The sequence below is a fragment of the Aythya marila genome (genome assembly GCF_965140915.1).
Source record: "Aythya marila genome assembly, chromosome: 1".
In the NCBI taxonomy this organism is placed as follows: domain Eukaryota; kingdom Metazoa; phylum Chordata; class Aves; order Anseriformes; family Anatidae; genus Aythya; species Aythya marila.
In genome coordinates, this window is record NC_139042.1 from 148930069 (window position 1) to 149046356 (window position 116288).

Genomic DNA, 116288 nt, shown 5'->3' on the forward strand with positions numbered 1-116288 from the left:
AAAAAGAAAAGGGGTAAAAAAAAAAGCATACCAAAGTGTGTTTTTTTTTTTTAAAAAAAAAAAAAAAAGGACTTCAAAAGACCTCATGAGTGTGGCACACAAAATTTAGGCACATAAAAAAGACACTATAAAGTAATGACAATTCAAGATTAAAAAAAAATAGAAGGAAAAAAAAAAAAAAAAAAAAAAAAGAAAGAAAGAAAGAAAAAGAAAAAGGGGAAAGTCCAATAAGACCAATGAAAAGGGCAAGAGCTATTTATCATTATGTTAGAATTAAGAATTTCAAGGCGCAGGTGCAGGACTGTGCATACAAGTGAGTGGAGGCTGGGGACCCTGAAACACTATTTATTATCTATAAACCTGGCAGCCCCAGGCCCCTTACTCTGTGAAGTGAGCAGATCAGAAAGATGCCAAGATTGGCTTTACCTTAGACAACACGAAGGATGAGCTTGTTCCGCTGTGGCAGCGGCTGGAGAGGGACATGCTCAGTAAAGGGAGGAAAAGGCTCTTCCCCCATTGCCCCCCATGCCCAGGGAGCCAGGGGAGAATGGAGCTTTGGAGGTGAAATTACATGCAAGTTATACGTGGTGACCTCTGGGACTCACGCCTTTTGCCTTTTTAAGAGCTCTTGTTCAGAGCCCTCTGAGACTCAAAAAAGGGGGGACCCAGAAACTCTGGTCCTCTTTGCCATTTGGGGAAAAGGGCAGGAATTTCCATGCCGCAGTCTTTTTACACTAGTTCTGGCAGTGGACTACTCCGTAAGTATTACTCTACGTACATATATAGTCTACAAGGCTGCAATCAATTTGGTACTTCATTTTCTGATCTCTGTTGCCACTTTCTAATGCCACTGGTGCATTGCTGTTCTCTCGCTCCTGTAACATCACAACGTGAAGCTGATGATGCAACTGCTACTTCCAGTGCAGTGAGGTCAGACAAGGGATGTCCCTGACTGAATCATCCAGAAAACTTGGAACTGAGAAGAGAGAGCTTCCTATGCAGAGAGCAATACTGAATGGTGCATGCTGGTTGTCCTGCCTAAAAGAAAATAAAATCATTTGGTAGATTTGGTGTTTGATGAGACAGCAAGCTAAAAATTAGAAAGATACTCGGTGGCCACTGAGGGCAACCCTGAAATAAACAGCATGACAGAGGTTAGACCAGAAACTGTCTTTTTCATCACGCATCTGCATTAAATGGTGCCATGCTAAAAATTGCTAAGTTGGCAGGTGCATATTAATGTTCAGAGTTGCTGCTTATCGCTGTTAAAGCCACATGCCCAGCAAGGGTCAGGGCTCCACGGGCAGAGGAGGTGATCTGTGCAGCCTCAGCTGCTGTAATTGAGGCCAGCAGCAGAGCAGGGCTTGTTTTTGCACTCATTTCCACTGACACCTGAACAGCTCAGGCTGTGCAGGTCCATTCCTGCCACGTTTTGAGGCTGGTGTGAGCATTGGGCACGACAACCACTTGCCAGGGACTCCCTAGAACCATATTTCCTCCAGCGGCAAGGTGGTAAGGCAATGGTCCTACTTCTTTTGAGGGTTAGATTGTACATATCTCTGAGTTTTCAGAGTGCAGAGGTGCTCAGAAAAAGGTGGAGATCATACAGCTGGAGACAGAAAAAGGAGTAACAAGCTTGAACAAACAGGTGGGTATGTGTAAGGCAGGAGGGCGGGGATAGAAAAACGTGCTGGGCTCCTCGCTGCTGCATGCACCAAGATCAGGGCCACCAGCATGTCCCAGTGCTGAGCCTGGCGGTGTCACCCAGGCCACCCACATTCCCACAGCCCCAAGGGGCGGTGTGACCCCCAAGTCATGCCAGCTCCAAGCTCTCAGCCTCAGTGCTGCTTTTACACAGTTAGACCTAAGCTTCAAGCAAGACTTTGCCTGGCAGCAGGGGGAATTTCCCCCTGCGTAGGGCAGGGCCACCCTGAATCCCCAGTTGCAAACAAATGCCGCTTGCATCCGGCAGCGAGCACAGTATGGCCTGGGGAATGGGCTGTGTGGCCAGGGGAGAGCTGTGTCTGCACATCCACCTGCTCACCGTGCTCAGCACACCCCGAATTTATGGTGCCCCACAAAAGAAACCTCCCGCTGCCGCGCTGACAGCCATAGGACATCCACTCTGGACTCATCCAAGTGCATGCACTTCTTTCTTTCCCTCCAACCACGCTCACCCCACGGCCCCCCACCTTCCAAACACCCACCTCGGCTCATCCCCCGGGACTCCACACACACTCCTTCTCCCACCACCTCCCAGCTCCCCTCCTCCTAACAGCCCACCACCGCGCACCTCCCTCCTCTCTCTTCCCGCACCCCCTCTTCCCCAAATCCCCAAATCAATCCCCAAATCCCCTTCACCCCCCTAGACGGACCCGGTCCCCCCAATCGGGGCTCCCCAGCCCCGCGCATCCCCGTGCGCGCCGCCTCCCGCCCCGTCGGGCCGCGCCCGCCGCCGCCGCCGCCGCCGCCGCCTCCTCCGCGGCCGCCGCCGCCGCCGGCGCCCCGGCGCGGGTGTTTGCTCAGGGCCGGGAGCGCGGCACGCGCCGGGCGCACGCACTTGCAACAACAAAACCCGCCGGGGGTGGGGGCGGCGGGGCGGGGGGGAGGCGGGGGGAGACGGGCACCGAGGGAAAGGGGAGGGGGGGGGGGAGAAAAGGAGGGGGAAAAAGGGGGGGAGAGGCGGGGCCGAGCCGGCGGCCAGCGCGTGTGCGGCGGGGCCCGAGGGCTGCGGGAGGGGGGGGGGGGGGGGGGATGTAGAAAAAGGGGGGTGTTAGTGTGTGTGTGTGTGTGTGTGTGTGTGTGTGTATGTGTAGGTCCCCCCCCTCCCTTCCCCGCGCTGCAAAGGCGGCGGCGCTCGGCAAAGCCCGGGGAGCGTGGAAGGCGCAAGGTGCAGAGCGGGCGTGTGTGCGAGGGGGAGGGCGGGGGGGCAGCGAGTGTGTGTGTGTGTGTGTGTGTGTGTGTGTAGGAGAAGGGGGGGGTGGGGGGGGGGCGAGCCCCGTCCGCCCCTTATAAGAGACACAATCCCCAGCCACTTTTTTGCAAAAGGGGCTTTGCAAAGCAGCCTGCGCACACGCGAGCGCCACGAGCCTCCCCGCGGCCGCCGCACGGAGGGCGAGAGGGAGGGGGGCGGGCAGAGCCGCCCGCGCTCCCCGGCCGCCCGCCCGGCACCGCCGCCCGCTCCCCTTTGTCGCCGCGGCCCCTCTCCCCCTGCCCGCCTTCTCCCGTCTCCTTCGCTAAGCGACCGCCGCCGGCTTTTTCCCCCCTTTTACACACGTCTCTTCTCCTTTTTCTTTTCTTTTATTTTTTTTTTTTTCCATCTTTTTTGCCGCCGGGGGGCACGGGGAGCGGCCGCCCCCCCGCCTCGCACGACGCCCCCCGCCCCTCGCCCATGGCCAGCGGTAGCCCCGCCGGGATGGCGAGCGGCGCCGGGCAGCCTCCCTTCCTGCAGCCTGCCTGCTTCTTCGCCGCCGCCGTGGCCGCCGCAGCCGCCGCCGCCCCGCCGGGGGCGCCGCCGCCGCAGCTGAGCCCCGCGGGCGGGCAGCCGTCCCCGGGCGGCAAGCCGTCGGCGCCGCGGGCCGCCAAGCGGCAGCGCTCGGCCTCGCCGGAGCTGATGCGCTGCAAGCGGCGGCTGAACTTCAGCGGCTTCGGGTACAGCCTGCCGCAGCAGCAGCCGGCCGCCGTGGCGCGGCGCAACGAGCGGGAGCGCAACCGCGTGAAGCTGGTGAACCTGGGCTTCGCCACGCTGCGGGAGCACGTCCCCAACGGCGCGGCCAACAAGAAGATGAGCAAAGTGGAGACGCTGCGCTCCGCCGTCGAGTACATCCGCGCCCTGCAGCAGCTGCTCGACGAGCACGACGCCGTCAGCGCCGCCTTCCAGGCCGGCGTCCTGTCGCCCACCATCTCGCCCGGCTACTCGCACGACATGAACTCCATGGCGGGCTCCCCCGTCTCCTCCTACTCCTCCGACGAGGGCTCCTACGACCCGCTCAGCCCCGAGGAGCAGGAGCTGCTCGACTTCACCAGCTGGTTCTGAGCGCCCCCCGACGCCCCCCGCGCCCCCCGCGGCAGGTGGGTGCGCGCCCGCGGCCGGCCAGGGGGGCTCGGGGGGCGCGCAGCCGTCGGGGACGGGGAGGGGGGCGCGCAGCCGTCGGGGTCCCGCCTGGTCCCCGCGCGGCTCTGACCTCCTCTCTCTTTTCTCCTTACAGGCCGGTTGCAAAAAAAAAAAAAAAAAAAAAATGGGAAAAATATCACGCACGCGGGCGCGGAAAGCCGCCGCCAAGCCAGGACCTGTTGCGTTTCGCTCTCCCCCGCCGTCGGAGGGCGGTGCGGGCACGTCTCCCGGAGGGACGCTGCGCCCCCCGCGCACAGCGCTGAGCGCCGCGGGGGCCCCTCGGGGCGGCCGGAGCCCGGCCGGCCCCTGCGCACCGCTCCCGGCCCCGCCAGCACCGAGAGAGCCCGGCGGAGCCGCTGCACCCTCCCAATCCCCCCCTGGGAACGGCGACCCCGGTCCCCCGCGGCCGGGCGCTGCGCTCCTCGGGGCTCTTCCTCCTGCTGCTTCCCCCCCGCCAGACGGGAGTCCCCCTCCGCACCCCATCCCGGCCACCTGCAGCCCCGCACAGCCCGGCCTTCCCTGCTCTGTGGACGAAGTTAGTTTGCTGGTGTTCGTGGAGATTTTGAAATTAAGCTATGCTGTACTCAAAGACACCCCCCCAACCCTCAAATCCCGGCTCTCCCCCTCCCCCCACCTCCGAGCTTTTCCTCTCGTTTTCATCATAGGATGCTTCCAATCTTTTTTTTTTTTTCCTTTGTGAATTTTTTTATTATAAGAAAATCTATTTGTATCCACCCTAACCAGTTTGGGGATATATTAAGCTATTTTTGTACATAAGAGAGAGATTTATAGAGGTTTTGTACAAATGGTTTAAAATGTGTATATCTTGATACTTTTTTTAATATGTAATGCTTATTACCTCTTCATGTTTAGACGTGTAGTCGACATTACCTTACAACTGCCATTTTTGTATGTGGTTTTGTAAAGGACTTGGATTTCCTCCAGATGTACTTTAGCACCAACGTGTCTTACTTTATAGAAACTTTGTTAATGTATTAATAATGTTATTAAACAATGTTCAAAGTGAACAAAGTTTATGCAGCTATTGTCCAAACGCAAAATGGTAGCCATTTGTTTTTATATGCTGCCTTTTGAAGAAAAAAAAAAGAAAAAAAGAAAGAAAGAAGCAAAAAGCAAACAACAAAAAAAAATCCCTTTTGCCACTGCCTTTTCTTACTGTTTTATTACAAACTTACAAAGGTCCTGTATAACCCTGTTTTATACAAACTAGTTTCGTAATAAAACTTTTTTTAATTAAAATGATCAGCTGCCTGCTGCATGTAATTTTTTTTTCTTTCTGCCATTGACAACAATGAATGTAAGGACAAAATGTTAAATGATGTTATGCCAGAGCTGAGTTGCATATGAAGTGTTTGTATCTGATGGATGTAACATATATATCTTTATCTATCTCTATATAAATATGCAAAGATCTCGCGCTATCACCATTGTTTTCTTGCCCTTCTGGGTTACAAACGTGTATCCAAATCAAAAGGCGAGGGGGTGATTAATGATTGCATTGTCCTTCCCGAAATCACTGCACATTAAAGAATTCCCCCAAAAGACCGGGTCCTAAAGAGAGGGCGCCCTGACCCCGTCCTCCGCAGCTCTCCCCCAGCGGGGCACGAAAACACGGGGGAAGGCGCAGCCGCCGCCGCCAATAACACGGGCGACTTTGTTGCCTCCGCGAAGATAGCGGCTGGATAAATAAAACCGTCGGGGGAAGACGGGAAGCGAGCGGCGAGGGGGGAGATAAAATGAAATAAATAAATAAAGTAGTAGAAATGGGTGGCAGCTCGGAGACACTGGTCTTTCTAAGCTTGTTATTCTACCCAAATAGCGTGATCTGCGTGTAAAAGTACCCAATTACCAAGACTCAAAAAGAAATTGGACCCCCCCCCCCCCTTTTTTTTTTTTTTTTTGGCTAGCCTGCTTGTTGTCAGTTAGCAAGGACGTGACCAGAATTCGCCTCCTCCTTTGCGCCTGGCTCCTGCATCACTTGCAAATTCAGTTTGCGTGCACCAAGCCAAGCGGAAAGCGAAGCGCAAAATGCATCTTACAAAAAAAAAAAAAAAAAAAGGGTGGTGGGGGGGAGAGCCAGTGTGCCGTACGGAGTTACGTGCCTCCGAGCTGCAAGGGATGCGCTGGTTTGGAAAAGAGGAGGGAAAAACTTCGGTGCAGCACCCGGGTTTTGGGGCTGTACGCCTGTAAATCAGTGTGCACACACTCACGTCGTGCGGGCACACAGTTGCACAAACATCCACGCGCGGATCAGCGTACAGGCCTCTCCGCATCGCCCCAAAAGTGTACTCCCCTTTGCCTCCTCGTCTCCTCCCCCACGGCCCGAAATGATCCATATGGGATTTAACCCGGGGAACCGGGGACGGGGCCCGGGGTCACGGATTCCCTCCTTGGTGCGGCACAAACACTCGTTGTTTTAACCGCTCGTGGAAGTAATGTTTAGTTATGAAAATAATAACCGTTATACGCCGCCGTCCGCTCTCCCTTTACAGCATCTCCTTTTTATTTACCCACTTTTGCAAGTGTGCAGATAAGGTATGCAAAGAAAGTGCAGCGAGTAATTTATAGCTATGAATATAACATTAGGATAATGTTTCATTCTGTTACAAAGGCGAAATTTCTCTTCCTTGTGTAGACAGGTGTTCTTTTTTGCTCACTTCTGAATAGTAAATATCCAGACTCATTAAACTAAAGGCAAAGTTACGCTGTTGTTCGCTACAATGTATAAGGCAGGCTCAGAAATTCACCACCTCCTCCCTCCCTTTTCCCCTCAGCCCCCTCCCCAAAAGAAAGAAAGAAAGAAAACACACACACACAATTTTACTGAAGATAGGGAAAGGGCAAAGCAGGATTGGGGTAAATCTCATTACATCTGCTCTAATCGCTTAGCAACACAAAGCCTTTTCTTGTATTAGTGCGGAGAGCCTTTCAGCGCTGCCTGACAGACAGTATTCAGTTAGCATTAGGAAACTCCATAAATCAGGGACTTCTTTGGGCGCACTATAAGTTTTAGAGCTACGCGGGGCGGGGAAGGGGGGGGGGAGCAGGGGAAAGCGAGGAGGGGGGGCTGCAGATGGAGGTTGCGGGGCCGCCTATTTATTGATGCACCTATCTATTGATTTATCCCAATGCCGGAGCGGCGCCCCGTTAACAACCACCTCCCTCCCCCGAGGGGTTTTCCGCCCCCTCCCCAAACCAGCCCTCCCTCGGCTGCCCTCCCCCAGCCCCACTCCCAATTTTGAGGGTCCCCCCGCATCCCCGCGAAGCATCCGTGCCCTAAGGCGCTCCCGGAGCTCAGGTAGGACCTGGGGGGGAGCCACGCCCGGCCCTACAACCCCCTCCTCGACCTCTGGGGAGCCTTTTATAAAACTTTATTTTCCCTTTTTTGTTGTTTTTCCCCCCGGTAAGCGGGCACCTGCCCAAGGGCAGGCGGGCGCTGCAGCGCCGAGGGGACTGGGGCTGGCTCCATAATGCAGCGCCTGTTACTCAGTGCATTCAGGGATTAGCTCGCCTTGAAGGGCAGGGGGCATTCTCTGCCTCCTCCACCCCCCCACCCCCCCCAACACCTCCGCCCTTTGCAAAGGGGAGCGGGGAGAGCCCCCCGCCCCCGGCCGCCACCCCGCTCCGTCCCAGCGCGCAGCAACTTCTTGCTCCCAAGCGGGCTCGCTTTTAGCGTGTCAGCCCGCACAATGCACAGCTAATTCCTGCTGCAAAAGGCAAGTGGTGAGGAATCAATCGCAGGCTTTATGCAATCAAAAGGGATGATGGGTTTGGGTTTGGGATTTTTTTTTTTTTCTTCTTCTTCTTCCCCCAAGTTCCCTGCCCCAGACTGAATTTTTGCTGCTCCTTACCCGCGTCCTATTAATAATCCCATGCAGGCGATTGCAGACCGAGGTAAACCTATCATTTGTATGCGCCTGAAGATTAATTTCCCCCATGTACCAACTCAACGGCATAGTTATCTCTTTAACAGGGAAAACAGTTTGGCTCCATTGTCGGGTTGCCAAGACCGCCTTTTGAGAAAGGGAGCCCGGCTAGCCTCTGATCAAACTCAAAGGTTAGTTAAAAGACAAAAACAGCTGAAAATCTTCATGAATAATGCTGTTTCCCCGAGCCCAGTGTAGTGCAAGCGCACATTTCAATGCCAGAGCATTTTGTTATGCTGCTCGCCTAAGTCAGAATTTCACAGAAAAGGCAGAGAAGAAAAGCTCCAACAATTAGAGGGGGCCTGTCAGAAAACATTAACGCCTTCCTCGCCCAGCCTGTCAAGCATGCTGGAAATAAAAAACTGGCATAGCGAATCGCACCTCCACCCTCCCGAGCTGCGGGAGGGGAGAGAGAGGGGGGTTAGGGACAGAGAAGTAGGGGGAGAGACAAATGGACGGGCCCAGGCTCTTAGCAGACCCCCTTGGCTTTGCAGTTCAGCTGAAAGCTGGAAAAAGAAGGGAAAAGAACGTGCAGCTGGATACTGCCTTCAGGTATTTCTCCCTGTTTCGTGCACCCAAACAGCATTTCAGGACCATAACGCACACTCGCATCATCTCTCAGCATCTTCAGCTCTTCCCTGCATTGCTCCTGCAAAGCACAAGTGAGATGCCCGATGAGACAGCACCACAGCAGAGCTCTCAGCCCCCTTTGCGTTCTGCTGCCCCCACAGTCCCACATCCAGGCTTCCACACTTGTGGCCATGAAGATGCCAGGTGTGGCTGATCCTCAGCTGGACAGCACCAGAGGTATCTTCCCCTTTTTTAGGAAAACGGATTAAAAATGCACACCAGACCCACTACCCACATGCTCGAATCTTTTTTCCCTAGTGCAATACTTACAGAGTTATTTAAACCCCACCCCCCTACACTGCCTGTAAGTGGACATCTAGGCTTGGACTTTCCTGGCCAAAGCATGGATTTTCCCCAGAATATAAACTACAAGAGAGCTCTGTGCCTTTTCTTTCTGTAAGCAAATTTCCAGGCCATCGCTTCAATCTGTTTTTTGCCCTTGTTGCCTTTGTTGTCCCCATTGCACATATGTGTGTATGGTTATACCCGATAACGACCAGGTCAGTACCGTGCAGCTTCTATAGGCAGCCCTTTTGCTGGGGGATGGAGGGCAGGGAAGAGTACTGTTGTGTAGTGTAGGCATCGTGTCACCTGTGGGTTGAAAAAAAGTACAGCAAAATATTAAGTGACTGAAGAACAGAGTATCTCCACACCCCTTCTGAGATGTTCTTGGAGGTTATAACTGTAAAGGGACACTGCACAGCTTGGACAACATGTGAAAATAGACAGGTCAGACTTTGCCCACAGTCAGAGTGCTTTGTGGTTGCTACTTATCCCATGGGGAAGGAGCTCTGACTTTGGGGATGGAAGCTCTCCATCCCACACACGCCCTGGAGCAGTACAACTTATCTGAGTAGTATGGAGCTTGCTGTCCCTTTCAGCATTTCCTGCTGCTTGGAGTATCCATAGAAGGATGTAAGAAAAGGCAGAGCACCCCCCAAGCACCAGTACTTTCACTGGCTCTCACGCTTTTGTCCTGGGCAAACACAAGCAGCTAGTAGGAGAGGAGGAGAAGTTTCATGGGGTCCCTTTTCTCCCTCTACCCTGATACCTGTCCCTTATTATACTAATTAGAGAGAGAGGGGCTGACTTAAAATGCAGGGAAGGAAGGAACTAAATAAAGGAAAGCTGCTTTTTGTGACAAGATATTGGTCCTGGGTTGAAAATAGCTAAATTCATTGACAGACATGATTTGGTCCTGTCTCAATCTATTTTAGCCCGAGAACCACAAATGCAAGACAGAGGCCATGAGCAGTTCCTCACAAGTGCCTTCTGATACGTTGCAATGGGAGAACATGACAAAGCTGGCAAGAAAGGGGATCACTGAAATCTCTACTCTGCTCTTGTGCAGGGCTATGGGAAGAGCCAGTGCACATTAATACCCTGGTAAACTTTCTGTGGGGCAGATAATCCATTTTTCCTTTTGTACCATTCTGAGCAGGATTCAATCCTGTTTGTGCTCCTCACCTACCCACCAAGAGAGGAACAAACACAGATTTTTTTCCAGAAGAGTTTCACTTCCTCTAAAACTTTGCAGCAACAGGTTTCTTTCTGCTTTCATAAATTCTTAATGTGGGATTACCAATGGCACGGGGAAAGGACAGATAAGAATTGCAAAAATTCTTATAGCCAGCCCCACTAAGGCATAGGCCTTAGTGGTAGGGATGGTGACAGTCTTCTGAAGCAGACCCCAAGCTCACTTGGTCCAGTTTCACCAAAGCCGTTCACAGAAGGAGCCCACATTTGCCTTTTGGGATGGGGCCATCCTCCCTTCCCCACAGCCACACCACTCACTCTCTCTCCCCTCCTGCTGTTGGTTGGAGCTGGGAGCTATTTTAATTTACACTTGCTGAACAGGCAGGGCTGTATTACTCCTGAACAGGAAAGGAAAGGCCCTATATTAGTAAAGTGTGAAATGCAGTTTTGACTGAAAAGGGAAGCCATTTCGACAGGATTATACCGTGACAGTGCAGATTAAACCCCTGCCATATGGCCTAAGATAGGCTTGCTTTTACTTTCAGGTAACAATGCATTGCTAATTAAGTGGTGATGACATTTCTAAATGGAAAAAAAAAAAAAAAAAAAAAAGCCACCTGTACATGAAATAAAGACAGTCAAGTGAAGGGAAGACATTCATCAGCGCTAATAATACTGGAAATCAGCCCTCTTTTATCATTGCGGTTTGCTTTGAAAAGGAGATGGAATTTGTTTGATTTGTTATTGAGTAAACAATAATTCACGTGTGCACTCCGAGAAGCGACTGCGGCACTCCTGAAAGGCACCCGAGGGACAGGGCGGGAGAGCAAAGTCCCGTGTCGCATCCTGGACAAACACAGCCCAGGCAGCAGCACCGTGGGGCTCCCCTCCCTGCCCTGCCAAGAGGATGATGGAGGGTTTCTCCCTGAGCGAGGCAATGTCAATAACATCTAAGCACGTTCTTCAAAGTCTCACTGTGCTGGAGAGCTTCTTATCTGTACCTCCAGGGGTGTCCCAGCAAAGGGCTGACACAAAGCCCACAGTCCTTGCCATGTGCACTGCTGTTGGGCCATTGGATGGCAATAGCTTTCAGGTAGTACAGGATATAATGTCAGACTGATGGTCTACAAGCAAAAGGACAATTGTTATTGATAACCTTTTTGGCCTTTCAAACAGTGTTCTTCAAAGACCCAAGACTTACTTGAAGGACTTACTTGAAGTTTCTAAGCAATATCTATGCATATTCCTCCACAAGGCAGAAACTGCATCTGGAATTGCTGACCCAAGTGGTTCAGGAACAGGCAGTGGTAGACATTTTGCTTCATCCTGCTTTAACTTTCAGAGCAAACCATGGTTTTAGGTTACTGTAATGTGTATCAAGCTGTTTTGCCCATCTGAGGGCCCTGGTACAGCATGGAGACTTGGAGCATCTCCTATCTTGTCAAACTTGCAGCACTGCCAAAACCAGAAGCCTAGCTTTCTCTTTCACATCTTTCACTGGCAGAACTGCCACTCAGATGAACCCAAAAGTTTCATGTGATCCTCACAGATTTTTCATGCTTAATGATTTGAAGTAACATTCCAGACGGATGTACACCCATGGATGAGCCTGACAGCATTTTAAGCTTTCTGCTGAAAAATTTTTAGCTTCATTTTCCTCCACCTCTTTGCCATCCTTGGGGAATGGTGGCCAACTTCTCCCACCTCTGAGGTCAGCAGACCTGTAGGAGATGGTTAAAAACGCTGCAATCATTCCCAACATCAGAGAAAGGGGGAAGGAGTGGACCTGCACAATCACAGGATGCAGCACAAGATGCAGTGGCAGAAAGTCAGAGTAATGAGGAAAAGGAGGCAGGCTCCCAGCCAAACAGCCACGCTGTGCACTGCTGGGCACAGCACAGAATGAAGTTGCTGATGAGCACAGCACAAGCACAGAGAAACAGCATCAGTAGGCAGACACCTCCAACACCCAGGCAGGACCAGCCCCAGGAGATCACCTCCTAGCAGCAAGCAGGACCCTGAGGCCCCTGCAGCTCCTTCCCATGGTGTCCACACATACATCAGAAGAGAAATGTGGAGGAGGTTGGAGGGAGCACGAGACACAAGCACACAGGGCTAGAGGCTGCACTTGCCATCTTTAATACCTACTGATGGCTCTATCCTCCATTAACCTACCTGGTCCCTTTCCTAACCCAGATACATTTTCACCACCTACAACACTCCGTGATAATTGCCATGAAAGGATTATGATGTAGGGACAATGAGAAATAAAATAGCTGCTGGCAGAAGCAGGGAGTGAACCTCCTCCCTCCTCCCCCACTCCCAAGTTTCTTGTCAGAAGACCACCGTGGCAGCAGGGGCAGGTGATGAGGACAATGACAGGTCCGCAAGGGGCACTCTGCTTAGTCTGACTTGTCCCTTGGCTTCTCTGCATGGCCAAATCCCGTCTTCTTGGCACATCACTTTTAGTTACCACTGCTCCTTCTCACTCTCTGTGTGTGGAACTGCTACTGACCAATAGGGCATTTATAAATAGAACAATGTTTAATTAACACAACAGTAGGACAGACTTGTTGAAATACTTCCCAGACAGCAGGCAAGAGTCCTGACAAGGAGACTATTATGGTAATTTTAATGAATCCTTCCAGAGTGGGACAGCTTCCATACACCTACATTGCAATGACTAATTTTGTTTGTGAAAATTGTATTGGTAAATGATGCAGGGTGACAATAACACTGGGGACCAGTGAACTGAATAAAGTCACTGGGTGACTATGTGAAATACTGCCTACAGGACAGAGCAGAGTGCTTACTAAATGCACTGCAGTCATGGGTCCGAGTGCCCAAAAGCCCACGTCAGACCCAGCTACAAATGTAGTTTGCATAAGGCAGGCAAAGAAGCAATTAAATAACCCAAACAAGGATCTAACTGTGCCAGATGCCACCACAGCATGAAAAGAAGCAAGGGCTGCACGACTGCACAGCTACTTCTGTGAGACACGACCAAGAGCATGTGCCTTATTAACACCACTGTTAAATGCATGCCTGCTAGCTGCTGCTGCTGTAATTGAGACAATGCACATGTATCCTTGCGATCTCACCATCTAAGAAAACAGGAAATTAAAATTGGCTCCCTCAGTGGTGGGCCTGTGGAAGGTTCCCACCTAGTGCACTATAGCCTACTTCTTCTCACAGTGACGTGTGAGCTGTGAGTCAAGGGGTGCTGAAAGGACAAGGTTTACAGTGCAGTGCATTCCTTTAAGTCCACCTCCACCTGGCTCTGTAAACTCTTCTTCATTCTCTGGCAGAGACACTGCACACCATCAGTAACCTGGTGGCCATATCCAATAAATATAGATCATCTCAGAAGTTCAGAAACAGCCTCTTATCCTTCAGGATTTTAAGTAACAAAGCACCCAGGAAGACCAACTACTATGACAAATGGGTTATTCTTGACTTAGCTGATTCAGCTGTCTAATGCTGATACGGACAGCAGGCAGACTCACTGCTCTAATTCTTCTGTTTTCATCATTATGCATTTGAGGTGGTTTTACCAAAAGACCTTGCTATTAATGGACAGATTCATGATATACCTTGTTTAGCCAGGAAGCCTGGGCACAGCAAGTTTCCTTCTCTAGTTTTGCCATTTCATCCATTTCATCTCCTTTACAGGCAAATGATTTTTTTTTATTATTTTTTTTCCCCTCGAGTATTGTACATTGACTATTGAAATATGCTGCACTGCACTCCAAACAAAATGGTGTTGCAAAGTCAGTTTGCATGGTAGCATTTGCAGGAATACTAATAAGCATAGTAAAATACAGGTTTTGGTGTATTACTTCATGCATTAAGGAATAGAATCAGCTCTGTTTTATTGGACTAGACAATGGCACACGCTGAGCTGACTTAGAAAGCCAACAAAATTGTTAATGAGTATTTTAGTAACACATAAGGATTTCACTGAAGAGGAGTGAAACTTTGCAAAATGCTTGCTATAAGCCTGGGTTCACTGAAGAAAAGAGATGAGGAAGAAGAAGATGTGTCTTTTCAGCTGCTCCAGATGCTGCTGCCCTCAGAGGTGCAGGTTGTGAAAGCATTGATTTTTATCCACGTGCATCTGTTTCCTGTTGAATTCTTCCTTTTGCATAATGTGGAGTCTTGTCTGACAGATTAACGCAGCGCTTCACCCCCAGACAAAAGTGCTGGCCACTGGTAAATCCATCTCCAGCACACCTAGCTCCATCAGTGGGCATATTATCAAAGGTAATGAGCTTGACACTCCCCTTAGCTCCAGCTGCTGTAGCAGCGTGTAATGAGCCCTGCTTTATGGACTCTGGCTCTCATGCTAAAATGCCATTGAGAAGTGAGACAGCATGTCCCTGAATGTAATTTACAGCTTAGCATCAGCTGGCCCCAGATGATGGAAAGTCATCTGGATGGAGGGTCAAGTAGTATAAACTGTTCCAAATCTTCCTTCTGCCCAAGGGCTTGGACCTGGTAAGACCTGGGGCAAGCAGGAGCAGACCCAATGGGGGCACATCAGATGAGCAGGCTCTACAGGCAGATTCTTTTGAGACATCTGCTCTTCCAGATGAGGAACCCTTGTATTGACTATATCCGATCAATATTTTCAAAGTAATTTAAAGCAGATACCATGCAATAGGTCAGGTTTCCTGAAGGAGTTAATCTGCCATTGTAGTTGTTTCTTTTCTGGTGGAGTAACTCTCCCAGCTCCTTAATAACATCACACACTATTTTTCTTGTAAGGTGTCAAGGGTGTTTACATCACATGGTAGCATCATTGTGTTTCAAGAAAGAGAAGCTGAGGGAAGGGGTTTGAGTAGTCCAGAAAGCGCTAATACCTAAGGCCGAGGAGAAAAATAGAAGAGAAAGGAGAGCATATGATGCTCTCTTGAAGGTAGTTCTTTAAGAACATGCCAACCAAAGGCAGTGCCATTGTATTTAATAGCTCTGAGATTTTCCTCTTCCATGGACCTCTGTAAACATGCTGTATGCAGCATTAATCTTTGGATGCTCTTAAAAATATGCCTGGCCAATGCAAAATCTTACAAGATTTGTTTGTTATGTTCAGCCTAAGGGTCTGATCAGGGTCAGCCACCACTGATAAAGTCTAATTGTCATCCTGTGCTCCAGAGGGTTATGATCCTGGGAGAGAGGATGGAGACACACCAGCCTGGCTGGGAGTGTGTGTGCTCCTTCCCATTGGTAAGGTTGGTAATGTCATTTAGGCATGTCCCAGACTTAAACTGAGGGATGTGATAGGTCAGTGAGAACCAGCATGGTCATAACCATGCCTCTGAAAAATTTAAGGCTGCTAGCAGGGATGAGGGCCTGTGGGCATGATGTGCTCTGGGCTATTTCTGCAGCTGCTCTTTAAGAGCAATAAAGGCACAGCCATTCAATCCCATGAGACCACCTGAAGATCAGGAAACCTTCCCAGGCAAGTAACATAGACAGAATGAGACTCCCAGGACATAAAATATGGGTCTTTAAAATTAACCTGACGGTGTGGTGGCAGGTTTCTAGCTGGTTTTGTACCTGATGCTTGCTTGCATGCCTCTACAGCACAGTGCGTGTGCTTGGCTCTGTGAAGCCCATGCGTGTGTGTGTTCCTTCCCCACTTACTACACACAAGGAGCCTGGTACAGGCTGTAGACACATGGGTGGGATTACAGGGGCCCAAAGACGGAGATGCACAGCCACATCCACTTGGGCAGTCTGTGCAACAAGAAGTCAGGTGCCATTGATCTTCCTCACACTAGGATTTACTGTATGATCCAAGCAGGCATTTATGCCACTGATGTTTTTCAACATTTCTCTTTCTTTAGATATTGCCACCTCTTCCAACATGGACAAAGGTCTGTTTGTGAGGCTGTACTCCTTTTCTGCAGGGATGACAGGTGGGAATAGAGGTCTGATACAAATAAACCGTGATTTGAAGCAGGTTGTGAGTGGAATCTGGTCTAATTTTCCACCCCGAACAAACAATTTTACTTAGCCCGAAACTTTCTTTAAAGAGAATGAGCTCAATTAAGAAAACCACAACAACACAACTTTTAAAAAATACCGTTGTTATTGTCCGTGTGGGTTTTGGGTGGGCTGTGGAAATTGATTTACGAGTCAACCACTTTTCTCTTTTCTTGCCATCTCTCGCTTGAGTGGTTTGTAGGCCTTGGCCCTTTCTTTCACTCAAGGAGAATAAGGTTGTCTATGGAAGAGGTCAGCATTTCAAATTGGTGGAGTTCAACTGCACAAATGACATAGAACTGACAAGAAAAGACAGGGGGTTTGGAGGTCATAGACTGCATAGGTCCTGGTTAGGGTTTTCGCTTTGTGATGAGACCTGGCACCAAAATGAATTAAATAACAGGCTTAAGGACTATTGAGGGAGGGCTGAATGCAAATCAAAGATAAGTAGAAGTTTTCTTTCCTAAAAGGGGAATGATTTTTTTTCCTTACCTCCCCCTTTCCATATCTGCACAGGCAAGGTCTGCATGTTAAACATGATTTAGCAGGCATTATTCTGGAGCCTTTTCATCAGGTTTCTGCAGTGATTGCCTATCTTGGCCTATGATTAATGATCTGCTGTGCAATTTGGAGGCTATAATGACTCAACAATCCACACACAAACTATATAGTCGCATTCCTTTTGCAGATTTGCCAAGCTGTTACCAAGGGGCCCACAACCAAGCAGGATTGTTAGAGAGATAGCTAAGCATTTCTGCAAATGCCATTCTGCCCTTATCTTGCTGAGAAGTGCATTGGGCAGCAGGCTCATTTACAAAATTCAAAGCCTAGATTTCAGCGGTTCCTTTAAAAAAAAAAAAAATCTGGACTGAAATAATCATTAAAAAGGCCAGTGAGAAAAGATCTCACTATATGGCCTCTCAGTGATTATACAGACAAAATACTTTCTTTGTTTCCAAATTTTGAATCTGATTAATTGAGGCCTATTGCTATTAATGCAGTCTGAAAGAGAAAAGTTAATCTTTGGAAACCCAGGGCATAAATGAAATCTGAAAATCTAAGCAGATTTTGAAGTGAAAGCTTTGTCTTCGTTCCAGTTTCCATGTAGGAATAGGTTATGAGTATTTCTTTATAGATTTCAATTGGCTCTGCATCCAGTTAAAAACTGTAGAACAGCTCCTTTATAATTATTTTTTTTTCATTCAAAATATGGGTCCTGATGAGAATCCTTTTGGAAAATTCACGTTTGCTGTTTATGAAGTTGTTTTTAATAAAAATAAATGTGTAAAGGAAAAGTGAGGACAGAGATACAGATAGAGTCCAGCTTTCAGAAGGTCTTCAGTTATCTTAAAGAAAAATATTACAAGATAATCTATATATGTTCCTGCTTCTATTATTAATTATTAAATGCAGCCCAAATAAATCAGTCAACCGAAGTGTTCTGGTATTAGTCCATTGCAGTCACATTCATTTTAATGATCCATTCAGTTTTAGTTTCCTTTTTGTCTGGCTTGAGGAGAGGGGAACTGGAAGGGCATATAGCATATCCATCCTGTATATTGTATCATCATCATCATCACTGTTATTGTGGAAGTTCCTGGAAGTTTTAATCAAGGCTGGAGCTCCACTGTGCTAGATATCGAACCCTCAAAATAACACTGTATCCTCAAAATGAAAGGTACCTCTTAGACCTACAGGTAACACTTTGAGGCACTGATTTTGGAACACCTTCATGGTTTCAGATCCCATTGCAGGCTACAGTGACCTCTTTCTGCTCTGACTTCTTCCAACATGTTAGAGAGTGTTTGTTTAGCATTTTCAATGCTAAATACAAAAATGAAGTGCACAATATGTAAATTGAAGGCTCAGACCTGTCACAGTTTCCTGCTGATGGGGAGGAAGGAGTCAGAAACCTCCATGTATGAGCATGAAGAATTTACCCTCCCCTCTCTGTGCAGGAGCTTTCACCCTTATGCCAAGAGTTAACCTAGAGCAACACACCATGGTCTTACTTCTGCAGGTTTTTACTAATCTTTTCCCCCAAAGCATATGTAAATAGATAAAATCAGCTGCAAGCACACTGCTGTACTGCAATGATAGTGCTGCAGTGCACTTAAGTCTATTAATCTATGAATGGCTGCATAGCTGACACTGCCTTCAGGGCAAGGGATGGAGTAGATCAGGGTCAACAGCCTTTAAACAGTGCTATGCTAGCTTGTGGTTATCATCCCCACAGCAGAGGTTACACAGGACAGCAAGAACTCATCAGTAGCTGAAAGACACTGCCTCTCAAAGAGGCAAAACCCACTGCTGAGATCAGCCGGATCACTGGCCTCTGTGAAACAACCTCTCCTGCTGACTCAGGGCAACAGCAGGGAACCCTTAAACCTCTCAGGTTTCAATCTCAGGATACCATGGCCTTTGTTTCCCAGCCTTGCCGTGTGCCTCTGAAGACCAGTACCTGTCCTCTCAACCGGATGGCATCTCCAAACCTGCTTAGAACACTTCTTTGACTTCATCAAAGTCAGGACACAACAAAAGTTTGGACTTTCCTCACAACAAAAAAGGAACAGAGCAGGTCTGTTCAGATGAAATATTTTGTCTGGAAGCCCACAAATGATCCTGAAAAGGATGAGGAAGCTGACAGACAATGAATGCTAATTTAAAGCATCCTTATTTGCTTTCTATGTGAGTGAAGCTCCCTCTGTTCCTCCCAAACCACACTGATAGTAACTTGGATGGCATCAAGACAAGGTTCCCCACTGACATCAGCACTCAACCACCATCTGTGAAAGGCTCAGTGCTGAAAGGGACACAGACTCTACAACAGTTATGTCCTTGGTTTTTCTACTGGAACCAGCTGTTTCAAATGTGGGATGTGTTTTCTGAGAGACAGCCGACTGCCAGCTAGGCAGTGTGAGGAGGTCAGCCTCATTTCACACTGGTCATCAGCTCATGCTTCCGTGTGTTTACTGACCTCAGTCTGAACTGTTTCTTAAGGGTGACTTGGACTGAGCTTTTCAGAGGTCATAAGTGAGTGTGAAGACCTCCGTGTCTAAATATGCAAGAGGGAACATTGCAGACATTTCATTTTCTTTAAGGAAGTTTTTGACACTTTCTGCAAATGAATTTCTTTCAAGGTATCTTGCCCTGAACACTCATAATTACTAGTCAGTTTTTGAAAAGCTTTTTTTGCAAATTCAGTCATATTCCCAGTTATCTGAGTGAGTCAGCTTCACACTTGACAAGAACCACGTATGTCTACAAATTCAACAGGAGTATGGGTGAGAAAATTAGCCATTCTTCAGATTTCTTAGCACACCATCTTAGATCTAGTCAGAATAGAAGCCTGTTCAAACCAGGCCTTTTGAAGTGTTTTGGCATTTCCCTTTCTGACTCAGAAAAAAAAAAAAAAAGGAGCACAAACAGGAACATGTGGTAGAAAAGAGGAAGTTTAAAACATTTCAACCTTCAGAAAAGTTCAGCTGAAGTGTGGCTCAAATATTACCATTGATTATTGTCAGGAATAGGTCAGGCTTTCTTTCCTCCAAATTCTCATCCCAAGGCATTTCATAAACTGCAAGTTCCCAGGTGGTGCTTGTGTAGGTATGTGTGTGCATGCTGCTTGGTGTGAAACATCCATAAGGATGGAAAACAGAGAAAATATATAGAGAAGTAGCCATTCTCTTTGAAACCGGGTGACTTGGTAGTATGAAAGAGACAAAGCCTAAGTCTATAGGGACATGTCATACCGAGGTCACCGTCAGTTCGCATACATATTAAATGTAACTGGAAGACAGAGTTTACCTTCCAAAATGACCTGCATTTGAACACAGGAGGAATAAGAACTACTCCAACTTCACTCTCAGCAAATTTTTATAGTCCAGCTGTCCTGGGAGGAAAGATGCTGGTCTTCAGTGATGGCTCAGCACTCTTATAGAGCCAAAGCTCAAGAGCTGGGATTCATATTTTAAGTAAGTCAGAGACTTTTAAACATGGCTGCAAGGCATGTGCTAATAATGTCTTTTGGAATCTGAGAGCGACTTATACCAGCTCTCTCCTTTGATGAAAGAGAAAGCAAGCTCAGGTATAAGTAAAGTAGCTTCAAGAATTTGGACAAATATGTAATTTTCCACAATGCATTGAGAAAAGAATAATTTTCATCAGAAGCCAAAAAATCTGTCCCAGAATTACCTTACTTCAAGCATTGTTACATATATTGATGTTGACACGCCAAGATGAAAATTTGCCATGCTACCACACATGAACTGGTAGATCATTTCTTTGAAATAAGGGTAACAATTATGCTGGTTCTTGGCAAACTGTGGCTGATAGGTGTAAACAGCATTTTCATGGGTTATTTTGGAAGTCATGAATACACAATTTGAGTCAGACAGACAGGGCTGATCAGAGCTATTTCTAAGGAAACCTGTACATAGAACAGCTTGTGCAAAGTGGTATCTCTTTTCGCTTGGAAACCACCATTTCTGCACAGTTTACAGAAATTCCTTCACAATGCATATCAGCCAGTTGCAAAAACAAGAGTTGGAAGTTAACCCTTAGAAATAAAAAGTTTTGAGTGATCAGTTGGTTTCTCTAGAGGGAAACCATTTTTCAATGCCTCTTTTTAAGTTACTGGGGGCAGTTTTATGTGCCACAGATAGGTAAAATATGGTAATGGGGCTAAAATAGCTATAAAGCTGTGAGAGACTTTGAAAGGAATAGGAATATGAAGTACATTTGCGTATGTTCCAGAAATTAAAAACTTGCCTTTCCAATGTTTTTCTGCTTTCTAACTAAATGTAGGACAAGACAGGCATCTCTATCAGATCTTGTGTAATCTATTGGTTTTAATAGGAGCTACAGGGCTGGCTTTCCATATGTCAAGCTGCTTTTTTGTTGTTGTTGTTGTTGTTGCATTTGTCTTAAGTCAAATACAAAAATCTTGAGATTAATAGAAAAAATAGCAAGGAGTAAATCAAAATATTTTTCAAAGCTAAGAACAGTTGGTTTAAGGCTAGACTGAAAATCTGAACTTCAGATTTCTGACTGATGCATAGTTAAAAGATTAGAATAAAATAAAGGGTTAATATTTGCTTCTCCAGATGTGAACTTCATTAATTTAATCTAAAACATCTTGAGACATAATAATACACATATTTTCAATTACAACAATTATTTAAACAGCCCTAATCTTGCACTTCATGAAACCATTTACATTCACTCTAATGTCAAGCTCTGCAGGGGAACATGTTAACACAGGAAATGTAGCATCTTCTAATTACAGTACTTCTATAAAAGAGAAACAAAACTGAGTTTATGAAGGCTGAGCTGCGAGCAGGGAGTATTCCATGTCAGACAGTAATGCAGTAGCACTAGGGCTGGTTGCAGACGGATGGATATACATTTTCCTTGTCTGTGGAGACACCAACACACATGTCTAGGAAAAGATGCACTACCATCACAAAATACGCCTGTCATTTTGAGTAAGATCACACCCTCCTTGACTAAATAGCTTCTACAGTTATAGGTCACAGAAGGGAATTAATATGTTTTAATATGCACTGATCTTTCCACAAGCCTGATACAACTCACCACAGAGAGTCAAAACCTGAAAATCCCACACGGAAGGAATAGCATCTATTGAATATTTTCAGTTTCTTATTCAGAACAATAGAGGCAGTTCCGGCCTCTGCCATCTACTCTGGAAAGAAAGAAGCAAAAGGCAGCACAGTATTTCCCTGCCTGCCAGGCTGTCAGAAAGCACCACTCCTGTTTCACTCCTGCGGTTTGCTTTGGCTCCAAAGGCCTCGGTGATGCTCATGCCGAGGACGGCTGCCTGCATTTGGCCTCCTGCACAGCTCTGTGCAGCTCAGCTCTTGGGACCATGCAGCAGTTCAGAGGTTACAGCTGAGAAGCAAGTCTCACAGTTCTCCTCTAAAATCACATTTTGCTTGTGTTTTTATGCCAGTCTTACAAAAAAAAAAAGTGAATTCCGCAGGTTACAGTGGGGCAAAATAGTAAATATGACAGAAAAGCAGATGCAGACAGGCTTTGGACAAGGTTTTAGCCCCTGGCTCAGAAAAGCAGCTTTGGATGTATGAAGTTCCCAAGATAAAAGAACAGAGAAGAGACAGATAGGATACAGAAAAGACTCGTAATAACAAAATCGCAAATTTGATGGACTGGGGATATGGTACAACTGCCAATGACAGTCAAAAAAGGAAGGGATCTAAGGGTTTAAAAGGAGAAACAAGGAATGCTTTTTTTCCTTCTCAAAGGTGAAAAAATGACAGATTATTTAGGGATGAAATGATGTCAGAAATAGTAAAGTGAAAGTGTGGGGAAAAAACAAAAACAACAGAACAGGTGGGAAGAAAGACATTGACAGGATGAAATACAAACAGAACTCAGTGAATGAGGGGTTGATGTTGAAGAGATATGTAGGGAATGAGCCAAAAAAAAATTAACAGGTGGAAATAAAGCATGGGGACTCGTCATAGGGGACAGCAGAAGTCCATAAAAAATGAAGTAAGAGCAATATAGAACAATATGCAGTGAAAGCCAGGATGTCATGCTGATGTACTGAAGTTTTAAAGGATGTCAGGAAATCTGGTATAAATTTTATGGGAAAACTTCATATTATTACTCTAGACATGGTGTTGATGCTGCATCAGTGTGATGTCTTCCAGGGCAGTGGGACTGCACCGACTGCCAGCATGAGTATATGGGTGGGCAGCTCAGAGACATTCACAGTCCCTTGAAATTCACTGTCAGTTGGGAACCACACTGCTTCAACTGTCTTGGCAAATCCTGCCCTTATGTTTTCCTGTTACCTGATAAGATTTTCCCTAATGGTGACACTGACTTTAGTGCTTTGTAGCAGTCACAGTCTGAAAGTAATGTAACATTAGTAGACAAAGGTACCAGATTATGCTAGAGACTTTTACATGACACAAACAGCAGAGTATTTCTATCAAAGGGAGTTGCTCAGAAAGGCTTTTCTGTCATTACGCTCAGTCAAACATATGCATCTGTTTGGAGATGCTGCAGCTTAATTTCTCCTCTGAATTTGACTGGCTGGCTCTAGCTGACAATCTGACTGCAGAAATGCAAACACGGAAATATGTCCCTGCTGGAATAAATACCTGCATCTGTATTCAAACTCAGCACCCACAACAAGTGATTACCCAAAGCATTTGGTGGTCTAACTTAGTGGTGCTATGCCTACGCTGTCCCCCTCCCTGACCCTGCACCCCTCTTGGTAAAAGGCCATTTGCCAGCAGCCAATACAAGCAGGGCAGTTCTTGTAAGGGCTCCGGCACACACAAAGAAATCAAAATCTGTCTTGAAATAATGAAGCAATCTTTTGTGCAAAAAGTTCCCAAATGTAGCAAAGGCTCATCCACCCAAAAATACTGCCCCCCCAGCCCACCTGCCAGTAGTGTTAGGCTGGGTAGTGTTAGGGGCTGGGGCTGCAAAGGGGTGATGGGGAGGGATTTTTATTTTTTTTTTTTCAAATTGCAATTGTTTGGGTTGCTGATCCAAGGTAAATGACAAGAAATCGAAAAACACCCCCAACACACATATTTCAACCAAAGCAAGCGCTTGGGATTATTTTTTCCCCTCTGTGTCTGTTTGAAGGTATTCTCCCGAGTTGACAAGCACGTGTTTTGGAGACCATTGAAAAGTTTCTGCCATAAATAGAGGAGGCAGCTTGGCTTAAGTGTTGCTAAGGAATACCTGGCAACAGGCAACAATAGTCCTTTTAGAGAGCCCAGGGCAAACAGTGACCGTGGTAATGGGGTGGGCTTAAGGGAGGCTTCTTGCCCAAAGCCCCTCCACTCACACCGCGCCTCCAGCCATGGGCTGTGTTCCGGAAATTCCCGGCACAAAGCCCCCCATTCAATGGGAGGCGGGCCCGTGCGTGTGCTTTCTGGTGGGGAGGGGGGCTGCGGAGGGAGGGGGCCTTCTTGCCAAAAAAATAAAAATAAAATCCAAACTTTTTTTTTTTTTTTCAAAGGCTACGAGAAGCACAGAAAGTGCTAAGTTTGTAAAAGGCGCTGAAAAGGTTCAGAAAGGAGCATAATGGGCCAGGGGGATGCCCCGTGAATTTTGAACAGAGAGCAGAAAAGGGACTCTAAAAAGCAATTAGTGATGCCGCTTGTAGCTGAAGAGGGAGCCTGAAGGAGGTGGGAAGGCGCAAAAGGAAGAGGGCAACTCCAACCACTTCTTGAAGCCCAAGGCAAGCGGGGCAGGGCTGGGGGCTGGCGCCTCCTGCAATGCCGGCAGCAGCTGGAGGCACACGGCGAGGGCCACAGTCAGGCATGCCGGCGGCCAAAGGCACATGCCACATGCCAAGCTGAGTCTTGGCTTTGCCTCCCCTCCCCTGCTCACTTCTTCAAGTGTGGGGAAGCAGCAGGGCCGGGCTGCTCTCTCCCAGCTAGCACAATACGCCTCACTGTCCCTGCATGGAGGGCTTCCCAGCCACACGTCTGCCTGAAGGGTGAACGCAGGGGGACATGGCCAAAAGACCTCCTCCATCCTCTCCTTCCCACACCTCACTCCATCTCCAGAGCCATGTAGAGGTCCCTGTTTAGCTGTACAGTCCCTGTGCAAAATAAAAATAACACTGCCTGCTCATTAGCTGGGAGTTGTAAGAAAAAAATAAAAGGGCTGTCTGAACAAGCCTGAATAGCTATAACCTTAATGGGTTGTCAGAAGTCTGCTGGCAGCAGGGTGAGGGCAGCCAATCCCCCTCTAGTCTTTTGTCCTAGACATTGTTTAGGATCAGTGGTAGCTCATTAGGTCGGGACAGTAATATTCCTAACGATCCTGCAGGGCCGAGGCTTCAGACCGTGTCTTCAGCTGTTTTCCTGCTGTCAGTCTGGTTCACGGAGCACTGTTTACCTCAACAGAGATACTTTTGTAGAAAGTGCTATTTACCTTCCCTGTCCCAACCACTAGCCTTTGATGAAAGCTGCATCTAGAAGGGGGAAAGGGGAAGCTGAGCCCTGCCTGCATGTACAGAGATGTGGTGCAGCGGTAGGCAGGCTGGAAAAGCCAAGTAGCTGGGGCCTTGACCTACAATTCTGCCCTACGGTTTGCCTTCTTGTATTCCAGATTCCACCTGCAAAGTAGGGATAATCACCCATTTTTGCATTCTGGGAGGTGGTGGAGAAGAAAATATTAGAGTGTGAGGATTCCAGGCAGTGAGCCAGATTAGTAGCTAAAATTAATACCTTTTCTGCATTCTGGAGTGCTAGCAGGGCTGGGTTTTATTTTTCTGGGTTTTAAATTAAAAAAAAAAAAAAAAAAAAAAAAGTAAAACCTGCAAATAAAAATGGATTTTTTAGTGGTGTATAGTACGCATTACATCCTATATTTATTTCCAGCCTAGCAGCATGCATCTGCTGAGGAAGTGAGTAGAGTTAAAATCTCACTTCCCCTCAGGGCCCTCCAGTTCTGAGAGCCTGTATGCAGGCATGGGTTCCCTGAGCAATCGAATCCCCAGCCCTGGACACACATGCTGTCTGGTGGTGTCACAAATCCAAGATGACATATTAGCAAAGTGATGAAGCTAAAGGATAATTGATCATTCGGTAGATTTCTTTGTCATTAGGCAACACGTTATATATCCACTTGTCAATCTCACCGATCACAGAGAGCAAAGAGCATCCTCACTCTCTGCCCCCTCCAAGAGAAAACTTCGGCATTTAAGGCTTGAGGTTTTCTAAGGAATCTGAGAGTTGCATGCAGCTGCCCTGGGTCCCTATTAAAAACCAGCCAAACTAACAAATAATGACAAAACAATTTCCTTATTTATTTTGTGTTAGAAGCAGGGTGGACAATGAACTGTTCTCTGAAACAAAGGGGCAAGAACTACTCATCCCTTTCACTCCCGTAAGAGGATGGTAAGTACGCAAAGGTCAGCAAACAGACACTGAAAGGTTCAAACCAAGAGCACAACAAGGCAATGAGAACAGCATCCCCAGATCCTTGGTGAGTGCAAAGCCCACCAGCAGCTGCCTCTGTGGTGCCCCAGAGCTGGAGCAGCTGCTGTGGGCATCCTGCAGACTTAAATAGTTTTGTCGCATTCCCCACACTAGGATCCTGTGAGGGGGTTTGCTGTCCCACAGCACACCACCAAAATACTTGGGGAGGCACAGTAAAAGGCTTATGTTTCCACCACTATTAGTTAGCTAAGATTGTGTTTGAGTAACTCTGCGATCTGGGGTGATTTGTTAATTACTATCATTAACTACAAGTTCTCCATGATGAGGCCTCCCATTACCCCAAGCAGTGATGGAATTCAGACCCAAAATAATATTTTTGTGTGGGGGAGGGGGGATATTCCACAGTCAGTGAAATCAGGTTACTTCTTTATAAGGGAGCAGCATCCTGGGCATCAAGAGGTGCCTGCCACCAGCAGCACACAGCAGTGTGAGCAGGCTGAGTGTGAGTCTGTCTGAGAGATCTAAGGATGGATTTCTAAATGATGGACAACAGAAGAAATGCTGCCCAGGCCTGGAGCACAGCAACAGGATATACCTCATCATCTGTGAGATGGGTTTTGCTGAACAACTTTGCCAGTTTCCCCTTACTGTTTTTTTTTTTTTTGTTTGTTTGTTTTGTTTTTGTTTTTGTTTTGTTTTTGTTTTTTTCTGAAACCCCAGAAACAGTTTAAATATTCAGTCCCACACCTAGGCTGCAGATAACATAGATGTCTGTACCTGTACTCACAGGAATTAATCAAACTTGGCAGCATATAGCAAAAGGTGGTAGAGAGCTTGTTGTTACTCTTTTTCCAGCAAGTTGTTAAATAACTATCATCATTTCTATTACATGACTGAAACAAACAAACAAACAAAAACATCTAATGGGACAGCCTCTGCTTTCTACTAACATCAAGCAGAGAAAAAATGATCACCAGATTCACTGGAAGGTTTCTGAAACACTTCAATCTATTTTAAAACAGTCTTTCTCGTTTATTTTGTGTGTAGCATTTCCAGGGGAATACAACAGGGGAAAGATAGATACATGAAGGCAATTGTAACTTGTACTGCCTCTTCCAGCTCCTGCTGGCTTCTCTGTCTTGTTCTGGGTTCAAAAACTGCAGATCTGCAAGGAACTTCTGAAGTTGTAATGAGAGTCTCACTCTGTGTCTGTGATGATAAGACATAAAAATTATAAAACTTTTAAATATGAATATGAGAAAAGGGTGTTTTAGCTTTTCTTTTTTTTTTTTTCTTCTTTTTTTCAGAGAGCATTATGACAAACAAAGATTATGACTTTTTTTGGTGCCATTTGTCATTTCAGCTACTCACTATCTTGTTATAAAAGTACACGCTTTTGAGTATGACAAAGATCAATCCACTGCCAAGGAATTAGGCATTTTAAGTGCTATCAAAATGCCTACTCATTGGAAAAATCTTCTTTCACTTATCCTGCCTTCTGTGTGAGCACAAACGTGTTAGTGAGCACACGTACACACACAAGTGTGCACACCTGCACATACCTCTGCCCACACACATACACTCACAGCCACCCAAGCACGTATGAGTGCAGATACAATCACGCACACAGATGCACACAGATATGCACACAACCACACACCTGCAAGCTTATACACAGGCTTGTGTATAAGTGTGTATACACACACTTGTACACAGTCCAGCACACACGCATGTGGACGCACACACATGCACACCTACATACACCCACCATGCAACCCACGCCGACAACACCCCCAAATACACATTAACCCCCCATGCCCCCCTCCCCAAAATGTGTCCCCCCCCGGCCGGCGGCGGGGCAGCACCACGGACAGCGCCCGCTCTCCGCAGCGCCCCGCGCCCCCCCGCGGCGCCCGCCCGGCCCCTCGCAGCCCCCCCGGTTCCTGCAGCCGGCCTTGGGAAGCACCCGAACACCCCTGGGAGACAGAGGGCCCCAAAATACCCGAGAACAGACCCCTACTGAGGCCTTTTTATTTCGAATGGTAAGTTCAGAAAATCACCTGGCTTAAATGCTTCGGCAACACGCTCACATGGGAACTATTCTTACAGCTAGGAGCATCAAGAGGGGTTTTATTTCCATCCTGCAAAGACATGGGCATTCACCCTGTAATGGTGATGCCTTCTTACGTACATTTTGTCACATCCAGCAGGGCCATGAAGGGCATAACAATAGTGTGACCCTTGTTCCCTAGCATGAAGCCACAGAGCAGCTTCCTCCTTCGTCAGTGAGGGTTGCAAAAGTGATGGTGTGTTTGGGACGATACTCCAATCCTGCCTTCCAGGTGAACGTGGCCGTGGGTCTCGATGGACATGTTGTGGTGGCAGAGCACTTAGTGCTGTCTGGACACAACAGCTGAAATTCACCAAGTCTCAGCACTCAATTCAAGTCTCAGCACTCAATTCGTGGCCATGAAGAAGGCTGTTTGAGCAGCAAGGCTCAGTGAGCTGAGCCCTCTGTGACGGCTGCAAAGGCAGGGTCACAGGCATGAGAGAGGTGACACCGCGTAGAAATGAGCTCCATAACTGGCAGGCAGGTCCAACAGGCATCAGCAGACAGAGGGACTTGTTGTAAGCTGTGCTAATGCTGCATGGGTCTAAAGGAAGTGCAAGGTTCACAGGTTTCAGGTGCAAAATTTAATCTAATTTCTTCCACATCAAGGACTCGCTTAGTCAGTATGGTTGTTGATTAACTACACTGACACTCTTTTCTATCTCAACAGCACCTTTCCTGGCACCAGAAGCAACAGATTTTGGATGCTATGCAGCAGTACTCACCTGGCCAACACCTGAGCCATGCAAGACAGTGGCTGTGGGCCTGAAGGCAGGGTTAAGCCATGATTCTCAGATATTATCCCTGCTCAGTCCTCTGGGATTTTTACAACATGGGTAAGAGAAATGGTAATTGGGGTCCCTGTGAGTGTACTGCACAGGGTTTCGATTTTTGTCCAATGGCCATGTGACACTTTTTAGTGCCTTGTGTTGTTTTTTCCACCCATAAAACCTCCAGAAACTCTTAAATTAGCAACACTTATGGGAAATAAACATATCATTGTGCCAGATACAGCCTCTTTCCAGCTGCAACAGATAGATCTGACAGTCTAAACACACACAAGGTGGGAGAGGAGAAGCTTTGTAGTCACATTTGTGTAAGAAACCAACTGCCCATTCCCCAGGCAACCCAAAGCAGGGGCCCAGCACAGGGCAGGCCCAGAGCGCCCAGGGGCTGCAGGCCCATGTGGAAGAGCATGCTGCCATGCAGACGCACTTGTAGCAGGATCAGCTGTTTTATCAGCCTGACACACACACGGGCTTTTCCTCTCAGCCAGGCGTATTCACTTGGGCTCAGCACTGTCAGCACATGCATGGGCTCGGGCTAGCAAGTTCAGAGCCAACAGGGTGTCTTTTCACTGAACTCCCTCACAATACAGCCATGATCTCTCTCGCCCTGTCTGAGGCTCAGCCAAGCATGCAGATTATAAGATCCTCCACTGTCCCTCCCCCTCCTTGCTTTCCATGTGTTGTTTGAGGTAGTTTGAAGCAGAAAAAGTCACTTTATTTGCTCCTATCATTTAGCATCAATTCAAACTTTTTAGATTTCTTTGCAGTAGTCCTACATGACAAACACAGTACCAGATAGCCACTGACTTTATTACTGCATTTTTATTTTCAGACTTGTGGCTATCATCTAGCATTTGAGTCTAATTCGTGGCATTCCCACAGGGGCTGAACACAGGCAGCACAGGGCTGGGCAGCAAGGGATGCAGTGTGAGCTTGGAAAGCCTAAGCTGGCCTTGTCCCAGAGAGGAAGCAAGTTTGCAGGAGCCCAATCCTTTAAGCAGCTTATTTCCTCCTCTCTGCTGCAACACAGAGAGGTATGGTGCAGTTGGGTCTGCAGCCCCTGCCCACTGATGCAGAGCTGCCTTGGAGTAGCACAAGGTTAGGATGCTCAGCAGACGTGTAAGAAATGTAAACTGGAGAGTCAGATCTCTGTATTATTGGAGGGAAGAATTGAGCACACATCCCCCCAGAGCCAAAGGAGTGGGAACACAAACAAACGCACTCTAGTGAACAGCTGGTTAGGGTACAGAGTGTGACGTGTCCAACAAACACGTACAGACCTTCAGCAGCCCAGCAGGTAGGGCACTCAGTTGCAGCTTGAACCTCCAGGGTCAAACCTGCCATCCTGCCTGGGACCAAGCATCCTGAATGCTACAGCCTGAAGTGTGGAAAATATCATAAGCAATTCCAGCCAATCTGTTCCTACCTAGATAAGTCAGTGGCAATTAAAACATCACAATCATACAGAACAAAATATAGTAATATTCCTGACTGGTGCTAACAGTGGTCTGCAGTGCAGGTGCCATTTACGAAGTAAAACTCAGTATCAGATCAGGATGGGCCAAAGGCTGCACCTGGTCCTCACTTAGTAAATACATTTCTATTTTAATGAATAGCTATGTATACATAGCTATTGAATACAAATGAATACAAATCCTGCAGTGAACTCCAGAAGAGGCTTTAATCTTTTCCCCTTAAAGGTGGATGGGTGGTTGTGATTTTCAGAGCTCAGTAGATGGAAAATATTGAAACTGAGAGGTGTGAAGCCTTAACTGATCATCTTCCAGCCCAAATCATTGGCTGAGAAGGTGGCCATAAAAACAAAAAATCATAGAAAAAAATTCAAAATAATTGAGAAAGAAGGTGAATCCTTTTAGGATCGATTTCCAATAAAGAACTAGAAATGTTTTTCCCCAGGTGAAGATAGGAAGTGACTATATGAAAAAGAGAAAATGCAGTTTCCAGTAGAACCATGTGAAATTAATCTGAAAAAAGAACCCAGTCAAACCACTGTCTTTAAGCTTACAGAAAACCTGTTTGCCACTCTAGCTGTGATGGTGGTGCATGCTGCCCATTCACCCTAACCCCCCATGAATGCACTGAAGCAGCACAGAGCCTGTCACAGGCAGGAGGACTGGGACCAGCTCTTCATAGCTCACATCTGACCCAGACCCATCTCTCATCTCTCCATGCAGATCCAGCAGGCCTCAAGAACAACCTCGTGGAGACCCTCAGCAGGAAGTATAGACATAGCCTTGCATTCAACACAACACCTTCAACAGCTTCCCGCTGCACCCTGCCCATTGCAAGGCTGTGCCCTGAAACAAGTCAGCAACAAACACACTGTTGCCTCCTCACTAGCTCCTTTGTGTCATGGGACACAACTGGTGAAGTAAATGACAGCCTCCTCTTTTAAAGTAGCCACAAGGATCTAGATCACAGCAGCAGCATCCAACTAATAGGCTGTCTCAATTGCGAAAAAAAATAAATGCTTTTGTGGTTCAGGTAGAAATTTCTACGTTGTTTATTTCTTCCAACTGTTTGACAAATAAATGCTTTCAGATTAGGACAATTAGTGTCTGAAATAACTCCTTCTTGCAGGGAAATGCAGAGGGACAGATTTACTCTTCCTCTTTACTGAGGTAAATCAGCCAAGATGGGTCTTTTATAGGAGGATCACCACTTATTAAGAAGCCATCTTCATTCTCTTTGATGCTGGGGACTGAAGCTGAGCCCATCGATGTTTTTTTTTTTTTTTCCCTTAATTTGTCAATGCCAGTTTAGAAAGACTTATTTGTCCAAACAAAGTTTGGCTGGCACTGCAATTCGCCTGCAGTAGTATCTGTTCAATGGTGACCCATCAGTATGGGTCATAAATTCTGTCTCTAATTCTTGCCAAATTTGCTTTCAGTAGCACTGAAGAGGAAATTGAGGAGCTTAGTATTTTGAGGAACAACAAACCATTTAAGAAATAAGCCAGAAATCATTGTTAGGCTTAGATATAAAGGATGCAGCATACTCTGTATTGAATGAAATGAGCAGTGCTTGTTGAAAATAGATCTTAATTTTTTTTTCACAGCATCTTCAACACTGTTGCCATGTTTTTGGAAGTTTCTATTTCCAGAAATGTTGTGTCTTTTGTTTTTTATATATATATATAAGTATATATGTATATAGTTATTATTTTCATAGCTCTTTACTAAAGACCAATATTGAATTTGGTCTACAAAACTACACATGACAGCCAAGGATGCTGTATTCTTTTGATAAACTTTATCCATTTCCCCTGAGCAGAAACTGTCTTCACTCGAATCCCTGCAGGCTCATTTTACCACATGGTACTTACAATTTGTTGGAGTTTCTCTTGACTTACTCCAGTCTTTAATAAGGAGAAGACCCTGACTTTCCTTCCCTTGTAGTGCTGTCTATTTCCTATGTGAGGTCACTTTGAGTAATTCATTTCTAAAAAGCCTGTCCCTGTATTTGTACTGCAAACACACACACCGTGTCAGAGATCTCCTTCAGTACATTCTGCTAAGCTTTAACAAAACCCTTGATTTTGGAAACACTGCACAGGGCATTGTTAATCACCACCTTTGAAGGCATAAGGCTGTCTTCCTTTTACTAAGCACACTTATAAAGCTGCATGCAGATAGTTTCCAGAATTTGAACAATTCAACCTCCCAGTAAGAAGAAAAATGGTTTGCTTAAACACCTGTATGGAAAGTGATATCTAATCTTTTATGCTTGCTATTGGAGAGTGCTCAGGTCAATCAACAGTCAATAGAAGGTAGTGGTAACTCTTATTTTCTATTTTATTTTACAGGCAAGGTTGAGTATTTGTTTTTGAAAGATTGGAGGAGTTGGTTGGCAGCGCCAGGGAACCGGATTCTTTTTATCTGCGTGCTTGTTACAAGGAGGAGGCAGGTGCAGAGCAAGCTTTCTAACACCGTCAGCAGCAATAATCCCCACCTGAGCACTGACTGGCCACCTGCTCTTCAGGCACAGAGATAATTCAGGTTTGAAGTTAGCCTGTTCTAAGTCTCTGCTAAGTAAAGGCTCATAAATGACTCAAATTGCAGCAAGATCAGTGAGTATGTCAATATATCAATATTTGATCACTGACAGTGATTCCTTCTGGATTCACCCCAAGGCATGCAGTTCAACCTGAGATGGCCTAACCCAACTTAGTGCACCTGTGGTTTATGGAGGACCTATTCCATGTGCTGCTGAAGTTTGCATGCAATTTCTCAATAAGCTTCCCAACGCCAGCTACCCAGCTTATTGTTAGAGCCCAGGCATCCTAAAACTGATGAACTGTTGTGCTTATATTTCGGCCAGTCATCATGTCCAAAATGTTTTCATTCAGAGCTTGGGCCTCAGTTTACAGTGGAATTTTTACAGGAGATTACTTCCCCTTGCTTAGCAATACATCCATCCTAAAGCACACAATGTTAGGCATCTGCTCAGAGGCACAACAAACAGGCAAATACAGAGGTGTACAGAAGCAAGTTTGTTAGCAGCCAGTGGGACTACTTTTATGCAGGAGAAAGAGAAACAAATGAGGCTTGGCCTCATTCTTGTGTTATCTAAATTGCTTCATTTATTCCCTGTAAATAACAATCAACTACATGGCAAACACTTCCATGAGCCAGGCCCATAACATTCCTTGCTCCCTACTTCTGATACAAAGCCATTCCTCTCTACTGGCTGAAATATCAGGCTTGATTCTCCTGAGACACTTAAAACCTGTACGTGATGGAGGTGTCACACCACAGAACGTGTCACCTACAGCTTTGTGATATTTCAGGGAATTATGCCATGTGCCATTGCAGGGGCTGCCAGCTGAGCCCCCATTTCCACACCGTACCTGCAGTGTAGCTGTCCCTGAGCTGACGACAGCTGGGGACAGGCAAGCACTGTCTGCTATGAACAGTGCTGGGGCCTGAACTTCCTTCAACAAAGGAAGAAATACTCAGTAAGCATCTCAGTAGCATACAATTAGGAAGCAAGGAAACTTACGTGAGGCAAGCTTTGCAACTAAGCCAGGGAAAAATGAAATAAAGGCATAATCTTCCTTTAGTTTGCAAGGAGCAAATTTATTCACCAGCTACACACTAAAAGAGAGAGAGTTTCTGAACTGGTCATTGCTGAGTCCTCACTCAGACTCACTTGACAAATCTTGCTGGAATCTCAATGACAAATCAACCCCAAATCATCAGGTGGCAAAGAACAATTTATTTGTTTTCCATAGGAAACTTTGTGAAGATTCACAGCCTACCCAGGGATTTACAAGTGGAGAGAGAGTTACCAGTCCCACCTTTCACAAATGTGGTTGGCTTTTTCTCTCACCCAGATAGACCATGAAATGATCCAGGATGAGCTGCAGGTCTAGCTGTCACCACAGCACATGCAGATAGGGAACGGGGAGGTCAGAAGAACTGGGGGGGGGGGGAATTGGAAGAGATAAAATCAAGAGATTTGATGGAAATTAATGAGAGGAAAATGCTGCTAGTGAAAGATGGACTCACATGAAATTTTGAAGTTTTTCAATACCCTTTCACTCCAGATTATGCAAAAAGATACCTACCTTTTAAATGCATTTTTAATTAAAACTTAACAAGATGTTATTTATCCCACACCACCCTATCAAACAAGTTAAAAATCAGTGACTATTCTGGTGACAGGTTTTTAAGAGCTTTTGATGCCTTTATCCCCTCTACCTGTAACCCCACCAAATCTCACCAATAAATAAATAAATAAATAAAAGATCATAACATGTCCATTTCAAATGCTCCAACAGGAAAAAAAAAAATTCACAGTCTCACATTTTCTAGAACCTCTAGAACCTCTGTAATTGCTAAGTCTGTAACTGTTGCTGGTCACCACACTGCATTTCCCTGTGCACCTCCTGGCCTTATTGACACTTCGTGCTCCTTTTGCTAGGACTCACGTTTCATTCTGTGCACACACGACATCTCTCCACAATAGGAGCTGCCAGTGGATAGTTCAGGATACGCAGGCAATAAAAATAGAGAAAATTGCAGCAGCACTAGAACTTGCACTGTTCTTTCATCAAGAACTAGGCCAAGAGTATTTTAGTAAAACAGCATGCAGGGAACAGCTCTGTGCTTAGAGTAAACCAGGTACAGTTACTTCATGCTGGATTCATTTCAGTGCAACATAACAGCTTTTCACAAAGTGCTTTAGATGAAACTCCCAGGTGACTTGTTGTTGTATTTAAATACTGCCTGCCTAGGATTGAAATAAACAGCTTTTATATTAATTAGAAACAAATCCTCTCAATTGGAAGGTATAACTGTTTCTAAATTGCACACATAACAGTTACTCAGACTTTGATTCAGTTACATGCTTTTAAATTTGTCAGCCATTTGTAATCTAATATGCTATAACTACAGTTTACAACAGTGCAATAAAATATTGATTCAACTGTTTTAACCTTTTGATGATGAGCATAACATGTAATTAAGCCAGTGTGCACCTTCCCTTGGAGCAAGCAATTCACTCATTGCTAGCGCACCAGCCTAGGCATGTATTTATAGCCTTGTCCTGGGAGAATTGTGTTTTACGCATGTTTTGCAGTATTACATATGCCAATTATCTGTTTGCTGGTTTCTGATTATAGTTTAATCAAAGACGCTCAATACTGTGCATGTAGGAGCTGAATATAGATTGCCACTCTTTTCACTGGCCGAGTACATTGATTTCACCAGCTGGGAACCTGACTCAGATGCTTCGTATTACACTGAAAGCAAAATCCTTGTAAAAGGACTTGTGCCTGCCCAGGAAAGCAAGAGGTATCATTAGATGCACCTGAGGCTGATAATGCAAAACTTCTTTCCAAGGCAGAGCGAAGCTTGCTTCCTAAGTCCTCAGGGATATTTAGTAGCTCTAAAGTTGTTAGAGCCCCTGTATTGGCCTTCTCCATAAGATAACAGCCTTGTCTGGCTCCTGGGAACAAAGCTCCACTTTTCTTAGCTTTGACCCTATTAGGAAAATCCACATTTCTTTTGTGGCTGACTAGCCGAAACAAGATGTTGTTTATCTCGGTTTACCTCACACCATTCAGGAAAAAAAAAAAAAAATCTAAACAGATTCTCAAAATGTTTGTGATCAGATTGAATAGGGCAAATTAATCCTTTGTGCTTTCAGCCTGTTTTTCATTAATTAGTGGAAACCCAACCTGACAATACTCAATATCACAGTCACCAGACCAAGAGTGCATTGCTGAGATAAATGGAGAAGAAGGAAGATGTCAGTTCCTGGCATTATCATCCTCCTGTGCAATAGCTGTTTGTTTGTTTGTTTGAATATATATGATAATGGCAGATAATGCATCTTTTTTTCCAAAGCCTAGGATATTTCCATGAAGTCATGTAAATAAAATAGAGAGACCAAGAACAATTGTGGTTGTCAAGCATTTTTGGAAATCTCCACTGCCTTGTATAAAACTCCTCTCTTTTTTGGTATCAGTTCAATGCCTTCACAGATGCTGGCACATTTAAAGTCTGGGCGTCTTTTCAAAAGTACCGCTGCACAGACCCTTCCTCTAGGGACATCTTTTCTCTCTCATTATGTATATTCACGTGGAGTCAGCATTATCCCAGATTCCAGCCTCTTGTGGTTGTGATCCCAAAGGCCACTGCAACAAGACCTGCCCATTAGCTTTTGTTCCTCCCAACCTCTGTGCCACTAACACAGTGGGTGTTACACTATGTTACCTCTGAAACATCACCTCCAAAGTCCTTAAGAGGTTCTGGTTTTCCTCCTACTCCCACCAGGGCAGTTCCTCACATTGTCCTAGAGCCACCCAGTGGGTTGGCAGTGGATCCAAACAAAGAGGAGCAGGTTAGGGAATTCAGGGTACCCAGCTGCTGGATGTTTTGTAGCATCCTCCTCATGGCTGTCACATGTCTTCCCTTCTCCTTCCTGCACTCAGTTCTCCACAAAACTACTCCAGTGCAGTGTGACCAGCAGTCAATATCACAAATAAATGATTGCTGGGAAACAATTAAGTTATTATTGTTACTTAGCAGTTTCTGCTCACCTTTGTCCATTTCTAAACTTGCAATTTCCATTAGTTCCAGCAGTGTTTGTTAGGCTGTCTTAGCACTAGTCACAGCTCGCACCCAGCATGGCTGATGGTGGCAGGGCCACTATTGTCCCTTTATTACCGAGGGCAGCCAAGGGTGAGATGTTCCCTCTGCACCAGGCAGAACAGCCACAGGGCTGTTGTAACCCGTTCTTTGGGGATATGTCCTGTACCTGGCTGCAGGAAAATCCCAATGTCCTGCTCCCATTGAAGAGGTACAGAAACACACAACTTTCACCATCCACATTTCAAGAAACATTAAAAAATAACTCTGTGTTTCTCTGGGCACAAGGAGGAGAGTGTGTGGTAGGGGAGGTAGGCAGCACTTTTTCATTCTTTTCAAAAGTGCTAGTATCAAATTGTACAGAACAGAAGGAAAAGTCATAGGAAGATGCTTCTGAGGACTGATGACAAGAGACTATGGACTGTCCTGACATCTACAGGAGGGAAAGGTGACTGGGAAGGCAGCTACAGCACTCCCAGCAAGATACTTTGACAACCAATTTTATACCGGTTCACACAGGAGGATGACATGGGCATACAAGCAAGGCTTAAGAAAGGATAAGCAAGACCTTCACCTACAAACCACTCCTGGAAAGTTATAGAGGGTTCACCATCCTCCTGTCTCTGAGTGAAAGAGAAGTTCCTATGTCTTCTGCTGTCTCTGATGTACAATGTGGTAAAATGTGATGGCTTATTCTTAGCCACATACTCCAAATTACTCTGGGCAATTAAAAGCCCCCGAGATAGTAGATAGCCCTACTTTGCTATAACTCTCAACACAGAGAGAGCTTTAAAGATACCTGCTGAAAATATAGGAGTATTTGAGGTCTGGTAGATGGTAGTAGAAGGTAGCTAAGGAGCAAGGTCTTTGTTTTCTCATGTATTTCCATGGCTAGAGCTAGTTTGAGAATATCTTCTCTGTACTGCAGCATACAGATCTATGCTTATAAAGCACTGGAAATCGTGACTGTCTGGACAACATGTAACAAGCAGAGGGTTAAAATATTGCTAAGGTGCCAGAGTTTAAAAGGGACTTCAGTCCAGCTGCTAAATTCTCACCTGCAAATATGCAGAGTGCACTTATATGTGTGTGTCTTTACCTTTGCAAATGAGCAAACCATTTGTTTAAGCAAATCCACTTACTCTGTATCCCAGCTATGAGCACAGATTTCTGGCTGACAATTTCAGAAGATGTCACCAAAGTACTTTATTAAGGTCCAGTGACTGTCTTAACCTGTACTCAGACTGAAAAAATCATGGAGCATGCTGACAACATCTTTTATAACACTTTTAACATCATCTTCAGGACAGAAGACCAAAGCAAACCAACTCAAAACAAAAACACCATCTATTGTGCTTCTGTTGTCACCACCCTGTCTTTCTGGCAAGCTGAATGATCCGTACAAAACCAAGTAAGGAAGATGAGCCCTGAGAGATGGCTATGCAAGCAGAGCTCATGCATGGGTACACACTGCAACATCCTCTGCTCCCCTACCAGGTCCAGCCTTGTGTGCCAGCAGGGGACTGAAACCGATGAGACCATTAAGTACAAAAAGAGCATGGGATCTCATAGCTAAGTGGGGACAAGCTTAGGCAATACTTGAGCTGACCTCTCCCCCATGCAGAGTTCTGTCCCTCCAAATTAAGGCTGAGGGTCACTGATGAGGCTAGATGAGGAAGCTGACACTGCAGGTGCAGTGTACTATTTGGGATGGATAAAAGAAAAAGAAGAAAAAAAGAGAGAGAAAATTGTTTCACTTCCCATTTTTTGCTGTCCAGCCTGTCCTGCTGCAAATTTGTAAGCATAAATGTACAGGGAGGTGTGTATGTACATGTGTGATAAACAGGGGTAGGCTGGAGTGCTTTTATCCATTTCAGAAAGCTTTTATTTGGAAATCAAATGTACCTTGCCAGTGAGAGTATGAATATCTTGCTAGGCCAGAGGGTGAAGACAAACTCCCAGAGCAGAGTCCCTCAGCACCCCCAGTGCCCTGTGGGCACCCAGACTATCATCTTCATCATCAATCAGGGGCAGGTGGGATAAGCCCTCCTCTGGCTCATCCCACTAAGACGTGAGCAGAGACCTCAGCTTCAGCCAGATGTGAGAGAGAGGTGAAGGAGGACCATGATGAAAATACAGGTTTTGCTAGATTTTGTCCTTTTCAAAATAAACACAGGGAGTGGAAACAAATCTTAAAATTCTTTCAAATGGCTCCAGAAAAAACAAACAAACTACAAAAAAAACCCTTTCAAGACAGGAATAATTATTAACAACAGACAAATAATGATAGTGATAACGATAACGATAACGATAACGATAACAATAATAATAATAATAATAATAATAATAATAATAATAATAATAATAATAATAAACCCAAGCAACAAGCAAACCCAAGCAAAGCTAAAACCAGACTGTCTCCTTTGTAAGCATCATTCTCCCTGGGTATGGAAGAACGAAAACTTTGCTTCACTCAGTGGCCTGAAACCCAAACCCCCAGGGCCTTCCCTGCGCCCAGCGAACAAAGAGCAGGCTGCAGTTCAAAGCGGACCACAGCAAAGATAATGGGAGCCTTCAGTTTGTCGGCAAGGCCGGCAGCGCGTGCTGCGGCGTGCCACAGCTGCACGGCCCCAAATTGCGAATGCACCGCACGCCGCCAGGGCCTCGCCACGTAATGATACCTCCATCTCGCCCGCAGGCAGCTGGGGAGCCTTACTTTTTGTGCCACACCAGGCAAGTTGACAGCCACCACTTTTCTCGTTCTGCTTTCTCCCTTGCACCTCGGAAATAAACTACAGTTTCTATTCACTGAGGATCTGTTTATCCATTAGCTGCGTTTTACTGGGCTCTCAAGTTACTTCTGTGCAGACTTCTGCTTGTGCTCTGCACACCATGCTTAGTTCTGTCATACAGCACACTTTACCTGATTTTTTTTACATGCTTTATAAGGGGCATCTCTCTTGAACAAGTGATCGTTGTTTATTGAGGAGAAATTCTCCATGCTCTAAATTGGGCATTATGTGGTCAACATGTCCAAGTCTCAAATATGAATTGAGAAATTGAGATTTTAATAAACGGGGTGGTTTTGCCTTTGAAATACTTCTCTACAAGGTCTTTAATCTTCTAGCTTTGCTTGAGCAGTCCTATAAACATACTAACCCAAAATGTAGACAAATTCTGCAGGCCAGACCCTTTGCTGATGGAAAACTGGGGTTATCCAAAGACAACTAGTGATTTGTGTCCCTTGGCAATCTGTCTTACAAATAAAAATTATTTGGTTTTGTTTCTGTTTCTTATTTATTTATTTATTTATTTTTCTTTCTGTCTCTCTCTTTTTTTTTTTTTTTTTTTTAAGATACTGTGGAGAAGACCATGAATGATCTTCTCAGCCTCACAACAAATCCCATTTTGCTGTCATCCCTCTCACTGAAATATCCTCAGAAGACAGTACACCGTGAGAGACCAAAGGAAGGAAGCACTGTCCCTGCAGACCAGCAGGAGACCTACATCTGCATTTTCCTCACCCCCCTTGTAGATCCTCTCTTGTTAATACTAAACTGAGCTTAGGCTTTCTTCCAGTAAGAAACATTTATCTGTCTGCTTCCCTTCTACCCAGCAGCCATGTTGAAAAATTAAAGAACTGAAAGGTAGAGAGACTTATGGTTAGCTTAACCATACAATTTAGCTTCCTAGGGAACCAGGCTAAAAAGACGGAATACAGAAGAACCTCATCCTATCCATATCCATATCCATATGCACACATCAAACTTCAGGAAGACCAGGAAGGCAGAAATACCTCACTTGGTGAGCTCTACTGTAAGCCATATTTAATGAAGAACTACCTTTTCCTAGGCACCTCAGTTGATGCCAGGAACTGCAACATCATAAGGGAAATATGAAATCTTGCAAAGGGCTTGGACTCCAGGATCATGAAATGTTCACTCATTGCAAACAGTCCTGAAAACCACGCAGCTGGAATGACCCTGCTTTTTCAAATGAAATACTTCTCCACCAAGCAATACAGACCCTGGCAAACAAAAATGACTTTGCTCCCTAAAAAAAAAAATAAATAAATAAATAATAAAATGTTTTGATAATATTAAACTCTTTTGCTTCAGTAAAGTTGTTCCAAACCCTAAGGAAGTGTTGTCTATTCACATGTATCCACAGAAATATTAAAGTTACTCAAAAGAAAGGAATTTCTGATATCTGAGTTTCTCTAAAACCAAGACCTGATCTTGGATAGCTCTTGTTGGGCATACTATGACACAGAAAAAAAATAAGGTAACAGTGGTCAGTTACTGTCATGAAGTGAACACCACCACTTTAAATTTAGATAGAAAACAAATCTGACTCTCCATAGAGCCTACTGTGTGTAATCTCATGGCATTTTCTGGGACAGGAAAGTGTCAATCCTTCTCAGCTATGGCTGGAGGACTCAGAGCTTGTCAGCTGAAGAAGTAGGATCAAAACGACAATCAGGAGGGTGACGGGTCTTGCTGGGATGACAGGCAGGGCGTGCATGTGGAGCGAGCACATACATGTGTACTCTGTTGCCCCTAAACTCCCCGCTGTCTCCTTTCTTGTGAGCCAGCGGGACTCCAAGCCCGCTGAGAGGACTGACTTGTGTAATTTCAATGCCCTTTAGTGATGCACAAGAACAGAGCCGACAGGAGAGCAGAGGGGATGGGGCATCGCAAGGCTGCTGTTTATTTGCATAGACATGAAGCTCATGGTTAGTTCACACCACATGATTCAGGGACCTGAAATTTAAGATTTTATACTGATAATTCTTTATAGCAAGTATTGCCAGGAGGTCTCTTTTCAATGACCACCATGCTCTAATTAACAAAGCAAAGCTATAGTTGCACTGTAGAGGCCTTCATGGTCTTGTACAAAAACCCCACTATAGGGCACTAATCAGGGGAAACATTGGTGTTTCATGCCAGACCTGCCCTACCTCCCATTACTCACTAGCACAGAGCTCCTGAAACTTTTCCTGGCATCCTAGGGAGCAAGATGGTAGTAACAGTCTGTGCTTACCTGGAAGCTTCCCTCAAACACAGGGCAATCAAGAAGCAGAAATATGGCCCTGTTCTTAGAGAGAGCCAACAGATGGAGGTAAATCAGAAATCTGTGAGATGGGACCCAAAACCCTGATGACCTGCTTCCTCCCACCACAGTGCAGTCCCAAAGGTACCATGCAGTAACGAACTTCCCATGAGAAAGCCCCAGAGTGTTGCCTCCACCAAAAAAAATTCCACTAGATGTCCACACCCAAACTCTTAACCCTTAACAGATCAGTGTTTGGTAGGTTACAGGAAATACTGAAACACATCTCATTATACATAGTGTTTCATATTCAAAAGTGGAACCAACAACCTTTTCCTAATTTAATCTTGCAAAGGAACTGTGCAAACACACATAGTTATTTTCAAGATGCAGTGATTAGGAAATATCCGCACAGCTCTAATGTACACAAATAAATCAGTACACAAAGGTAGATTAAAAAGGCAACTCCAGAAGAGAGTAACAAGGACCATGGTCTTATGCTGACTGTTTTCCTTGAAAAGACATTTTTAACTTCATTTAGAAATACCCCCCTCTCTTTTTTTTGTGAATACACACGTGCGGGACATTCAAAGAGAAGTCTTGGTTAGAAGGAACTAGTTTGCAAAGGGAGCTATTGGCAAGCAGATTTCAGAGACCATATTATTCTTATGTGTCACTTTGTCCTCTGCAAAATTATTCCAATGAAAAGATTTTTTTTTTTAGGTGAAGCACAATTAAGTTTGACCTCCTTTGCTTAAATTAAAATAGGAGTGAAATGAAGAATCTGACTCATTCCTCTAATTTTACAGGCTCAATAGTAATCTAGCCATGCTATTCATTTAGAGAAACCATTAATTTTGCTATGTGGCTGAAACTAGAAGGCCTCAGCTTTCTTTCTCTCACTTTTCCCCCCTCTTTTTGTTCTTTGTCTGTGCACCTGTTTGCACCACTTTACCATCTCATTTGAAAAACTTTGGGTAATCCTCTGGCACTAACCCTGGTGTGATAATACTTGTGTTATTCAGCAGCATAATTACAAAGGACAACACAGATAAAACATGTCTTTCACTTCTGCTGTGAATATGCCAGTTTTGCCAATCTTCAAGGTGAATGATTTCTAAAACCTTCTGTATTTAATGTTAATCTAAATTCTTCACACAATGAAACTTCCAGCACCTTAGGGGAAAATGGTTACTTTTGACACATCAGAGTGAATGCTAATCATCAAAACTTTTACAGCAGCTCCTTCCATATCATCGTTCCTCCTCCAAGACACTTTGTGAACCTTGATGAACAGACCTGCTCAGAGACAGCTTAGTGTTAGATCTTGCTTTGACAAGGGAAAGCTAAATGCTGGGACCAGGAAGCAACGAAATCTTTAACTGCTGCATTATAATCTTTTGGGCCAGGATAATGTTACTAAAATCTACCAGTCAGACAGCTTCTATTTTTCTTCCATATTTTGGGGATAACTTTAACTAATTTTTACTCATCTTCCATCTGCAGGAATGTTTGCTATCCACTAAACATGTGGAAAGATCATCAAGACACCATTATTACTACTTAGTCACTAATTAGGGAAAGGGAAAGTCAGCATCTGCACACCCAAAGGAAGATCCAAGCCAAAGGGAGAGTCCCACTGGCTTGGGTCTCTCTTGATGAACTCTAGCCCAGCAGCTGCTATTGTTAAAACCATGGGATCATTTACCTGAATGTCTTCTGTGGGTGCAATGGTTGAAACATGACACCAAAAGAAACATCATTCAAAGAGGTACCCTTCAAATCACTTGAGTCTTTTCCAGTCAAAAGTAATATTTTAAATTTGCAAAAATGAGGAGTGGCATGGGAGAAAACACTCAGCAGATGCCAGGCTGTCAACTCACTCACTGCAGACTATGGTGGCCAGTGTTGTTTTACTGACTTTCCCCTTACAGCCATAGGAGATATTCCAACCAGTTTCCTTTGGTACCAGTCACAGGCTGGCAGCAGCAATAGGGAGCTCATGGAGGGCTACAAAACAAGAGAAATTACCTTGTGCTCTCTTGTCAATAGCCTAAAAAATCATCCAAGTTCAGAAGCAGTTTTTCACCACCACATTTATACCACCACAGGACAGACAAATGTTATTCCCTTATGTTCCTCTGGCTTGTCATTTTATTTTTCTCAGACTGCTACGCTATTTGGGGCAAGATATCTGTTCTAGCCCCATGCCTAGCTATGGGCCCATGGGTAGACATCATAAATATACAGGATGACAACGGTGGCAAACTAGACATGCAAAAAGAATGGCCTCCATCTCAAACCTGACTGCTGACAAGAAGTGCAATATACAGCAGCACTAGCTAGAAGCAATAAAACTGAGCCTAAGAACTGAGGGTTACCAGCAGAGCTCCTTGGCCCCTGACTATCTTACCTGCCAGCTCCATGGACACACTGAACCATGGACACACTTGTCACCAAAAGGGTGACAAGAAGACTTGCAGAGAGACCTCAGGACAGTGCTTGGAGGGCATGAGACAGCCCAGCACAGCCTCCTGCCATCTATGAGGCAGATGAACAAAGGTACTAGTCAGTGCCTAGAAGCAAGTCAGCCACGTTGTGTGGTCCAAGTCAGCTGGGAAAGCTTTGTGTACATTCAAGATCATCTCCCAAACAACCAGATGTTATCCTGCCCCCCTGAGAGATCAAACAAACCGAAAGGAAAAGATGGACATCTAGTTTCTCAGTCAGTTCTTCACAAACTTCTCAATCTCTTTAGCCCCAAATAGAAAATTGTTATACAGTAATGATAATTAGCCACGTTGTCAGTAAAAAGTAAGGCAAAACAGAAGGAAAAATTCTTATGAGAATGCTTATGAGCTAAAGCATGGTTATGAGCCTTTCAAGTCAATGTTGATGTAACACTTCCACCTCAGGATTGTGATACCCTCTCCTCTGAATCAAACAGTTACTGGTCCTGTGCACACAATGTGAGCTCAGAGCTCAGAAGTTAGGAGAGCAAAAACTTTGTGGAGATGGTAAGAAGTCTTCTCTGACTCACTGTACCAATGCTTAGAAGATGAAGAGAGTGCCTGTGGAATCCTTAAGTGGGAGCTGAAACAAAAAGTCTTTATACAGTACTCCTGAGGAACCTCCAGAGTGCTTCCCTAAAGCTCTCTGTGGTAGCTCAGATGTCATTAGTTAACCAAGACAGACCACCTAGAAGATCAGATTGAGGTCGTAGTCTGAACTGGCAAGCCCTTATTATAATAGGTTAAAAGTTCATTTGTCCTACTCTCATATTCACCATGGAATCAAGAATGAATTTCAGTGTCTGAATCAAGACAGGAGCTATCTAGGTTTGAAGCCTACTGTCCATAAAATCCTGAAATACATTGAAAAAATAGCCTGTGTTCATATCAATGAAGAGAGCAACCTTCCAAGGTCAAGCAACAATAACATCTTCTGAGCAAAGAGGCAAAAGAGAAAGTTTTCTGCCTACACAGGTTCCCCAGGTCAAGGACAGTGGTTATTTTGTGGGTGGGCATATTTTCAAAGTTTCGATTTAATTAGGATAATTTTCTAACAGCTTGGCTGCTTATCAGAATCTCAGCAGGATAGAAATTGGGCAAAAATGCTCCTAGAACAGACCTTATTGTGAGAGATCTTTCATTCCATGGTCCTAGCCAGCTGGAAACACTGTGAATAGCCTCTTCAATGATATTTCAGTCTCCTACTTTTGGACCCAGCTGAAACCAGGAAGTGCAGCAAAACCATAAATACCATTAAAAGACAGAGAGGGAGAAAGATTAACCAGAATTTGGCAAACCTCCAGAACTCTGCATTTCAGTTTGGGGCAAAGGTTCAGACTGGTTTTCCCAGATCAGTTCATCCACCTCAGTTATTTCCTGCTTTAACATGGTATAAAGTGCATTTGCTTATCTTTTACTCCCTTATACATCAAGTGCTACCCATACTCCTTATGCATCAGGCAATGTGTGTGCAAAAAGAGCAAGAAGACTAAAATCATGGCAAGACTCCACAGATAATTTGGAATAAGAAATAGTGGGCGGGAGAAGCTGATTCCAGCTGCAAGGGGTTATATGGAAATATCCCTCTCCCTTTTTCAAAGTCCTGTCCCATGTAGCACTGTTGTTCATTAATTAGAAATTATAATATGTATTATTGATCACAAATGAATAGAAAAATTCATTGTGTAGGCCTGCTGAGATAAAGAAGAAAAAGCTGCAAGCCATTTGCTTTTCAGTCTGGTTCTGGGGAGAGAGACAAGGAAGAGTCCTTTCCTGCTCGCCTGCTCCTGTGTCCCAGGAGTTAGGCACATGGTAGGAGTCAGCAGAAGCTTGGAAGAAGGGGTGCTTACCCCTTAGCCTCCTGGATTTTAAAGCAATTGCTCAAATGCTTTTTAAGCACAAACGTAAGTACTATCCTGAGCAGAGGTGGGTGCCTGCTCCTAAGTTTTGAGACTGATTCTGCTCTGGTGCTGAGCAGCTCCTGCAAGAACCCAGTGTCTTCAGCACCCAGTCTGGAACTGCAAGGTGAGGCACTGTAGCAATATTCAGAATAGTCTTATAAGGCCATCTGAACGGGATAAAGTAACTATGCTAGAGCCAAAGTGCTCTTGTGAAAGTACCATCACGGATGTTGAACACAACACAAACCACTGCTGAAAGGATATAGCCTGGAATATACCAGCAGCATCAACAAAATATAGCAGGTAGAAAGCAGCATACGATTTTGCAGAAATGAATTTCAGACAAATAGATTTACTTTTCCTTTTGAAAAAAAAAAAAAAAAAAAAAAAAAAAGCGAGCTGCACGTCATTTAGAAACAGTGCTGGTATTATTCACGCTGCCAACCAAACCACTTAAGCTGCAGAACCTTTGCAGTACCACAAGTGTAATACAAAAAACAACCAAAAACCACTTACTTCCTTTTTTTCCCCCCTGAGTATTGACATTCTTGTGCAGTATTAGGAGAGCTAATTTAGCTTCCAGTTCTAAGAATTTTTGAATCTATAGCCAGTAATTATTTGCATTCAGGGGTACAAAAGAGGAAAACAAAGCCCACAAATTCTAGCACATTCATGTGGGATTGGGAGTTGAATTAGGATCCTCACACCCCATTGAATTATCGGCCCCCCTATTAGAGCCTTATTAAAATGGTAATGATTATAATGCCAGTCATAGGCAGGCTGTCGCACCTGTCAAAAAAAATACCCCGATTATCCTGTTCATTCAACTGTCTGGCACTCGAATCCGTGTCTCAGGTTTACTATTCTGTGAAGTTTTTCTTTTTCTTTCTTTTTTTTTTCCTCCTTTTTATGACGAAAAAGAAAAGATACAAGAACAAACACTTCCACAAAGGTGATAAAAAATCCCCTCTAATTTAGCACATCTACTCCCAATTTGGTGTTATGGTATCTAGGACAGCAATCTGAGGAAATAGATACTATTTCACTGGATTTCTCTATAGTGAGGAAAAATACAGAGGGCTACACTAAAATCTCTTTATAAAAAAGGAACATTGGTGCTTTAGGAACAAAAAGAACAATTGTCCTTCCCCCTTCCACACACGCACACACCATTTTGACACACAGCCACGATTATGTTACTCAGAGCAGTAAAGTCTTTCTTCATATACAAAATAAACACCTTGGATGGTTTAAAGAGGCGATCCTCAAAAGACCAGCATTAGTCTCAGTCCATATGTTTTACCGCTGAAGAAATGGCATTCATTTTCTCCTTAAAAATTAGTGAAAATATAATTCAAAATAAGCAGCACAAATCTTGGGTCTAATTCTCAGCACATTTAGTAAAAGGGCCCTGAGGCCCTTTCAATTTTTAATCCTACAGGGATTATTCCATTTGTGGTTGTTAATAGCAAGAACAAAAAATAATTTTAATAAGAATAAAAAGACACAAAGATACTTGGTTTCCCCCAAAGTAGAAAACAAGTAGAAATGGCATGCAGTGGTTCTTGAGAATTTTCACTGATTATCAGGTGAACAGAAGATTAAATATTTTCTTCCCTATTCAAAAATGCCTTTCCCTTTTCCTCCACCAAAATTGTATGAGTTTGTCGAATACCACAGTATAAAAGAATGTCAGTGGAAGAGCATTTAGGAGCTGAATGCCTTAAATAGCATCCAAGACGGATGCTGTGTCATTAAGTGCCTGGGACCCTTTGGGAAGTGGAGTGACCAACAAAAGACTGGTTGGGCTCTGTTTGTTTTGGTTTGTTCCAGAAAAACATTTCTGATGAAACATAAAAAAGCTAGGGTTTTCTTAGGGCTGGGGATAAAGAAATGTGTAAGAACAGCACTTAGCGGGCATCAGCTCCCAAGCACTAAGTTTGATCCTGTTTTCAGTGAAGTAACTAGAAAAAAATCCCTTTATTTTAGAAGTTCACCTACTAACTTGCATAATGATTCTCATTCTAAGACAGTAAGGACTGTAGCTAGACTTTGGCAGAAACAGCCCCTAAATGCCATTATTATTTAAATTATTTATTATGTTTTTAAATTTATATATTTTTTGACCTCACAACAGCTCAGAGAATATTTCTTGAGGTGAAAGGATGCTTTAGTTAAAAGCAAGAAGTGAGCAGAGAATTGTGGCTAATAAATGAGCGAGCAAACACTGTGCAGCCAATGCCTACCATCTCCTCCATCTAAAATACCAACAATTTTAGTTTTAGACCTGGTGCCCCTTGGTATTCTGTTTTGCATGGTAAATACTCAACAGTAGGGATAGATGTTGTTTGTTCAGTGCCTGCAAAGGGAGCACTTCAGAACTTTGAGTTCTTCAGTGACACAGTGATTCTGTTTTAAAAACTCCAGTTATCTCTATGGGAGCAGACACAGGCCAAGCCTAGGCAATTTTGAAAATCCTGTCTATAAATAATCACAATCACTTAACCCAGAATCCCTCAATCCCCTCATTGCCCCTGTGGTCAAACAGAGATGTCAGCGATGTGGTTGGACAGTGAGAAATAATCAACCTCCATATTTTCGATTTTCCACTTCTAAATTTGTAGAGTGACCAGAAGGCTGATGCAGCCTTCAGATCAAGGTCAAGCTTCTTGGACACCTGAAGGTTTGCAAAAGGTTAAGGATGCTCTGAGACCATACCACTAACTTCATAGCACGTGCTGTCCTGATGTTGCTGCCTATTCACTTTTATTCTCACCTAAAATTGCCTCTGCCAGTTTAGAGACCACTTTTCCTATCCAAATTGCTGGAATGAAGATCCTTGCTTCTTCTCCTCAGGAGAACCAGAGCAAGCTTCCAAGGGACGAAGAAAGGCTATAGACGCAGATGACAGTAGTATGTGATAGACAAAGATGCTGCTTGTCTGTATTTCTGCAAGTGGCACATTGCTTGGACCTGGCAAGGAACAACTGAGGCAGCAGGACCACAAGCTGTTTCACCAACTCAGGGTGGGCAGAGGGCCCCTGGGTGATAGAAGAAGCCAGAAAATTACAAAGGAGAGGGTACACCTCATCTCATATGCTTCAATCAAACAGATGCGACAAAATTCATCAAACTAACTCCTGTAAACATTACCAAGGGAAAACATGAACAGATAAAGCACCACCACAGGAATGGAGAAAACAACTCCAGAGCCTTGAGTTGTTTTTGAGTTGTTTTGAGTTGTTGAGTTGTTGAAAACAACTTCAGAGCCTTGAGATCACATTGCAGACATCTCACTTGTCCAGAATTTGCCTGCAAGTGATCAAAATGTAAATGTTTGAGGAGATGCTCCAGGTCGCATCCTTCTCTTTCAGTCATTTGCCTGCTTCTGTGACTTTTTATTTTGAGTGAATGAGCATTGCCACCCTTGTCAATGTGGTAGCTAGAGAAACTATCCATTCCTTCAAAAAAATCCTCAGCCAGTAACAGGCCACCTACCCATTATTAGCCGGGGTTACCAGTTAAAAACGTATGAAGAGAATCACATGAATGGAGGGCAGTGTGCATATTTTATTAGTCTGAACAACAACGGAATAGATGGATGAAAGATAAGGTAATGATTTGTGACAGGGGTCCAAAATTTGATTTCAACAATTAAATTATCCTTCTAAGAGATCCCCAAGGAAATCTATTAAAATACCATCTTCCCCTATCCCCAAAGTATACAAAAGCTGCCTAGTAACTGTCCAGTATCACTTCCTTTGTGACATGTTGGATGATTCCCAAGACAAAAAACATATGCTGTTCAATGAATGGTAGAGCAATCAACAGGGAAAGGCTATTCTTTAAGTTACTTGCCTTTGGAAAAAAAAAAAAAAATAAGAAAGAAAGAAAAAAGGGGAAAAAAAAGAAAAAGAAAAAAAAAAGAATTAAGAAAGAAAGAAAAAGAAAGAAAGAAAGAAAGAAAGAAAGAAAGAAAGAAAGAAAGAAAGAAAGAAAGAAAGAAAGAAAGAAAGAAAGAAAGAAAGAAAGAGGAAAGAAACTAACAGCTATGCAATAAAGTTTGCTCCAGAAAAAGCAGATTACATTCCTAGAAAGTGTGAGGGGAAAATACACTTTTGATACTATAAAATCTCTGCACCTGAAGGCAATCCCTTGCATAGAAGCATGCAGCACTGAAAGCTGTTTTGGCTCATGTTCGATCAATAGATTAAACCTTACTTCATTTCTCTGGTATTCTTTCCCTCTTACCACCAGCCTCTAGCCACCTTACACTTACAACTAAGGTTAGCCCAACAACATAAACATTGCTATTTAAACACAGAAGGCCCAGCAGTGAAGCATGGGTATCCATGAAAGAAGATAAAATGAACTTCTGTGACAGGATAGAGGTGAGGGCGGTTTTAATTTGACTCAACCTGGAGTAACTTTTGGACCTAAAAATAACACTTACGGACAAATATGGGATGCAAAGTAAGACATTGAGCAAAATAAGATTTACATACCTATGTGACATCTCAGGTGCTTGATTTACTTAATGATGAACAATGTATCTATTGACGGCAAGAAAAGAAGCCATGTGGAATTTTGAAATATCATTTTGATGCGTGATACCAGAAAACAGTATCAACTACTGATGTGATCAGTATCAGGAACAAGGCTTGCCCCCAGCCAGTTGCTCAACATAGTTCAGAATACTTCCCCACTTGCTTTTTTGTTTTCTCTCTTTTTATTCAAAATAATTAAAAACAAACAAACAAACAAACAAAAACGTACAAAACAACAACAAAAAGTCATCTGCTCATATAATGAAACATTTTATGCTCAGATGTGATTTCTGAAGCTATGAATTATTATTATTATTTATTTATTTTTTAATGAGAAAAACCTTACTTTGGGGCATAAGCACACCTCTCATCTTACTATTTTCTCGACATGAATGTCTTAAATCCACAATGACATAGGTGTTCACATCACTTTCACTGTATTTTTCTTTCAGAAAAAAACAGAACTCATCACAATGGGAAGAATTTTTAACAAATTAGTAGTTTATATGTAGGCAGACACATCGTTAAGTCTTTGCAGGACCTGGACTTGATAGGAGATGTGGTAACTAGTTACAGAGTTCTACATGAAACTCAGTGAGGAGCTTTGTGAAGACCATTAAAATGTTGTCTCTACCCAGCCTGGCACATTTAATTCCAGGTCCTAAAGACCATGCAGCTAATCAATATTCTCACAAAACTGCAGAATTCAACAACAACAAAAGAAAGAAAGATTTTTACATACCATGACTTCCCTTCTTTTAGGGAAAACCTCTAACTTCTTGAAAAAAAAAATAAATAAATAAATAAAGGAAATTCAGAAGATGCTAGGTATACACTTTCTAGACATAGTTTTCTCTATATATGATTATTTATGACCCTGAAGCCAAAAACCCAGATCTGAACAACGGCCCAAACCCTTCTACAGTCTGGCCCCAAGTCTAGTTAGCATTCAGTTCAGAATATCCTGCTTTGACTGTGAAAAGGAGCAGTTACCTCTTTCATAAGCTGCTTTAGAAAGGGGGGAAAAAATGGAAGAAAAGAAAAAAGAAAAATTCTGTCCTTGAAAAGCCTGAATAGATGCATACCATTATGGCTGTAGTAGAAGTGACTGGCGTAAGTACCTGAAAACATATTGAGGCCAAAACCCCATTTGATTTACCAAGTCAAGATTTTGACCATAACTGGGTTTTTGCTCCTTTGCTCCACAAGTCACTTCTGCACATTAAATTCTGCAAAGCTGCTGACTAACCCCAGAGACAGGTAGGATACCTGTGCTAATAAGTCTGAGGATCCCTGAATACATGATTGTGCACAGGCATGCCCATTTAATTTCTGGTGGCTGAAATATACTTAGATCACACCTCAACCTGCTGAGATTGCTTCTGATGTTCTTCTGATTATATTATGTGAAAGACTTGAAGATATGTGCTCCTTGGACACATCAAATAAGCCACATGCAAAATGGAGCAAAGAGGCATTTCTAGACTGTATAGTTCCCTGTTTAGCATCTGTGGTTCCTATTCCTGTCTGCCTTATTCTCCTCTGGTTTACTGAGCTTCAGTACCTAACTTGGGGCTGCAGATGCCCCAGAATGATGAATACTCTGTGCCCTCAGAGGTGCAAGGTTCAGTTAATGGATGTAGCTCTGAGTCCTTCGCTCATCATCCCCCTGCACAGAGGCCTCTGGTAGCTGGGACTTTGACTTCAGGGTATTTGTTTTACTCTGCTTCATAAAGATTTTACCGCTGGTGATGACTCATCCAACAGTTGTACGTGGTAATTACCAGGATAACCACAACTCAAGGTTTTCATGCAAGTGTTTGACTCCTCACAGTTGTATACACCAAGTGTGAATAAAATCAGTGGAATTACTCCAGCCTAGTTTCATATTAAGACCAGCTCATGCTCATAAATTTATACTCGAACTATAAACAGCACTGAGGAATATTGCAGGTAGTTGTTTTGCTCTGAGTAGTCCTGCTTTACACCATAGGAGGCAAGAAGAGACACCTGTCTTGCTGCAGTATCGGTTGGGTGTAGCTATACTGAAATCAAGAGAGATACAGACAATAGATAACCAGGAATTATACTCAGCCCGCTTTTCAGAGTTAGTCCCTTTTGCATTCAGCAGGTCTTAATGTGATAACGGAAAACTCAGTATTTATCGAATTAGTGGTTTGTGACTGTCATTGAATGGCAATGATCACATAAAATAAGGCCTAAAATGCTCACGGTTTTTTCTATTAGCTTTGTTGGTGGAGATAGCTGTAGTTCTTTTTTTTTTTTTTTTTTGCCTGGAAATGTGTTAATGTGTTTGATAGACATGAAATAACACTTGGGGTTTTTATACCAGTCCAGGCTACCGAGTAGGTGCTGTCCTAGTGGGAAATAAATAAATAAATAACTAAATCAGTTAATGCTCATGTGCTTTTTTTTCCTATCAGAGTATTGTGAACAAGTCAACAAGAGAATTTCCATTTCTAAATTTCTAAATTTTTCCATTCTAAATTTCTAAAAAAAATCATTTCTAATTGCTTGTACTGAAAAGCATCTTTTGCTATGATTTCAACCTATGACATACTTAATCTTCTAGTGACAGACAGAAGAATCACACTTGCTTTCTTATGAATGCTTTTTGTCCCCTCATAACCTCCTGGGTTATGAGTAGGAAAAAAATGACTAGGAAGTAAAATGACTAGGAAGAGACTGTGGGATTCCCACAGGAATTTCCAAATGATCCAAAAAACAAATTCTGCTGGCTAGGACACAGCCATTAGTCCTTACTCAGGCAAAACCAACACAACATAAAGTTCATGAAAGAGCACAAATTAAAAAAGAGGTGGCAATGTCCAGCAAGCCCTCTGTCAAATCCTGTGCAAACATCTGATGGCACTGCTCTGCATTGTGATCACAGTGCACTGTTTCTCCATCACCCAAAGTGAAGTATTTGGAGGATGCTTTGGGGATATTGAGTGTGTCCGGACAGTAGTCAGTACACAGTAAATGATGTCCCCCCTTGTTTTGCCAAGCATTCAAGCAGGTGGGTTTCAGCCCAATCACTTCAGATGGAAGGAAGAGCATTCCATTGTAAAAGTATTACTCCAAAATCAACTGGAACACACCCACTCTAGCTTTGATTCTCATCTCTGACTTTTACTGTGTGACCCTCATCAAGTCATTTCATCTTCAGACCAGGTGTAAAACATCCATTCCCTTTCCATGCATCCATCTTATTTGTTGAAGAGCTCTGAGTCAGGGTAAGAAGCAAGAGGTTTGCCTTTCAGCATGTGTTTGTGCATTGCTTTACACAACAGGAGCTAAATGCTAGCCTAATACAAATAACAAACAGCAGGTGTACGCTTCCAGCGGGCCTTTTGCCAGTCATGTTTCCTGTAACCAGGAAGAAACATTGGTTATTGGCATGAATGGAAGGAGGAGACAGGGTCTGGGGAGCTTTCATAGGGGTGCCCCATTCCTGAGCTTCCTGGAGCCCAGCTATACAAGAGCTGTCTGTACCTCCTTGCAAAGCCAAAGGACCCCTTCCAAACTTGCAAGCCGAAAGTGTGATTAACTTATTTGGACACACCTCCATTTTCCCAGTTGATTCTTTCTACACCTCTTGTTCCAGCAGCTCTCATTGTCTCTTATCTCCCCTCAACAGGATCTTTTCTTGTTTTAGCTGGAGCAACGTTGGGTTTTATTTCTTCTTAATTCCCTCCATCCAGCCCCCTCACCCCAGCCCTCCCCAGACCACCATTCTGTGAATTTGAAACAAAAGTGTAAACTTCAGAAACTATTTGTATTTCACGGGCATTCACACATTATGCCAAAACGATGGCCCAAAAGTTTGGCGGGTAATCTCAGCCCCAGAATTCGTGAGCTGATGATGAATGGCTGTGAAGCCTTTGTGATTGCTCAGGCTCCATTGTGGCTTGAACAATGGAGGAGGACACAAGTCTGGCTCAGGAGAGCAACGGATAAAACTGTTGGGGAGAATGGCGGGCTCCTGCCGACATGACCACTTGTTGACATTGAAAGGATTCAAAAACAAGTGAGCAGAAACAGAAACGATTCTGTTCGGCAAGGCTATTAGTTGCAACGTGTGGCACTGGAGCGGTCACTCCTGATGTGTTTCCTCGCTAATGAGCCCTGAATGCCCTATTAAACTGGGATGCTATAGGCCCAGCGCCACTGGGGCAATGCTATGCATGAACGACTCCCCCGGCACCTATTGGCTGCCTGAATGAAGGAAGCAACTGGCAACACTCAGATTTAAACAGGACTGACAGTACAGTTAAATGATCATTAATTAGAGTTGCTGAACAGATAGAGACTCAAAGCAATTCTTAATGACAAGATAACAGTCTAGCATTACTCAGCTTTGAGCAAATTCAAGCTAGCACCCTGTCTTGGTCTTTACTGTACAGACCAGCATCAAACTAATTTTAGTTTCATTCATATATTTCCAAACTATAAGAAATCCTGAGCGGGCATTGAGGCAGTAGTAAAGATTTTTGTAAGAAAACATGCAAAAAGCCCTGTATTAACAATAGATTTTATGCAGAAAAGCTCACATTCCAAAAATGAAAAGAGAGAAGTGAAAAGTATCAGTCATCTACTGCCATGTTTGGAAATTAATCTATTAGGAAGCCTCCACTCACCCTTTTTATGTATTCTCACCAGCCCCTCTTCCCAGTACTTAACACTCTCAGCTTGTCCATCCTTACTCTAAGCTAACAACTCCTTCCCCTGGTTTGCTTGATCGACCACTGAATGCTTCTCTGGGAAAACAAGAGAACATAACATCAAAGTATCAAGCACTGAAAACAAAAAGTCAGAATGAGAAATGAATTCTCTGACTTGAGGGCATCATCCCCATCCCCTGGCTTGGGAAGAGCCTTTCCCCAAGAGCACATTATCTCCTAATCACCAGCTCCTGGGCTGGTTGCGTCACTCTGTGAAGCAGTGTGCATGGCCCATTCTTGCAACAGGATATTGGATTATTGTGAGTCTGATTTCCTGTAAGAAATCCTGCTCATTGAATACTACTCTTGGCTACATATTCTTACTGTGTTATATAAATGTTTCATAAATAAACGGTACAGTTCCTAAAAGCTTGCAGACCCAAGGCACTTGTGCAAGTTCTCCCACTAGGGACTAAATTGCTCAAATGAAAATGTGTATTTGTAAGCAGAATAGTGAAGATGAAGGTATTTGGCATTTTATTTTTATTTGGCCTTGAGGTTCTAGTAAGCCTTCTTTTGTGAAGCATGGAAAGTATACTGCAACAACTACACCAGATCCATAATAGGGTTCATAGGAGTATATTTGTATGTGACAAGGTGAACCAGGAACAGATGCCTTGAATAAAACATAAGATTACATAAACTTTTAATAGTGTGTTATTCTGAAACATCCTATAAATCTTTCTGTATATTTTAAAGAGAAAAGATATTGTAGGGTGGGAGGTAGTTGTTGGCTATGATGAGAGAGATTGTTGCAGATTGTTGATAAACTCACTTTAACAATTTATAATTTCTGTTAATTGGTGCAACATGATGCATATAATATAACGTAATTATATGACTCTTAAAAAATCTCCATATATCATCTAACACAAGACAGTATGGTCTGGAGGCTTTCTGAATCCTCACTGAATGTAAATACCAAGTTAAAAAAAAAAAAAAGTATTTGCTTTCATCTCTTCCTTTCTCTTTCAAAAAGGTAACCTCTTTAAAGAAAATCAGTTTCATGGTAAATGCTATCATATTATCCAAAATATGTGTTGTCATTCTTATATGCTTTTATTTTTATTTTTTTTATGACAGATTTACTGAGATTTAATTCTTTTTCTTTGTAAATTAGGCAGTGAAAGCATGAGTAAAGAAAGAAGTACGTTTTGCTCTGAATAAATGATCTTATTATGTGGGCCACAGCAGCAACTGGTGGTGTACCAACTATGAACTGTCACATCTTGGTTCACATCCAGGCATTGTGCTTGTGTGTGCAGGTGTGTGCACCTGCACATACATCCTTATAAATCTCATTGTCAAGAGGAATATATAGGTAAAGGACAATAGCAGGAAAAGAGGAAAACAGATAGGAAATGTAAGCATTTGATTTCATTATAAAACTCAATTTCTTTTAAACTCTAAATATGGGCTCAAGAATTTTGTTGGCATTTCAGCCCTCCCTGCCTTTCCTAAGTTACACAATGCAGATTCTGGGTATTAATTACTCTGAAGGGAAAGGAGGTAAATGACAGTTGGACCTCGGATTATGGGAGGAAGCTATTCTTCCCTTTGACAGCAGGGCAGCAAGCATTGCTCCATTATCACTGCTCAGGTATAAAACTAGTTTTGAAATGACATATTGCTTAAAAGGTTCGAAATCTTACTCTGTAGGTATAAAATTGTACAAGCTGAAGAGCAACCAGAATGGTACTAATGCAAGGAACAGTATTACCTTGCAGGTAACATGAGCCTCACCATGTCTCACGGACCACCAGAATGGTCAGAGAGAAGGATGAAGCAGCCTCTCTCTCTACCTCCCTCTTTCTCTCCTCCCCAGCGGTGCTGCCAGCATCCCTCCCAGCACAGCCAGATGTAGCTGTAGAGGGTGAGGACCTACACATTTTGATCCATTAAATGCTGGCCCAGGGCATGGCAATGCTCACTCTGACATCATGAGGTTGGGGGTCTATTTTACACTAGCAGCAGGCGGTCAGCCTCTTTGTTTGGCAGAAAGGCCAGTCTATCCACATCAAATTCCAGCACTGAGACTCTCAATCAACTTTGAGTCTTCAAATGTCCCAGGAAAATATGTTAATTATTTTCTGACTTCTAAGAATTAAAAACAGCTTCAGATAGAAGTCTCAATATTTGTTGAACCTGTCATAACTGGAAACACTATTTTTTAATTTTGTTTAAATGAGCAAAGTTAGGTACCTCCCTGGAACTGTGAAATGTCAGGCTTAGCTGACAAAATAAAAGCATAGCCAAAAACCTTGCATTCTTCTAGAGAATCTCACCGATTTCATAATTCAGTGGAGCTTTCCATAACAGATTCTTTGGGGCTTTCCATAGAGGTGGTTAAAACATGAGGGACCCCTATATGAAATATGAGGGAAGGGAGTTAAAAAGGTATGGATCCAGCTTCCATAGGAAGATGTTTGTTTTCTTATTATTATTTAAAATCATTACAGAAACTGCAAGACAATTGTGCTGCTGGACACTTGCCTCAAGAGAATCTGTAAATTGGCTTGTTGGGGCAATATTTGTGCAATAACCCCTGCTTTAATTTTCCAGTTCAGGCTTCCATTACGCAGGTGCTTGCTACAATGTCCAGAGGTCCCAACTGAGAGGGGCCCCAGGATGCCTGCCACAGTATGAACATATAGGCTTTGTTATGTTAAAGCCCACACAATAATTACATCCTCCTCTCAGTAAAGGGACCACTGAAGAGGAGTATTGTGTATTTTATTGTCTCTCCCTCCTTTGATGCTTGGGCTGAGCTCTCATTAGGCCTAATTGGAAGTTTGCAGTGCACTCAGGGAGGGTGTACCTGTGTGTTCCTCAACCAGAGGAAGGCAGCATGCTGCAATGTCCTGAGACCCCCCTTGCCTGGTCTGGAGAAGGGAAGGGATTCCTGGTTCTAGCACAGCTTGTGCTGATGGGCTTCTTCCCTTCACTTTGCAACACAACTTCACAGTTTTCAGGCTGGGCTATGCTGAAGCTGTAACACACAGGCATCCTGTCAGGCTGGGCTTATTTATAAAAAGAATGAACAAAACCTCTTATTTTGCATATTCTGGAGCCTGTTTTTGTTTTTATGAGGCAGAATGAATAATATTGCCTTTGAGGTAAGTTGGGGAGTTAATGCACGGTCAGTTTTTTTACCCGCCTGTCTATCTGTTAGATACCCTCTGTTGATAAAAACACTGCCATCCGTTTAAACTCTGCCTGAAATGAAAACCAAACAACAACAAAAACTTTTGTTGGGGCATATTCAAAGGAATGTCATTACACTGAAGTTTCAGTGAAAGCAAAGAGCATTCAGATGCACAAAGCTATAATGTCTCCAGTCCCAAATACTTCTGTACCATATGGCCAGAGAGAAGCAGATGGGCCGGGTCACAGCAGGGGAAGAGAGGGAGAGCCTGGGGATTGTTATCTGACCCAGTGGGCCAACACTAACAGACTGTCCCCAGTGACCGGGCTATTATTATCAGAAAGGACTGATAAGAATGTGATCCTCACATTTATTTGCCCTCAGGTAGTTCTCACATGTGACGCCCGATCAAAATGACCTTTTTTTTTCTTTTCTTTCTTTCTTTCTTTCTTTCTTTCTTTCTTTCTTTCTTTCTTTCTTTCTTTCTTTCTTTCTTTCTTTCTTTCTTTCTTTCTTTCTTTCTTTCTTTCTTTCTTTCTTTCTTTCTCTCTTTCTCTCTTTCTCTCTTTCTCTCTTTCTCTCTTTCTCTCTTTCTCTCTTTCTCTCTTTCTTTCTCTCTTTCTCTCTTTCTCTCTTTCTCTCTTTCTCTCTCAGATGTTTATTTTGGGGCTGGAACATTTGACTCACAAAGAAGCAAAGGACTGTGCTGCACTTGTCTTTCATGGATTTTAGATGTCAGTTATTCCTATCTGTTTGCTTACCTAAGGTTCAGAAAGTGGCTTGTCTAAACAAGATAAATTCAACAACAAATAATGCAAAAAGAATTTCTTTTTAATTATTCTTATTTGTCCATGGTAGTATAAATATTAGCCTGGAAAAAAAATAAAGCAAAACATCATGGCTCCTGTCAGAGAAATCATGGGATATCAGATTTGATTTCAGCAGGAGATTTGTATGTTACTGTCATGTTCCTCAGTTAGCAGACTTGCATTAACAATTAGAAAAAATCCCCAAACTATTAAATTTCAAGATCTTGCCTTCTAGTTACCTAAACATCATGTAAAAAAAAAAAAAAAAAAAAAAAAAAAAACAAGTTTGGGGGGTATAATTAATATAAAAATAAACTGCATGGAAAATACTTGCATAACTGTTGGAAATGAAAATCAGCCACCTCATGTTGCAATTTGAGGATGTGAAGTATTTCAGAATAGAAGTATTGCAGAATAGACCCATTAAGGGAAGTTACACAGCAGGCTTTACCTGCAATTGGAATTCTCCCTGTTGGATTTTATGGCTCTTCCTCTCAAGCACTTTACAATCCCAGGTGATGCCTGCCTGAAGGGGTGATGCCTACCTGAAGGGATAACTTCCTCCTTTCTCAACTTCATGTGGAGGAAAAAAGCAGAGGAGAGCCCAGTGCCTGACCCATGTTGCAGAGCCCCTGGCCTCCTGGATCCTGGCAGCAGCCACATGGATCACAAAACCACCTTTGCACTCACTGCTGACAGAAGGCCATTGGCCCTGACCATGAGAGTCTGATGCTCTTGCTCATTTGGTTCCCCATGTCCTTGCTACTGTGGGCTTTAGGTAGCTCTGCAGGGCTCCCAGCAAGCCAAAAGGAGCAGGGGACTTCATCAAGCATTCAACTCTCTCCCAGCAGCTGAGCTAAAACCAAAATCATTTTATACAGACCATCCAACGGCTGCCAGGCAGTCACGACTTTGTTGAGGAGTGACCTTGTCGGTCTCAGACTGGTTACATGGGGATGAAAAATACCCCAAACTATACCTGTCCTCTGAGACATTGCTGCAAACAGGTAACACACGGAGGGAAACTGCAGCAACATCAGCATAGGCCATGGCACTTTGGCCCTAGCAAAATCCCCCTAACCTCTTCCTTTTTGCCCTCTGATAGTCCTGAGCGAGCGAGAGAGCAAGAGAGCAGAAATTTGCCCCTAGTACAAATATGAGAGACTGAAGCATGTCACCTGCCCACTTTCATTTGCTGTCCAGAGCTGATGGGGAACATTTGCTGAGAGCACACAGGGCACACACGTTGGCAGCAGGGAGAGGAAAGTATCCCTTCTGGACTCCCAGCCTTACGGGGCCATGTACTTGGGAGAAGTTGTGATCTATGAATGAAACATTTTTTAATTTTTTTTTTTTTTTTTTTAAGGCTGACATGATCACATTTCAAATCTCTCTTTTCCACACAAAATAAAAATGAACAAAATGAACATGTCACTACTTGGTATCTCTAGTCAACTAGAATGCTTACCAAGGTCTCTTTTGCCCAGGACTGAATGCTATAGTTCCTTTTTGGGGAGTTATTTCATAGCTGTGACACTTGCATAAACAATAGGCTGAGATGGAGAAGCCAAGTTTACAACAGTGATGCTATTTTCTCATCCCAATCTAAGCTGCTTTATAAAAGGAAGATTTTGCTGACCAGACATTGCTGTTTGACCTTAAGCACAACTAACTAGTTATTATGGGCTACAAAAGCAGAAATACTCTGTGTCCAGAATCTCCAAACCTTATTAAAACAGCCATTTGGGACACTGTCACTCAAATTAAAACAGAGCGATTTATTGCTGCTAAAAGACATTATTAGCACTCACAGAGCCCAGGCAGATCATTACGTCTTAGAGAGCCTGGAGCTGCTGTTTGGCCTCTGTGTTGTATCCTTCCCTTGATAACCCATCATCAGGAAACTCAACACCAAGGAGATCTGGCCTGGAGGGGATGATTTTCTAAATCTCAGGGGTGCTATGTAGGATCTCTGTCTTACAGCACTGGTCACACATTGGAGTTGTGCTGAGGGGAGGGATGCATGTGTATGCCTACATATAGGCAGAGGCAGAGGGGAGGGCAAAGGCTAATTGAGCCCTTCAAAGAGAATTTTGGTGCTCCAGGATATCCTACGTCACATATCCAGTCTTTAGGGCTGTGGGCTAGCTCTGGGTTAAGGTCGGATGCAAGTTACAGGTGAGCACACAGAAGGGAGAGCTGCTCTCCCACCAACGCAAAGAGGAAAAAGAAAACTATTAGCAGCTTATTTATTTTTCTAAATTAAGGATTCAACATACTGCTCATTTATGGAGAGCCTGCAAAAGCTGCTGCTCCCAGATTTGCAAGATCTGAAGAAACTGAGTAGTGCTGTTCCCTAATGCATCCAGGACCTGAGCTTTAGGTTTCATTTTTGAAAAGTTTGGATTAAAAGTTGCTTGTAGATACAACTTGTCAGTGTCCCTTCCTCTGCTTCCTCATACTAAAATATGCATAGTGTATATTTCTCATATATATATTGAATTGGTTTTTATATATTTCTGCAGAAAAGCCAGGAAAACCATGGTTCTAACATTTTAGTCTTTTTCCGGAAAATAAATAATAATAAAAAAAAGACATCCCAAATCTATCAAGATGACTGGACTGAAAAAACATACAGCAAAGAAGGTAGTAAATGCATAGCCTTTCCTCAGTTCAACCCTTACAAAGAAAAACAAAACAAACAAACAAACAAAAACAATTTGCTAAGAAACATATACTGTGATTATCCTTTGAAGACTTTATGAGCTGGAATTAGGCTTTTCCACAAGTGAATTTCAATAGAATATGTATTCCTAAACTGCAGAGGTACCTTTGGAAAGTCCATCCTTCATCTTCAGGGATGACAGAGCATCTAAGAGGGGAAAGAGCTGTTGTTTTTCCTCTGCTGGAATTTCCCCTCTGACGATAACTTGTTAAGGGTCCTATTGAATATGAAGTTTTTTCAAGGTAATTTAAAGATGTGTGAGCTAAAAGAAGCACCCAGAGTCCCTGCTGTAAGCATGGGTGTGAGGACATGACATCTCTGGCCATGCCATGGTGACGATGGTGGCCCTTACATGGGACAGACAGAATACCTACCCCAGCTGTACACTACCCACTGCCACATATGCTCAAATCTCTTGCACTCCAGGGAAGAGAGAAAGACAGAGATCCTGATAAAAATTTAGCTAGCTTACACATACTGGCAGTGTCTCAATAGGAAGCTATGAGAAGTCAAGCTTTGAGCTCAGCTCTCCCCTTATTTTCAGTTCAATGGAAGGTCATTTGACCTCATCTTTTCTTTCTGACTATTCTGCCCCTTCAGTACATTAGTGCATGTGTTGTAATTTAACTTAATATAATCTTAAAATTATAATAATCCAGTTCTGGTTTGAATAACTGACTTATTTGTTTTGAGGATGCTCTTCTGAGGTAAGTTTCTTTTCTCTCCCTTTCTTCTACTTTACCAGGAAAAGCTTCAATTGACTGGTCAGGCACAGAAATACTTCTGAAAGGCAAATGGCTAGATTTCTAGGAAAGATAATAATATATTCAGAAACTTATTAAAGATGACAAAAAAATTGCATGAGGGTGCCAAAACTGTGGTCACTTACAAGAACTCTTATAGTATATATAAAGAAACAGTAATAACAAAGAACAAAGAAAACAAGAGGTAAAGAAGGCAGGGAAATGCAGTCCCTGAGTATTAAATGTTTAGAGAGGGAATACAGGTTATTTAGTGCAAGCAGTTTCCCCTGCTAACCAGGAATAGAATAGAAACAAAAATCAAAATCTAACTCTGCCTGATATACATGTACATTGTCCCAGCTTGATGCTGCAAAGTACTTTTCATTACAAGCCAAAAGAACAGCCCTCACCGATGCTTACTTGAATGTCTCAATTTCTGGATTAAGCTGTCCCATTGTTTTGAAGCATAGTTATGGTTTAGAGATCAATGGGACATAGACTATCCTAATCTACTATGAACAGCCTGTAGCAACGAAGGGATACTCTGCACTAGAGAGCCATCTAAGTCTTCTAATTACTTCGGCTACTGATAGATTGGCTCTTACCCCCTTGAATTCCTTTGTCACTGAGGAGTTAAAATTCATGAGCGTCTATGCCGCTGAATGCTTACTCCAGTGCTGCTATTTTCTGAGCCAAGCTAGCCATCACCGCAAAGAGTCGGAGGTCTGTCAGGCCATCTGTTACATAATAGTCAACAATCTCAAAAATCTGGGGAAACAGAGATGGCGAGAGCAAAGATGATGAAGGGTTTAAAAAGAACAGATTGCTGCCTTGCTTGGAGGGGAGGGAGGAAGGGGGAAGGGAGAAGGGGGGAAGGCCGAATAATAAGCCCTGACGGAAGCAAAGACAAGCCCAATTAGCATAGCCAGCAAAACAATCCCCCAAAATATTAACTCTATTGACTAAGAAAGTTGAAAAGAGCACCAGGTCAGTGGGACAAAAAGAATGTTTTGGGGCAGGAAAGCTGAAGGAAGCACTGAAACATTACAGCTATAATTAAAGCTTTGCCATACACAACTAGGCACTAAAGTATCTTTGAGAACACCCTTTAAATCAGTGAGGAAGCCCACCTCAGATCTTTCTGTGTCTTGGTTTTATGCTCTGGTGTACCACAACAGTCAGTGCATTTTTTTCCTTCCACCTACATCCTTTTCTCCTTTCCCCTTTGCAAAGGAGGTGTTTGCCCATTTATAAGGCATCAAAATGATCAGAACTTGGAAGTAGGGCTCAGCTACATTATATATGTCTTGCCACATGGCCACATTTTAAACAGGACTAACCATATCCGGTGCAAAATGCTCTCAGGAGACATATTATCTAGTTAACAGTCTCTGCAGCCACTGAAATAGTACCAGCAATAGTACTGGCATGGTGAGACACCCAGCAGTATTAACACTCTGCTAACGTGAGCTCACTTCTCTTCTGCTCTCTCGGGCTTTGTCTGGCCCACTTGCTCCACTTGCTAATGTTTGCAGAGCTTACTACACCATAATGCCTGTGTCATTTTGGTTTTCCTGTTGTACTGGGACACGCCAGCCTGGGTGTACTACAGGTCTCATCACCAGACCCTTTGGAGCTCCCTCCAAATGGATGTCTGTTCAACATCAAGGTCCAGGTTTTACTCCTCCCCCCCCCCCCAGATTCTCTTAACACGAAAGTGAAACACCACTGGGAATTGAAGGCCTTACAGCAGCTTCAAGCAGTTGTTTCTGCCTGAAACAATGATGTGAAACAACAGTGAGGCTTTTCTTTTGACTTTGTCAGCCCTCTTTGTCTTTTGGGGGCTGACTGCTGCACTCAGGCCTTCTGTGGCCTCTCACAACATGAAAACACAGAATCTGAACTCCTGCAAAGTTCATATGCTTGAGTGTCTCTTTGGACTGAACTGGAGGCATGCATGTTCCGTTGCGCAGGTGCTTTGTTTTATTATCCTCTGAGTTTTGTAAATAATTTTTAATCTATAGCACAAAACACAATACATGGCTGCTGAGGGAGGCAGAGGAAAGGGATTTTTTTCGAACTGTACGTATACAAGCAACTAAAGATGTAAGGATAATTTTGCTGGTTAACTTTTCATAAGGCAGTAACCATTGCCAAAGCAAACACATCATAATGGCAGTAATTAAAATCTGTTCTCATTTGTTCATTGTCATTACTATAGGGAAAGGTGGTTCATTAACTGAGATCCAAGTTTATGGTGTAATGCATCCCTCTTAGCGGTATTAATGATTCATACATGATAATGCTGACAGATGGAAAAGATGAACCTTACAAGTCTGATAAAAATAAACAATAAATGCTGCCGAACTGGATTGTCATCATGCAACATGAGTTGTATAATGATGTTAACACTGGCGCCTGCCGTAGAGCCAATGCTTCAGAATACTAACATCAAGCCACTTGATATGTGTTTGATGTCTAAACAAGTCACATCCTTTGCTGTAGGAAGAAATTGCAAGAGGGACTGTCTTTAGGGCTCCAAGTTTCAGATAAAAATCTGCCTAGATGAATTCCATGCAAAATAATTTGTCCGAAAGACTTTCTTCTTTTAATCTTATGAAATACATGGTTGGAGCCTTTTTAAAGAGAACACATCCAAATAACTTGGTCCCTGCTATAGTGCTAAAGCCTTGTCTAACATTTCGTGCTGGGAATGCAAAGCAGGGCACCACGTACAGTAGTACAAATAACACTTTATTTACAGTTTCATGGCTTTCACATTTCCTGTCTCCATAATCACTTCCTACTAATTTCCTTCTGTTTTGTTTGAAATGGTAGTCTTTTCAAAGAAAGTGCCCAAAGAAACAACGCCTTTGTAAGGTTTGGATTAAATCATGGAGGGTTTTATACTTTTTTTTCTTGATGTCTGTATTTCCTAGTACCGGTTTTCTGTATTAACAGAGTTTGTGCTGTATGTCTGCTCGGTTCAAACAGGATCATGATAAGAGAACTGCAAAAAGGCCAGCAATGAAGGGCAGAAGTCTCAGCTGGAGGAAGCTGGCACAGTTCCACTGATGTACATCAGCTACAGACCAGAATCATTTGAAGAGCCAAACGTTTTAATGCTGGACATGAAAATGTTTCATGCACTACTACCATAGAACTTGGAAAATGTGTTAATACTTGAGCATGTACAAAACATTTGGATATAATCAAATATTTCTGTCATAGAAAGTAGATAAAAGCAACGAACAGAGATGGAATGTATAGGGAAGCCAGTTAGGTATGAAATTAAATCCACATAGTATTTGATACATTTTTATCTTGCTTAGTGGTTTCAGTTGCCTAATGAGTAACATCTCCTACAGCTATATTTAGATTCCTCTACATTAAGCCAAGTTGGCTGACCAGAATTGGACAGATCCCAAATTTCCTGTCACTTTTGCAAATGCTGCTACCAATCAAAAAGGAAAAAAATCTGTGCAAAGACATAACATTAAGTCACATGAGTAGACTGCTCCCTTAGTGTTTCCTCTTGGTCCAGTCCCAGCTACTTTGCCAAAATTGTATATATAACAATCAAAGTGAAACCCCCATTTCCATTGCTGATGTTTGGACCTTCCCTTCTTTCAGAGTTTTGACTATTCCCCAGACCTTTCAAACCCTTCACAACACTGATACTCCCAAAATTCTACCATTAAATAAATCCAAAGGAGTCCTGTGCTGCCACCACACATGACTTCTTGTCTGTTCCAGTCAATCATGTCTGACTGTTACACACTTTCCAAAATGCAGTCAAGGATTATTTGCTTTTTTATGTGAATAGCACATATCTTTGACTATTTGGTTTTGGATATCAAATATAAAGTGAAGAAAGAGAAGAAAGATGTACTATTTCATTTATTAGCTGGCTTATACATGTACTATAAAGATGCACTATTTCATTTATTAGCTGGCTTATACATGGAATGGTTTAAGAAAGGAATATCTCCCAAATATACCAGTGCTTCTGTTTGTCAAAGCACCTTCCTTTATTTCAGGGGATCTTTGACCTACCAAGTATTAAAAATAAATGATGGTGGTATGATACTGGAAATATGTGCCACTCTTTCTCACATTTCTTTCAATGAAAGAATATGTTGGCTTTGCTTACTCCTTAAGTCATTGCTTCTGAAGCAATAACTTCTTTCAAGATCATCAAAACTTGCCAGCAGTTCAAGTACCCATCTTCATCAGTATCAGCCTGGAAAGACACTCACAATATTAGTTTTCAGAAAATTAGCCACTTGCCTCTGGGCAGAACTCCAGTGTCTCAGAAGTGTAGCTTTGACAATGCATGGTTAATCTCTGCTTTCATTCTCAAGCTGAGGGAAACCCTCAAGAACTCTCACTCTTTGCCTCCACTGAGCAAAGAAGCACAGTACTTTAGCTTTTTGTGGCTCCACAACACCTTCTTCACCAATTAGTCATTTCCGGATATATAACACAACAACATTGAATTAGAATGACTTTGAAAATTCAAATATAAAGAAATGCTGAAAGAAAGGAGGAAGTTGCCATTGCAGTCTATGACTTGGCATTATACAGTACTAACATGGAACCTAATCTCACCAGACTTTATATAGATACACATATTTTCGTTAAGTTTCTCAGTGAGACAATGTATCAGTTATATTTAGGCACTGTAGAACCTAAGTGTCTTTATAATCTTCTGGAAAAGACAGATAGATAGAGAAAAAATATTTGAACAAGCAAGAACTGATTTTTTTTCAGCCTCTTTTACCCAAACCAACTTTTTACATCAGTCATTCACATAGAAGACTAATACCTTTTTCTATTTTGTCACTTCAGCTGTTTTCTTAGCTATCTTTCTCCAACCAAGTCAAAGAGGTCTCCCATTTACCCCCTGACATCTCTCTGCCCAAGACTCCTTCTTCCTTTCCCCTTCCCCTTTCTCTTTCCCTTCCCCTTCCCTTTCCCCTTCGAAGTCTTCCTCAGTCTTCAGAAAGTGTCATCCTCTGCCATTTCAACAACACCTTCAAGGTTGCCGCTAAATCTATCAGGCCTGGCCACAGCAGCTAGGAGAGGAAGAAACTGTGTAACTCCCAGATACACGATGGAATAATTCAAGACATCCTCAAATAAATAGCATAACACCTAACACGGAGCTTCGGTGCTTACCTGCCTAGTTGTAAGTAGCACCCAGAACTTGACTGAAATAGACATTGTGATAATCTACAGCAGTCTTACTATATTTGAAAGATCTAAGTCACACAGAAGATGACAGTCATGTCTGCATCACCAACTGAAGGACAGCACAGGTCCCAGAGCTGATGGAAACCTGAACTGGTAAATCCACATGTTCCAGTGTGCCACTGCCTAAACCAACCAGCATGGATCTGGGAACAATTTATCCACAGCTAGGGCAGTGCTGAGCTTGACTCCACAGACCTCATCCCAGGACAGGATGTGTACCTTGTAACAAAGCTGTTAAGTTTCTGGGCCTGATTTGCTTCACACTCAGATGGATTAGCTTCCTCCGTAACATAGATCATTACACACCCTATTTTGAGGTTTCCATGAATTAGATAAATCCATGTACCCAGTGGATAAAATTAATGATGGTGGAATCTTCTTCTGTTACACCTGAAGTTTTATCAGTTTCATCTGTCTTAGACCGACATACTGACATATATTTCTCTTATAGGATTAATATAAAATATTCCCTCTTCAGATTCAACAGTCTGCCTAGGACCTGGTTTGGGATTGTGAGCTTTCTTAAAAGTTTGTATTTACTCTTCCCTTTACTGGTTCTCAGGGAGTTAAAGCAGATGTGAGATCAGTTTTATGTCATTCTAGGGGTGGATAAAAATGCTTTCCTGAAGAAGAGCTTAAGTAGAGGCAGGATTGGTCTCTTAAAGACTTTTATCAGCCTCCATTGGTGCTTAGAGCCTCCCAAAATAATCAGTAATGGCAATTTTTAAAAATTAAAAGAACTCACTCCATGCTAAACGCCATTCTTGTTCACAAACTAGGAAAGGCTTTTGTAGGAAAAGGGTATAAACTGCTTCTGTAATACAAAGAACATGTTTTGTGCTTTATGGAGAGAGAGAGATTTAGAAGGTAATATGAAGGCACTCTATTCTTCTCACAACCACAAAGTTGTTGATTCCCTCCCCTGCTCTCAAGTTCAACAGCTGCACTGACTTGTACTTCTGGTTCAATCAAAACTATAATATAGCAATAGCATTAAGGGAAAGAAGTACAGAAAGGAGGCCTAGAGTGAAAGAGCAGTGTCAGAATAACTTGAAACTTGAGTATACTGCTTCAATAAACTTTATATCCCAAGTAAGAAACTTGTAAGGCTGAGAGCTCAGCAAAACCCTTCAAATATGCCTTTGATCTGTTCAGATGCTCAAGGGAGAGTCGAGGGTCAGAGAACTGGCACCCAAGGGAGCCATATCCAGAGCAAGGTGCTTTGCAGGTCCCCACTGAAGGAGCAGAGGGGCAGAAGCTGTGTGGGAGCTGTTCTCCAGCTGTGGAGAGATGCAGGCACTTTGCTGCAGCCCTAATATTTCACACCCTGGTCCAGGCTGCAAGACAAACAAACCGGATGTTGTTTCAACTGTCTCATTTGACATGGTCTAACATTACAAGAAGCAAAAGAAAACCTTAGCACCCTCTCCCGCCCCCTCCTTGAACCAATTGAGCTGTCACTGTCTGCACAGAAAGTGATTGTTCGGTCGAAAACACATTTCAACCCAAAGCAAACTGAACAGTCTTGAAAAGTGGGGTTGCCTTTTGTGCCTCCCGTCCAAGGAGAGTGAAAGGCGGCAAGAGGAGAGGCAGGAGGGAGGGAGGTGACCATTTCTCACTGCCAGCACTGCCTGCTCCATAGCCTAGCCTTGGCAGGCAGCCTCAGAGGCAGTGAGCTCTGGCCTTCCCAGCAGGGTGAGCAGTCCTGTGCCGGCAGTGGCAGATGTGCATGGGGAAAACGTTTGGAGGGAGCTGGAGGAAAGCAGTGGGCTTTCAAAAGCAGAGCTTTGCTAAGCAGTGGGTCACAGCCTTTGGTTAAAGTTTATCTTCCAGAGATTGGTAGCTTAGCAACAAGATTTTTTTCCCGTTTGCTTTATGCACACAGAATAAGTAACATCAGGCATGTCAGAGCACAGATATGTGGGGAGAATCACCAGGGGACCACGATTTCCTGCACTCTGTGCTGCAGAGACAGGCAGGGATAACCCTCTCAGGCTACATGCTGCTGTTCTTCACACATGAGAATGAGATTGCTAGGAAACAGAAAGGATTTTCCAGATCCTATCCAGGATGAAGTCACCAACTATACTATCCAGGATGAAGTATTACCAACAAATGATGCTAATAGCCTAATAGCCTGTTGTCAGGTTTAAAGATTATTTCCATGAAGTTTCCTTTATGGAGATAAATTCTTTTTTTGAGGAGACAACTTTTGTGCCTCTGACTACTAATGTTCACTTCAATTTGGGTGTAGTATAATGTAATATCTGAGATAAAATTAGAAAGAAAGAGGAAGTCATATATGCAAGTAGCAAGTATCTGCTCCAACATCATACAAACTGGGGATATGTAGCTTCTTGTCCTTTTGGATCATAACTGGACTATTGATCTCTGTGCCCATTCAACATCTTCCCAGGCAGAAGATTACTGTACTTTAGATTCAGTACTGGATATCAGCAGTACATCAGTTCCTTCATTCAATGCCTTGAGAACCTCCGCACATAACTAGTATTCCTTTCTGTTCAATCCAGTAAGTATTTTGATGGCTGACTACCAGTAAATTTTGCAATCTCTCAAAAGAGAAAGTACAGCAGCAGAAAGGAAAGGATACCATAATTAACCACTTTATCACAAGCTCAGCTTCTTGTTACATGTTTACATCCCTTGCCAATACTAATGAATTCCTTATCTAGTAGCACAGGGAAAAGCACACACTACACAGCCGAAGTCTGAGGGACAGCTCTGGCACTGCTGCACAGGTCACCCTCTACTCCATTGAGTTTTCACCCCCCAAATGGTGAGAGGTTAAAATTCTCCAGCCTTTTTGCTGTACAGCAAAAGTTAAGCGAAACAAGGCAGGGATGCCCTACATCAGCAGATGCTTGAGGAACCATGCAGTGCTCCCTGTGCACCAGTAAGGCATGCAGTGAACAAGGCTTAGCACAAGGACAGTCCTTTTAGAAACTTTGAAAGAGAAGCAGACTGAGCAGAGCTGCCCTCCCTAGCCAGACAAATTTGTGCAAACAGCCCTTGGATCACAGGCTGACATGGGTCTTACTGACATTGGCAGCACCATGGGGTCATTTCCACACAGATGATCTGGGCCTGGCAGCATGTTAGGAACTAAGGCTTTTGTTAGAGTCTGCCACAAAGATTTCACTGTTTGGAAGTGTGTTAGAGTAAGCTTGATTTTCACAGAGAAAATTGATGTATCTGTATGACAGGAAAACACTTCCTTCTTCAAACACAGACATCAAGCTGCCTTTCATCACGTCTTGGAGAAGACCTTTGCAGTAAAATATCATGGAAAGAAAGTAACCGAAAGAGGACATTCTCAGCTCATGAGTTCTCGCACTTTTACCTTTCCAATTTTCTCCCCCATCCCACCTGGGTAGAGCAAGCAAGAGACTGTGTGGTGCTCAGCTGCCTGCCAGGGTGAAGCCACAACAATAGAAAACCACTGGGTTCAGGTTGCCAATTCCAAACATTCAAAAGTGTTAAAGCAGAACCTCCAAATCAGAAGTCTTGTGAACATGTCGCAGTTAACTGAGCCGCCTGTAAGGCCAACCCAAAATTCTCACTTTAACCCTACATAATGCTGTCTAATGCTTTTCACTTGTTCCTGCCTTCTCCGTTTCTTGCAAGCTTATTCTCTTGTGTAACTCTTACCATCTCTGGCCTTACATGGGAACCACTGGGATGGGAAGGGGAATGTGACAAATCTCTACTGTACCAGGCACTAAGAGAAATTTCTCCCCTAAGAAATGTGCAATTTGGGATAAAGCACAAGAGTGTCTTGTGTCTGGGACCTGGAACTGGTGCCCAAATTAATCTCACCCAAAGTTTTCAAAGGGTCAGAATGTGGGAGTGAATGTTCATCCCCAAGGAACTGCACTGGATTCAGAACTGCCCACCTATCAGATGCAAATTTCTGTAAGCAATGATCCATGCCATCAACAACTAAAATTTTAGGACTAGTCTTATTTTCCTGAAAGATTTGTTTATTAAACCAAACTGTGATGTTTTCGCATATCTGTTAAAGGGCCTTTCATCTCTACAGCAAGGCAAAACCCCCTTGTTACTCAAAATACAGCAAAACGGTGTCCTCACCATAACATAAAAGAGACTACTCTCATTCAGCAACACCATTTCTTAAAAGCACAGTCCCAATGACAAGAATTGGCACCCAAATTCAATTCCAGATACAAAATTCTGAAAGAAAATCAAATCTCACAATTATAATTATCCCATCTTTACTCCAACCATTCTATGATTCTATGACAAGAAGAAGAAAAAAAAAAAAAAAAAAAAAAAAAAAAAAAAGAAGAAGAACATGGAAGGACATGGAAACAGAATATCTTTTGTCACAGCATATTCAGATTTATCAAAGTCAGAAATATTTACAAGATGAAAGAGTCCTGTAGCCCCTTCCCTCCTGCAGACCAGCAGTACCAGATTCAGGTTAGCAAACAGCTGGCAGGACAAGCAGTCATTCACTTGGCAAAAGGTTATAAAGCACCGGAGAGTGATCTGTTTCTCACAGCATTGGGAGTTCCTGATGACAGGGGGGACAAAGCTGAGGTGAATGTCCACAGGGTCCTATTTCAGAATTAATAGTAGGAATTTCTGCTGTTAGATAGGGACATGCCAAATGCAGGTGACAGAAGAGGAGGAATTTCATGTGAGAATAGACAAGCGAGAGATAGCTATGAGCCAGCAATATGATATGGATATGAACTGTATGATGTACGGTCTGTTGTGGGGTATTTCCAGTAGAGAATCAGTAGTAAGTAGCAGTGGAAAGACCTGACGTGTCATGAGGCCTGGAGCTCTGGTTACCCCCTTCCAACTGTCAGGGCCTGACAGAGCATGGTTGGGTAAACTTGCTGATCAGACTGCATGGAAAGAACTGCAAGGAGCCCAGTCAGGGCCTCGACCCGTTGGCCCATGAGCTGCGTTTAAGCTCTGACACTCACCCTTGGACCCCGCCTGAGCTACATCGTTGACCCTGACCTGCACACTGACTTCTTGGCTTGACCTCAGACCTGCCTCTCTGCTGTGACGTGTCTGCAGCCACTAGACTGTGTCCGAACACGGGGACTGCCAGCAGACCTGCCGTGGGACAGGGCCCTTGTCAGCCACACCACTGCCATGTCCACCCTGCTCCTCTGCCCATGCTGCACTCCAGTGCAGGAGGAGATGCTCAACCTGGCACAGCAAGGCCAGGAGACTGGCAGGGCTTGTTTCGATCAGCCTTGCAAAAGCATGGATGAGGTGGAGAACAGCTGCCTTAGTGTATACCTCCAAGGTAAACAGGAGGAAATAGGAAAAAAGTAAACTAACAGACAATGCTGGCAGGAAAACAAATGTAATCTTGGAATCAGGCACAGATTTCTTACCAGCAACAAAGTCAGAGTCTTGAAAAGCCTGCCCGAGCAGCTCACAGAGGAGATGAAATGACACTGAGAGTGAGGGCCAGATCCGAGGTCCCATTGGTGCAGTGCCCAAGGGAGCGCAGCAATGCTCAGGGCACCCCTGGGGCTGGAAAAGGAAGGATGCCTGTTCAGACCAAAGTGCTTCTCCTGACTTGCCCTTTCACCACACTGCTTTGTGTCACATTTCTCTGCTTCCATGCTTCCTTCTCCATTCCTGGCTTTGTGACTCCACCATAGCTGGCTAAGGTGAAGGAGGCAGAAGTCCCCATTTATCGTTTTTGTAAAATTCCTCCCTCTTTTAAACTCTTCTTTTAATACTTGGCACTACCATGCTCATTTTAGGAGCATCCGATTCATTCCCATCTTTACCTAGTGAATACTCAACCTAATTATGCCCAGCATGCTCGTCGCAATCAACCATTTACTCTGTACTGTTTTCTCACATGGTGAGCTAAAGAGAAAGCCCGAGTCCATGTTTGAAATCCTCATTCAAATACTGCTTTCAGTCAAGTAGTTTAAAACTGCTTTTGCAGAGGGAGGGAAGAGAGAGGAGGGTTGGGGGAGCATGGTCTTGTGTTTGGTTGCTGCTACAGTGCTGGAACAGCACAGGGAAGGAAGGGCCTGGTTTTTGCTATCCATAGTAGGGAATTTAATTTAAGGCTGGTGTGTTGCTGGTTGGAAAGACACATTAAATACCCAGATGCAAGTGCAATGGGTACAGAGAAGAGCAAAATAAATACAGGATATTGGCTCATCTATTCAGAGGGCTGATTTCCCAAACCTGGCACATTCAGGATTCACTGCCTGCCCTGATTTTGTGTGTCACTGATTTGGCTAGGATCTAAACGCAGAGCTTCACAGTTATTGAACCACTGTCCCAGACCCAGCCAAGGCTGAACACAAAGCAGGCCTGAACAAACCAGCAGGCAGACTACAAAGGAAAAGCAATTGTTCTGCTTAGCAGCAGCACTGTTTCTGCTATGCTTAGCATCAGAACAAGTTAATTTGGGAGCACAATCTTCTTAAAAGGAAGTGTTGCTCAGCCCAGCATCCCTAGGTCTCATGCAGCGTGCTGCCCTTTTCACCAAGCATGAGCTGTGGATGCTACTTGCAATGTATTTTTATGCTGTGCAAGTCATATAAAAGCTTCTGATAACAATCAGCTCTCTTAAACCTCTGATTGGCATCTTGTTAAAAACTGGCATCATGTTTGCCTGTCGTCATTGGCTCACAAGGAAGCTTCTGTCATGATTTAATAAGCAAGGGGAAGGATTTTACTGTTAAACACAAAACAATACACTGCAGTATCAAAACACCAATAAGTTTTTCCCCCAGTGGCCTTAGTCTAGAGTACTTGCTCCTAACTGCCCTTTCACAGACATAAAAACAGATCATCATCATTTAAAATCATGGCCAAAAAATAAACAGCAGAGCCTCTGAATGCGGGTAAGCTGCCCATTGATCCATCCTGGTTAATGGAGCTATAGAAACCACCGGTGTCTGGAGACTTGGCCAACAGCAGAGGAGCCCTCAGGGTGAATAAAACACCTTGGTGTAAAGGACTGCACCAACAGCACAGTACAGATGCTCATCTCCTCTCTGTAGGAAGGAAGGGAAAGGAAAAGCCTTGGCTTTTCCATCTCCAGATGCTTTCATATTTCCTGGGGGCAACTGACATAAATCAGAAATTTTCTTACTCCCCTAAGCCATTCAGGACACCCAGCATCAGGCTGCCAGAGCGAAGTAGCTTGCATTTTGCACTCACTGCTGGTTTAAGCTGTGCGCTCCTCAGCTGCATTAGCCACTCCTTTGCTACCCACGGCGAGTTATCTTTGTCCTCACACCTTTTTGTGAAACAACAGCACAGCAAAATGCTACCAAAGGAGAGCAAGCAGTGCCCAGGCCCACTCATTCCCACCTGCCAGTGAGCAGGGAGCTGCTCCAGGGAACATGGCAAGAGGGGGTGCAGCCTCTTCCCTCCTCCACACAGTGGCAGAGGTCTAAATTATGCTCCAGCCTCATTCACCGGAGCCAGCCAGCTGAGCAAAAGCTGAATGGAGATGTCAGGATGCGGCCCTGTGAGGCGTGCGGGTGCCGTGCAGGGAGCCAGGGCCAGTGCTGCCGCTCTCCATGCCAGAGGAGCTGGTGTGGGGCAGAGGTACCCAGCCCGTGCTCGGGTGCTGCACACAGGAACAAAACGAAGGCTGGGTACAGCACCCTCACTCAAATAGCACCAGAAATAGTATCTTTTTTTTTCCTCTTTTTTTTTTTCTCTTTTTTTTTTTTTTTTTTCCACAAAACTACTGGCAGAGAAAGATACAACTTAGCATGAAAATAGGTATCAGAATAAGGCCTTGGCTGAATAGTCAGTACTCTGCATAATTCTCTCTTTTCATCCCGTCAGCCTAGATCCTCTCCAAATATTCAGATCAAACTCTGCAGTGGAGCTCCAGCATTTTGGCCATTAAAAGTAAAAGCTGAAATGCCTGTATTCTGCCTCTATCATATCCCTCTATTTCGAATGAAGGCAGCTTTCTGATTTTGACCTGGGCTAATTGTGAAGACTCTGTCCCTGTCTCTGTCAGAAAGATCAAAAAACTGAAGCAGATATCTTTGCTAGGAAAGAGAAAAAAATGAAAAGAAAAAAAAAAAAAAAAAGGAGAGAAAAAAAAAAAAGAAATATACCTTTTTAAGAAATGTGTTTAATTCCTCTCTATACTAGTATCCCATAGATGAAACATCTTACTCAGCCTTTGGCATATGTAAAATCATGGAAAGGGATGGACACAGAGAAAACCAGAAGTCAGTATAAACTGTGGAATGATGTTACTGCCATTTAATGGTAAAAGTCCTTTTCAAAGATCCCAGCATGCATTACCCACTGTCTACATTTGAATGATGCATTGTTAGACAATGGAGAGGGCCAGCAGAGGGAAGCAGTCTAAAATTATAAATGAAAATTACAAATTACAAATGAAAATACAGAACAGGAGACAAACCCAACCATGCAATTTTCATTTTAACTCTCTGGGCAGTACAGTAAAAGGGCTAGCACACACTCCCATCAAAAGCAATGGGAATAACCATAAGAGCCATCTTTCTCAAATCACAGATGAATTCAAATGGGAAGAGGCACGCAACAACAAAAAAAATAGTTGTTAATGCATAAAACTACTGTATGTCTTCCAATAGCTGGACTCAAGAACCCTGGTTAAATACTGACTTTCTTTCAGAGTCAATCAGATAATAAGACCCCTTTAGAAGCACAGAATAGTTAAATTCATCACCATAATTTAATTGTAGAAGGTTATTAAAGAGCACTTCGACTCCCCTCCTGCTTCGGCGCTGCTTTTGTGTATTAAACTCAGACTAATCAAATTGCAGATTCCAAGAGTACTGTATTAGTCATCCCCATCCCTTTTAATTTGTTTAATGGCCTCCTTTTTTCTCCCCCCTCTTGTGTATGTGTTCTGACTGGCTGTGCAGCGCTTAGGCTCACGACATGTAAATAAAGAATGGATAGGGGAACAGTTCGTCAAAAAGAATAAAGCGTGCCTCCATTCTAAAGTTACATTTGATGTCAGCGTAATTCATGGGACGTGTACTGCAAGCAATGGTGCTTATTATTTCTGCTTAACTGTCTACAGACACAGGAGGAGAGGGGAGAGGGAGAGGAAAAAAAAAGGAAGAAAGAAAAGAAAAGAAGTCTGAATTTACACTTACCGCTTCAAAAGCCCTTTTGTACTTCGCCAACTTCTCCTGGCTGAAGATGCAGTATTTTGCCAAAAAGTCGACTGCAAGAGAGGACAAAAAAAAAGGATAAAATAGTCCATAAAAGAACTCTTTTCCCCACTTTTCCTTAAGCATTTTTGTAAATGATGATAAAGAAAACTTTTTTTTTTTTTTTTTTGGTCACAACAATGCTGACCACAGAAACCTCTTCTTAAGGAAATGTCAGTTTATGGTTTGTTTCTTGTATTTTGTTTTGTTGTTGTTGTTGTTGTTGTTGTTTTCCTTACTCTTTCTTGTTTGAAAAAGTCTTTTCACCTGGCCCAGGGCACAAAGTCAAAGTTAGCTCTGAATAGGAGATGTTTAACATGTATAACACATAACAGCTCCATCCTGGTGAGGCAGTAGTCTAGGAGCGTGGCAAGGGCTTGTTGTTGTTTGTTTTAAATGTCCCAGAAAAGGACCTCTTTAGACTTGAGTTCTGCAGAGCAGCATTCTCCATATGTACTCCCAAGACCAGAAGCATCAAAAGAAACTGAATCCCTCTTGTTTTGTTCTAGTAAGATCAGAGAGGTATACCAACATATTTTTTCTAAATCATTTACCTGTATCATGGAAATGGCTCACCTTCTCCTATTTCTCCCTTCTTATGGAGATGAAGTAGGACGTGATTTCTGCCTCTCATTTATTACTATTTTTTTTTTGGCTTGCTGCCAGTGGGATGAGAAAATTGGAGGGAAATGTCAGATCATGATACAAACACAAAATGAATTCAAACATGAAAGAAACAGTAATGTCTCCAGGTAGTATTGGGTACAACATTTCTGCATTAAAACTCCTCTTAACATTTATTTGTTCCTTTCTAATTTCTTTCTCTGTATTCTTGGATTGCTGTTTCTGTCATTTCATCATCTTTCCCATCTTCAGTTGGAAGAGACTCTATTTTCACTTCAAGGGAATGAAGTGTCCAGTTCAGGACCTGATGGGTAACAACCATTGGGATTCAGGTCTTCTAACTTCCTGCTCATTTAGACTGAGAACTGGGAAACACATAATAGTCTGCAAAAGGGGCCTGGAAAAACTTATGAATTATCATCATTATTATCAGTAACATTACTTTACTGTAAAGACAAAAGGAGTGTTTTGCAGTGTTGTAGCAATGTGGTATTCTGACTGGTATCTAAACAAGCTCGCAACATAAATCTCCCACTTCTTTTTAAAAGAGTACATTTGTCTTCAGGTTGTGTTTTGGGGCATGTGCAATAAAGGTTCCTCTTGGGGGGGAAGGCTCATTGTTTGCTTATAGCTGTGTCCTAAGCAGTACAAAAGGACAAAAAAAGAAGCCTAGATGCCGTTGCTTCTTATCCTGTATGCTCCAGATGAACCAAATCTGTACAATAACAAAAACAACAACAACGACAACAAAAATATCTTGGTTTTCCATGGCAAAACAGCAACAGAGGTTTCTATTTTGAGTACAAATCAACAGATGCTCCGAGATCTGTTGTTATTGCATGATGTACTTCTGAATTCCAAACTAAACTATGATACTTAAAGGAATGATAAAACTAATTTCTGACAAAATTAGTTTTACACGTATCTCTCCTATTGGCAGCACCTATGAAGGATTTAAGTCAAAAAAGACCAACTGCACTAGTAGCCTAGCTTCTGGAAAAGTGTTGCACAACACTCAGTACTGAGCACTGTCCCAGGATCTAACACCTATGCTTCCTACAAGAAATTTGCAGAAGTTGCCCTCTTTTGTTTGCTCACTGAGATCAGTTTGGAAGACATAGATGTTCCAATCCTCTGTGAAATATCACTTATAGGATTATCTGCATTGGCGCCATCTGGTGATTCTGGAAAATATCAAACCATAAAAGAAAATGTGTCATGTTTGCTCTTAATAAAATCTTGACATTTCTTCTTCCTAAGTATTTCATAACATTGCCACCTCGCTTCCAACTGATTTGCTAACAAATAGCTCTGTAACAATTTTGGGGGTGGGAAGAGGACAGACATTGCTCTCCTTTACAGCCAGGCAAGCTTTAGTTCTTATTTAATCAACTTTTAAGGTTAGATTAGGCTCCTACATCATTTACTCATAAAGAAGTCCAAAGGATGTCACATATCCCTGTATAATTAATCCAATTAGCTGTACCTAGCAAGAGCAGAGTTCTCTGGAAGAATGTCCTGTGTTGATTTGAACCTGTCAGAACACAGAGAATCCCATATAGATGTATGGTGCATATTTCTGAAATCAACATTTGGCTTACATGTCACTTGAACTTGTGTTTAGTCTCAACAACAGCAGTCTTTGCAATGTTACAGCACTCTTCAGTATCTGGTCTTTGCTCCTTGTAAAATTACTTACACTCTCTAGTGAAGTTCATACTCAAATTAAGTGGAGCTCTGTCAGTATTTCTGTCAGACTTTTTCTACAATCCTTAAAGAAATTTTGATAATTCTTGTTTTCCCCTTCAAAGGGTGAAATCTTTTTAAAATATAGGCACCGAAAACATATGATCAGCATCACCAGTAGCACAGATCTCCACTTACTTACTATATTTCCCTCTGGTGTCCTGTGTGGCCAAAGGGACAAATAAAGAGTGCCATTTGCCATTCCAATTTTGGGCAGTAATTTTGACTTTAGGGAATGGGCTTTCTTCAGCCAGTCTCCTCATACATCTGTTTCTGTCTCTTTGTTTGTTCCCCTCCCATCCCCAGGAAGTTTCAAAATCACCGATCAATTTTGACCGAGTGCAACGGAGGCATAGAGGTTTGACAGGAATTAAGTACCTACAAGTTTCATGAAAATAGGCAGCAGAGAAGAGGGAGGGAGGGAGGCCCTATTAATTCCCTCATTGAGGGAAAGGCCCCAGCATGAGCTCAACCTTTGTTACAGCCCCGAAATCCACACGAGAGAGAGACCCTGGAAAGCAGCCATCATTAGTAGCGCCGCTCATGGAACCACCTGTTTAATTAATTATTCTCCTCCGTAAAGAACCGTTTAAAAACAGCTCCGTAGCTTTCAATATAAGCTTGCTTGCAGTGCCCCCAGTAGGAGTCATGGAGACTGAGGTTAGGGGAAACTGGGCCCCATGTGCTTTGTATTTCTCATAATACATACCCCTAAAAGGCTGCTTTGGGCTTTGCAGACCCAAATGTGGGTCTGCCATATCTGTCCCGCTGTCACTCAGTACTCCACAGCCAGGTACGCTCTTGTGCCCTGCCACCCATCAGGCCTTGTTTTCCACTTCCCATCTTTATCAGAGAGTCCTGGTGACAGAAGTGACTACAGCCAAAGTCGTGTTCAGGCCCCCTCGCCATCACTATTCAGCTTGCATAGAGGTGAGGAAAACCTAAGAAAAATTAGCTGCCAAACTCAAAACAGATTTGTACTGAGCACGTCTGTGCTGAAACATTCCGTGTGATGAACTGGCCAGCTTTATGGCACTGTGAGAGAGTGCATCTCTCACACTGGACTAGTCAGTCACTTTGTGCAAATGCTGTGTCTTGACTCCAAAGTGTAGAAATATCTTAGCTTTGCAGCAACATAATTGAAAGGCTATTACTTTCTTAGGTACAAGTAGAATACTTTTCCCTAATGCTGAGGAATCAATAGACTATTTTTACTGAAAGCAGAAATCATTCTAAACAAGTATTTCAGAGAGGATTGCCAACTAAAATTTAATCCCATAAAGGGAAAAAAAAAAAAAAAAGCAGTGGCCCATATTGGAACACTTTTCTATTCTAGTATATGTTAAGATCCTACTTCAAAATGGCACTTAAGAGGAAGAATAAGACACATTACTGTCATGGAGAATGGGAAAATCAGTCTTTGTTCCTTTGTTATCAAGCTCCATTCCACCTGTAATATTTGCTCCATCCACACATTCGCACCTGTGTAACTGCTTCCTGCACTCCTCCTGCATGCTTCATTGGGTACACAGGATATGTCCAACAAAACAGGCATAAGCTTGAAGAGGGAAAGGGCCCACAGGTCAGTATGAGCAAGGGCAGTCAGGGAAAGGGCAAGCAAGATGTCAGGGAAATACAAGAGGATGCAGGACACACACAGACTGAGCTCCTGGGAGAGACTTGCACTGGGACCTCATGGCTACGCAGAGCTCACAGGCCACATCAGTGTTGGCAGCAGGTCCCCTTCCTGAGGAGGAGAAGGTGGGGTACTTTGCTTTTGTAAACTAAAAATCTCATACAGTAAATTTCTTCAATTAACATAGTATTTAAACTGAAAAGTCAAGTATTCAAAGGCTAGGAACTTAAAATACTACTGTGCTTCTGAAAGGCCACCTCATGATGCAAGGAGGATAAAAATGAGACTGTAGTGGCAATTTTAGCTTTGGCATTTCAAAATATTTCAAAACAATAATAATTTATTTTAAAAAAAAAAAAGGCAGCTGTAACAGTTAGTCAGTGCAACCTCTGTCCCTACCTACCTCTATAACTTCCACTTAGTTTGTTATTGCATGTGCTGCATGTTCTTAAAACATAAAGAAGATCTTGTAACATTTTATGAACATCAATGGATTAACCCTCTTAACCTTTCTTGAGCAACACATTATTCCCCTTTTACAGATAGGGAAATTGGGAGATTAAATAACATTTCCAAAGCCAGCAAACACAGTGGTTAGTAGACTCAGAAAATCACAGGTCTTCAGCATCGTGCTTTAACTGGAGACAATGTTCTCCCAATAGATTATCTGTATCAGAGCTTTGAAGGACATCAAACTACACCAGGCTGTCAATAGAGATAATGGAATAATCGGCAACTGTGTCTATGATGCTTTTCTTTTCAGGAAAGCTGGATTAGGATCTTCAGGAAATTAAGTAATGCTGTTGACTGGACAATCATTTCAATTCAAAAATTTCAATATGTTCATGAGAACAGATTGAAAGAAAACTACAAGGAAAAGAATAACAAGGGGATCAATTAAATGCTAAAACTTTACCACTTAAAAGGAGGTGAAGAAGAAATATGTACTCTCTGGCTTTGCTTTACCTTATGTTTGGACTTGGTCAATCTAACATCAGGGCTGAGAATGCAAACCTTCAAGTTCTCAGCTATAATTCTGAAATATCACCATGCAATATCACGACAATTCATTCAAAGAGAAATGTTTTCTAAATAGGGTTTTTCAACATTTGCACAGGTTTTCAATGTTTGCCATGATCTGTATGCAGTGCAGTAGATTTAACACATCATCACTGCTAGATAAAAGTATAGAATAAATTCAACAGTCTGTTAAGTCTGTACCTCCATGCTACAGAAATAAAAGCAAGTTGATGTACAAAGCAACGCTGTTTCATATGAAATAGAAGACCTTTTTTCTAGGGTAAAGGGGTCCAAAGGGCACCTCCTTTTACAGGCTGCCCCAACAGACACTCCTGTAACTCCCAGGTGTGGCATCCAAGAGGCATTGTAAATAACTCACTTTATTCCCACTTAAAAAGAAATATATCTTATAAATTCAAGATTCAGACTTTGGTCTGAAACTAGTTTCTCTTCACTTCTCCCACTTTTTTCTCTTGTACACATACACATAAACGTAGATATCCTTATATTTTGGATACCTCTCCCTAGGTTATGCAAATGTTACCTATTCGCTGTAAATAAGGGTGGGACTGCCACAGTAACAGCAAGGGACAGCTAGTCTCCAGTCCCTAGAGCTCTCCCTGTAACAGCAATGGCCAAGACTGAAAAAATTATGCCATGTATCACTGAATTCAACCTCCCTGAGCAGAAATGAGTAAAAGCAACCAATTAGATAAAGAGTACACAGGTAAGAGAAGCTTCTCAGTAAAGTGGAATATATCTGAACGAGAAAATGAAGGCCTATATACACCCATAATGTGCTCAACTAATGACGTCTGTTCTTAAAAATCCATTTCTCTCAAATCCCCACTCTTTTCAGAAAGGTGTATCTTTCTGACACCTGCTTTTGCTTTGCTGGCCCAGAAGCCCAATATAGTCATGCTTTCCTGCCATACGTTGTGTAAGTCAGTAAGTCAAGTTCATCTTCACTTTTGACAAAGCAGAAGTAGTCAGAAGTAGTCACCTTTTACATCCTCCTAAAGATTTTCCACTGTTTTTTAACATCACCTGGCTCTATATAAGGTCAGGCAGACTTTCCAATTTATGCTGCTTCTGTGTCATGCTTTCCTGGTTAGGCATAAGCATAAGAATTAGGATTTACAGACAGTTATTATGCTTTACGTCATTAGGTCTTAACTTTTCAGAGTGTATTAAAACTCTGTAGTATCAAAGCTTGTTATCTGGCTTTGCAATGAAGTTTTCTTCCAAAATCCTCTATTCAAAGAGCTGTGGATCATTGGACACTTTGCAGTTTCTTTGCATCAACAAAGTATCAGCAGAAAAAGCCTCTCAGTACATTGGTGATCCTACTTCATGAAAACAAACAGACAATCCAACTCATAACAGATATTCTCATCTCTGGCACTGATGTGAAGGATTACTAGAGAGCATGAGAGTGCTTGGGGGCTTAATTCTTCACTTGCATGAACTTCTGGGGTCAGCTGGCAAAAACTTGATCAAATCAAATCAATTCCAAGGCAGTGCCTGTCTTGTCAGGACAAAATGGGAAGCCTTTTGTTTCTGTGGGACTCAGCCCTTATCAGCTCATTCTGTCACTCATACTTCCTCAGCCCACTTGCAAATCCTCCTGGATTTATTGCAGATGTATGAAGCTTGCTGGAAATAATAGTACAAGCAAAGAGGCTAGTCAGCTATCGACTCCAAGCTCTGGGTAATACCAATGGGAAATTATTCACACAAAAGGTGCGCTGGGGTGACAAATGAAGAGAGCGCTTTGGCCCATTGAAGATGCTAGGAGCTCGGACAATGCTAACACACTAATACCAAACAGCTCGCTTTATCTGATTACATACTGAGCGCTTGCCGGTTCCCTCCCCTTCCCCGATGCCAGCACCCTGCCCACCCCCATACACTTTCCCTTAAAGGACACAGGTTGCTTTCTTATGTGCAGTGTACCATGAAATGGTAATCTAAAGCAGGAGCGTGTCTAGAAAACAATTGAACTCCACACAAAACAATTGTCTTCCTTCTCCTCTCCTTCCCAAAAAGACATCTTCAATGTTTAAACATAGCAACAACAAAGCATTCCTCAACAAAATGGGAGGAACATGAGCAGAGATTTATGCTGGGCTTTCCCATATTGTCCACCCATACCACTGAGACAATAAAATATTTTTTTGCCTGTCTTTAATATTTGAGAATTTCCTCCATCCCCTTTATTGCATACTCACCCCTCTCTTCTTTACTCTTTTTTTTTTTTTTTTTTTTTTCCTTTCTGAAGTGATCATCAATGCATTTCTAAAGGGTATCCTACAGGGTTTCCAGGGAAAGACCTATTTGGTCCTTGAGTCAGTTAGTAAGTAGTATAGATCATTTCCCCAACAGCACTACCACATTTTCCCCCAGGAAAGAATGCTCGAAGCCAGCATATGCTAAGCCTCTGAAGACCCGACTGACCAGGCTTTTTTGGGTGAGTCACACAATGATGGCGTGGTGGCAACATCTAGGTGTACTTCAAAGGACCTGGGAAATGTTGTGCTCACTTGAATGGGGCTGAGGTCTTTAATCAAACAGTGAGTAGTTTTGGAAGTCTGCTTCCCTAAAGCTCACTAAATACTTTGAGTTAAATCAACACAATGAAAATTTTAAATTATAAATTTTAAATTATATCAGAAACAAAAGAAATCCTAAAGATGGCATAAGTGTACTGACACTTAGAAGAAAGGATATAAACGCCAATAATAGCAATAAAGAAAACTCAGAAGTGCTCAATATATATCCCTTTGGTGTAATTAAAAGAAGAAAAACAAACCACTACACTGAACTCACTGATGTAATGAAATCATAGGATGATCATGAAGTGCCCTTCACTGCAATAATAGCTTACAGGGGAATTAAAAAGCAGACACAAAAGTTAGACATCATCCAACCCAGAAAATTGTTTCAAAGAATTTTGACAGAAATTAGAGCATTTCTTAGGCTCCTCACTAACCAAACACTGAGGAAGCACCAGAGCTAAAAGGAAAGATAATATTGTGCCACTGTTTAAAAAGGGTAAATGGCACGACCCAGGTAATTATAGACCTGTCAACTTGACATCAAATCCAGGCAAAACAGTACAGCAGCTGATAAGGGATTTGATTAATAAAGAATGGAAGGAGGGAAATATAATTAATGCCAGTCAACACAGGTCTATGAAAATAGATCTTGTCAAACTAACTTGATTTCTTTTTTGGATAAGATTACTGGTTTGGTTGATATAGGTAATAGACTTAGGACTTCAACCACATATTTCACTCCATATCATATGAAATTTTGATTAAGAAACCAGAATGACACAAAAGTATCATGGCACTTATTCAGTGGCTTTAAAACTGGCTGACAGGTCTAAAAATGTAATTACAAATGAAGAACATTTATTAAGTTTTATCTTGGCCCACCTCTATTTAACATCTTTGATGCAGAAGAAAAACTTGTCACTAATGAAGACCACAGAGGGCCAGTTGCTCAGGAGGATGATAAATGATTAAGCAGCTTTGTTGCTGATCCAGAGTAATCTGGATAGTTTAGCTAGCTGAACACAGGAAAGTAATACATACTTTGAAGTGACCAGATATGAAGACTTCCTAATACAAAGATCCTTGGGTCATCATAAATAGTCAGGTGGACATGAACTTCCAGCTCAATAACATGGCCAACACTTCTACTACAACTTCACATGAATAAATAACAGAATATGAATGAGGCCTAGATTTTTGTTACATTACTTCTAGCTAGAAACAAACTCACTGGAGATACTCTTAAGGCCTGATTTCCTGACCATGTACACTGAAAAGACTCAAGCTCCACTCTAAGTGCCCTGCCAGTACTCAGCTGGTATGGAAGGCAGTGCCACCAGGATGACACCTCTCTCTTATTGTATTTTTCATCCCCCCTCAATATTTTTTCCACTTGAAGCTGCCCAAATTGTCTAAAATGCCTACAACGTGGCCAGGTCACCTCTACCCACGTTGATGATATCCTACCATCTCTCATGAACATGTTCCTGCTGTGGCTGTCTCCTTCCCCAAGATCCTAGACTCCATGGCCTGGGCTTCCTCTTGTTCTCAACATGAGGCCCATACCCTTTTCTCCATTTGGGTGATGTAGAAAATTTGTAGACATCATTACAAATTTGCCAACATCTTTCTGAAAAAGAACCTGTGCGAGCAGCTTGTTGTCTGGGTGGTCCAACATGTACAGAGACCTAGAATAGTCTGAGTACACATTAAAGGCCTGTTGTGTGTGTGACTGCCCAGGTGAAGACACATTTTCACACAGGAAGCCCTTGGAAATGGGCAGTGTTAACTTATCCTTGAAGTGATATGAATGCCAACAACATGAAAAGCAGTACAATCCCATCTTTTTACTCCACTTGAGAAGAGGCCAGAGAAAAGCCACTCCACACAATGTAGAGTGATGCTCTTTTCAGTATACAAGCACTGAAGAGTCTCTCTTTATGACACTGAGTGACACATCAGACATACTCTGAGAAGCATCCTGAAGCACCCATCACTTCCAGAATGAAGCCAGAAAGCTAATCCAAAGGTCTTCATTTATGGAACACTTCACTAGGGACTGGACATCCACTGCTATGCATCATTTCCAGAAAGACAAAGCTGAGCAAATGAAAATATCTGAGAAGACAACGTGGAATTTGCTGCTCACGTTGAACTGCCTACAGTTCTGTGTAAGGGAAAAACAGACTCATGACAGCGCAGAAGTGAAGATGTGCTCAAACTGCCGTTGTAACTTCTGTGTGGTGTCCCAGATGCCTTGTGATGGAAAAAGATTAATAAGCACTTAGTAAATTTCTGACTCTGACTTTACATGGGAAAAAAAAAAATCAAAGTCATTTTTTGGTTTATTCTAGGATCCGGTTAGGTACAGCTCTATTTTAGATTTAACACTTAAACATTTCTTTCTATCTGTATTTTTGGCATTAAACAAAACCTCATCTTTTATTATATTTTTATGTGGCCTGTTGTTCCTTCTGAGATATTTTAATGCACATTGTTGTTTCAGTTTTAGTGAGTGTTGCTCATTTTGTCAGAAGCAGATGGTGTTTGCTGCATTTTGTTTGTTCCAAAAATAAGCAACATCCAAATGTTCACTATGGAGGTGTGAAAGAGGAAAGGCCTGATGCATAAATACAGTTTCTCCTTCCCCTTGCTATTCATCTGGTGAAAGGAACTGCTGTAGTCTTGTTACAAGTCTGCAAAGCCCTGAAGTTCATGCTGTTTTTCTGCCAGGGAGGGTATGTGGCTCTAACTGGCATCTCTGCCAGAGCAGGGCTAACAGCTCCTAGGAGGCTAGCCCAGAGGGCTTTGGAAGAGTTTTTTTGTTTTGTTTTGTTTTGTTTTGTTTTGTTTTGTTTTGTTTTGTTTTGCGGCCTGCAGAAGGAAGACACTTCTTATAAAGCAGCATTAGTAAGTAGCCTAAATTAGGACGGATCAGGCTCCCTCTGTGGTCAATGGAGGGAAGTATGCCACTGACTCTACGCCTAGTTGCTGCATTTGATGAAACTGTTAGAAAGCATTAATTTGGCCAAACTATCCAGCAGCAAACCTTTAAATCCTGTGCTCCATAAAGTCCATGCTTTGCAATGACTCCTGAGGGTAGCTGTTAGCTTGCAGACAAGGCTCAGCCCTAAGACAGCAGCCATTGGGTCACGCCAGACAGGGTGAATATGTGGCATCTGGGAATATCTTTTCTGAATAAAGTGCTAGAAAAAGATAACCACTGCAGGGTGCCCTATTATGTTTTTAAAATACTACCAGTTTGCTTAGTGTTTACCCAGAAAAGCTAATTATGCTTGTCGCTTAATGTAAATTGCTGGATAAATAAACACAGAAATAGGAGCTTAGTGACTGCTATGCTTTCTTTAAAATGCTGCCTGAAGGTTCATTATGCTAAGCACAAAAGAGAAGGGAACTTCTTACAATGCACTTATTAAAGGCACATTTTCTGCAGAAATGATTGTAGCATGATTGTATGATAGCATATAATTTGCTTTGTTGACATTTTCAGAGTGAATCTTGCCGACAGCAGGCATGGATGGGAAAAGTGGTGGCAAGGCCGCTGTTTGTGCTGTTAGGAGCTGTCAGCAGTGATTCGGAGGAGGAGGATGCCCCAGCCCAGATGAGGAGTGCCAGCAGATCACACAAGACAGACAATGGGGCAAGAAACCCCATGGCTCATTTGCACATACACGTATCCCTGTGGTAGTTTTGAAGCTGACACCCCGAAAGACTTACATGACAACGCTATGATCATTAACAGCAGAACATGCTGTAGCAGATCCCCAGACCTGCAAATGGGATCCAAACCAGGCATCAACATGCAGCTGCACGTCTGTCAAAGGAGACGGAGACGTAAAGCAAGGAGTTGTGCCATACTAATGCCCCTATGCGGGCTTAATGTCACCTGAAAGAGGACAGACAAGGCCTGATGCAGGAAAAAGAGTGGCCAGATGATCAACACTCACCTAGAACAGATCTGGAAGGTATGAAGTTGAGCTATCAACACTGATCATGACTTTGCACCACAGCCATGGCACTTCTGACACAGTAGGAGGCCTAAGGACAGTAATAACACATCATCACTGGGAGGAAGTTTCTTGAGAAGCAGAGGGAGTTAGGGGGTTAGGCGTTGATCTTTGTTCTCTACAGATACAGCCAAGCAAAGGGAGCAGCTATAGGAAGAGGTAAACGTAAGGCCAATACACCTGAAATTGGCCATTAAAGCACCTAATGAGCTTAAAAAGGAAACGCAGCCAGATACGAGTTTAGCCTCTCTTAAGCTAACTTTAACATCCTACAAGCCCCAGTTGCTATTTTCCCTGCATGGCACCAAAACAGCTCCCGAGCCACCCAGGCCTTGGCACAGGGAGCGAGGAAATCAGACTGCTGAGGCCAGGCGGGCAGGGACCGTTCTGGGCAGGCTGCATTTTTCACGTCTGGCCATGGCCAGGCTGCAGGTCGCTGGGTAGATTGAAACACTCACAAAAGAAATGTGTCTTTCACCTTTCTAGCCTCTTGAGAGACTTTTATTTGCCACCAGTTCCAGTCTGATGGATGTTTTAACTTTGTCAAACTCTTCCTAGGAGTTGTGTATTAGTTTGCATTGCCTTTGAAACTGGGTTGTTATCCTGAAAGGGCAGGAAGTGGGGATTAAGTCCATTAGACATTGTTTGAACAACTCTCTTTTCACTGTGCATTGTGACTCTGCAGCCTGCCAGCACATTTCAGCCTCTTTCCAGGAACTGGCACCACAGGGATGGAGCGTGGCTGGCTGAAGACCTGGCATCTGTGCTGACTTTCATAGGTACCACACATAGGGAAGGAAACTCTAAAGCAGAGGAAGAAGAAATGTCCCTGGCACCATCCTCTGCAAGTGGTACACAGGGGACTTGAGTTTTGAAGAAGCCCTCTGCTGCCAGAAGGATGTAGGAGCAACATACTGTATTCGGCTGGGAAACGTGACAACCTAATCATCCTGAAGGGTACTATTATTGTCTGCTTAATATGCTTTACAGTCCCGATGAACAGGGAAGGCTGGCTGACAAGTGTGGTATGATGTATCTAATGGCTCAATACTACCGTGATGGGTCCATAAAAGGAACCTAATTTCACAGTTTGAGGAAAATACAGATCATACAGTCGTCACTTTAAGGACAGTGATTTCAGCAATCTGGACAAATAATTCTGGTTTAAGATATTCTGGTGGTTCATCTTTTTGCTTTATTTGTTGATGTCTAATTTAAATTTGGGACCTAACCTTGAAGATTGTAAAGACTTTTGCATTACAGTATGTAAACCTTGATTGCTAATCACACTGTGACACCAACAAGGATGGGTTTTGTTTCTAACCAGATGAAGCAGCACATTTCAAAACATTCTGGGTCAGGATTATATAGCAGAGCAGTTTACACTGCACATGCAAAATATTGTAGCTTTCATCTATGTCATAGGTGCAGATTTAGCATTTCTTCTGGGCAATTGCACATGACAATCCAATTATTTCATACACACGAGTTGGTTCATTTGTGTAAAAGGAAAGCTTGCTCAGAATTTGAGTGTAATATATAGTTTTGAAAATAGACCCCCTGCCTTTCTTCTACTATGGTGAAAGATATCACTTTACAGAGAACATAATCTTCAGAAGTGTATTCCTGCTGATTAAAGAGTTATTTGATAATCATAGTCAAGCCTGAAGTATGTCAACATAATAGAAAATGGTGAGGGCAGGAGTTTGTTTCTAGTGTAGGTTGCAGAAAAAAATGGTGCAGCTACCCTCCTCATATTTGATCTCTAGAATGCATTTAATACAAACTTAGACATAAAAACTCACAATTTCAGAAACTGGAGATGGCCATATTTTCAGTACCTTACCAAGGCAGCTCTGATCTCTTTGCATTTCAAATAAAAATAAAAAAAAAATGTGATTCTTCCTCCTTTTCTTCCTGTTGTTGCTCTATTTCCTAGGGATTTCTGTGATCAGGGCTGAGAAGTCTACCTTAGCCTACAGGAAGAATCTCATGCAAGCCTTTTGCAGAGTTCAGAAGTTCCACCTCCTGTGCAAAAGCTATCTTTTTCTTCAAGTGGACCTTCAACTGGTTCTTCCAACACTTGAAAACAAAAGATAAATCATAATTAAATGCATGAATAGCAAGAACCATGCCAAATCAGAAAAAAAAAAAAAAAATAGAGAGAGACTAGGTGTGCATCTCTTTTGTCCCTTCCCAGGTGAACAGTTAAGACACAATTTCACAGTTCAAAGCATCAGTTATTCCTAGTTCTGTTGTTAAGTAAAATCGTGCTTACCTCCAGTTCTCAGTGTTGGGAGTACTCTCATTTCAGTTTTTTACTCAGTAACCTTGCAAAAATACCTTGGTCTGTCTTATTGGAATAATGAATATTCATGCCCTTTTCATAAAATTCTGGAAGAGTCATCTTCTGGGCTAATTTGGCTTCCTCAGAAAAACCATTAAAAAATCAGCCAAATCTGTCTAGCGTTCAGGCTTTTATTATTAAAAGCTCTGGCTAAACAAATACTTTTATTTGACAAAGTCACTTTAATCTGTCCATTAGGAAGCCTTTATCTTGACAACCTTTGCTGTGTGGAGATGAAGGACCTCTGAAACCACCTAGATACCCCATGTGTAAGGACTCTGCCTAATGCAGCTGGCCTATTCAGAAAAGTGAAGACTCTCTTCATTAGGAATTAAAAAACTGAGGCAGACAATGAAGGCCTACAGTTGCCTTGCTCGAGTTCAAAGAAAATTCATCAATACAGGGACCAAGATGATATTTTTCCTGTTAACTACAGTTAGTTATGATGGTTGTAACAGTGTGGGAAGCATGGGCTTTACTGAGTTATTTTAATACGTTAAGCGCAGAATGCCACTGGACGTCTAATCCTGCTAAATTTATGCAATTATTTATTTCAGTGGGATGATTCCTGTGAATAAAGTGAGCAGGATTTGGCTTTGGTTATGGATAAGTGAAGAGGACACCAAAGCATAAAATGGCAGCTTAGAATGACAGAGGAGCTCCTAACCCTGGGGAGCCCATTTACACCAGCCAGCACGGTTCAGACAAAGCACTAAGGGGGGACACGGTCCCTTTCTGAAAAGAAAGAAAGAAAGAAAATTGCCCCTAAAAGAAAAATCCATAATCAGGAGGACCATCAATAGATGAGATTCCCCATTGGGGAGGTACCTTCTTTCGACCAAGAAAATTCCCTACATTTGTTGATTCTAATCCAGCTGGCCTGACTTGGATTTGTAACCACCAGATGCATTGCAAGCAACTACGGATATTCTAAAGAACATCAAATAAAGGGTTTTTTAAACCAATAAGTAGCATTCTTGCAGATGGATGCAGAAGACAATCAGTCACCAAATGAATAAAATTGCCTCCCCCCCTTCCAAAATATTTAAGATGCCTGCATCAAGCTGCCTTTAGTTTGTATACATATCAGATTATAGAAGATCTGCCTCTTTATAATTTTTTTTTAAAAGGATGGCAGCCTTAGTTCAATAGAGTTAGTGAGACAATCCTTTAAGCTGTGTCAAAATGCCAGTTATCCTCAGATGCCACCCAGATTTGAATAATTTAGAAAGAGACAAAAACACAGAAAGGAGGAATCATCCTTTGACTACTTTTGCTTTTGACACGGCTGCCTCCCTCTCCTTTTTACCAAAGCATCTTCGTCTCTCTATCAGCCATGACAAGTGCCAATCAAACCTTCTGTTTCTAAGGTTCTAGGGGAAAATGAAACATGAAACATTTTCTAACAATCGCTGACCAAAGGTCCACTATCAGTGTGTGGTCTGGGGGAAGCCAGCCTTTTCCTTTTTCACTTCTAATCTCTGACCCACTGTTTACCTCTTCTTTTTTATATACTTTAATCTCTCTGTTGCTCCAAAAGATCCTAAACAAATTGTAGGTCAGCATGGATTAGGCTGCTTTGTTACCAATGATTAGTACATTTACTTTTGCTTTAACATCTTCAGCAACAGCTGAATGTCAAAAAGATCCAGCAAGAGTTTGTTTAATCACAACGAAAACTATATCCACATAGTCTTACAATTGCATTGTCAGTCTCCACATAAAGAACTGGAACACAATAGCAGACAGTGACCATGGACCTGCAATGCTAACATGTATTTTCAGAGCTACTATTCCTGCAATTCAGTGTTAGTATAATCAGATTCACAGTAACCTTCACTAGATCAGGACAAAAATTAAGCTTCAGATATTTGCCTAAGAGTCTGAATTCTGCTCCCATTTGCTCAGCAGTTCCAGTGTATTCAGAAATGGTGCATGCAGCTTGACAGTTGTGGAAATATTTTCAGTATAAAAATTATATTAAGTTGCTCAGCAAAGATGTAAATGCATGGTTGAGAATTGAAGAGGAAAATTGTTGGACACTTTGGACTAGTTAAAGGAATGAGTAAGGAACAAATAGATCTCTTTAAAGTATGTTAGATGTTTCTAGACTCAGGGGAGCTTTCTTAAATCAACATTGCATCTGCCCTGTTTGTGCTCATGAGAGAGTATATTGGCATGATTTACATGTAAGAGGCTCTCAGAAAGTGAAGGACAGGAGAGGTAAGCTATTTTGTTTCAAGTCCCTTGACTCTGAAGTTGCACCAACTTACATTGTCTTACACATCAGTAAGGCCAGGGCAAGAAAGTTTGTATATGAGCCCTTCCGTGACTAGGATCATCTATTTATCCTTTTGTCACATCTTTCTTTCTGTATCAAGTTCAAGGTTTGTGTCATCAATCTCAAAGTGACTTTACCACTCTTGACTATTTTTTCTCTCTGCTGCCATTGCTTCCTGTCTTCCAAGCACCAACAGTACCTGGCCTCTATTTATCCATCTCTGAACACGACTGACATTGTTTTCCCACATTTACTTGACGTAGGAAGTGACGCTCAACCAGAATTATCAAATCACTACCCTCCTCTGCATCAAACAAATCCTGCCCACTATCACCATGTATAAACACTTCTCATTCATATTTCTATGGGAAATTGCCCACACAAAAAATGCTAGGACAAGAAGCTGTTGAAAGTAATTGACATGCCTGACAGCTTAGTAAAGTTTCCAGATGTTCTTTATACTAGGTCTTTACTTTTTTTTTCAGGATTTTCAACAATAGTAATAACGTGGTTATATGAGCATTCAAATCAGTAGGCATTCATGTGTTTTACTCTCTCTGACAGAAAAATAAAACTTCTACTCAGTAACTTTTAGACATTTTTGATAGATTTGGAAATTGTGAATATATGCACAAACACATACATCCACATATAGTATTTCATATTTTCATCCCATTTTTCCCATTGTAGTGTTTATGAAATACTGTCTTATCTGTATAAATACATCACTATAGTTAAAGCCAGAGAAAGAATGTACACAAATTCATGTAATATTGGAGAAAGAAACAATCATTGAATTATAAAGCAGCCAAGAGTGTTTAGGTCCAAAAATCAAGCAATCAGACCTTCAAAAGCAAGTGCTATTTGAGACCAACAAGCCCTGAGATGTGTAATGAAGACAAAGTGAGACATCAGAGAGAAAAAAAAAAAAAAAAAAAAAAAAAAAAAAAAAAAAAACATGCATGAGCTGAGATCAGATAAGAAAAGGGACTAGAAAGTGGGGGATAAACCAGCAGTTTATCGAGGGAATCATAGCATTTATTATTATATATACAGGCTGGTGCACTTTAATGAGAATGTAAACACAATATATAAAATTTAAGAAGGCTTTAAGGAAACAATCCTCAGCTTACCTGTACCATCCCGAGTCTTAGACAATTGCCCAGTAATGCAAGGGTCTCAGTTCTTCAGCTTGGATTCAGTTTCATGCAAACCTGTCAGAAAATGTTACTATAAATGAAACTAAAGAAGGGCCAAGAGATTTTTATCAGATCCTAAATATTAACAAGATTAGCAGTATAAGTCACCAACCCCTTATTTTACCATAATTGTTTTGATTTTCCATTTTATTCCAAGAAAACGTATCTGAAGAAATACTTGAAAATAAATGTTAGAAGAGTTATAGATCAATGGAATCTTTAGATAAATAAAAAATATAACACTTAAAAGACCTCTTAAGAGGCTTATTGTTGCTGTTGATGATGTTATGTGAAAGAGAAAAGTAACTGCAACAACAAAAAAAATATCATTTGGATGCTTCCTCTTCCAATTTTTTGCATGTGAGAGTTACTCTAACAAAGGTGATGGCCACAGTGCAAATTTGCCTCATGCCACAGCAAATGTCCTGCCCTCTGCCCGGTGCCTCCCCAAGAACAAAGACCAACTGCGTGTTGCCTGAGTGCATGGCTCCATGAGTGCTTCTGTCCCTAGCAGGTGCAAAGGCCAACGGGGATGTACAAGCCACTTCAAGGCAATCTGCCTGAGTTTGCAGTGGGGGGTGTTTCCTCCAGCGTGGTGGAAAGCTGAGTTCAGAAGATGTTCCTGCTGGTTTCCATCACTTGGGATAATTTTTTTGTGACTTCACTGTTGCTTCATCTATAATGACAGGGGCTGAGCTGCTCAGAAAGGCTAACCTTAGCCTCTCCATCTTGCAGAACCTTAAAATCCAAGCTATGGGACACAACAACCTGGCTGTGGGGAGTTGCCGGATAGATGGGACCCAAGCTACCAACAAATTTCAGGTTCAAACCTAAGCCAAGCATGCGATAATGACACCCTCCAAACCAAAACACAAGACCTGTAGGTAATATCACTTGCTTCCACTGCTTCCTTGCTTCCATTGGGTTTCTTTCCTTTATTTTCATCTGCTTTCACTGCATGTTTTGTGGTGCTGCTGCCAAAGCTACCAAAAATATTACAGTTGAGGGTCTTGGCTCCTACACAGAATCCTTTTGCCTTTAAATAAACTGATAGTGAGAGAAAGTGTCTTTACCTCTTTAAAATAGAGTCCATTGAGGACAGATACCTAGGCTTACTTGGTGACTCTGAATCATCTAAAAAACAAAACAAACAAAACAAAACAAAACAAACAAACAAAAAACCTGAAATTATTATCATTGTTGTTGTTGTTATTATTATTATTAAAATACTGCATACATTAACAGCAGCAAACGCCATCATCTGCAAAATAAGCTGTATAAATGAGCCATTTTGATCAGGTAAAAATGCAAGGAAGTGATGATGCTTTTTTTCTGAATTTTAGAACTCTTAAGGAGTCTCAGGGGAACAAAATGATAATCTGCATCTTGATCTGCTGCTGGGGCACCATAGAAAAGCTAATGTTCAGGTCACAGTTGACTGCTTCATTTTCATTCAGACAAAACTTGCCAAAGAATCAGGCAGGTGTAAAGATTTATCTGTAAAGACTGAGATAACACAAGCAGCATGTTTGCTGGAAGTAATATGCTTCGCCACTGTACATGTACACCTCCCTGCTCCACAGCAAAGCAAAGGAGCATAGGCTGACTTAAAACATCCTGAGTCATTCTGGGACTTCAAGCCTATTCATTCTACTTTCCGAATTTTGATTGGCTAATACTATGCACATGTTCAGCTTCTGCATCTGGTCTGAAGAGTGCCATTTCCTCTGCACATGCTTTCTGACCATGTCCTGTGGAAGAAGTAGGGAGGATCTAAAAAATTCTTAAGTGAAAATATCTGTAAATATTGTTTTAGCTGCAAAACATTTTGGATCAGGATTTCCTTGGTCACTGCTTACTGTAATTAACTTCTTGAGAATATTTTTTGCTAACTGCAGCTCATAAATAACTGTGGTTGGATTGGCCCAATTACAGAACATGAGCAGACTTTTCATAAATAAAATACCCTTGATGTCTTCACACTAATTGTTCTGTAACTCTAGCCTCGCTTGTCCAGGAGTAGCTGTGCTAATACACTGTAAATCAATTTAGCCGTTCCATTCACACATTGACAGACTCTGTGACAAACAGGATCACATTTCCTATCTAGACAGTCCCTACTAAGCAGTCAGATGGAACAGAGTAATTTGAACAGGTTCACATTAAAAGATACATATTACCCTGAGGAAGATGTCATGCTCTTATATCTGTCCCCATCCCTACAACAACTTATTCTTCTGTTAAAGAGCTAAATGTTCTTTCTGTGGTCATACTCATTACAAAACTTCAGCAAAACAAAATGAAAACACTAAGCAATTAAGAAATATAATGGCTCTATCATTCCTTGAAGAGCACAGTTTAACAGCTAGCGGTGCAGCTAGCTTGGTGCAGCTCTGAGGTCTGTAGTCCCCAGCTGAAAGCCTACACGTACTGTCATCAGAGCATCTCCAGATGTGTGTGGAGCATGTCCAGTATGCAGGACAGGCACAGGGTAGTGATAGAGATAGGGAGAACCTGTTCTTATCCATGTGCTTCCAGATTCTGACTTTTTTTTTTTTACTTCTTTAGCATCAGTGTCCCTTATCCACCACTCAGTCTTCCGATTTTGTCCAAGGAAAGAGCAGCTGGTTAGCACCGTGACAGCATAGACTTCTGTCTGGTTTGCGAAAACAGCAATACTCTGGGCAAAATTTGTCTTAGACATGCAGAGGCATTCTGCCTTCTTTAATGCCAGACACCAATAAGGTAAGGTGTTCGTTTAGCAAGAAGAGCAGCACTTTATTAGAACAAACCACACCAACCTGCTGCTTGCATTAGGCAAGAATATTAGGCTGGGTTTCAGAGTGCTGTATTAGTGATACCACCAATTTCTCTTTGTTTAATAACCTTATGCAGTTCATTTTCATTAGCTGTTATAGTTTAGTTATTTGAGCCTCCCCCTGCTTGCAAGATGAGATGTTGAACATCCCCAGAAAGCTGATCTACTCAACATGAAGATAAGATTTTTGCTGAAAGAAAAATGTGTCTTTTCATGGAAGGCTTTAGCATAGCTACCTTATCACCTTAAGAAGTGATGGATGTAACAATCCTGGTTAGGTCTCTCCCTCCCACTCTCTTAGGGGAAGAAAACTAGGCAGCATGTATCACTTTGAAGAGTAGAGTTTGGCTGTGTCTGCTTCCTACTTATCTGGTAACCCATAGAGCAACCAGCAGTCTTCAGCCAAAGAAGATTCAGATAATTTTATTCCCAATTGCTTTTTGCAATTCTTATCTACCTCGTTTCAGGGGTAGATAAAGCTTTCCTGAGGGTACTTTGTGATTTTATTCCAGCAAACAAAGAAGCAATGAAAAGTAATTTACCTTCTGAAGTATACTGCATCTTGCAAATATCTCCTGGTAGTGAAGAGATGCTCAAGGCTATGTTAGATCCAGACCCACCCTACTGTAAAGAACAAGATCTTTTACAGTAATTTCAGTATGGTAAAGTCAGACACATAGTGCACATTAGCAATGCATCCTTCTTAGTGCAGACACCCTGCACTGCATGTAAGGACACACAGACTTAAGATTCAATTACACAAGGTGCTGAGTGCTTTGGCCATGAACTAGTTTGTGAGCAGCTACACTGAGAATGATCTATAAACCCACAGTCTCTTCGTTCTGAAATGTTTTGTTGGCAGTGAGAGGAAGGCCAGGGTGCAAGCCCACTTTAGGTCTTTTGAGACTCCTAGAACACCCAAACCAGAGGCTGGTCATCAAACAGAAAAGCCATGTTCAAAGGCAGGAATCAAGAAGAACTTCAAAACTGAGGGTGCATATGCCCATGCATTGCCAGTGAGAACCAGAAGAGACTGCATGACTTGGGGGATCAACCTTTACTCACAGTCATGCATGAGCAGGAGAGCAATGACAATGAGCTATGATCTTTCCTTTTCTCATCTTCCCACAAATGTTAAGAAAAATGATGGTTTACACCAAGTAATTCAGTGAAAATACAATTACTAACCCTACTTTGGTTTTGCCATAAACCTTCAGTAGGGGAGCTCTGAATTCAGAAACCAAGCTGGCTGTAACTACATTTTGTTAGTGTGAGTATAAAACTAATTTTTACTAAGTCTCTTTTTACAGCCAAGAGTTCTTTTTCTTCTCTCTTTACAGCTTATAAAACACCTCAGTAATAGAGAAGGAAGTGTGAAAATGTATTCTTAAGTACTTACCAAAAAACTGTCCTTATTCCCAGAGAACAAGCTCAATCAGAGACACAGTTCACCATCACATTGCCCCACAAACAGTCCTTTGCTGTGGCATCAAATATATGCCAAAGTACTGTTATTTGTAGTTTTCTGCATCATGAAACACATGAGGTCTCCAAGAACAGAGGAAGACCTCGCTACACGGGGAGCTACATGCCTATGGAGAGCCACCAGGAGTTTGCACTGCTTGTTTCAGACTAAATTTGTGCTCAGGTAAAATGTGCACACAACACTGGGAACTCAGGAGCTTCTCTTTCCTACCTATGCCTTTTGCTTAATTTATTTGTTTTTAGTGTTGATAGCTTTTCTTGATTTTAATGTGGAAATTTTCAGTTGTCTTACCTGTAGTCCTAAAACAAAAACAGTTGTCTCAGCCATAGTTGCAGGATGACAGAAGTGTTAATAAAAAAAAAAACTTTAAAATACCTTGCAACTAATATACTAACTGGAATAAAGCATTTGTCAGCTAAATTGCTTAGCATTAAGGGGAATATGAGTTAGCTGGAGAGGTTTATTTTGACCACCGGAGGGCTCCTACATTTTTTTGTTTATTAAATAAAAGTACTAAACAGTGGCTGGCCTCATTAAAAGTTTTTGAAAGAATAATCTGCAGCTAGAAACATTTTTGATGAATTTCACCTTTATTTCTAAGTGAAACATTGTGGACAGACTGTGAAGGTAATGAACCTATAAATTATTCAAAGCTAGTCACAAGTACTTTCATCAAATATTTTCAGATTTGCAAATGGTTCAAGTGTTGACATTGCAGTTGAATATCTGGCTCACAATCTACATTGTCACTTAAACTATTAACTTACCAAAGACCATCTAAACTTTTAATTATGTATTCATTTGTATGAATCATTTAATTTCTATATAATTTGCCATATAGTACAAATGTATAGATAAAAGGCCACTGCAGACAAAGGAAAAACTTCTGGTTATTTGTGTCACTTTCAGATGAGGCTAAGCTTGCATATTGCTCATCCCTTCTGAAGTTGTATCATTGAGAAACAGAGAAACATCACTAATTTCACCTAGACAAAAAAGCAGCTAGCATTTGCATTTTTTGTATCCCACCATACAACTGAAATGATGCTTTCAGGGATTGCTTGAGCTTTAAAAACTGATTTGCAGGTCTTTTGGGGACAGGAAGTCAGGATCCTCTCTGATCTCTGTGGAAAACAAAGTAGTAGTTATTTTCGGGGTCCAAATCAAACATGTGGTTCTCACATCACTGACTTTCACCTGATATGCGCATCATGGTCAGACTAAGTCACAAGCTCTTCTCAGCTTCCTTAACAATAATAGGTCACTTGACACATTCATTGGAGCTCTGATGAGTTAGAGGATCTGGCCCTATTTACAGTTTAACCCAGTTTCTTCTAGTTCCAGATCTCCAGTGCCTTCTAGGCCAGCAGGGCCTGGCTGCCGGTCCCTGAAACTTCTCACAGATTTTATTCAGTCTACAGTTAGACCTCTGTGCGGAAGATACCATATCTCTAGATACCGCTATTTTCCTTATGCAGCATATATACAATGTCAGTCCCTTGGGGTTCCGCTCAGATATGTATATTTCTCCTGTTTTCTCTTGGTTCATGCTGTTTGTGTTACCAGCAGAGAAGCTTTGCTGAGATCTCAAGAGGGAACGGTCATTTTTCATCATTCCCTTGCAAATGTAACTTCCTTTATACGACCACTTTGGCTTTGCTCAGTACTTGGAGTTCTACTCATGGAACAGACATCAGGTAAGCATTATCTAGTTGAACACTGTATGGTTAGCATAACTTACATGATGGAGCCAAATTAAACACGTCAGGTTGACAAAAATCTCTTACTACAAGTTAACAAACTCCTTTATGCACTCCTGATGACAGACAAAATGTTTCACACCCTTTAAAGTGAGAGGTTGCTGGGAGCCTGAGGAACTAAACCCCTCAAGTTCTCTGGCTTCCAATAAAAGAGCGGAGCAGTAAATATTTATCTACATTATAGGTCCCACTCATAAAGTAACTGAAATGACAAAATACCTTCTCCAGGAAAACAGAAGCAGGATAGGAAAAAATAATTCTCATACTTTGTTTATTTATTTATTTAGATCTACTATGGGTCTTTAACATTTTTAAACATTCTGAAGAAATACAGCATGAGGCTTTCAATCCTCCTTAGGTTTTAATGCTGGGGCTGGAGGGAGTTTCTAAAAGCAATGCACAATGTATTAATGCATTTTCCACATTCTTCCATTTCCACTCAAAATCCATAACATGTATCAAAACTTTCACGTTGATACGGAATTACTCAAAGAAGGACACTTACCTTAAGCCCACTTTCCACTTATTTGCATGCTCACCTGTCTTTCCACCAACACAAAACACCTTATCTGCTTGAAGCTGAGCCTCACTGCCCTCCAGTGTGATGAAATCTCAACACCTGCAGGAAAAAAACAGATCAGCAATAGTCAAGTCCTTGGTAAGTTTTGAGGAGCCTGTGTCTCTTTTCCTTTTAGAAATATAGAATCTTGAGGTCTCTTCCAACCTAGAAAATTCTGTGATTCTGTGATTCTGTAAAGTTCTTCTTATTGTATGTTTTAGTCAGGTTCATATCTAAGCACAAAGACTGGTTACAATAGGAAATTCTTGAGGTGGAAAAAATCATCCACACTCTGGGTTTGCCCTTTCTCCTCTGGAAACTTACCTCCAGGTTGCTTCCCCTCCTCTGGTTCTTGCCTCACTTCCCCAGGACTATTGTAATCTCGTCTATGGAGTATGATGCTCTTTGAAGTACAGTTTGGACATAACTGACTTAAATCAAGGTCAGTTTTCCTCACAGAAAACTTAGTGTAGAAAGATGCATTTTCTGATTAAAATAAATAAATAAATATGCATTCCAATAGAAAGATCCTGCCTGGCTCATCTTCTGGGGTCTTTTTTTCTCCTCAGATAAAAACAATAACCCCCACCACAAAAAGACAAAAGCAAAGGTCACCTGAGAGGAGAGGATGAGCAAACCATCTGACAAAAAAACTCTGAACTTGAACTGCTTCCACATTGCCAGATTGCCTCCAGCCAGTGCTCTCCTTCACCACCCCCCTCCCAAAGGATGTCAAGATCCATTTCCTTTCATGCCAAACCGAATCCAGTTTTGGGTGAGGTGTGACCAACCTCCCTCCTTCACTCCTGTGAGGCACCTCCCCTCTGCATGGCCAATCTTCCCTGGGTCAGGCTGCTGGATGGCCAGTGGGTCGCTTGGAAAGGCCCTGCCAACACACATGTGCACCCCTGGCACCTCACAGAAACCTGAAGTTTCTCTTTGTGGTGGTTTTATGCAGCACTGTATGGGCTGCTGCAGGGAAAGTTAACATCCCAGCCAGACCCAGTACACTCTTCTGGAGGAAAATCTGCAAACTGGCATGGCTTCTCCCACATGGCAGATCCACAGTGCCTGTCTTTTGATGTAGACTTCTTATGTTTGTCAGCCGGATGACCCAGCAAAACCCAAACTCCAAATTCACTCCTGTAACAAAAATTCTCAAGTTCAGAAGATCAGGCATGCAGCTCAGGTACATAATCAGCTTTGAGGCTCATTCTTCAGGTTCTGATATAGATCTGGTGTATTACTTTGGATATATTTTGTACCCTCATGGTGATCACAAAACTGTAGTTCCCTGCTGTTTGTCATTGCCATGTAGACTGTGAAAGCTTGATAACAGGGACCACTCCTCACCATTCCTTTCTGGATAATATGCCAAGGCCTCACCAGTGATCAGGAGTGAGTATAATAGAAGTATACAGAGAAACAACATTTCCCAGTTTTAGTCAAAATTTGGCAGAGAAATAATTTATTTTCCAAGTGCTGCTTGCTGGGCTCTGTTTCAGCCTCTCATACCCAGTACACTGCACAGATTGTATCTGCTTATATACCTCTCAGGGCCACAGCGCCTGTGTAACTTCACCATAAAGCTGGAGTGACCCAAGGGTTGTAAGACTGCTTTTAGCACCAACAAGCTCTTCCCAAAGGCTCTCACACTGATGACACTCATGTGCGTGAGCTGACACAACACAACACAACACAAACATCTGCAGTGACAGCAGACAGAGGACACTGTCTCCTAGGCTCAAAAAGTGCACACAGCTATGGCTCATGTGTCAAGATAATTGCTGGAGGAACTGAGCCTATAACTCTTCCATGGCCAATTCTGATCCCATCTCATCCCATCTTCTCAGTGTTAGCCATCCTGTTGTATGTAAAACATGCTCTTATTTCACTCATCTTTTTAATTATGGTAGTAGAGGTTTAGCCCTGAATTACATGCAGTTAAGAAAGCTTCCCACCGTCATGAAAAAGAACCCCTTCATGTTTTGTATCTTTAATACAGCTAATTTGCAGGGTCCTTTAAGAGCAGCTGCAAGCTTTATGTGTCAAACTACCACAAAACAAAAGAGAGTGTGGCAGTGCGTTGTGGGTTTTGCTGACACGGCACACTGTTTCAATTGAAAACAAGAACTAGAAAGAGCAGTTTGAGAAACCTGACACTAGCTGTTACCTTTTGGAATCACATCTTAAAAAATAAAGACAAGCATACATTTAATTTTTATTGTTTTTAATGCAAGTGTGTTAGATGCTGTTGGAGACACAGGTGATGGGCAAGTCCTTCTGAAGAAACATCTGTTACAAAGGACAAGAGAGGGAGGTGGAGAAGGTGCCATTTTTCTACCCCTATAGTAAACACCTAATGCAGCGTAAACAGAGCAGGTCATGCGGTAAAACATGAAGAAGCTCTTTTTTAATCATCTGAATAGAAATTTAATATCTTTGCATTTGCTAAGTAAGGCAACTTGCCCAAGCAACCAGATACACAAAGCCATATGCATTTGTTCTGCTTTTGTTGCTACTGAACGAAGCTTCTAAGTCACAAGCATTAAGGCCGGTATTTACTGAGCAGTTGCACCTGAGGGCTCATTAGGAAAATTGGGATATCCAAACATGTAAGGAAACCTGAGAAATCAAAGAAAAGATCCACGTATACAGCACAACAAATATATATATATATAAATAAAAATAAAATCATGATAATTCCCAGTCATTTTGCTCTTCTAAATTATGAGGTCCAACAGCTAGGACCAATTCCCCAGGTCACCCCCAGATGCTTGGTGATGCCCACCACACGTTGCAGCTGAGCAGCAGCAGCACAGACCTAGGTCATACTGTGGGGACCAGAGGACTGCATTCTGTGGGGGTCATATACTGGATAAAGCCTTTGCTACCCCACTTGTCTACCCTGTCGTGACTGAGTTCCACCAGTGCAAGAGCAGGAGAAAAGGAGAAAAATAAATTATCAGCACCCAGGACACCAACAGACTCTGGTAGCGCTGTTTAAGCATTGTATCAGTACTGTCTGTCAGCTTCCAGGAGTTCACGGATGTGTGGCCCTGGTTCTTTTTAAAGGGTGATTTCATAAGGTAAGAGCAGTGCCACTGTGACTAGTATGCTTTAGTCTCTCTTTTCTGCACTCCTGACAGGAAGGGTGGCTGCTGTCAAAAATCAAGGTCACATGAATATAGCAAAATTCACCTTTCCAGCCTTGGATAATGAAAACCAGTTGACTATTCCAAATACCGTAGCAATTAAAAGGCTCATATTCAAGAGACCAACAAAGCTCAGCAAGACAACCTTCCACCAGCTTTTCAGCACAGCTGTTAACACCACTGAAAACACTACAACATGGGAAAGTCTTCCAAGAAGCCTACCAAATATACCATCACCCTCTCCTAACCCTGGGGATAAATGCAGAACCGGACCTTCACATTTCCAGGAGGTACCAAATAATGCTCAGCAGCCCAGGTCAAATTAGAAACCTTTTGTGTCATAGCTGTAGAATTAGTTTTGCAGAGCAAATCTTCCCCTTGCATGAGCAGAAAACAAAACAGGACCTCAGCTGAAGATGGGGTTATGAATAAATGCAAATTCCTAATCAGAATATCAGTATAAAATTATTTCAAGAGACAGACACCAGAATTAGCCTCTGGATCAAACAGCTCTTGTAGATGATATTTCAGTAGGCACATGTAAAGTTCTGAGCTAAAATCTTTCACAACATGTAAATAGTTTTTCACAAGCTGTAAATAAATATCTTGTCTTAAAATATTTTGTTGTCAAAATGGTAGTCCCTCTTTGTTGCCATGTTCAAAAATTTTATGCACAACTAGAGCTCTGATGAGAAAGAGGGAGAGGGGCCATTCCCCAAGCTTTGGGCATTTGCCTGGGATGGGGATTTCCAAGTTCAAGCTCCTGCTTTGAGATGGGCACCTAAAAGAAGTATTTTGTCTTGTAATGATTTGAGCAGCTCCACATGGTATCTCTTCCACATGCAAGGTCATTTCTAAGCTCCTCCATATAGCTATGACCTCTTTGTCCATCTGTCTCTCTCCTTTGGGCAAATTTATGGCAAAGAGATAATTCCCTGAGGTCAGATTTTTATCTCATTTTATTCTTAGCATTTCTAGTAAGATGTTTTGAAAGCTCAGGAACTTCTATATGTACCACTTGTCTACGTATTTTTCTGTCACTTTTCACTTAATTGCTCCATTCCTGATGAATGTCTCTTTCAGTTGACAGCTCTCAAGCAAGAATTACCCTTTCTTCTATTTTTTATACAGCTCCTAACATGGTGGGTTGTTGATATGGATTCTTATAATAATCATGGATCATACAGTATTCCTCAGAGGACCATGGCTTTATTGATCACCGTGTCATCATATGCAGCTGACCTGTTCTAATATTTCAAATAGTTTGGAACAACTATAAGAAGCTTACCGATGCTTGTATGTGTCTTTGGTAACTGCACATTCTGATAATGCATAAGGAAGGGTTAAGATTGGCCATATTACAGATGGAGAATGGGGCTTGAAGAAACATAAAGCTAGTCCCAGGGGACCTATGGCTCTGCAAAAAAATGGTTTCCAGATCACAGGCTAATGCCTTAACTGAGGGACCCACCTCCCATTCCAGCAGGCACATGACATCCTGCTTCCCAGCAGTCATGTACTTTGCTTCCAGTGAGGCTTGTAAAATGCAAATTCCTAGTAAAACATGTGACCTTTCCTTTCATGTTTGTGAATAAGATTTTATATATCCTTTTTATGAACAATTCCAACCATTCTCTTAACACTCTGAGTCATAGGTACAGCCATTCTTTGATTTCTTCTGTATTACCGGGTTAAGGCTACAACCTATTCTTCACATATACATGTAAAATAGGTGTGTATATGAATATGAATTTATATGAATACATATAAATATACACAGTCACACATGTATGTAACAGAGGTATATACAGTTTTGACTCTTCCACTTTGCTGTTTTTTTTTCCTGTAGGGAATCACTGAGACATAGTAGCCTTATGACTTGAAAGATGAGACTATGATATTGCTATTTTTTGTACTTCCAAGAAGAGTGCAGGTGTTTCAAAGCATTTATGATATTGCTTGATTGACTCTTATATAGAAATCTATTGACAATAAGTTGAACCTTTGCAGCTTGGCTGTAAAAGATTTGATTATAGTAACAATACTAACCGTCATGAATGTCATAAATCTTAAGAGAAAAGACACATATGTCACATATAATGCATGAAAAAGTTGTCCTTTTATCATGGATAACTTACCATTGTGTAGATACTCTGCTGATCAGCTATTGCATTATTTGAATAAGTATCTGATGTCTTGTTTTCTTTCAAGGAGGCAGGTGCAGGATGAAGCAGGAAGCCTGCCAAGAAAGATGATAAATTGCCACTCGGTGCTGGGGACCAGTGCTTAACATTAATGCAATGCTGCCAGGAATTAAAGCAGTAGAGTAATAAGAAACTAGGAAGAAAATAACTTCTCATCCTCCATTAGTAGATTGGCTCAATTTTCTTTACCCATTATAATTTTTAGTACATCTAAAACAAAACATTGTCATTGTGTCATTACAAGCAAAGTAAAACAGGTTTGGAAAACATCCTATGACTTCCAAGCCATGAAACTATGTAATAATGATACCAGTTGCTTTTCTGGAAGGAAAGTAATCTCAAAGCTAACAAGTTCAAATAAAATTACACAGAAAAATAATTGCAAAGAAGTATGGTCTTCAGCTTTCAAAATCCTTACCCACTTTGGCAAGTCCTACTCCCTGAGTGAACTGGCTCATTCAGTAACAGTGTAGTTGGAAGTGACAGAGAGCCCAGAACATCCCCAGATTCCTTGTTTACTCCTTTAGGACCTTCTGCACTAATTTGATCTGATGTAAGATAACTTGGAAAATAATTTCTTGTGACTTACATTAGCTTATGTGAGAAATACAGATAAATCTTGTAGCAAATTTACAACTGGGTGCCTACATGTGAGTTAAATACGGCACAAAATATAGCTTCAGCAGGAAGCTGGTCATTCATGTTGACCAAAAATCAGAAGAATACTTCATAAAAGCTGAGTTCTTAATAGTTTGACATTAGAAATGTGTTCATGCAGCCATCGTATCAATATATGTCAAGGGCCAAGTTACACACACATACTTCCCATTTTCCTGTGCCAGAAAATTAAAGCAAAACAAATATATATCTTACTTCTCCTTTGTACATACAATAGAGTATGTGGGGAAAACATAAGTTTCCAAACTTTTCAGACTTTAAAATCTTTGACTTCTGAGGTAGCCAAAGCCATGCCATAGTCAAAAAGTCAGGCAATGATGCTCTGCTGGCATCATGCTTTCCAGGAGCAAAACTCTGCCAGGAACAGGAATGCTCTTTGCAGGCTGAAACAGCCCATCTGTTTTGGTTTGTTCTTTCGTAGGTGACCAGGTCATAGGTATTCTAAAAGATCAACCTGTCCAATATGCCATTTCTGAGCTGAAGGGTTTATGCTCTTTACCTCATTTTGGAGAGCCTTTCTGCATAGCCTTTGGACAAAAAACTGGAAAACTTGGCCTTGGAATGATGCTTATTGTATTTGTTTTGAACAATGGTGCAGGGTCAAGTCTATACGTATTACTAGAGACCTGCCTCTGGTAGTTAAACAGGCTTCAATATGCTGTAAGTACATTTTGAAACATTCTTCCCTGTCGTTCAAGAGAAAAACTGCTCTTGCTCTTATATAGCCAGTCTAGTAAGAATCTCTGTTCAAACCATCTGTTCTAAAATATTCAGGGCTTTACCAACTATGGAAAATATAGATCTGTTATTGCGTGTTATTACACACAAAAATCAACTAAGTCTGTTTGCAACATTCATCCATCAGTAAAATTAAAACTAAATTGAAAAACTGATTGTCAATGTCATTCCTCTTTTTGCACCAGAAAAACTTACAGTAATCTTTATATTTTGAAACTGGGCCATAAGTCAAACAATTTATCTTCTGAAATCGTCATCTCAATAGAGGAAAGATACCTTAAAGCTGTCAAGATGAAAACCATTGAAGAAACATTTTTAAAGCTTGTACAGGATCTATATTCTCATCTATTACATCCAGAAAAGTGCGTGACATTCAGAATGAATGCTGAAAAGCTCTATGCTATTTAGTCTCATCTGCATTTCTTCCAGAACTCTTCATCATATCACCAAGACAAAGGAATGACAGGAGAGAGGAAGACAGTTCACCATCTAGGCAATGATTTTTCAAGTTGTACATCCTTCTGTAAGTTCTGATATTGAAACTATTCATTAGCAAATGTAGATGACATACTAGCTTTAATTGTTACACATGCAGTGTTTCTTTCCATGTCTCAGTTTATCTTAACTAACGCAATTTTCCTCTTTGCAGGTGTGACTGTGGCATGATTAGCATGGTTTCTCACATACTGTTGGTAACAGGAAACCAAGGACAGCAAAATTCAAAATACACGTCAAGCCAGTATGAAGCATTTTAAAGAAAGTTTCCTAAGGAAAGAATGGGGCTCTGGCAAAATCTAAAGAAAAGTGTGCTGTTCTATCTACATCTGAAGTGAATGTAATAACCTGATGCCTAGCACCGAATGCAATACCATAAGGGAGGCAGTCTGTAGTTTGGTTGCTGCATCCTTTCAGTCTCTATTTAGGTGTGCCTTCCATGTATTTGGTAATCAGCATAACCTGCTCACGACATACTGGAACCAATTTCAGCCCCAGACCACTGTCACTGTTTGATCTTCTTTAGCTCTCTGCTTCTTTCCACTTCTCATTCTTTCCTTTAGCTAAAGGAAAATCCTCAACAGAACTGTCTTGGCAGGTAGTTGGACTTAGCATATTTGCAGGCAATACATTAATTATTGTCCAAGTGAAGATTAGATTCACTCTGAACTAAATTGCTATTTATGTAAATGTCTTCCTACTGTTGATGTTGGTAGTGGTAAGGTCCAACAATATTTTACCTCTAAATCATGAAACATATGAAACTTTGCTTTGTTTCCAAATCATTATAATTATGCTTTTTGTGATACATCTTTCCCCAGTTCTAGTGCTCCAGCAAAGAATGTCAGGTATCAGGCATTCATTCACTGTTGTGTACATAACCAAAGCTCAAAACTCAGTTCAACCAGGGAAAAAAAATGTCACTAGTTACACTGAAAGTTTCCTAAAGGATAAAAAGGCATTTGCAATGATTTACACATTTTGCTGTGAATGAATTGTGAAGATATATCACTGATATACTGGCTTACTAACAGAGAAAGAAGTTTTCAAAGAACTTCTGAGAAGAGAAAGAGCAGGGAAATATCCACAAAATTTAATTTTCAGCAAGCCAGGGGTTAAAGAGTGTGTACAGTATCCAGATTCTCCAGGGCTTTTCTGCATGTGTAGTCATGTAGACTATGCAAAGTAACTGCACTGATTGTGCTTGACTCCCAGTGTTGCTAAATGCTGATTCAAAGCAGGAAACAGGGAAGAAAGAGAGTCTGAGAATTGTTTATGTTTCACTGTATATTTCTCTGGTAGGTTTTTAATATAAGGAGAAATAAAAAGAAACTTTCAGATGACTTTGTTTTTATTCTTTTAGGAAAATAATTGAAATATTCCTTTTGCAACATAGTATTGAGATTACTTTTGTGATCCTTTTCTCTAGGGTCCAACATCAGCAAATGTATTCCAGCTAAAGTTATGCTTCAGGATCAGGTGATCTGGACCAGCATTCATTGAAGTGAACAATATTTTCAATATAAATCTCAATTAAAGAGTAATAACTTAATTCTTTTAATTTACCTATCAATCACCCAGCTGACAACAGTGGTCACCCCCAAGACTACCAGCAGGAAGATCAAACCCCAGCCAAGTGACTGACTTAATTTCTCAGCCAAGCAAGAAAAGCAAGAAATCCTGACCCAGCAACATATACATTAACTAATCTCAGCAAGACAAAGAGAAAGCAGCTACTGCTTGTTTATTGATTTTCTGTACTATGTTCATGTCCGAGAAACCTGAAAAGGAAAACATACAGGACAAGTGACAGGCAGCCTCTAGTATTCTCATGACTTACAATAAGTAATGTTGATATTTCCCAAATAATCAGTATTAAATATATATATACATTGCAGAGAAATCCACACAATGATGGATTTTGTTTTGACATTATCAAATGTTCCACAATGATATTTCATCCTTCCAATTTGTTTTCTGTCTTGTATCATAACACAAATTATAAAATAAAAGATGAACAGTAAAACCTGGAACAAAATATTTTGAATTTACAAAAAAATTGCTTGGGATTTTTTAAAATAGTAATAAAATCAGTATGATTCTGGGAAACATATAGGTTTCCTGAAATCAAAAATCATTTAAAGGAAAATACATGAACAGGAAATTTTCAATCAGCCCAAATAAAAAGTCTAAGGTTGTTCAGAACCATTTAAGAAATCACCTTATTATTTCAGAAAATATTTCAGTAGAATTCAAATTAATGAGGGGAACTTTGTTTAGCTTCTGTTTATCATTTCTTTTAGTTCATTCTTACATTAGAAAAACAGCCATAAATGAAAAATCTTAATGACTGAACATCATCATTATGATACAGAGAAGAGATCAGAGGCAATTAATTCTCTGTATTTTCTTTACCACATGGGCTATATATGTCAGTGCATAGACAACATTTTTATAGCTATGGAACACAAGATTGTAGTGCTGTTCATTTACACATTCAATGTGATTAAACTTTTTAAAGATGACAAAGAAAACAATGCAGAATAAGTATTACATCTGAGAGTAACCTTTCCTAGAAAAAGGGACTAACTTTTGACTGACATATTTGGATACAAGGCTAGAGAACACCTTAACAGTTTAACATTATCTCATTAGAATCAATTCAGTACTGAACTGAGATAATTCATAAGAGAATTTTATGTTGATGGACATAATAACGCAGATGGAAAATCATGGGACCATCCTTCTGCTTGAATTTATTCACACAGAGATGTACTTTGCCCTCTACTAAATATAATGATTTTGGACTAGCACTTTTCATGCCTTTTCATGGAGATTTTATTGTCTACCATTAACTTTGTAGCATGATAGCATGCTTTAAAACACAGTAGAAACTTGACTGAGTAGACTCAGTCTAAATGTGAGCTTAGAAATTTCATTTTAAATTTTCTTTTTTGATTTTAAACCTTGGTGAAGAGCACACTCATAAAAAGCTATGCTCTCTGCAAAAGCATTATGGTAGGCATGAGAAGAAATGAGCTGGCAAACTTACCTAAGAGATATGGCTCTGTTTTGTCGGACAAAATATTTTATATATCGGGACAAAGAGGAGCCAGTGGATGGAAGAAGTCCTCCAAGATCATCAGAGGCCTCTTGTGAACCACTACATTTGGATGCTCAAGCTGCTATCTCATTTGTGAGGTCTAAGATCAGGAAAATATAGAAAACTGTCACAGTAGATCAAAGTTTATGTAAAAGCAAAAGTACATTCACATGATGGCATTCAAAGTTTCATAAAGACAAAATGTCAAAGATTTTGTTCAGTAGGCAACTATCAGCGATGACACTGATGTTGCCTCTTCCTTAACTCAGTTCTCTGGAGCCAACATATTACTTCTACCAAAGAAAGACTTAGTGTGGTCCCTTTCCTGTTCTATGGGCCTGAAATGACTATTGAACACAAACTGCGGGGGGGGGGTTGGAAGAAAAAAAGAAAAAAAAAAGTGGGATTTCCCATGTGCTGTCATTCTAAAAAAGCCTGTTATTCAGCCAGACAGGTGAAATGATTCCCATGGGAAAGGATGTGTTCAGTGTGACTTTCTTGTTAACAGTATGATCCAAATTTCGCCAAATTGGTGGAAAAAATCCCAGTTGATTTGATTGGATTTTCATCAGTGGACTCCTTACAGGTTATTGCATACTCAGCACATCAATGGCAATGGGAAATCAGGTGGCAGGTGAGGCATTTACTGAGTACTCAGGAGACAGATTACCTGGAAAGTGGGTGCAGCTCTTCTCGAGGCGGGAGTACACGGCTTGGCCTCAACAAGCCTTGGAGCCTATGAGTAGTTCGTTCACAGGATTAACAAGGGAATTAGCCCAGTCAGCTCCCATATGAGCAGCATTACATTATCCAATTTGCATAGTCTCCCCATGCTGGCAACACGATACCAATACTGACAGTGAGAGCCTGTGCTTTTGGAGCAGGAGGTACAGCTCTCTATCTCCTGTGACAACCATGAAGTTTATATGGCAAGAGCAAGCAGAACACTTGACAACCATGAAGTTTGTACAGCCTCTGAATTGTTACAGTGAGCATATTTTGAGACATCAGTAGCCTGTGAGAACTCTGCATATTTTCCTACTAGAACTGATCAAAAGAGCAACCACCTTTATTTTATTAGAGAGAACCCTATAGAAATTTTAGATACCAATCAAGTGATAAATAACCAGCTCACTGATGACCATAACAAGGACTCTGCCATGCTTACACTGGACTCCTGTGAAAAAGCGTGGGTTACCCTTCAACCTATTCAGCTATGCAATGTCCTTGAACAGTGAAAGGGAAACCATAAAACCAAATGTGATGCACATCATCCCAAGAAAGTCTTGCCTAGTGGGTCCTTTGACAAAATTCTCCTAGCTTCAGTTAGTACTCTGTTTTGCAAGAGTCTGAAGCAATTTAACATCAGTTCCATCTGGTTCTTCACTGAAAGATGTCAAATCTCTTAACATGAGAGCTTTCCATGACAGATACTAATTAGAGACAGTGTCAGTAAGTAGGCCTCTTGGAAAGACTGCCCAACAGTCTTCATCATAATGCGTTTTCAGCTGCCTACAATGTAAAACTACATGAATGTGTTTTGAATTTCCCAGTGTTGCAAAAAATATTTTGTTCTGTTGTGACATAAGGAGTTTCAGCTAGATATCAGTCTACATGATAAATCTGCAACCAAAGACTAGAAGCAACAGGTGAGTACAGAACATGGAGGGCAAAAATACTATGTTTTCAGCTAAGAAGAACAGCTACTAAAATTGAAAGATTTTGTATCTTGTTTAAATGACTGACTTACAAAAGCAAGAGTTAAAATTTAACCTGGCATTACTTGAAAAAATAACTGAAGAGACAGAAAAATTCAATGGTGACAAAGAAGCACTTTTACGCTCAAGTATAACGTTTATTAGAATTCTTCCGTGGCAGCAGTCAGCACTTCAGACAATATTTTAGGCATGTATTTCAGTCCTGTTGATCTTACATGCTTAAGATCTGCTGTAGAACACTTTGCAGCACTGCAGTATGTTCTAGAAAAGAAATAAATATAGCCATTTACTGTTTGGGGTGTCATAATCACCTGTCAAAAGCTTCCCATAAATCTCATGATTTCAGAAAAGGCACATTTTTAAAAAATGCAAGACTGCTCACTATATACCATTATGTCACATAGAATTTTAAAATTGATAAGCAGGCTGAAACACTAGAATAAGATGTTCTGAAGCATTCCTTAGAGCAGATGGCTGTGAAAACCACAAAAGTTGATTCAATTTACCATTTTTTAGAAATCAGGCTGCCAGGTCATCCAACTATCATTTACAGATATTTAAATGTGAGTCCCAAGTTTTTAAAAATCTTGGTCTAAATATTTTAAATACTTATATCATGAGCTATTAAATCAATTTCTCAGATGTTCTGGAAAGATTCATAAAACAAATCTTTCCAAGCCACCTCTCCCTGTTACAGTAAATTATGTCGTCCATTCCTCCATTTGATTGGCAGCCTTTAAATCTCTCTTCCCCATTGAGCTTATGCCATGTGAAGCAACTGCAAAAAAGAGATCTTGTTTTCAATTTTTCAGGGTCAGGTTGTCTTTCAGTAACACGGATGTCATTCATGACACAATGAATGAGAGTCATACCCAGGCAACCAAAAGAAGAGATGTTAACTCTAAAAGTAAAAAGAAAACATCAAAAGTAATAGTAGGAAAGTCCATTTAAGCCCCAAACAGGCAGAGAGACAATTAGGAAGATACTATCATGCACAAATCCCAATATCTTCTCCACATGACCAGTTTAACAGTGGCCCTATTTATAATACAGTTATTCATAGCAGCCCTAAAAACCCTTATTACTGACACTGCAAAAACATTGACCACAAATGTAGAACATAGTCTACACGCTCCAAAAAAAATTAAGTTACTTGACTGACAAATACTGTCCATAGTGACTTTGGGAGTATAATATAAAATATTTTTTAATTTTTAAAACTTTAGCTTAGTCTTCTTTACCTCTAAACCCAGCTTTGATTGTGATGGGACTGCAGACTGTTTTTACCTAGACCAATCTGTAAGTTAGCAAAGCTAAATCCTTCCTGTTCTGAAGTAACAGTCTCAAAATTGTATTTTTTATACAAACATAGTTCATTGCAGCCAGAGATGAGATTATAACATTTGAGGTCATGCTTTTGTATGTCTTTGCCAGCTCTTTCTCTATTACCACTGTCATTTCCTGAGTTATAACTGTCACTTATCACGATCAAAAGGTTGGAGAGAGAGGTTTAAGTCATGGTCACTCCGCCTTCCCATCTGGGTTAGCTACATATATGCAAAGAGCCATTAAAAAAGTGAGAGAGGGAGAGAGAAAAGGAGGACGGAAGGCTTCACCACACTAAATGAAAAGCAAACAATATGCATATCAGCATCCTAAGGAGACGTACTACTCTGCTGGGAAAAACCAAGACAAAAGAATTATCTGACACAACAGTTCAAAGCATATTGCACCTGTCAAAACGTCTGTCATCTTCTATAGAAATGCACCATTCTAAAAGAAAAAAGGGAAACTCTGGCAAAGTCACTCAGAAACAACAGGCCACTTTGTCTCCTTCCTTCCAGCCAACTCCTCCATCTGAAAGCCATTTAACTCAATGCTAAAGATTGCCTGGAAGGACCAGACAATAGGAAGGTCTCTTTCATTGTCAAGGACAGTTACACTTTGAAGATGATGCTCAAAAGGGGTTAAAATGGGTCAACAAGCAATTGTTGGGTCTATCCAAGGAAATGTGAACAGAACATTGTTAAAGTCACACACAAAAAATCTAAAAGAGCACATCTTTAAACTGTGGAATTATGGGGTTGTGGGGGAGGACAACACACAATACTGATGTAATCTCATAAAGAAATGGAGATTTCAAAAAAAAAAAAAAAAGCGGTTCAAGTAGATAAATGGAATTTTAGTCTAAATATGATACTACTTAGCAACATGCATCCAAAGCGCAGAAAAGACAAGAGAGATATAAGATGACAAACAAAGGGAAAAAAAAAAAAAAAAAAAAAAAAACACACAACAGAAACCTTGATAGAAATAGTCATAATTTTCCTACGACTTTTCCATCTGTCTTGTTCCAACTGT

General features: G+C 42.1%; 2 protein-coding genes across 2 annotated transcripts; one reads left to right on the top strand and one right to left on the bottom strand.

The window, feature by feature from the left end:
- Positions 1 to 2933: 2933 nt before the first annotated feature.
- On the top strand, positions 2934 to 4526 carry ASCL1 (achaete-scute family bHLH transcription factor 1). The gene is made up of 2 exons (XM_082751631.1): positions 2934 to 4071; positions 4209 to 4526. Exon 1 carries the CDS (start codon positions 3392 to 3394, stop codon positions 4034 to 4036), a length of 645 nt encoding a protein of 214 aa, XP_082607757.1. The 5' UTR covers positions 2934 to 3391; the 3' UTR covers positions 4037 to 4071; positions 4209 to 4526.
- A 4666-nt stretch (positions 4527 to 9192) lies between these two features.
- On the bottom strand, positions 9193 to 95164 carry LOC309874020 (uncharacterized protein; the record flags this gene model as incomplete). Its single annotated transcript, XM_082751907.1, has 5 exons — positions 95148 to 95164; positions 79497 to 79582; positions 77718 to 77788; positions 73959 to 74100; positions 9193 to 9282 (listed from the first exon to the last, which is right to left on the bottom strand). The coding sequence occupies exons 2-5, from the start codon at positions 79515 to 79517 to the stop codon at positions 9193 to 9195; spliced, it is 324 nt and encodes a 107-aa protein (XP_082608033.1). The 5' UTR covers positions 79518 to 79582; positions 95148 to 95164.
- Between the last annotated feature and the right edge of the window lie 21124 nt (positions 95165 to 116288).

Bases quoted from the DNA above. Each gene is read 5' to 3' on its own strand.
- ASCL1 (XM_082751631.1), top strand. From the start codon at position 3,392: ATGGCCAGCGGTAGCCCCGCCGGGATGGCGAGCGGCGCCGGGCAGCCT.